Source organism: Topomyia yanbarensis, chromosome 2 (assembly GCF_030247195.1).
Source record: "Topomyia yanbarensis strain Yona2022 chromosome 2, ASM3024719v1, whole genome shotgun sequence".
Taxonomy (NCBI): Eukaryota; Metazoa; Arthropoda; class Insecta; order Diptera; family Culicidae; genus Topomyia; species Topomyia yanbarensis.
This window is the reverse complement of record NC_080671.1, coordinates 100,454,936-100,599,114: the sequence shown is the minus strand read 5'-3', so window position 1 is coordinate 100,599,114 and position 144,179 is coordinate 100,454,936. Positions and strand designations below refer to the sequence as shown.

The 144,179-nt window shown below is 40.1% G+C and overlaps 2 protein-coding genes across 4 annotated transcripts; one reads left to right on the top strand and one right to left on the bottom strand.

Moving 5' to 3' along the window:
* Positions 1-20,624: 20,624 nt before the first annotated feature.
* Positions 20,625-46,050, bottom strand: LOC131678993 (uncharacterized). The gene is made up of 2 exons (XM_058959499.1): positions 45,277-46,050; positions 20,625-21,808 (listed from the first exon to the last, which is right to left on the bottom strand). The coding sequence occupies exons 1-2, from the start codon at positions 46,041-46,043 to the stop codon at positions 20,626-20,628; spliced, it is 1,950 nt and encodes a 649-aa protein (XP_058815482.1). The 5' UTR covers positions 46,044-46,050; the 3' UTR covers position 20,625.
* A 25,243-nt stretch (positions 46,051-71,293) lies between these two features.
* Positions 71,294-140,452, top strand: LOC131678986 (unconventional myosin ID). 3 transcript variants are annotated; one of them, XM_058959494.1, is made up of 9 exons: positions 71,294-71,445; positions 72,088-72,523; positions 121,958-122,260; positions 122,551-122,770; positions 122,840-123,065; positions 137,335-137,798; positions 137,862-139,256; positions 139,314-139,471; positions 139,536-140,452. In XM_058959494.1, the coding sequence occupies exons 2-9, from the start codon at positions 72,426-72,428 to the stop codon at positions 139,708-139,710; spliced, it is 3,039 nt and encodes a 1,012-aa protein (XP_058815477.1). In that variant the 5' UTR covers positions 71,294-71,445; positions 72,088-72,425; the 3' UTR covers positions 139,711-140,452. The 3 variants fall into 3 exon arrangements, with proteins under 3 accessions (XP_058815477.1, XP_058815476.1, XP_058815475.1); XM_058959493.1 differs by having other exon boundaries at positions 71,294-71,478; XM_058959492.1 differs by having other exon boundaries at positions 71,294-72,523.
* The last annotated feature ends 3,727 nt before the right edge of the window (positions 140,453-144,179 follow it).

Genomic DNA, 144,179 nt, shown 5'->3' with positions numbered 1-144,179 from the left:
TTGTTCCTAACCCAGTGTGGCAAAGAGCTATAGGCTTTATCAGTAGGGTTAATTATTCCTCCGGGAGTGAAGAATTCAGACTGTTCACTGTTATATGTTGATTGTATTGTGTTGTCATTTTCCATTCCCTTTCTTTTTGTCTCACTTTCCCTTCCTATTAGGAATGTTATTAGCGGCATAGCTGGGCACAAATCTTCGAATAACATGGGGTGCGTGCCAATCGAGTCAATATATATTGATTCCAATTTTCGGAGCAGTTATAAAACAAAGATTGTATCATCCAGAAAGGCAAAGTTCTACTGTTTCTTTGCGTTTGCGTGTACCTGTCAAACCATCTATTCCGTGTACCGTTACCTTGCCTTGTATAAATCCGAAAAAGCTAATATAAAACTAATGGCACTATCATAATAAATGAGCTAAATGATGCTTTGACTAGTTCCAGTTACGCAGTACTCAAATTATAGTATATAATCTTATTTTTGAGTTGTTGAGCATCAGGGGTGCCAACCTTCCAGATTTATCTGGATTCTTCCAGATTTTTAAGCATCGTCCAGACATACAGATTTATGTTTGTCTGATCCAGATTTCAGAAAATTTGTCCAGATTTATCCAGACAGTTTGACAAATAATAAAATGAGATACAAGAATGCATCGTTGATTTTAAAACCACATTTTCAAGTAACGATTATGAAAACAAAACTTTTTAGAATAACTGGAAACACAAAATAGCGAAGTCTTTTTCGCTAAAGGCGAATAAATTTTGTTGAGTTTTCATCAGTTGGAAATTTCAGCATTCCAAGATGCTGAAAGTTCACAGCCTTAAATTCAATTCTCAAGCTTTTTCAATAAATTTATCCTATCCAGACAATTCCAGACTTTTTCGAAAATTATTACAGACTTCTTGGAAAGGCACTTGGCATCCCTGTTGAGCATGCTGTAAACATTTGTGTAAAACGACTTTTTCAAATGAAACGCTAGATTTTTGTTTGTCATCCCAGTTAAGCTCAGCCGGAATTGAACTGGAATTCTGGCTGGTTCCAGTTCGTACACGGGCTCCAGTGACACAACCGATTCTAACTAGAATCGGTTGTGTCACTGGAGCCGGAATACGAACTGGAACCAGCCAGAATTCCGGTTCATTTCCGGCTGAGCTTAACAGGGATCCCAGTTAAGCTCAGCCGGAAATGAACTGGAATTCCGGCTGGTTCCAGTTCGCATTCCGGCTCCAGTGACACAACCGATTCTAGTTAGAATCGGTTGTGTCACTGGAGCCGGAATACGAACTGGAACCAGCCAGAATTCCAGTTCAGTTCCGGCTGAACTTTACTGGGATATGTCTTGTCAAAGCAATCAAAGTAACCAACAGTGTTCCTAGAATACTTTCACTGCCACTACATTTTTTTATTTCGATTATAGAGAATTTAACGAAGAGGTGGCTAGAAAAATCTTTTAGGAATTTTTTTTAACCGTATGTGCGGGGTCGGGACTCGAACCCAGGTGCACTGCGTACAAGGCAATCAATTTACCAACTACGCTACACTCACCCCCGTGTATCACAACATTATTTTCCAATGAAGTGGTCCCTTAATAGCTTAGATTGTAGATTAGTAGCATAATATTTATTTTACAGCAGGTGGATGATTTTTACAGCGAATCATGTCGCTGGAGAAAGTGATTTTGAATTTTTTAAAGCAATAAAAAAAAAATTGGTCGAGTTACATTTCCGACCAGCTCAGCGTGTTCAAAATGTTTAATAGATATGCTGGGGATTTATCTAAAAGGCGCTAAGGCTGAATTAAAAATTTGAACATTAAGATATTATTGTGGCCTTCTGTTCGATTTTTTGAAAATTCTGCGATGGTGTACCCGTTTTATACTCCGTTCTCTACAATTTAAAGTTCTTTAGAAAGGTAGTCGCATAACCAAATACCTAATGTGTAGAATGTTTGTTTGTGTTGTCAATTTGGACATCTAATAACCAAACCTGCAAAAAAAGAGATTTTAGAGCATTTAATTACCCATGTCTTGAAAACTAAACTTTAGAACAAATAACAAGCGCTTGCCCCCTCTCTTACATATAGAATTTTTTTTTCTAGTCTTAAGATAACTGTAAATTTTTTCTCTTTTATAAAAAAAAATATTTCAACATTGTAACCTCCTAGTTTTAAGATATTCAAAATGTAAAAACAAAAGAATTCGGCACCGCCAAGCTAACGCATTTGTGCCTATCAAATAAACGAAATGAATAAAAAAAAAAAAATAACAAGCGTTCTCTCTAGAATCCGATTTTTAGTAAATAATACCGTATGTGTCCCGGCTGTGAAATTTCACTGAAATATTAATCTGATTCTCGGAAAAGAAATGTATTACTTGTAACTACTCATGCGACGAACGGCTTCATCACACCACCAGTTCTAAGAAATATGATCTGACGCAAAAGAGGCTGAATATGCCAATAACGATGTAGTTGGTGAGATGCGGAGGAAAAATTTGCTAAAAAATTTCAACTGATTCGCTCTACAACACCCAATTCGTCTGACTTTTTTTTAGCAGCGTCGTTCGAAATTTTACTGACTTTCAGAATCCTAACCTTCTGAAAGTGCTCGTATCGATTAAAAATTGCTATTGCCATAGGTATTTAAATTTTAAAAATACCCGGGCACTCGGTAAGTGAATGAAAGAGTTCCTTCTCATGTCACTATTGCTACATACATATTAAATTTCAAGCCATCAGAAGCTATGTTTAGAAATATTCCCCAGATTTTACGCGGCCATGAAAAAATGGGGTTTCATTTAAACTGAAATCATACCTGTGGGCAACCTACTGGCTACTCTGTCGGGCACTTTTCGGTTACACCACTAACAATTTTTTTTATGAAATCCAATTAAATTTGATCTCTTTGTTTGATTTAATTACATTAGTCAAAAGTACGCCGCGAACAACCGAGCGGCAATGGATAGCAACCGATGGGGCTACGGCTCGCATCCTGATCGAAGCTACATTCCCCCGCAGCAAAACAGTATCGATGGGTCAATGTACGGCCGAGATTACTACGACTGGAGATATAATCCGAAGCCGAACCAGGCGCAAAATTTTTACGGAGGCAGAGGAACCGGCTATAACTATTATCAGCCGCCAATCGGAGGAGGAGGAGTAGGAGGAGGATACGCCTGGCGTCAACCGATGACGATGGATTACTCGACCGTTTACCGGCCTGATGATTCGAATTACGGTCGCCGCAGTGGTCCACCAGGCTATTACTATCCGTACTATGGACCAAGTAGGGGATGGGACGATCGGAGGTGTTGCAAGTGGCGTGGCAGCAGCAGTAGCAGGAGGTAAATATAGGGACGTTGCGATATTTTCGATACTAATACGGAATCGATACTTCTGTTTTCGATACTCGATTTTTTGGTATCGATACTTCAAGCACGATACTTTACTGATATCGATACAATCTTTACGATATCGAAAAGAATCGAAGGAACCAGTAGTTGGAAGTATTCGATTCGGAATTCTGAACGATTTTGAAATGATTTCCGTGTGAAATGTAAATACCTATTCAGGCTGAACGGTTGCGGAATCGGTTGTTGTATTTGAGTTGCTAAATAACTGGAGCACCGATCGCATTTGATAAAAAAATCGATTCCGAACATTGCCCATTATTTGACAGTCCATGAGACTTTCTGATCAGCCAACTATTTATTGTCTATCTTTTCTGACATTCGACATCTGACAGAATCGTCGACGGATCAGACCAATAAAAAATATTTGTCGAAAGATTTTTTTCTTTTTGCAGGAGCAGAGTAAAACGTTGACTGACAAAACCCACTGCTGAATTGCCAAACAACGATTTGTAGATTACCTAATTCAGGAAAAGCTACTGTAAAAGTTTGGAATCGAATGGCGATACTTTCAAGTATCGATACTACGACTACGATTATATCGAAAGTATCAGTACCTGCATTCGATACCAGTATCGATTCTAAGTATCGATGTATTTTAATATCGAAACGTCCCTAGGTAAATACATTCAGGCATTTTATGTGTATGTCTTTTTGTATCATTTAGAAATATGCTAACAATTAAATGGTAAAAAATATACTGTTTCAATGTTTGATTATGATTAATTATATTTGCATTCTAATGTTTGTTTTTAATTTACAGAGAGGACAACTATTGGGATAAACCTTATTACGGTAATGCAGCAACGACGCCGAAACCGACCACCACTACAATTCGACCCACCACCAGAAAACCGAGACTATTTGTTGCAAACGTATGGGGATAGCAGAAGATGAACATGTACTAGAATCCTAGTGTAAGTTATTTATTGTATAAATTACTGTTCATGTTTGTTAATTTGTGAATGTGCACTTATTTAAAAAGAACGAATCCTAGCTTCAAAAACACGCCTGGGGCCCAATCGGGACTAAAAGACATTTTGAATTGTTACACTAAACGAGAAAAACTTCCAGTTTTTCTAATTCACAAACCTTTTATTGTAAAATACATTCTTTAATTAGCAGTTCATTGAATCATGTTGTCCACAAATAATATGATAATAACAATGTACGCAATACAGAAATAGCTGGAATTACACAACCACCATCGCTTTTTTGTAGTCTAACGCATTGATCACTGCTGCGATGATTAGAAATTTAAATAGTTTATTCGATGAGATAGTAATCATGCATCCCAGGACCCTCTCCCTGGATCCGCCACTGCCCTTCATACATGACCATTATATGCAGATCAACCGAAAATGGGACTTTTATTCAGAGAACGCTGGTTACACATCCGGAACAGATTCCTACGTGCCAATTCTGTAATGAAATACTACACCAAACAGCTAAGGAAAGTCCGCATACTGCAATCAAAAAACAGCACGCAATCATCTTATACTAAACCACAAACGTCTGCAAACCCTACGGATAACTACGAATCTGATAGAAACAAATATTCGCTCAATAACAACTATGCCCAATATCTCCAAGCCAACAACCAGTACCACCAACAAAAAGCAAACGCCGAAGAGGACAGATTCTCAGTAGTGATCAATAAGAACGTGAAGCTAACAAGAACAATCGATTGCGAACATCAAGAAAACAAAGAAGAGAGAAGGCAAACTGATTTATCCATAGTGCAGTGCACCGACCAACGCAGCTTCACCACCAAGAAAGACGCAGTTTACAGTGCACTGTGATAAGCAGCTTCATCTTTTCGTGGTAAATTGCAAAAAAATATCATTCATTTATTTAGTTCAAACTCAATTTCATTATAATACTGAATCAACATTTTGCCTCCACAATACTCGATTTGTAGCTACAGCTGTCCAACGTCGGTTACGCCCAACACTCGCCAAATCACGTTCCACCTGTTCCGCCCATCGCGCTCTCTGCCCTCCTCGCCTTCTTGTACCAACCGGATCATTAGCGAGCACCATCTTTGCAGGATTGTTGTCCGGTATTCTTGCAACATGCCCTGCCCACCGTATTCTTCCAGCTTTGGCCACCTTTTGGATACTAGGTTCGCCATAGAGTGCAACGAGCTCGTGGTTTATCCTTCGCAACCACACACCGTTCTCCTGCACACCGCCGAAGATCGTCCTTAGCACTCGAAAACTCCTAGCGTTTGCAGGGCCTCCTCGAGCATGGTCTAAGTCTCGTGCCCGTAGAGAATCACTGTTCTTGTAAGCGTTTTGGACATGGTGCATTTGGCGCGGGGGTGAATCTTTCTTGACCGCAGTTTCTTCTGGAGCCCATAGTAGGCCCGACTTCCACTGATGATGCGTCTTCGGATTTCAAGGCTCACGTTATTGTCAGCCGTTAATAAGGATCCTAGGTAGACAAAATCCTCCACTACCTCGAAGGTATCCTCAGCGATCGTAACGCTGTTTCCTAGCCGGATCCTGTCGTTTTCCAGCCGGATCCTGTATATACCAGCATATACTTTGTTTTGGACGCATTTACCACCAGTCCGACCATCGCTGCTTCGCGTTTCAGGCGGGTGTACAGGTCTGCCACCGTTCCAAATGTTCGGGCGATAATGTCCATGTCGTCCGCGAAGCATACAAATTGGCCGGATTTCGTGAAGATCGTGCCCCGGCTGTTGAGCCCGGCTCGTCACATCACACCTTCCAGAGCGATGTTGAATAGCAGACACGAGAGTCCATCTCTCAGTCCCCGTCGAAATTCGAATAAACTGGAAAGTTCACCCGAAATCCTTACGCTGTTTTGTAACCATCCATCGTTGCTTTGATCAGTCAAGTCAGCTTCCCGGGAAAGCTGTTTTCGTCCATGATTTTCCATAGCTCTTCGCGGTCGATACTGTCGTATGTCGCCTTGAAGTCGATGAACAGGTGATGCGTTGGGAAATGGTATTTACGGCATTTCTGGAGGATTTGCCGTACGGCGAAGATCTGGTCCGTTGTCGACCGGCCATCGATGAAGCTGGCTTGATAACTTCCCACCAACTCATTTACTTTAGGTGATAGACGACGGAAGATGATCTGGGATAGCACTTTGTAGGCGGCATTCAAAATGGTGGTCGCTCGGAAGTTCTCACACTCCAAATGGTCGCCTTTCTTGTGAATGGGACAGATCACCCCTTCTTTCCACTCCTCCGGTAGCTGTTCAGTTTCTCAGATCCTGACTACTAACCGGTACAAACAAGTGGCCAACTTTTCCAGGCTCAACTTGATGAGTTCTGCTGCGATATCATCTTTGCCAGCTGCTTTGTTGTTCTTGAGCTGTTGGATGGCATCCTTAACTTCCCTCAACGTGGGAGTTGGTTCATTCCTGTCGTCAACTGAACTGACGTAGTCAAATCCTCCGTTGCCTTGATCATCTGTACCTACATTCTCCTAGCCGTACAAGTGCTCGTCGAAGTTCTGCTTCTACCTTTCGATCACCTCTCGGTTGTCCGTCAGCAGGCTTTCGTCCTTCTCCCTACATATTTCGGCTTGCGGCACGAAGCTTTTGCGGGAGGCGTTGAGCTTCTGGTAGAACTTCCGTGTATCTTGAGAACGGCATAGCAGTTCCATTTCCTCGCACTCCGCTTCTTCCAGGCGGCGTTTTTTCTCCCGGAAGAGGCGTGTCTGCTGCCTCCGCTTCGGTTTGTATCGTTCCACATTCTGTCGGGTTCCATGCTGCAGCATGGCCGCTCGCGCTGCATTCTTCTCCTCCAAAACCGCTCTGCACTCCTCGTCGAACCAATCGTTCCGTCGTCTCCGTTCCTCGTACCAGACAATGTCCAGAGCAACGTTGTTGATAGCTGCTTTCACTGTTCTTCAGCAGTCCTCTAGAGGGGCTACGTCGAGCTCTCCCTCGTTCGGCAACGCTGCCTCGAGCAGAGCCGTAGCAATCCTGTTTTGCGTGAGGGGGCAAATTTTTTTTATTAAACTTAACGTATATTTAAAGCAAGGAACTGGAAGAAAAATTATTTTTAATATTTAGAACCACAGTACTCAAGACGATTTGGCGTTTAATGTGGATGAAGCAATTGCGCAATGTCGCGACACGGATCCAATGTCACGCCCCAGGATCCCGAAGCTGAAGTACTCTTTTAAGTTGACCTGTGAACTTCAGGTCATGAATGGTAACGTGTTCCCAATTCACCTGGAGTTTGTGCAGAACTTACTACAGTGGCAACCGTAAGATGTTTACTATACCGACTTACACCTAGAGGCAACTCGTCTCAATATTACCGGGAAAAGTAACTATCTACAAGGTAGCGGAGATTGGAGAGTCGGATCTCGAACAACTCTGCCGCTATCATTTCACATACTGAGCTTCGCATGCTCGGAGCTCGCCAGCTGACAAAAAACACAACACACTAATTCAATAATGGAGTGTTTTATCGAAACGGCTAAGGCGTTACACTTCTATGACCAAATCTGCCACAAGAAGCCCAATTTCAGCAAAGGTCTACCGGATATCGGCGATGTTATAGCTTTGAATCAGTATTTGGGAGGTCCCCGTACAATATCGCGAAGGACAACAGTGGCTTAGGCGCGTTGAGAAATGACCAGGCGAAGAAATCGACGAGATGTCAGCTGTCTCCGTCGAAACCAATGATGTATGCGAGGGTAAACAGTATCTTAGAAATTGGGCGTTACGCGAACCCCGTTTATCGCCGGATTTCATCACCCGTGGTACCACAATTCTCATCCCCAAGGACATACCAAATACCTGTCTAACAATTCTGCACAAGATCATGAGCACCTTCATCACTACATACAGCCCACTATGAGAAGAATAGCACCAGAAGGACCAGAGGAGCAGAAGGGATGTAAAAAAAATACACAAGACTGAAAAGATCAAGTTACCCTCCATGCAATCATTGTTTGTATTTGTATTTGTATTTATCATATATACACCAACAGGCAATTCAAAGCCACAATGATGTCTTAATACTAAACTTATTGCTAACAGTCAAATCATTAAAAACTTTGATAAAAATAATAACAATACAGTGAAAAAATCAATAATGAAGGAATCAACCGAAATTAACGGGTCCGTAAAAAGGCTAGGTAAAATCATTGGCGTTGGGCGAGGCAAATTAAAGTCGAAAGCTGATGCGACTCGGTTGACGATCCTTTGTAGGCCGGTAATGGCCCCGTGCATAATTAGTACGTCGAAATGGCAATCGAAGCATGAGGTTGTTACGCGTTGTTCGAGGTGCAACATTTATGTTAATTTGTTCCAAGATGGCTGAGCAATCTAGATGACCTCACAAAGTATCAGCATCAAACAAAGCCCTTGCTGTATTCCATCGAACAAGCAGGGGTTCCAAACTAATCAGCTGGCACCGGCTTTCGTAACTTGGCAGACGGACGGGATCTCTCTACGGCAAACTACGAAGCGCAAAACGTAAAAAGCGTCGTTGCACGGACTCAATTCTCTCAATACCGTTGTTATAGTTTGGGCTCCAAACTTCGTAGCAGTACTTCAGGATTGACCACGACAAAGAGCAGTACAGCGCTTTGAGACAATACATGTCAGTAAAATTTTTCGCTATCCTGAAGATGCATCCCAGCATTCGATATGCTTTGCTAACTGTATAGGAAACGTGCTGTTTAAACGCAAGTTGCGAGTCTCCTAGACACTCCTAGATCCTTCACCTGACTAACGCGTTCAATTTCAGTATCAGGTAGACAGTAGTTAAAACAAACCGGGTCTTTTTTCGTGAGAACGATGTCACCTAGCACTTTTTTGGATTTACACACATACGGTTCGTGTTACACCAGTCAGCGAAGGTTTCATACTGTGGTTAGAGTAATATGCAATCTTCAGTAGAGCTGATGAGAAGAAACATCTTGAGATCGTCTGCGAAGGACAGGCGTGGAATCTTCAGAACTAGATGAACGTCGTTGAAGTAAAGCAGAAACATCAGTGGTCCCAAGTGACTTCCCTGGGGTACTCCTGACGTAGAAATAAATGTGGGTGCTTGACAATCTCCAATGACAACCACTATTTCTCGACCTGAAAGGTAGGATCGAAACAACTGCAACAGACTACCGTTAATTCCAAATCTCTCCATTTTAGCGATTGTCATTTCATAGTTCACTTTGTCAAAAGCGGCAGATAGGTCTGTATAGATAACATCGGTTTGAGCGCGACGTTCCATACTCTCTGTTATGTATGATGTTAGGCAAAGCAGGTTAGTCGTTGTCGAACGGCCAGACATGAAGCCATGTTGATCGTCACTTAGGTACTGCTTGCAGTGAGCCTGAAGAGGTTCCATAATCACCCTCTCGAACAACTTCGAGACAGCACTCAATGAAGTAATTCCCCGCTAATTATTGACGTCTCGCTTATTACCCTTTTTATGGACTGGGAACATGTTCGCGGACTTCCAGCAGGATGGAAAGATGCCAATTAGGCAATCCACCACGACGTTTGATTGACAATTCAGCGAGTGGTTTTGTCAACAAGTTTGCTCCAGCGAACAGAAAAACCCGTCCGACGACCATACTTCGTTAGCCCGATTCGTTTGATGTTGGATCAAATCGGCGATTTTGTCAGACATCGCACCCACCCGAGTTACGTCAGAAGAAATAATCATCTGATCAGAAATGCCTCATGGATTGCCTAATGGCAATAGATGCTCTAAAGATGCGAAGAAGGGGAAGTGCTAAAACGTCGATGTGCCTTTTTTAAAGTACTGAAGGGAAACCATCGGGTCCCGGATTGAAAGACGATTTTAACCGAGTACAAGCTCTGGTAATCATCGTTTCATTGACATCAATAGCGCTTAGAGTTTGGCTCACAACCGGAACTTGAATAACAGTGAGTTTAATTTGATCAACTGTTAAGGCCTCATATGTGAACACATTCGCGAATTTCTCCGAAAAAATTCTGCGCATAACTTGGGATGTGATAGCTGTGCGGCCGTTGAAAGTCATAGACGACGGCAGTCCGGATTCCTTGCGCTGCTCACTTACATATTTCGAGAAACGTTTTGGGTACAACTTGAGAATACGCTGAATGTTTTGCTAATATCGAAAGAAACAATCCTGGCTAGCTCGTTTATAAGCATGGTTGAGACTGACGTAAAAGTTTCTAAGTGGAATTGTGCGATACTTGGTCAACCTCCGCAGAGCAGCTCTCTTAATGGACTTCAGCCGTCGCATCGTGCTCGTTTGCCAAGGATGGCCAATTTGTTGATGATGAATTTCGGGACGTGCCTGTCAATAACATAACCCAAAACGTTGGAAAATGTTTGAACTGCCGTATCAACATCTTCGGGGTCCAGAAAATTTAGCCAATCGAGAATGGAGAAGAGGTCTGCGATGTTGTTGGAGAAGTAGTGTGTAACCAACGGAACATTAGCATACCGATTACAAGAAGACATACAACTCCATATCGCACTCGCTCCTCATCAAGGTATTAAAGATGTATAAAGCTGATCCTGTAGTCTAAGGTTCCTACGGCAGGTGATGGAGAGAGAGAGGAACGACAAAACTGCTCAGCTCAGAAGTGGAAAAGACGTGTTGCGGTCTAGAATGCTTCGCATCTTGAGGGGGACCTTCCAAGACGATTCTTTTATCCCGCACAGTAGGACACCTCAATGACTATCAGATAAGGTATAGAGAAAGCTCACCGGAAGAGACGTCCCACACTTTCTACGTGGACGACATCAAGATCTATGCTGACTCGACAGAACGACTGGGTGTAGTCATCAAACTAGCCGAAAGAATTAGTGGCGACATCAGCATAGCGTTTGACCTAGAGAAATGCCGATCTGTTCCGCTACTATCAGGGCGATTGGTCGAGACTGGAGACTGCGAGATCGACGAAAGTGAGATGATTCGGGACACGATTCGAGGCGAATCATATCAGTATATCGGATTCCGGCAGCTCCCCGGGATTCGCCACACCGACATCTGGCTTAAGCTCCGAAATAACGTTCCATTATATTACTTTTAGGTGAATTAACTAAACGATATACTTCTGGAGATGTGCAATCATAAGGGCAACAACTTCTCCGAACAATCTATAGTTCTAAAGTTAAAGGGTTTAGACGCTATTAATTTAGAGCACGAAAACGACGTTTTACAACACTGTGCAGAGTGGAAGTGGCTAGCTGTGCAAGGTGCCCATCCACACCAGTTGGAGCAGCCGTACATCGACAAGACTGCATCTAATTTTTGAACAATTTGTATTCTCATTCGGCCCTTCATTGTGCAATTTGCTATATTATGACAGATCGTCTAGGCGCGGTGTTTCATGAAGCGCGGCCATTTGCGGCGATGAAATTTCGGGTCGATACTAATTAACACAGTATACAATATACAAATAGTCCTCTTGCTTTTTATTTGATTAATCTATAATTTCGATCGGCGCAAAGCGCGTGAGGGGGCAAAGCCCCCTCTTGCCCCTTAGGTTGCTACGGCTCTGGCCTCGAGGTGCTGCACGTATGCAGTGGCGACGTCTGGTTGCTGCAGTCGCTCCAGATCGTATCGAGGCGGCCGTCGGTACCGTACATGATTAATGACGGATAGTTTTGGGCGCAATTCAACCATCACCAGGTAGGGATCAGATTCGATATTAGCGCTACGATAGGTCCTGACGTCGATAATGTCGGAGAAGTGCCGTCCATCGGTCCAGGTGTAACGATAAGGGAGGCTGTGCTGGAAGAAAGTGCTACGAATGGCCATGTTTTTGGAGGCGGCGAAATCAATGAGTCGAAGGCCGTTCTCATTTGTCAGCTGGTAGGCGCTGAACTTTCCAATCGTCGGTCTGAATTCCTCCTCCTGGCCTATCTGAGCGTTTAAGTCCCCAATGATGATCTTGACGCCGTGGCTTGGGCAGCGGTCGTATTCTCGTTCGTCCTGCGCGTAGAAACCGTTGCATAAAATATATTCATCGATAATATACTATGTCCAAAAAAGGGAACTTTGATCAAGATCCTTTGAGCTATCATACGAAACGTAGCATATCATGCAACAATTTTAATAGGTGCTATGGAGTTTATTAATGTCTTTCGTGACATTTATAGTGGAGCTTAATAAACGTCACATGTTCACAATGGGGATCCCGTTGTGACTGAAGCTCAAGGATGGCTAAAAAGTATGAAACGATTTTCAGAAGACGGCGGAAGCAGAAAACTTTGAAGATGACGGAGAAAACGTTTATTAAAAATAAATGTGTTTATCTAATTATGTAAAAAATATTGACATTATTAAGCACATCCAAATCTACACTTCGATTTTTGAAAGGCAAACCATATGCATTGCATGTCATTGGCGAACATGTTTTATGCAATTTACCATGAAAAGGTGAAGTTGCTTGTCGCAATGCGCTGGAATATTTTATTTTATACCACTGCGATGGAATATTGTTTTGAACACTACGGGCAGATCACTCTAAGAATGTATAACAAATTTGCATCAAATTGAAAAAAAGCATTTAATTTCCATTTTTGCATCAGCTTTGCACTGCCTCGCAGAAAAGTTTCTTTAACAAACGTCCTCCGCTGATCCACTTTGTTCGACGTTTTGTTAAATGTAGGGCTAGTTTTTCTGTAGGGTTTTGACGTCTTACACGCAACGCAAACAACATTGCACGCAACGCAAAAACATTGCACGCAACGCAAAATACATTATGAATTTCTATTTTGATGGAAATAAATGCATTTAATTTCGCTGATTTTTGAAAAATGCCTCCCAAGTGATCTGCCCCTAGTTTGAATATAACACTCGAGGAGAATCGCGTCGACTAACAATCGGGCCCATATGGAAGTAAAAAGCTAGTACTTTCAGTATAAAAATAGTAAAATTTGGAATATCTTTTTGAATTTAACAGATAGGAGGTAATAACGTTCGGCAAAAATATGTGTTTCAATACCGCTAATAACTTTGCGGAAGATTTCAAGTAGACTATCTCATAATGTTATAATGAAAAAACTAATTTTAAGGGGTCTTCCATATAATATATTCCATAACTTGTAAACTATTAAAGCTAGATATAAGGTATCTTCAGCAATTTCTTTTATAGTAACATTTGCTACAACTTTGCCGAAGACACAAAGTCTCTATCTTAATTAGTTCGGAAAATAAATTTCGTATATCACTTATAGGTGAATTAATCACTGAATGGTCAGCCATTGCAGCCAGCGTTCGCCAGTCGTCCCGGTCCTGTGTGCAGGAGTGGTGAAGGGGTCTTCCAAATCGATACCAACGGCAAGTACGAACCCGATTTTGTTAATGCGAGCATTGATCAGCTCCTCGCTTCCAGTCAATCGCGGCATTCAAACCTACAAATATATTACCAGAATGCCGGCGGTATGAATTCAGGACTCGACGATTATTTGGTAGCAAGTTCAGATGAATGCTTCGCAATAATCGCCCTCACAGAGACGTGGCTTAGCGATAGCACTCTGTCAGTGCAAGCATTTGGTGCCAACTACGATGTTTTCCGTACTGATCGCAGCTCACGCAACAGTCTCAAGGCTACCGGCGGCGGGGTACTTGTGGCTATCCATCGTCGATTGAAAGCGCAACTGATTGAGGATATTTTGGGGGTCTGTGTCGAGCAGGTGTGGGTGCGAATCAAACTGGCTGGCTACGCACTTTTTCTTTGCGTGGTTTATCTTCCACCGGACCGCACTCGCGATTTGACATTAATTAAGTCATATACTGAGTCACTGGACCGGATCTCCGCTCAAGCAAGCCCGGTTGATGAGATCCTGATTGTTGGTGATTTCAATTTCTCCGGATTAAAATGGCGCTCTGCTTCTGACGGATTTGTGTTCGCTGATCCTGAACTGTCATCTTTTCATGCTGGTATCACCAGTTTGCTTGACTGCTACAGTTTAAATCTGCTGCGCCAAACGAATAATGTGGTGAACGAGAACAAGAGAATCCTTGATCTCTGTTTTTCGAGCAAATCTCACTACGCGCCAAAAATTATCGCAGCACCGTTCCCCCTGGTAAAGATTGTTAGACACCCCCCCCCCCCCTCCCCTGCATATAGTGCCTGAAGCGATTCGAGTGAAGCATGACTGCAATGCTTCTGACACCGTCAGCTATAATTTTAGGAAAACCGACTATAATAGGATTATTGACTTCCAGTCGAATATCCACTGGACTGAAATTCTCGACAATGATGATGTCAACGTTACAGTGCATACCTTCTCCAATGTTATGCGCTATGCTATCGATTACTATGTACCCAAAACAAGTGGCCTTCAATCTAAGCACCCAGCGTGGCACACTGCCGAGCTGAGACGAAGTACTCCAAATTTGGGGGCTACGTGCTGCAACAACACTACGTTCATGTTAACCAAGTCTATAAAAAGACATCGAAGCGTTGCCATGCCGATTACTTGCTAAACGTGCAACGTAAGTTGAAGTCCGAACCTAAAACATTCTGGAAGCATGTAAACGAGCAAAGAAAGGAATCCGGGTTGTCTATTTCCGGTCTATTTCAGGCCCATAACGATATCGCTTAATATTTTAGAGATCTCACGGGAGCTGACTGCTAACTACCCAGCCGCAGCTCAGATAACACGTGCTAGAGCTAATAAGATACGCATATTAGTGAATGACCTCTACCAGGCAAACCAGATTGCTCGAAGCGAGCGTTTTATAAAGCAATCTAAAGCGCACCTAGTATGGCAGTGGAGATCGAAGGGGTCGTCGCCGAACCGGGTTTGAAGTGCGAAGACGTGTTGAAGTACGGGGTTGGTTACTTTAAGGACCCCTCTTTTCAACAGGTGAAGATTCTGGAATGCTAGCAATTGTATTCGGCAAAAACTGAGAATAATAAGACAACTTATTCATTGTCAGACTCGCTTTGGGTGACTTTCTCTGGGTCTTCCCTCCCCAACTATGTCCTCCTGGATAAGGTTCGTCTACCTGTTTGCCTGTTTGTATCGCGGGTAATGAACTGCAGCAATTGCAAGCAGCTGGGCCACACAGCCACTATTGTGGCAAAAAGAAAAGGTGCGGCAAATGCAAGGGAGAGCATGAGGATGACGCTTGCGGTATAGAAACTGAAAAGTGTATTTAGTGTAACTGATCCTCTTAAAAGCCTTCTGATACGTTTTCTAACTATAGTACAAACATTTTTGAAGCAGTTGACTACTAAATGACCCATCCTTGCAGCGATCGTATCCTTCGATGGCTAAGTCATCGAACGAGGTCACCGAAAATCGATTCCGATATAAGTATCAACTTCCACGACTTTAATATAATTCGTTCTGGATCGAAAAAAAACCCTTAAGGAGGAGTACTTTTGGTGAATAAAATGTGCTATTCTTTCAACCTAATTAACCTCCCTTTGACACCAGGCATTGAAATTGTCGCTTGTCAAGTTATAATCAAAGGTAAGGTCCTTTGTATTGCTTCCATCTACATTCCTCCTAGAGCCTCGGTAGGGCACCGAACACTTTGTAATATCACGGAATCCTTACCGTCACCGCGGCTAGTTCTAGGAGACTTTAACTCGCACGGTACGGTATGGGGTTGTCTTCACGATGATAATAGATCAACATTAATCCAAGATCTTTGCGACAATTTCAACATGACCATCTTAAACACGGGAAAAATGACGCGGATTTCTACGCCACCAGCACGCGCGAGCGCGTTGGATTTATCGCTATGCTCGACATCGCTACAGTTAGATTGCATATGGAAGGTGATACCTGATCCCCACGGTAGCGATCATTTGCCTATCGTAATTTCAATTGCTAACGGTTCAAGACCATCGGAAGCAATCATGTATGACCTCACACGGAACATTGATTGGAAGATTTACGCGATCGCGATATCCGGTAAAATCGAATCCATTCAAGAGCTTCCTCCGGAGGAAGAGTACAGGTTTGTGGCTGGCTTGATTCTCGACAGTGCGAATCAAGCTCAGACTAAACCAGTACCCAGCGCGGATAGCCATGGACGGTCTCCCACCCTGTGGTTGGATAAAGAGTGCTCAGAGCTGTACGCGAAGAAGTCCACTGCATATAAGGCCTTCCGGGAAGACGGGTTACCTATCAACAGTACTCGTCGTTAGAAAGGCGAATGAAGAGTCTAATGAAAGCCAAAAAACGCAGTTATTGGCGCCGGTTCGTCGACGGGTTAACGAGAGAAACAGCGATGAGCACTCTTTGGGGTACGGCTCGACGTATGCGTAACCGAAACAGTGCCAACGAGAACGTGGAATATTCAAACCGTTGGATATTCGCTTTCGCCAAAAAGATCTGTTCGGACTCTGTGCCGGTACAGAAAACTTACCACGCCACGTCTCGTCACGATACCGCGAACGAAACACCGTTTTCGATGGTGGAGTTATCACTTGCTCTCTTATCATGCAACAATAACGCCCCAGGTTTAGACAGAATCAAATTCAACTTGCTGAAGAATCTGCCTAATACTGCTAAAAGGCGTTTGTTAAACTTATTTAACAAGTTTTTTGAGGGTAACATTGTCTCTCATGATTGGAGACAAGTGAAGGTAATCGCCATCCAAAAACCAGGAAAATCAGCCTCCGACCACAATTCGTATCGACCGATTGCAATGCTATCCTGTATTCGGAAGTTGTTCGAGAAAATGATCCTGTTTCGGCTCGACAATTGGGTCGAAGCAAATGGCTTACTGTCAGATACACAAATTGGCTTCCGCAAAGGCAAAGGGACGAACGATTGCCTTGCGTTGCTTTCTACAGAAATTCAAATGGCATGTGCTAACAAAGAGCAGATGGCATCAGTCTTCTTGGATATTAAGGGGGCTTTTGACTCAGTTTCTATCAACATTCTGTCCGAGAAGCTGCACCAGCATGGTCTTTCACCAATTTTAAATAACTTTTTGCTAAACCTGTTGTCTGAAAAGTACATGCACTTTTCGCATGGCGATTTAACAACATCGCGATTTAGCTACATGGGTCTTCCCCAGGGCTCATGTCTGAGTCCCCTACTCCACAATTTTTACGTGAATGACATTGACGATTGTCTTGCTAATTCATGCACGCTAAGGCAACTTGCAGACGACGGGGTGGTCTCTGTTACTGGGTCCAATGCTGCCGATTTGCAAGGACCATTGCAAGATAATTTGGACAATTTGTCTGCTTGGGCTCTTCAGCTGGGTATCGAGTTCTCCACGGAGAAAGCTGAATTGGTTGTCTTTTCTAGGAAGTGTGAGCCGGCGCAACTCCAGCTTCTAATAATGGGTGTAACGATCAATCAGGTTTTCTCATTTAAATATCTCTGGGTCTGGTTCGACTCTAAAGGTACCTAGGGATGTCACATTAGGTATCTGAAACAGAAGTGCCAACAAAGGATCAATTTTTTCCGGACAATAACTGGAACATGGTGGGGTGCCCACCCAGGAGACCTGATCAGGTTATACCAAACAACGATGTGATCGGTTATGGAGTACGGATGTTTCTGTTTCCGGTCCGCTGCGAACATACACTTCATCAAACTAGAGAGAATCCAGTATTGTTGCTTGCGCATAGCCTTAGGTTGCATGCACCCGACCCATACGATGAGCCTCGAAGTGCTGGCGGGCGTTCTACCGCTGAAAAATCGATTATGGGAACTCTCATATCGATTGCTCATCCGATGCGATATCTTGAACCCGCTGGTGATTGAAAACTGCGAGAGGCTCGTCGAGCTTAATTCTTAAACCCGTTTTATGTCCTTGTACTTCGACTACTTGGCACAGAGCATCAATCCTTCTTTATATAATCCCGACCGTGTCCCTTTCTTTGATACTTCTGATTCAACTGTATTCTTCGACACATCCATGCAGGAAGAGACCCGTGGAATCCCGGATCATATAAGCCCACAAGTGATCCCTAATATATTTTATAATAAATTCCGAGAAGTCGACTGCGACAAAATGTTCTACACCGACGGATCAAACCTCGATGGGTCCACTAGCTTCGGTATCTTCAATGATAATGTCACCGCTTCATTCAAGCTCAATGATCCTGCTTCAGTTTAGGTCGCCGAATTAGCCGCTATTCACTATGCCCTTGGGATCATTGACACTTTGCCCACAGATCACTACTTCATCATTTCGGACAGCCTCAGCTCTATCGAGGCCAGTGTTACGAAATTTCAAAATCAGTTACCTATTTCTGCTTGCATTTACCGAAACCGACAGTCAGATTCAACGCCTCTCTCATTCATTCACTTTCCAACTGACTGAATTTTCATGCAGAATCGAATGCTTGAGTGCAGAGGAAATATAAAAACATTCACCAACCAAACATTCATTTGTTATTATGTCAATAGTTTGAAGGCAGAAGTTAGCATTTTCTACATTTTCGAGCATAAGTGAACTGCGTAATCTATATCTGGTGCACTTTTGATCGATAATCCCTCTCAAAGCCGGCATAGAAATAAAATTCACTTTGCTTCTGAAACCGAACATGTCCGTACCTGAAAGCGCTGCGTCGGGAGAACGAATGACGATGGAAACGAACCAAAAATTTCATTCATCGCAGCGGGCATGAATTGAATTTCGTTTTATTTCAAGTTCATGTAGCGATGTCAACTTTTTTAAACTCTGATCGAGGCTCTTCGTGCGGTGAAGCCTAAAAAGCAATTCCCGTATTTTCTGGGGAAGATACGGGAGTCTCTGCGCAAGTTATCTGAAAAATCTTACCAGATTACCTTTGTTTGGGTCCTCTCTCATTGCTCTATCTTTAGCAAAGGTGGGCGCTTTAGAAGGTGACATCTACGAAAGACCAATTTGCTTCAAGGAATTTTTCAGTATTTGTCATCAGAGGACACTCGACAGTTGGCAAAACTCGTGGAGCAATGGGGAACTTGGACGATGGTTACATTCTATTGTCCCAAAGGTATCAACGAAGCCTTGGTTCAGGGGGATGGATGTGGGTTGGGATTTCATATGTGTAATGTCCCAGCTTATGTCCAACCACTACACATTGGATGCGCATTTGCGGCGTATTGGGCTCACAGAGGGTAGTCGGTGCGCTTGTAATGAAGGTTATCACGATATCGATCACGTTGTCTGGGTATGCGCCGGGTATTGTGACGCCAGATATAAGTTAAAGAATTCCCTTCGGGCCCGAGGTAGACCACCCAATGTTCCAGTTCGGGATATGCTGGCAAATCGAGATCTCCCCTATATGTTCATTATTTACATCTTTATAAAAACGATAAACATCCCAATTTAGCCCCTCTCTCTTATTTCTCGTTTCCAGAAGCTCCCTGTCCTTCCTTGTAGACCCGACCAGTGCCAGAGTGCCACTATGCGACCGCCATCGCCCTGCATAGAAGGAAGCTGAAGCGAGAACGACTCGATGGTCTGATAACTTTCCCGCGGGTCTGAAGAATACCATCCGCCAACCCGGTACTCGACGACCTACTGACAAGGCACTGTGTCGCTGATCTCCCGTTTACCCGAAAGTTATAAGTTCTGTTGTTCTCTCCATGTCCTCATATACGCGTTCTCTCCCCTGTCCTTGATACAACTGCTGCTACACCGATGATGGAAATAAGCCCCCCTTTGAATATCTTAACCATAAGTCTCCTTCAAAAAAAATAAAATGTGTATTCTGTATTCCTTGTTTTAAGATAGCTGTTAATTTTATTCTTCATTAAAACTATTGTCCCCCATCTTGTAAATAGAATTGTATCCCTAGTTTTAAGATATCTGTAAAATTTCTAATAAATATTTGTTCCCGCTTTTATATACCAAACTATATATTTAGTTTTAAGATAACTGTAACATATTTCGTAAAAAACTATTTCTCCCCTTTTGAATATCAAACTGCAACTACCCTTTTGAATATCAAAAACAAGGAATCCGTTTTAAAATTTTTCATAAAAAAATCTTTTGCCCCCACTTTTGTGTATAGAACTGTATTTCTAGTCTTAGGATAGCTGTAGAATTCTTCCTCTAAATATAAAAAAAGCATATGAACATTGTAACCTCCTAGTTTTAAGTATTTAAAATGTAAAAAAAAAACAAAAGAATTTGGCACCACCAAGCTAACGCATTTGTGCCTATCAAATAAACGAGCTGAATAAAAAAATAAGCTAGCAAATAGTCGGTATCAACAATAAAATATCAGCGGAGCAATCTAAGAGAAACCAGTTACCTTTATTCTATTATTTCATCATTTCAATAAACTATTCTAAAACACTACTCACTTCGTACGTTTGGCTTTCGCTTCTGCCAGCTCACGATAAACGATTTCAAAGTTGTCCATATTGCGAGCGGCACTACCCGCATGTTGCTTGAAACCTTGCCGTATCTCTTGCAGCCGATATCGTAGACTTGGTTTCAACTTGCGGCTAGGTCCAACCGCAGGCGGAAATGGAATCACTTCCTCGCAGGCCTTCATCGGTACGTCCCGGTCACAGGAAATGCACTGAACATTGAGCAATGGTTTCATTTTTGTGCCCGCTGCTCGGTCGTCACGGATTTCCGCCAATTTAGAAAATGCTTGCATATCAGCCTTCAACCGACGAATTTGGTCATTGGTGTTAGCGGCAAAGGAAAGCAAAAGGTCTTCGCTCGTTTTGGTAAGCAGGGCTTCTTGGAGTGCTGTTATTTCGATTGCGTTCGTTTGCAGCTGTTCCCATAGTGCCGCGATTCGGTCCTCGAGAAGTTGACGAGTCTGGGCAAACATTTCGGCACTGACACCCGGCACTGGTGCAATGCTGGGACGAGACTGTTTGGATGCCAACTGAATGGATTGCCTCACGCGGGACTCGATATTGACATCGTCGGCCTTTTCCTGGAATAGGCGACTGACCAAATTTTCCAGTCGATCGATTCGGGACGTGCAAGACTGCACATCTTGCAAGCGATCCATGTAGAACTCTATAGACTGGGAAGCTGCGTTGGCATGCTCTAATTGGCTACCTGGTGCAACCGTAATCTGCCCATGTTGTTTTGCTGGATCGTTTTGTAAAGCTTTGTTCTCCTGTGCTTGGGCTCCTTCCAGCGTTTCAACGTCTTGCCACGCTTGGTTGCTGTCTTGGAGTTTTTGGCTGCTTTGTGACACCTGGCTATCTTGCGTCTTTTTAGGGACTTGAGTCTTTTGCATTGTTTGCGGTTTTTGAATGCCTTGCGTAATTTGGTTGCTTAGAGCTTTCTGTTCAGCTTGCAACCGTTGGTTGCTCTGTCGCATTTTATCTAATTCGTCAGTAATATCTGTCAGGGCTTCCTCGAACTTCGCTTGTTGATTTTGGAGTACACGGAGCAGCTTCGTCATTTGTGAGTTTTTTTCATCCTTTAGATGCTGCGTCTGAGCTATCTGCAGGGGGTTTTCATCCGAAGAATCGTGCGTTTTAGTAGTATGCGAGACTTCCGTTTCTTTTGACCTAAGAGTAATGAAATTGATTTTAGTTATTAGAAATCACAAACTTAGAATTACCCAACTTGCTATTAAATCATTCGACCTTACATCGTTTAGCAAAGAATATTGTTACCAAATATATAAACCCCAGTCACAAAGTCCCCTTCGTAGAAGTCCCAGCTAGATTTAAGATTACGATATGTTCGATCAGAGCACTGTGCATTTTATCTCCAGAACTCACTGCACGACAACCATATGACACCAAACAGGTTGGCTTTTAATCGCCTTAGTGTACCATGAAAAGTTGATTGGGGCCATGGCCATTATTAGAGACTCACAATTTTCAAAGAAGCAAACATCAATTGCAGTGCACGGCCCATTCATACTCCGATCGTGGCTGATAGTGCAAATGGCTTATTAATCCCTGTCAGAAAGGAGACTGCGCTATGTTTTAATTAATCAGCCTACCAAAAAGTATTCTTCATTGAAAGTTGATCAATTTATTAAATGATTCGATGTGTATTTCATAACGTCGAACCCCTATCAATTTTAAACTTCTGAAAACTGAGTTTTGTTCTAGTAGTCATAACAGCATTCGATATTGAGAGCATTCTTGACAAAGCCAAACTTTTTTTCTTCTAGTTACTTTAACTTAAGCGAATACAGATGGTTGCTTATATTTTGGACTCCATCAGAACGCAAATTACCTAAACTGTAAGGAGTATTCATCTAGTGCTTCGGTTGTTTAATTATTGACTTCTATTTTATATGTAGGGGAGTCCAGGGTCTGCTGGCGATGGTCTCACTTATCATATTTTATCATTTTAATTTAAGAAGATCGTGTAAAAGAGAATGCGTTGCATAAAAGAGATGACTGTTGGCTGCATCACAGAATTTTAAATATGTGACGCGGAAATCTCGCCAACTTACGACTATACGCGCAGTGATGCCACCTGGCCACTTTTGATGATAAATTATGGATCGCGTGAGATGTCTTTTCAATAATACTGCAAATCAATCGATACTTGTTATTATTTTTCAGCCTCAATGTTCCGGCATTTTAAATTAGGCGCACACTTCGTATTCAAAAGTAGGGTTCGTCGCGGTTGCGGTAATTACCGCAACCGCGCGGTATTACCTGCAACCGCACCGCAAAATCTGCGGTGCGGTGAGACACTTTTTCCCGCAGATGCGGTGCGGGAAAGAGCTTTTATCGCGCGGTTTTACCGCAACCGCACCGCAAAAAATTATTGATAAAGTCTCACATTTGCATTAAAAAGTAGTTTAAAACTAGGACTTTAACCATTTGAGAAGGACGCAACTAGATTTATTTCCTTAGCACATGCTTAGCAATGGCATTGTTAGGAAAATCCGTCTGTCAGAACGTTCGAGTTTTACTTTTCACCCTACAGTAGAAAAGCATAAAAAACTTTGAATTGGCACAATTTCCATTGACTTGCTAATGATTGGAGGAGAAATCGAAATATAATAAATCTAGAGAAAATTTTCAATAGGACGTAAGTAACACTGAGAGTCTCTCTTTGTTTACTTTCTCTTTCGTTTATTACGACGGCATTACAACACTTTGCACTAATTTTCCAGTACATATCGAAAGCCGACGGTTTTTACTAAAATATTATGCAAAGAGTGGAGTAGTTAATGTTGAAATGACCGAGTAATGAACAGAAGAGAAAGACCCCAAAGAGAATCTCTTGTTAGTTACGTCCTATTCTAAATTTTCCCTAGAAATATTCGACTCATCGCTACTTGATTTCTCACATTTTAGTTATACTAAGTTAATTAACAGACTGCTATTACGAAAGAAAATCTAGCTGTGTCCGAAATAATTTGACGCCATTATTTTTACGAAATATTTTGGAAGCTAGTTATTTTATACTTCTAAGTAAAACTTCACAAATTAACCATTTCAAACACACGAAATGCAATATTCAAATAGAGACAAAATTATTAGATAATTTAAAAACAATTAATTTGTACTCTTAAATCCAATTTAAAAGTACATCACTTCTCCCAATTCCTGTTGGAAATCGTGGAATTATGAATCGTTTTCGATATCAATTTTTTGAATTTTGATTAATTCAAAGGAATTAGAGATGAACTAATTATGCTGGGACTTAAACACAACCCAAAGAATATAATTATCTTCATCAAACCAAACAAAGTTGGAGTAATTGGCAGTAAAGGAGACAAATGTGTGGAAAGCGTCCAGAATAAGGAGGGGTCCAAATTAGGTTGATTATTCTATCATTCGTTCATCAACATCATATATTCTTTGATTGCTGTGTAAATTCAATGTGAATTTTTCTGCAGTCAATTTTGTTGGACTCTTTCTCAAAAAGTATCCTACATAACTTTTTTCGTGTACTTTCATTCAAATTTACGATAATTTTTTACCAAATTACGTCCTAATATTTTTCAGTTAAGACTATTTTGTGGCTTTTTTGATGTAAAGTTATTCGAAGTTAGTGTTTTTATAGTGTAGGGTATTGCATTTTTTTGTAATTCTCAAAGCCCCCCTTCATATTGTGACAAGTGTGAAGGTTAGCTCAGATGCCAAATACCACATAGCTTGACAATAATCTTAGTATTTGAATGAGAATACATCTGTTTCTTGTCCATAAAAATCATACATTTTTTGCAGTTTTTCTAATGTTCAATAATTCTGTACCGGTTGAGAACGAACTCCTGATTAGATGTAATGTATAGAGCAATTTTTTTTCGTCAAATATGATACAATATGTTTTTATTTCACTGTATTGGAATATATGCGATACTATATAGAAGCACCGGTATTTCGACTTTAAATTTTTTTTTATGAAATTCCTTTAAGAATGAAAGTAAATGTAAATGCGGAAAACATCCATTTCATTTTTATATGAACATTGAAAATATGAAAATTTATAGTAAAAAATATGCAATTTCATTTCTTATTACATTTTTATTCCATTTTTTCAATTAACTGAAGGGTTGCCAAAATAAAAATTTTACTATTACTGCAGTAGAACGTTTTTGAATGTTTGCCTTAAAATGTATAGAATCTACGGTCAAATGACCTAACGGCTAAAAGCCAAAATAAACAAATACAAATGCATAGAATTTTATTAATAGAAAATGCAAAAGTTGATTTTTTTCATAAATATTACATTCTGAGGAGTCTCTATACGTTAAATTTCGCATGAATGATATTTTATTATAATGGTTAATAGCTTTGAACTCGCTTTAAATAACAAAAATGCTGACATTTAAAAGCTTCACATAGGGTAATGAGCCCATTTTCGTCCTAACCGTAAGAAGCCGGTGGTTAGAGCGGCGTTAGCCATCTTTGTTCAACGCATGGTTTCAAATGGCCAGGCGATTATTGTTATCATAATGTTTCATAAGAAGAAAACAAAGATATTGGTGCCAATTCATACGCATTGTATCAACTGTATTCCGAGTAATTAATAAAACGGTGAGGCACCCTGCGTAATACGACTATAACAGGCTCTTCACTCTAATACGCTAAAAAACTCAATATCACTTACAAAGTGTATGAAACAGAATGTAATGCAACATAAACACATTGGAAAATGTATTTCACAGTACTTGAAGTGCAAAACTGGAGACAACGCCATATGTCTAATATTGCGAATCTTTTCTAAAATCCACATCGTGACATTTCAGCCATGCGCCACCAAGCCGTGCGCCGAATTACGCGCAGGTTCACTTTGTATTAGTGCAAGCGAAAAAACGGTTTGACGTTTATTTTTGTTTCGTTCGCACTCATGTGTGTCACATATAGCAACAAATCGACGAAACGCTAGTTTATCTCAGGATAGACAAAACAAAAGGAGAAAACAAGATTCCGCCAATTAGCCCCAGACTCCCCTAAATATAATTAAATGATAAGAACATCCATATTCTAACAGCAGCATACACCCAACGTTTTAAAAACATACTTCTTTTCAGCTAAAAATTCACATTATGCTAGTTTCGGTACAATAAGTAGTCACTAAAGACTACTGAATTTTTTTTTCGCTCAGGTGCCCAACACCGCCTCTAGGCGGGCAAAGTATTTTACCAAAAAACCTAAATATCCGAATTGTGGAGTTCCTCCAAGTGGAGCGACCGCTCCATTACGCCAACTATCATCGTCGTTTTCAGCCCAAAGAGGTGAAGGAAAAGGTTCTCAATCTATATTTCGAAAACTCCAAGCAAGCTAAACTATACAAACTTCAGTCCGGACTTGCCTTGGAGTATTTATTTACTCTGAACGAGATGCTATCCATCCAAGCCTTCAGAATACGTAATCTTGCACTACGCCTCAAACATAAAAAGCTTGTCGATTCGGTGTTCGTCCGGAACGACGCTATTTCTGTTAGTTTGCCTCATCAGAAAAACTACATATTGATCACCGATCCCAATCAACTCCTGCAGCTGAACACGTCTCGCGAGTAGAGGTGTGCGCCGATGCATTTTTAATCGGCGGCGGCGTAAGCGACATTTTTGGCCGGCGGCAGCGGCGTTGGCGGTGTCAAGCCGTTGGACCCTATCGGCGGCGGCGCGCCGGCGTGTGTCGGTGTGACGAATATTGACGCCTTACAAAGGCAAAAAAAATTCTTGACAGTACAATTTCTTTCCCAAATTTTCGGTTTCTATTGTAACAGACTTCACAGCACATACAAACAAACGTTACAGCTTAAAGAAAATCTAAAAAAATCATCGCCCACGATGTACTAACGACATCTGTTGAACACATTGCACAAAATGTAATTCTCGCAACCATATCAAATTTTTTTTTCAACTGAAGCTCCAATAGTGCTTGCCAAATGCAAGATAATAAATGAAAGGTGGAACTATTTTTACAGTTGTAAAATTTGAAGAACAAAATAGAAAAATTGTCGATGTCGCATACTACGACTTCGCATGAAATAATGATTGCAATGGACAAATTTGAAGAATGCAGAATAACGATTGTATTTCAATGACCCATAATAATTATATATTGTTCTATATTTGGGAAATTAAGCAACGGTAAAACAGTTTTTGTTTTGTTTGAGGAAATTAATTGTTGTTGTCGTTTCATTGTTCTTTGTTTCTATTTAGTCATCTTTACCGTAAGCCCGGGGACATTTGACAGCTCCTATATATTGAATTCATAAGCAAATTTTGGGGTAATTTGGTGATGCCATGGCGGCTCGAATGGAGCAAAATTTGAAAAAGGCGCATCCCATTTATTATTTTCCATTTCTGTGGAAAATAATCAATTTAAGCATTTATACCATTTCTACCATTTCGTTTTGCTGCTAGAATTCTGATAAAAACACAAATTCTATTCAAAACGAATTGTTAAGCTTGGTGGTGATGTACTTTCATTGGCCAAAATGTTTTTCGTTTACATTTCTCGAGATAAAAAGCACCAATGATTTAACGATTTCAAACTTCACACAACAAGAAAACCAAAACATGTTTAGGAAGGAAGAGAGCCGGTTGTTAAAAACAACGACTTCCAGCTAAATATATAATAAGATTTATGTAACTTTGCTGACGGTTTTCAGTTAGGGATAAATTTATTCTCTAATAATAGTTTTCTTTATTCATATTTTGGAATAAGCCTTTTCTAAATGTTGTTCTAGCCGCATTGACGGCGTTCATAACACACGTAACGAAACACGCTTTTCTCTTGAATCTTTTTCGTTTCGTTGTTCGTGGTACTCATACAGAGAAGGCATACTAGCGCCACCATCAAATCGGTGGTGCATATATGAAACAAGCACTATCTGTCAAGTTGTCCCTGGGTTGTTTACCGTCACTCTTTTAGAATCCCGCAGATATCAGGTACCCTAACACGAGGCGTTATTATTCGTATTACTGCGCAGAAATGTCACTATTAATGATTGTGTAAGGACACCTTTCAAGGTAGACACATTACTTCATTTTCCAGGCTGGTGTTTACTTTTACTTCTTGTAAGTACAAAATCGCCACGATGATAAGGAATACGATTCCCTGGTACTACATTTTCTTACAACGTACGATCTGCTTCTATCTTGAGTGCAAAGTATGCTCGATGTGCTGGATTACATACAGATCTACACCTTAACGTGTTAGCTCCTGTTAGGTTGAAACTGATCACTAAACAAGTCTGATTGAAAATGGTCTGAGCGTATCTCTAGTTTTCGTAGTACCTGCACCCCGCCAATTTCTCCAGCAGTTCCGGGGACCAACAAATTCTAATCCATTGCATACATTCGATACGCCTAATCAATTAAATTACTAACATCCTGTTATGTGCTTACTCACCGATCGGCATCGTGTTGTAACTTAAGAAATGGTTGTGAACAACTCCCACCTTGGGCACTTCGACAAGAATGAATTTCACATTTCCGGCCCATATTGTTTGTTTTGGTTTGCATGAGATTAAAATGACCGTAACGTTTTCGGGTGGGTGCGGAAACTAAGTAACGCATTTAGCTCTGTGTCAAAATCTCTTTACTAACGCCACCGATTTGTAATTGAAATCGACCGTTTTTTCTACGAGTGATGAAAATTCATCTCGTGTTACGTCTTATTTGTCTGTGATACCGGGCTGGTGCAAGTGACACTGAAATCTTTCTTGAGTGGGGCTAGATCACACGATGAATAATTTATGAGACTAGAAATATTACCCTCTGCATCGCCACATCTGTGCACCAGCGTCGCGAAAAGTCAAGATCACTTTGTTCAACTATTCTTCGAGAAAAAAAAATTTAAAATAGGTCACGATTCAATCAATTATAAATGAACCTCGTATTGAAAATAATTTTTGTGTTTTCACAAAACTAGTTCCCGCAAAAAAAGATGACATTATACTCAAATGTTTAGTAGGTGTTTGTGTCTGAATATGTTTAATATTTTTATGATTCTAATCCATAACTCGATGAAACATTGATTTGTATTAGCTTTATTGACTAAAACAGTCAAGAATTGAACGACGTGCAACGATTTTCGTAAATTCTCGTCGTGTTATCGTGATATTTTAGTCTTGAGCTTACCGTTGGATTTTTTACACAGAGTCGCGTGTCTTATAGTTTTCTAAATTATTTCACGGACAAGAATTGTGGCTAGGTACGTAGCTGATACGCAAACTGATGTTCAGCAGCTAAATCAGTTTTTCGCCGAGGGTCACGCGCACCTTCAATCACAAGGACAGCAATCAGCTCCAACTTTACCTCCGCACGATAACGACAGCAACACCAACTGGGATAGTAGAACAGAAGGTTTACATTCAGGCGCACGGATGCAGCAGACGTATCAAAGAGAATCTTCGAAATATCATCAAACGCAACGGGGTCGGACAATATCCCCATATCGTTTGTAAAGACCTTTGCCCTTTCATACTACCTCTACTTTTAAATCTTTTGACGTAGGACTACGTCTTTGTTTTCGATATGGGGGTACACTCTGCAAATTCTACAAAAATGGTATGTAACGCAAAGTGGTCCAATTTTAAACGCATATAATTCAGCCATCTCACGATAAATTTTCAATTTTTTTGCGCAAATCGCCCCGAAATACTTCTAAGAATAGATTCCAATAGATAAACCCAAAGATTTTTGATATCATAGCATTAAAAAATTAAATAATATACAACCTTGTCAAAATATCGCGCATTAACACACAGAAGATAGCGCTTCCCAAGCCCTGTACGACGGTTTGGTGTACTTAGCGCGCAACGCTTCTATGAATGACGTCATCATCGACTATTTAAAGAACGGACTTGGCCAGACACGCTCAGTTCCCTGTTGAACGGCTGGCGAAGCAGATCACTGCGCTGTGTTTTTTACAGCCAGTGTAGCTGAGCTAGAAATCCGTTACACTGGCTGTGGAGGGACGTTACCCTGTGTCGTCCAACAGGCGACCGCTCCAACTGCTTCCTAAATGCCGCTGTAATGTTGCCAGTAAATTTTTGGTTTAACTAGCACATGTATTTGCTATTTGCGCTTGAAATTAAGTAATGTAGTGGTAGTAATAAGCTTCCCATTTTGGTTTAAACGCAAGGACAGTTTTTAAAACAGGATTTGATTAATTAGTTTAGCTCATCTAAGCAATTTTATCAATTCTGCAATTTAAAAGGAATTTTACGGAACTTGGTGAATTTGGCCCCACTTGCAACTAGTATAATCAACCCTGCACAAAGTGTTGCATAACGCAGGGCTGTTTTTGGAACAAAATCATTCAGCCCTTCGCTATGCAAAATCACGATATTATAACAGATGGGCTAAGCGCGGCCGTTTCTTTCAATCGGGAAAGGCCGCGTGGAATTTTGGTGAAACGCGCTAATAGTGTCGTGGTGGTACTAGTTGTCTCTTTCGCTCTACCCATCATCATCAGCGTTGACTCATTTTGCATTGTGCGCTTGGGTTCAATGTTTGGAGCGAATGTGCAAAGCAAAGTCATTATTTTCTAACTAATAAGTGAATGAGATATTACAATCACCTTATATGTTTCTTGTTAGACATGTTTTGTACATATCTGGTAAAAATAATTCGTCATAAACACATTTTTTCAAACATGATTCTTGATTTCTAAACATGTCCAAAAATAAGACATGTTTATAGCAAGTGGGTAAAATGATCAGTTTCTGGTGACCTACAAAATTCCAATGCGCAGCGTTGGAAAGCATTTTCCGATCAATGCTACTACCCAACAAATCATGAGCTTTGCATACACACAGGGCATTTTGCAGGCAAAAAAATGGTCACAGAAGAATTGAATTTTCATGACGTAATATTTACCATTTTACAATTCTGTGGCATCGAAAACACATCTACAAACTTGGGGTTATCCATGGGTGTTTGAACTTTTAGGATCTGTTTGAGAGCAACTAGAAAGCTTGTCCTATACATGACATGTGATTATATTGTCTAAAATTTGATTTTTCTTCACCGGTCCGGGTGTTTTTTCCCACACACTAAATATTTTACATTAAGTAGTATATTCCTACGTCTACAGTTCGTGCAACCCCATAAGGCTGCCCCTTGTAGTTTTTAATACCATCATCGGCTCGCACAAGTTTCCCGAAATCTGGAAGAAAGCTATAGCTATAGCTATAGCTGTCATGGTACTTGTGGATTTTTCCCTGGCTTGTGTTCGACGCATAAAGCTGCAGCAAAAGCTCCAAACTGAATTCGGCTGCTCAACTGATTAGATCCTTCTTGCAAAACAGGAGCCAAGTGGTTAAGCTTGGCGAAGAGGTTTCCATGGAGAAGTTTCTTGTGGACGGAACCCCCCAAGGATCATGCCTTAGTGCGTTATTGTTCAGTTTAGTCATAAACAGCTTACCCCGCACTCTCAGATGTGAATATCACCTATATGCCGACGACCTGCAAGTCTACATCTCCAGACCAATAGCTGATGTTAACATGCTGGTGCACAGAATCAACGAAGACTTGTACTCTGTTGAACGCTGGGCAGCCGAAAACAAACTATTTCCCAATCCCAAGAAAACTCAAGCCATCGTTTTCTGTAAGACAGGGTATATTGTTCCTACAGCTGACATTCTGCGGAGAGGTTGTTGCAGTGAGTGATAGAGTTGTCAACCGAGGGCTGCTAATGGACAACAATCTTAAGTGGAGTGACCAAATAAACGAAGCAACGATGCGAGCATATAACATTCTACGCACATTTAGACGATTTGTACCAGTACTGCCTCTTCAAGCACGTCTCAAACTAGTCCAAGCGGTAGTAATGCCCATATTCACTTACTGTGACATAGTGTACTATCCTGGCCTCTCGGCTGAGAATAATGAAAGACTGCACAGATGTTTTAAATCGTCGACTAGATTTGTCTTTAAAATGACGAGATTCGAAACAACAGTCAACGTGCGAAACGCGATTTTCGGCCATGATCGTCCTGACAACTACCGTCACCGAATATGCTGCTTTTTTCGCCAGGCGTGGAACGATACATTTCCGCAATACATCAAGCAACATCTTCAGCGAGGACTGATGGAACGTACAAGAACGTTCCTGATTCCGCAACACTCATCCAGCAGGAAAAGAGCCTGCTACTATACGGTGTTCCGCTGTGGAACAGGCTACCCACCGATATCAAAATCAAGCCAACACTGTCGTCCTTCAAACTAGCACTTAAATCAAACTAGCACAAAACTAAGACAGTATGTACTTTTGTTGTTAAATTAATCTTCCCATGTATAACTTCTATTTAAGATAATTGTTCGGATACGGAACTAAAATTTTTGTAGCAACCGATTGGTTTTACGGTAACGCTCAAACTGTAAATAACATTTATTATAAGCGGTATTTTGGATCACTTATGCAAAATTACACTTACAAGAAGAGTTTCTCCCTATTTTCCACGCTTCCTGATTGTCGTATCTACCGCTATATTGTTGTATTTTAGGTCAAGTTAGGGTAAGATACCTTAACTGCCGAATCGCAATTTCAGGTCGCCGTGCTAAGGGGAGGCAAAGGTGTATGTTAATCGATTTTCTCACTGTACTTACAGGTTTGTATTCTCACAACTTGAACTGTTTCGTTCTCCCTGTCGCAATCACACACAGTTTAATTTTATTATCTCCTTTAAATATTTCCAACTATCACTATCCAAAAGCTATACTTTTCCTTTCTACCGTAACTAATCTTTTTTGTTTTCTATCCATACACGCTAACTGTCAAACTTCTATGCACTGATTTTATGTTGCTTTAGAGCATCCCCAGTGGTGTCGCAACACCCCAGCCCGTAACATCCGGTACTCCCGGATTTACTCAATCTCTAACACCGCTAGATTCACCACGCCACGTCTCTGAACACTGCCATCAGCAGTCCTCACATCTACCTGTCGCACTCGTCCGTCTATGCCTTGAATAACTGCCTCCACGATGCCTCGTTTCCAGCCTTTCCTATTCTTTCCGTCGACCACGAACACCAAGTCTCCCATTTTCAGCGGTTTCTGCTCGTCGTGCCATTTCGAACGTGGGTTTATTGTTGGCAAGTATTCTTTACGCCATCTTTCCCACATTTTTTCAGCAAGGTACTGTGAGCGTTTGTAAAGATTCCGCAGTGCTTCTGCCGAATTGGACGGTCCATCTTCTAGGCACGTATCCGCACCGGTCACCGTTCCCCGTAAGAAGTGATTTGGGGTCAGTGCTTCTGTTTCTTCCGAGTCTTGTGGCAAATAGGTCAACGGACGTGTGTTTATCATGTCCGCCACTTTAGCCAATGTTGTCGATAAGATTTCATCCGTCAGCTTCCGCCCGTCATCGAGCGCCCGCATTGCGTCTTTCACAGACCGCACCATTCTTTCCCAGATTCCCCCCATATGGGGTGTTCCCGGAGGATTGAAGTGCCAAGATGTTGCAGGACTAGCCAGACGTTCGGCGCACTCCCCATTTATCTTCTCCATTTTCACTACCTCGTTGTTTGTACCTCGAAAACAGGTTGCATTATCTGAGAAAATGTGATTCGGCTTGCCAAACCTGCTGCGGAAACGACTGATAGCCATCCGACATGATTCGGTGGTGAGACTGTGAACCACCTCCAAATGCACCGCGCGTACTGCCAAACAAGTAAATATAGCCACCCAACGCTTTTCCTTCCGTCGACCAATCATCACCTCGAGCGGACCAAGGTAGTCGATGCCCACAGAACTAAATGGCCGCATGCTAGAACTTACTCGTTCTACGGGCAGTGGGGCCATCCTTGGAGCTTGTGGACGGCACTTGTTTACTTTGCACCAAACGCATCTCTTCACCACACTTTTGATAGCTGGCCGCAGCTTAGGGATCTGGAACCGCTGTCGCATTTCATTGAAGACGGTCTCCGAATTCGCGTGTTCAAACTCCTCGTGGTGATGCTGAATCAATTTCTGCGTGATTTCGTGTGAACGCGACAGAATTATTGGATGCCTTTTGTCGAAAGCACACTCATTCGCATTCATCATTCTGCCATCCATCCGCAGCACACCTTCTTCATCCAAGATTGGAGAGCTCTTGTAGATACAGCTTCCCTTTTTCACGGCTTCTAATGGCTCACCCGGTTGACGTTTTAAATTGTTGGAGAGCGCACTCATTTCATCCGGGAAACTGTCCCACTGGACCTGCCGCCATAGTACTACTTCAGCTTGCTGGAATTCTTCTTTTGTAAGTGGTCCCTGTACCGTCGCACACTTCATTACAATTCTATCGATCATCTTTTGTTGCTTTGCCGTAGCTTGTGATGTCATTATTGGCTCACCTTTTTGCTTGCGTCGACAATTAGCAACAAAACGAATAACACTCGCTGTCACCCTCAGCAGTCTCGTCCAGCGGGAAACCACCTCGGCGTCGATCAATCCGTGGAACAAGATAGCACCTCTTACTTCCTCTTCTGTTTCGTCAAACGTGGCCTCTTCCGACGGCCACTGGTATTGCGGAAGGTACAAAAACGCTATTCCGGTAAACCACTCTCCATCGCTTTGCAGTGGTGGGCCTTGTCCCCACTTAGTTAGCACATCCACAATGTTGAGTTTTGTCGGGATCCATCGCCAGTCTTTCACATTCGTAAGCTCCCAAATTTCTCCTACTCGGAATGCAACAAACTGTTTATATTTGTGTTGGTCTGAACGAAGCCAACTGCACACGGTACGAGAATCTGTCCAGAAAACAGTACGAGCGATCTTATGGGTGTGTGTGCTCAAGATTGTTTGTGATAGCCGAGCCCCCAAAACCGCACCCATCAGCTCCAAACGAGGAATTGACTGGCGTTTCAGAGGTGCTACCTTTGCTCTAGACATAATAAGACTGCATCGCACTACACCTCGAGCGACCACACGCAAATACGCCGCGCATCCGTACGCAAGGTCGCTGGCATCGGTAAAGATGTGTACCTCCAACGACTCAATTTCGTCGGTTTTGGCCTCGCCGATGTAACAACGTGGTATCCGTATTGCTTCCACATCAGACAGGAGATCGGTCCAGCGCTTCCACAGGTCCCAGCAATCGGAATCGATTTCTTGATCCCAGTCGCATTTCGAACGCCACAGATGCTGAATAATAATTTTGCCGTGGATAGTGAACGGAGACAGCAACCCGAGTGGATCAAAGAATCCCATCACACAGCTTGCGACCAGTCGTTTTGTTGGTCGTTTGCCTTCGTACAGGTATTCCAACAACTCCTCGCGATGTCGTGTAGAGAATGAAAACTCATCCGTTTCCGGATTCCATATAACTCCTAGAACCCGCTCTTGGAATGTTTCCTTATCGCGGTTGAAGTGTACCGGTGCGACGGGTTTCTCCTCTCCCAGGCACTTAAGAAATTCCGGTGAGTTGGATACCCAGTTACGAATCTCGAAACCGCCCTTCGAGTGCACCAAGCGGATCTCTGTTGCCAGCTTTGCTGCAGCTTCAACCGTGTCGGTACTGTCGAAGTAGTCATCTACGTAATGTCGGTTTATGATAGCCGCAGCCGCTTCTGGATACTGGACGGCTAGCTCCTCGGCATTTCGATTTTTAACGAATTGAGCCGAGCACGGAGAGCTAGTCGCGCCAAATGTTGCTACGTCCATTACATAGACACTTGGGGGATCGTCTGAAGACTTTCTGAAGATGAAACGCTGTGCTTGTTTATCCTCGGCACGGATTTTCAGCTGATGGGACATCTCTTTTAGATCCCCGCCGAATGCTATTCGTCGTTCACGAAAACCGATGATGACCTTCACCAACGGAACAAGTAAGTCTGGCCCTTTAAGCAGTTGTGAATTGAGTGAGACTCCTTGTACGGTTGCTGCAGCGTCCCATACGAGCCGTATCTTATCAGGTTTTTTCGGGTTTCGGACGACGTTGAGCGGGAGGTACCAGACCTTTTCAGGTGCAGTCTGGGCCAACTCGTCGGCAGTAGCTAGGTGTGCATAACCTTTTCGCTGGTACTCGTCTATCTGCATGTTAACGTTCGCGCATAATGTCGGATTCTTTTCCAATCGTTTCTCTAGCTGCTTCAATCGTCGCAATGCCATGGGATAACTGTTTGGGAAGTGTGGATCATCGGTCTTCCATAAAAGTCCGGTTTCGAAACGCTCGCAGACTCGTTTTGTAGTGTGCTCGAGTATTTTCCGTGCCCGTCGGTCTTCCTCCGTTTCCCGTGGTACTATTACAACCGACTCTTCTAGCGCGTAGTGGCTTCTGAGTAATTCATGCAGATCTTCGTTGGTAATCTCCTTGTGATAACCGAGGTAATTACCCACTGAAGCTGTAATAGGGTTTTTTGGCCCGTAAACCGTCCATCCGAGGTTGCATTTTACTGCGATGGGATCTACAGGTGTGCCCATTTTAGCTTCCAGCGGAGCAAATGAATGGATGTTGTTCAACCCAATGAGCAACTCCGGCTGTCCATCGTAAGACTCGATTGTCAAACCCTGCATATGTTTGAACTGTGCGATAAGTTCCTGGGAGTCCAATTTTTGGTACGGCAATGTCAGCTTTCCTACCGTGCGAACATTGTGTAACAGAAGCTTGTTACCTGCGCTTACTCCGACACCCGATACCCAAATATTCATTCGTCTCGATTCCTTCTCTTCGCGTGTCACGTCAGCCGTCCATCTAATCGTCAGCCGTTCCTTTACACCAACGATGCCTAGCCGGTCAGCTACTCTTTTCTCTAATAACGTGACAGAGGCGCCTTCGTCTAGAAACGCTAGCACCGTTACCGATTGAATACCCCACTGTAGTTGGACCGGAACCATCCGAAACAAGATTTTCGAATTCGATCGGATATGCGCGCTCACACCGACCACATTTCCGACCGGATGCATTAGCGGGTTATGGCGCTCCCTACATTCACCTACGTTACAGCGGATTTTGAACTTGCACTGTCCGCTGTGCTCGTTTAGGCATACGATGCAGAGCTTTTCACGGGTTGCTAGCTTCAGTCGGTCGGCATAATCGATTTTCCTGAAGTCCTCACAATACCTCAAGCGATGATCCGTCCTTTCGCACATTTTGCATGGCTTCAGTTTTCCCGGGTCGCTTGAACCTGCAATCGAGGTACCAGTTTCGCTGTGGCTGTATAACGCGCCTTTCTCCTTTACTCTTTTGTTTCCCGGTTGTGCCCCTCCTTTGCGCTGGAGCGCCGGTTGCATGTCGACATCTACATCGCACGCATCATCGACGATATCCATCAGGAAATCTGTCAGTGTTCGCAATGTTGGCTCTCCTGAAGCGTGGATTCGTTGATAGTGAATCCAATCACGCTTGTCGCGGTCTGGTATCTTTGCAACCAGAGATTTTATTAGCAGCGGGTTGACAAGGTGTTGTCGTAGTCCTGCGGCCTCGAGATGTTCGCAGAGTTGTTCCACAGTGTTTCCGAATGGAATTAAACTCCGCAGATTGTCAGGTTTTGGTGGTTCTAATTCGTCGATTTGATTCAAAAACTCCTGGAGAAGTTGTTCCGGACGACCATAGTGTCGATGCAGTTTTTCAATAACTCTTGGGACCGATTCAGGAAGCAACAACTGACCGGATACTAGCTCCAAGGCTCTTCCTTCCAGACACTCCTGAAGTCGCACCAAGTTTTCGTGGTTCATGTACCCGCAGGTTTCGTTGGACGCTTTACACGACGCATAGAACAACGGCCACTGTTTGGGCTTACCGGAGAACTTGGGAAGTTTTGTTGTCAATCCCTTCCTCGCGGCCATCTGGGCCTTTGTAGGTCTAGTTTGCGCCTGCCTCAGTCCATATTGGCTCTCCTCGACGACCTTCTCCTTCATTCTTGGTGAAGTTGGTGCAGTATTGTTCTCTTTCTTGTCTGACAGTCGTCGGGAGTATTGACTCTGGTGGTCGGAATAGTTGTCGGAATCGCTCTCGTCTTCGCACATCTTGCCGACTCTAGAGGAACAATGCGCTTGCGAGCTGTAGTCATCTGTTTTCGACGCACCTTTCATGACCGCCAATGCTTTCAGCTCATCGTCCAGCTCGGCCATTTTATTTTCAAATGCCTGACGATTCGCCTTCATTCGCTCGATCTGCGCCTTCTTTCGCTGCAGCATCTCCACCTGCCACGCCTTTTCTTCTTCTTCGTCTTCTTCACGCCTTCTCATCTCCATCTCCATTTTCTTCCTTTCGAATGCGCGCTGCATCATTCTCTCCTTCTGCTGCAGCATCATCTCCGCCTCCAGCTCCTCAGTCTGTCGCTTCTGCTTTTCCTCCAACGCTTTCAGTCTTTGTTCCACGCTGGAAGTACCTGCCAGCGTACCTACACTGGATTTATCAGATTCGCGCCTTTTGGCATCCTTCCGCTTCTGTTGGTACTCCTGGGCCTGTTTCCGGCAGGCTTTGCTTTGGCAGTACCACTTATCCGGAATTGAATCCTCCTTTACTCCCACGCAACGAGTGTGGAACCATTTTAAACAACCGTCGCAACCAATCATTTGTTCGTCACAAGTCGACGGACCGCAGATTCCGCATGGAGTTGAGGTCAAATCCATTTGTGATGCAGATTCGAAATCGGAAGGCGTATCGTGGGGTAAGTCCGACATCCCTAGTAAACACTACCTGTGTTACTTCTTTTTGAGAATGTTCGGATACGGAACTAAAATTTTTGTAGCAACCGATTGGTTTTACGGTAACGCTCAAACTGTAAATAACATTTATTATAAGCGGTATTTTGGATCACTTATGCAAAATTACACTTACAAGTAGTTTCTCCCTATTTTCCACGCTTCCTGATTGTCGTATCTACCGCTATATTGTTGTATTTTAGGTCAAGTTAGGGTGAGATACCTTAACTGCCGAATCGCAATTTCAGGTCGCCGTGCTAAGGGGAGGCAAAGGTGTATGTTAATCGATTTTCTCACACTGCTTTTCTCACTGTACTTACAGGTTTGTATTCTCACAACTTGAACTGTTTCGTTCTCCCTGTCGCAATCACACACAGTTTAATTTTATTATCTCCTTTAAATATTTCCAACTATCACTATCCAAAAGCTATACTTTTCCTTTCTACCGTAACTAATCTTTTTTGTTTTCTATCCATACACGCTAACTGTCAAACTTCTATGCACTGATTTTATGTTGCTTTAGAGCATCCCCAGTGGTGTCGCAACAATAATATTCCTTGACCTGATTTATAGTACTAAACTGACAGGCTATCGTACGATTAATAATAATAAACAATAAACAATAATATTGAGCGGATTGGATCGGTTTTCGAGTTTTAAAAACCAAACCCAGACCATCTTTGGAACTATTATTTAATTCAGAAAAGCACGGGGAATGGCAGGAAAGCTCAGAAAGCTTTAAGGAAATATTGCTTTTTAGAATTTGTGTCGCTGATTTCACAGTCGTTTTCAAGAAAGCCAATTAATTCGTTCGAAACAGTAATAATGCAGAATGTGAATGTCACTTCGAAATTTAAGCATGATTTGTAAGCTTCGCGAAGGCTTTATGAGCTTCAAGCTATAAGGAAATTTCGCCAACTTTCGGAAAGTTATTCAAATTTCAACAGCATTCTACGATATGGAAATGTTTCTCTGTGATATGCTACTTAACCATTTACATCGCTAGTAATCTAAGGGTGCTCAAAATTTTGATTTTGTTGGGAATCCTGTGAACGACGGAATACCTTGCCAATAACTTTTTTGGGTCAACTCAGATTGCGTGTCTAATGCCACCTGGTGGTAGAATCTAAAACCATGCTTTCCCTATATTGATATATTTCGATGCTTTTTCCCATGCAAACTTAATTGTTAATCGACTTATCTGAAATATGGAAGGGTCGTATGGTGACATAGATGACCATGCTACTATATGTTTGTTTTCACCTGTCCTCCAATGGGCTCCCCCTTAATTCAATAGTACCGAAGGGCCCAGAAAGTCTTAAAACGGCCCTGGCACTTAGTCCTGTCATTAAGTTAGTGTCAGATTCTGAAGAGGCGAAGGTGTCGGGCCACTGGACCGAAAGTCGTTAGGCGGAATTTTGCAAGGCCAAATGGGCCATTAAGCCGAACGGATCATCAGGCCGAATGGGTCACCAGGCCGAATGGGTCACCATGCCGAATGGGTCACTAGGCCGAATGGGTTACTAGGCCGAATGGGTCACTTGGCCGAATGGATCACTAGCCCGAATGGATCACTAGCCCGAATGGGTCACTAGCCCGAGTGGATCACTAGCCCGAGTGGATCACTAGCCCGAATGGGTCACTATCCCGAATGGGTCACTAGGCCGAATGGGTCACTAGGCCGAATGGGTCACTAGGCCGAATGGATCAGTAGGGCGAATGGGTCACTAGGCCTAATGGGTCACTAGGGCGAATGAGTCACTAGGGCGAATGGGTCACTAGGCCGAGTTGATCACTAGGCCGAATGAGTCACTAGGCCGAATGGGTCGGTCTAATGACCTGTTCGGCCTAATGACCCATTCGGCCTACTAACCCATTCGGCTTAATGGCCCATTCGACCGAATGGCGTTCGGCCTTGCAATATATCGAGAAAAAAATTAAAGGGTTGCGTACAGGATACAACCACAGTGATATTTAAAATGTAGCTTTTTTCAAGACCGTGCAATATAATTCGCGTATTAATTTTAATCTATCACAACCATCAACTCACGTTCTAGCTTACTCTACTGCTCCCCATATTACAATTTTCTATACACCCTCCCATTAAAAAAATTATTGGAGGTCATTTAACAGTACCAAAATTCTTAAACCAAGTACAACGTCTCTGCTTTACTTTTAAACTAATCGATTATTTCAATTAATCAATTATCTCACTAGCTGATTAGCTGATACATATGGCAAAAATAGGCTAGCTTGTCCAGAAAAAATATTGAAAAAGTATAACTCCATAATAAGGACTGTGATGGGGAACCCCACGCTCGCCAAAGACAGTATTCAGTTCTTCCACGAAATATGAAATTTTATTTTCCAATCAATTTTGAAATAATGCATAAATAATGTAATGAACTTAGGTGAACAATTTTTAGGTTGAGTATTTCTTAGTCGATTAATGGCAAAACAAATCAAATTATTTAATAAATAAGAGTGTTATTAAACTGGTTCCAGTTTGAATACTAAAACAACGATCTTAGTTTAATGTGGAACTAGAACTGAATCAATCACATCCCCAGTATAGCGGTTTGTTTAATAATTTAAAACAGTTTTGTTTTAAAATTTAAATTGGTACACACCACCGCTCTTTTTGTTGCAAGGAGAGATTCTCATTCAAAATTATAAAAGCAATTGATTGTTTTTATATTCCTTGTTTGGACGTGAGTCTTTGTTTTTTTCCTTTTTCAAGGATTTTTATGAACGTGTCCACTGGAAAACAGACAGAGAAAGAATGACCGGAACAGTGAGAATGAAGAAACGGTGAAAATTCACCTTTTATTGAAAAAATTGAGAAAAGATATGTTCTCAAGCAGGAATCAAACCTGTCTCTAGTTGGGTGCGTTAACCACTCCACCATCGAGGAACTGTGATGATGCCATCACATATTCCCAGCAGTATCGTGATCACCGCCGCTGCCTTCAATGCCTCCTAATTGACCCATCGACCCCCAATGTCTCCTATAAGCAGATTAATATCTCTTCTGCGACAGATACTCCCGAACAAGCTCACAGAGCAAGAGACCGTGGATACTGTGATCTCCGGGTCGGCTTGCTACTGGGTAATCGGAGGGGCTTCGCGGAACAAGGTGGTGCACAAAACTATTGTATTTCTGGGATGTTTTATGGTTGGAAGTGGAAAAGCTAATTTACAGTAAAATAAAAACGAAATTTATTTAAATAAAAATGAGCAAACTAGGTGTGGGTGTGTGTGGTGTGGTTTATTGGGCTATTGTACGGGTTCAAGTTAACTTTCTGCTGCGGTACGTACCGATGCTGGGCTGCTCGTGGTGTTCGCTGCTGGCGAGCGCTCGCTGACGATTCCGGACGATGCTCGCAAGTCGTAGGGTTCGCTGTTGGTGCTGGTGGTACAGCTATGGCGTCCCGATGTGCGTGGGCCGCGGAGGCGCCAGCCGATTGTAATGGCGGATGGGTGACGTGGCGGGAATGGAACTGTACGGCGTCTTCCTTCTTTGGCTCAATCGATGAGCCACGGACGATACCGTATTGGCTGCACCGAGAAGGGCCCTCCTTTACGCTTAGGGCACACTGCCCGAGGTTTCACAGGACTCTGCGGCACCTATAGGCTAACTCCTTGACAGTTAGACTTCGGCAGATTCCTCTGCCCAGGCCGAAACGTGTGCAGTGAGGAATTTAATCGGTTATAAAAAAGGTCCTGAATGGGACATATAGCGAAAGTGAGACATACAGTACCAGGTTAGGTTCGACGGAGCCATTTACCTGAATGAACAGAAGAATTCTGGATCTCCAAGATGTCGGTTAAGTCCAGTCTCACAATTTAGAAATACTTTCCACTCACTTCTAAATCACACGAACGCCGCGGTACTAATGACCAATGGCGGGGTCCTTCGATTTCCTCTTCCCTTACTACCGCCACCCACAATTTCCACCTTCCTTCTTGGAGTAACCTATCACCACCCCTTCAGGGGTGTATTATCTCTCCGTATAACACTTTCGACCCTTTCCAGCCCAATGTTTCTATATACAATTATCTGTGTTTTTTCCCTACTATTTACATTTTATATTTTATTTATTTATTTATTTTAATACTAACCCTACTAACATTAATATTAAGAAACACAACAGTTTAAAAAAATAAAAAAAATGCGCATAAAAATCTTGAGGACTTGTAACGACGGTTACAAGATCTTCACCTCTCCCTCTCATCGATCGGGCCAAATCTTTCTCGTTATCTATTTTTAGGTCCAGTGGACAGCGCTCAGGCTTGATAATATTTATTATCATTGTTTGCCCCCTTAGCTAACTCAGTCGCCGCCAGACTTTTGGCAGTGAAATATATAAATTCCATCAACGGCTGGATTTATCGTTAGCATCTGCCGATAGGCTTTGAGGGCAGACATCAACATGCCCCTCCATAGCTCTTTCACTGCCAAAAGTCTGGCGGCGACTGAGTTAGCTAAGGGAGCAAACAGTGATAATGAATATTCTCAAGCCTGAGCGCTGTTATTCATCATTTTCATAAAATGGTCAATAACGACGCAGGCAAATTCTTCTCTTCCGAGGTAGAAAAGGAACGTTAGTTCGACACTCGCTGTTGATAGAGACCGAGACTACCTCTGCATCTTCACGAACGTGAAGGGAAAGGAATTGTGTTAGTAGGAGAGGGAAAATATCAGAAGATGTCTTGGTAGACATCGCGATCCATTTCCGAAAATGTTTGTCTAGCAGTCCGAACTCCGGAAAGGCGGCCATCGGAAGTGTTGCTTTATACTTCAACAATCATTTTCAAATTTTCTAGGCTCGTTTTTTAGTATCAATTGTTATTATAAATTTATCTTGCGCTTATGTGACCGCCCCTACTAACAAAAGAAATAGAACAATATGAAGCAAAACCTATTTTAATCCACCTAGCGGTGCAATTGTACCTTTCTCAATCATGAATCACGAGAATGTGTGCGTTGTTTATATTCATTAAAAGAGTTCGAGTTCTAAAATTTTGAAAAAAAAAACAGCCACGGTAATATTGAACTGAAAAAAGGTGCAAAATCGGCAAAGTCCAAAAAAGTCGATTTTTACAAAAAAAAAATTTTTCGAGATAACATAAAATCTCGACGTTTCATGCATTTTAAAGATGTTTGGCATCAAAAATACGAATTCGATTTCTGAAATTTCATGGGGTCCCCCCTTTGAAAAAAAAAATTGAGTTCTGGCTTATATGGGAATTTCATATGTGACCGGACGATTTAGTCTATATTTCCGGAACCATATAAGCGATCCGTACGAAATTTTATAGACATCTGTGGGGATATTATAGCTATCTTTTGGAACTAAGTTTGTGAAAATCGGCCCAACCATTTCAGGGAAACTGATGTGAGTTCGTAAATTTTGAAAGATGGCCGCTTTTCCCGGGCACTTCCGGAACCGTCTATGGTGGTCAATGTAGTCAACGAAAGTTTGGTTGGCCGTCGGTGACCTAGAACAGCAAATTTAAGTTGTTTGAGAGACATTTTAGCGAAATTTTTACCTTTTTTGCTTTCATCGGAGTATCGGTTTGAATCACAATTTGCTATGTGATCGCACGCCACAACATGTAACTCCGGAACCGGAAGTCGGATCGGGATGAAATTAAATAGCCATTTACGGGGACGCAATACCTTTCATTTGAGGCCAAGTTTAGTCGAATCGGTCTAGCCATCTCCGAGAAACCGATGTGACTGTTATTCTGAATTTAGATACGTCCGCCGGGGCTTCCGGAACCGAGGATGGTGGCCAATGTGGCCAAATCGACTTTGAATGGATGTTAGTGACCTAATACTACAAATCGAAGCAGTTGTGGTCATATTTTGGAAAATTTTTCACCTTTATACATTCATTGCAGAATTTATTAAAATCGACATTTTCTGCGTGTTCGTACTTATCACCCTGTAATTCCGGAACCGGAAGTCGGATCCATTAGAAATTCAATAGCAGCCTATGGGAACGTTGCACCTTTCATTTGAGACTAAGTTTGTCAAAATCGGTTCAGCCATCTCTGAGAAAAATGAGTGACATTTTTGGTCACATACACACACACATACACACACACATACATACATACACACATACATACACACACACAGACATTTGCCGAACTCGACGAACTGAATCGAATGGTATATGTCACTCGGCCCTCCGGGCCTCCGTTAAAAAGTCGGTTTTCAGAGCAATTGCAATACCTTTCTATTGAGAAAGGCAAAAACGTAAAAATTTTGAGCAGCCTAAAATAAGCAATAATAAAATACGCTAGCAGCTCACGCGTTCGTCGTTTCTTACCCGTTCTTTTCAGCATACATCACCAGATCCCACCGGATCGTCACTAATGCCGCTTCCGGTTGAAACGAAACTGAGTCAAGCTCCAACCCCAACTGCTGTCAAAAGGTATGAATGGCATAAGGCGGCTCGTACCCAGATTTGCATCGCGGGGAGGTAAGAGGTAGGAGTTCTGTATCAGAGGTGAATGGCGGAATAGTGTTGCCTCATATTGCACAATAATACAGCTTTTTCAATCGCCTTGGAGAATGTTTTGCGAATATTAGAAAAACTAAAAAATCCAGTGAGTTCCAGGGAAGTTCTGAGAAGTATTACAAGCTTCAGAATAGTTCTGCTATCGTAAGAGAAGTTCAGAGATTTAGGCAAATTCAGCGATGTTAAAAAATTGCATTGAAGTTTAACAATTTTTTAAGATATTTTGTGATTTTTTGGATAGCTTTCAAACTTAGAGGAAGTTTTTGGAAGTATAAGGAGGATCACAAACGTAAATTTTGCCACCATCAAGGGTAATCAACCAAGTTTAATTGGTATTTAGAGTGCAATTATTTTGCCCAAGAAATTCGAGCCTCATTTGAAAAGAAACGTTTTTCAATACAGCACTGCATTAGCCTCAAAATAAATTTACCTTCGCTCCAGCTCTTTAGCTTCCTGTACCAACACTGTTGGCTCCTGATTGTGACTCTCGGCTTGGTCCTCTTCAACAGCTATTTGCATCACACTTGGTACTGCATCAAGTGAGAATAACGTTCCTATTGTATTCTGCAGTGATCTGATTGCCTTCCAAATTTCGCTTGTGTCATCGTGGTCAACACCCTGACCTCCACTCGCAACACTACTAGCCCCCACCGCGGCCGATTCTGGCTGGTGGAAGTCCTCAATCGATACTTTCGTCGTCTGCTGCTCTACCAAACCTTCCAATGTCTCTATACGCTTCTCCAGCTGTTTTACGATTTTATCACAATTATCGGTGGGCTTCCGCGTGATTTCCTGTACCTTTTCTTCCAGCTCCGAAACCACCGAGGACATAGCACTCATCCGTGTTTCAATACGTTCCGAGTCAGCTGCGGCCGGCCGTCGATCTTCCCAGGGAATGACAATCCTTGAACCGGTTATCTTGAGCAAATGCTCCTCTTCGGTGCCGCTAAGCACCCGTTGCACCATTAGGCGCGTCTGGCTGACCTCATCACGGTCTTTGTTCCCAGCCAAGGCTACGGCAATGAAATCACTTGAAGTGCTCAGCTCTATTTCGTCGCACTCGGCAGCTTCCGATCGATCTCGGATAGCCAAAATGTACAGGATTTTGTGCAGCAGATTAAAACTAACGGAACCGGAAACGGGAAAACCGATAGCCAAATCGATTAATTTCAGTAGGCTTACACGATGAGACGACATGACACAAGGCGGGTTTTAACGACTGACTGCTTCTGAAGGGATACTGCTGGCCTACTGTGGTGGAAAAAAATGAAGAAAAATTTTCAGGCTTGATTAATGACTAACCAACCTCCAGCCAGTCTGGTGTCGTTGTATCCGCTTCGATTCGGCATAAAGTGAAATCTTATAACGGACAGGGATTAAACTAATGGCATTTTCATTTGTAGCAGTGTACCACACCAGTGTTTTCGGTGCTAAACTCTTTCAAACTTTGCTATAATATTTCCATCTCTTTTTTACACTGCACCGGTGTAGCACCATGTAAATACAAAGTTTCTATGAATTGATTAAATAATGAAAAGTAGTATAGCTTAGTTGTGTTTTGGTTTTCATTTATATTACTGTAGGACTAATTCTTCAAATCAAGTTTTTTTAATCAAGGGTTTTTAATTTTTCGTAATGATAATTGTGTTTAAATAGTACAGTAGTGAATATAATTACAGCACTTTAATACACCATAAACGAGACCTCCATATATTCCTCCGACAGGCGAGCGAAAAGCGACGGGAGCTGCAATAGCATATGCCTTCAAAGGGGGTTTATCGTGAACGTAGGCAGCATCTGATTGTCCACCTTTGGATGAAACCTGCATCGTGTTTGCTGGATGTCGTCATCCACATAAAGTGCATGCACTCGGCTATTGCAACGTTGCTACTCCTAAAAATGTTCCATGCGCCAAGCAGACCCTACACGGACAAAAATATTGACAATAAAACAAATATTGACCAATATATTGATGATGTAAGGCTATTTTAAAAATTTTGATTCTATAGAATCTAAATGGGATTGGTGTATTGAAGTTGTCTTGTCAATATTTTTATTGAGAATATTCTTGTCTCGCGTAGGGTCTGCTTTAGGGCTAAGTTCACTACTAGAGGTTTCCGAAATTTTTGCATTACATATTCCTCAAATTGGCGAAACAAAATTCCTTCCGGCTATGTTGATCGATCCAGTGCATTCGTTTTCAAAATAGAGTCCAAACCGAATAGAAGAATACGAAGGTCATGTTACTGACTTTCGTTCCTTTGGTCACCGATATATCGACTTCAGAGTCCTGCGCCATTCCAACGCTCGTTCATATTATTGTGGAAATCTCTTCGTAGGCTACATTTGGTCGTATACACCGAACAAGTACAGTCGTGATTCGCTGGTTGGACACTTTTTAACTGGACCGCTTTTTAGTTGGACCTCCACTAGTTGGACCCAGCGATGCCAGATATTTTATTGAAATATCTGCAATTAAAATTGAAAATGTCTGGGAATTTCCAAAAATGTCTGTGAAGATTAAATATATTTAAAAAAGTCCAAGTCTCGACAAACATATGATTACGGCCTAAAAGCCAACTGTCAATTTTGACAGTTGGCTTTTTGGCCGTAATCATATGTTTGTCGAGAAGTGTTATTATATGTTTACTAGTATATTTTCTCTCATTTTCTATTTACGTTATTTTCTTTACGAATATTTTTTTACAGGTTTTACGTCTGACAAACTAGGACTTATCATTTTTAAAATACATTTCCTTTGTGAAACGACTCCTTGCAGCTTCGGTTACGACGACAACTCCGGAAGGTGTTTTGTGTGTCCGCACGTATTCTTTAGCAGAAAGTATGCCTTGCATGCTTGATGTAATTAACTTATTCTTTGTTTTAGTTTTAATAAGATTATACGATGAAAAAATGCGTTCAACACATGCAGATTAATGAGGAAACGATAAGAGCACAGGAATGAGTATTCGGAGATTAGGGTACGCTATGCTGCCATCTACCCTTTTCGTAGATAATACTGTATCCCAGAATTGTACTCCATCTTCAAAATCTTGATCAACTTCCCATTTCATATTTATGAACTCTCTAAATTCATCGTCTAATACTTGAGGATTGGCTATATTCGGTACGTGAGAAAAGTGTTTAAGCAGATTGTAAGCGCTCGGGTGGATTCTACGCTGAACATTTCTAGGATCCAATACGACTAGACTTGATAATACTTCATCATCGAGAATCAAGCGCTTTTTTATTTGATTAGTAATCGAAATATATAGACTCATTGCAGCCAGTTTAAAAGCCAGTGTGAATATCGTCAGTAGAAATATTGCCAAGATATTGCTCTAGCAGATTTTGAACCTTAACTCCCATATACAATTTGTCCAACTCACAATAATGTCTTGGTTTAAGAACAACATCAGCAACATTTTTTAGTTTGATTATATAGTCAGGTCGCATAAAGTTATCCAGAATAGTACGAACAAGTCGTTCAATTTCAGAATGTAGCTGGTATACTTTTGGATTTTCTGATTGAAACAACCGGTTCAGTCTGTTGATCTTAGGTATGACATATCCAAGCAGATTGAAATATAGTATGGTAAGAGGATTACAAAGCTTTTCATGGATGTCATTCATTTTGATGACCTGGCTTTCATCGATGGAAGCATCTTGGAAGCTGAAGTACACCTTCAGTACCTCATGTCTTTCCAGCATTCGATTAATGACGGTTTCTAATGATAACCAGCGAGTGGGAGACGGATGAAGCATTTTTAATGGTTTTAAGTTCATCACATCTTGAAGCTCGTTGAACTTGGCCGATCTCAACGGAGAATAGTTTAAAAAGTTATGGACATCTCGGCACACTTGTTCCACGTATACAGGAATATGCTTGCAGGCGTAAGCGGAGCACAATGCGAACGAGTGACAAACACATTTAATCATAAAAATTCTCGGACATACCTGTTTCAACAGTACAGCTACAGAATGCTTGCCCCCAAACATCTTCAGCAAAACCAACTAAATGCGTTTTGTATGGTATCTGGTCTTTTTCGAAAACATGGAAACAAAACAAAACAATTTTGTTGAAAACAAAACAATTTTGTTGAAGATGGTTGTAGCATCAGCTTCAACCATTTCAAGTACTTGATAAAAATAATCTTTCACCGCAAGCAGTCCATTTTTCCAAGTATGTACTCATATCATCATCACCAACGCTTTCTTACATGCAATATCAGTGGATTCATCGATCAGTAAGCTGAAGTAAGTGTGTCGCATTATTTCAGCAAGTTCTTGATGATGCGATTCCCCGAGAACATTCTCAACAATGGCAGATGCTTTTGTCCGACCCAACGAAATATTTTTGGAAACTGCCGAATCCGCAAACACTATTTTCACCAGTTTGGAAAACTCTTGAATATCTGTCGCCGATTTGTTTTGAACAACTGCCCAGGCACACATCTGCCTTTCCGCATCCTTGATCGCTCTGGGCGGTTCGACAAACTTGTTTAGTGTAGGTAGCTTACTTGCTAGCTCTTTTTTAGCATGACTCTCCCTATCCTCGTGCTTCGTCATGTCAGGTATACCTCCACTACAGCTGATGTGTTTATCGCACACTTTACAATAAACAAATTTATTTATTTATTAACAGATTAAGGCCGAAGTGGCCTGTGCCGTATACAAAAGATTCCTCCATTTCACTCGGTCCATGGCCGCGCGTCGCCAGCCACGCAGTCTGCGAAGGGTCCGCAAATCGTCTTCCACCTGGTCGATCCATCGTGCTCGCTGCGCGCCACGTCTTCTTGTACCGGTCGGATTGCAATTGAGAACCGTTTTCACCGGGCTATTGTCCGACATTCTGGCTACGTGCCCGGCCCACCGTAGTCGTCCTATTTTCGCGGTATGACAGATGGGCGGCTCCCCCAACAGCTGATGCAACTCATGGTTCATTCGCCCTCTCCATGTGGCGTCTTCCATCTGCACTCCACCGTAGATGGTACGCAGCACTTTCCGTTCGAAGACACCAAGTGCGCGTTGGTCCTCCACGAGAATGGTCCAGGTCTCGTGCCCGTAGAGAACTACCGGTCAACTTCGTACGACGGCGAACTCTGTTCGACCGAAGTGTCTTGCGGCGGCCGAAGTAAGCACGATTTCCCGCCACGATACGTCTACGAATCTCTCTGCTGGTATCATTGTCGGCGGTCACCAGTGAGCCCAAGTACACGAACTCTTCAACCACCTCGATTTCGTCGCCACCGATGCAAACTCGAAGCGGGCGGTTCTCATTCTCTTCTCGTGAACCTCTTCCTATCATGTACTTTGTCTTCGACGTGTTGATGGCAAGTCCGACGCGCTTGGCTTCTCTTTTCAGTCTGCTGTAGGCTTCCTCCATCTTCTCAAAGTTTCGTGCAATAATATCAACGTCATCGGCGAAGCCAAGTAGCTGAACGGACTTTGTGAAAATCGTACCACTCGTGTCGATCCCTGCTCTTCTTATTACACCTTCCAGCGCGATGTTGAATAACAGACACGAGAGACCATCACCTTGCCGTAACCCTCTGCCTGATTCGAAGGGACTCGAGAGCGTCCCTGAGACACGTACTACGCACATCACCCGATCCATCGTCGCCTTCACTAATCGCGTCAGTTTGTCCGGGAATCCGTACTCGTGCATAATCTGCCATAGCTGATCTCGATCGATAGTGTCGTATGCGGCTTTGAAGTCGATGAACAAATGATGTGTGGGCACATTGTACTCGCGGCATAAATAATGCAATAAACAAATGTAGCACCTTTATTGCTTGGAGTCAACCATTGAAATTTGGCTAACCAGGCAGTCGATAACTTGCGGATATATTTCTTGCGTATTGTTTTTGAAACCTTTTCTGTTGTTTCTGAAACCAAGAAAAATCATTGTTTCGGACAGGAAAATATGGACCGAAATATGGGCAGTAGAGTGCCCAGAAAAATGACGAATTTTTGAAAACTCTATCGGCCCACCCCTGAGTCGATTCCTAGTCCCACTGGGAGTACTTGCTCCAAATTTGAAGCAAATCGAACAAGTCTAGCTACCGGACCAACGTATCTGAAGTTTGTATGGGATTTTTCGACAATTTACATGGAGAAAACCCACTAACTCGCATTTTCGCCGCTAGGTGGCACTGTGTGCATCGTACTATCACTGTCAGTAAAAATAAGAATGATAATTTAATTATCTACAACTTTGTCGAAGACTGATAGGGAATCCGGCATTGTTAAAGCAAGTTATTAAACTTTTAACGAAGTGATGTCTGAGTCAGTTTTGCATGGGGCCTAGCAGTGCATGGTTGTGTATCGGTATTCGATTCCCACTAACTATACATTGTTGTGAGATAATGGTTACATTTAGCTGAATAGTATGTTCAGAAGAAGCGTAGTACATAATGCGAGCTATGTTTTGGTTAGAAAATTTTAGTTCCACCTGTGATCGTATAGAGGGCGCCAACACTAACTTTTTATAGAAGTAAGATAGAATATCGAGATGTTCGGAAGAATTATTTGGAAATGCTTGTTCTACAACTTTGTAGAAGACACCTAATCTCTATCTCTTTCCGGTAAAAAGTTAGTGTTGGCACCCTCTATGCGGTAAAATGTGGAACTAAAATTTTCTAACCAAAACATGACTCGTATTACTTACTATAAATCTTTTGAACATACTATTGACCTAAACCTAACCATTATTTCACAAACATGTTCAGTTCGTGCGAATCAAGTACTGATACACAACCTTGCGCTGCTACGCCCCATGCAAAACTGACTCAGACATAACTTCGTTAAAAGTTTTATAACTTTCTTTAACAAAGTCGGATTCACTAGCAGTCTTCGACAAAGTTGTAGGCAATTGAATTATCTTTCTTATTTTTACTTATAGTGATAATACGATGCATACAGTGCCACCTAGCGCCGAAAATGCGAGTTAGTGGGTTTTCTCCATGTAAATTGTTAAAAAATCCCATACAAACTTCAGGCACGTTGGTCCGGTAGTTATACTTGTCCGATTTGCTTCAAATTTGGAGCAAGTACTCCTGGTGTGACTAGGAAACGACTGAGACATGGGCCGATAGGGGTAATTTTTTTCCTGTCACTCTAATGGGCAGTGTCATCAAAATGCCTTCAATTGCAACTTACCTGAAAGCGATCTACAATCGTTATCCGACGAAGTATCAGACGTCGATTCAGATAATAGAGTCGAGGACGGACCGGTTAAGTCAGGTAATTTTGACGGTGGATTAGCGGTGACATCAAATGTCGAAATTGGCGCAGTAGATTGAGTTTGTTTAGCGGTCCCGATTGACGGCGGGTCGGTGGACTTACCGTCCGTTAGTTGCTTCAGACCAACACGACTCAAAACCCTGGTGCCGGTCAATGGTTGAGCAGAGAATCGATCATCGTTAGTATCTACAAACAAAAAATCTGTAGTAAATTAGATAAGTAATCGTAATTCTTAAATGGTATATAAATTAAATAAATTTAAATTTACTCGATTCCTCGCCTGACCCCTTAAAATAATTTGTTATCGAGTTTCCCGCAGTTTTTTTGAATTTTCGCGACATTTTCACAACGTTGAAATAAAAGCTTCCCAATTCTTCGGCACGATTCAAAATCGAAGCTTCTCGCGCTAATTTTATGTGTGTTGCAAAACGCATCGCTCGCGTCATTCGATTTCCGAGTCAAACCCATCCGGAAAGATTTGGAATTCAATCGGTTACTGCATTTCAGCCGAGATTCTAACAGAAACAAGACAAAATCGTGATTCGAATTTCAGATGGGTTGAATGAAGTTTTAAATCAGGGTATCCAAATTTCTTTATTTTCTTAAACTTGAAGTCTGTAAATATCTGCAACAAATATAAAAAAGCTGCAAATATCTGCATTGCCAAAAAAGTCTGCATCAAAAAATAAAAGTCTGCACATTTACAGACATGTCTGTGAATATGGCATCTCTGGTTGGACCATTGTCCAACTAAAAAGCATCTGAACGTCAAAATCTCGTGTCAAATTTACTTTGACAATCAATCTGACAATATTTAGAGATGTGAATAGAAAACATTTACACTGCCAACGTCTCCTTTGGAGATTTATTTGTTTGACATCTGTCAGTCGGTCCAACTAGCGAATCAAATTCGTTAGTTGGACAAGGCTGTGGCCCAACCAGCGAATCACGACTGTACAGTGAAAATGTATCCACCGGCTTCTTTCGGACTGCATCGGATACGCCACTCTCTCCCATTACCTAGTTTCGAGCCAGATTGACATTCAGTTGTTTGTTGAGCCATATCAGGTCTACAAGGCCGTTTCATAGCACGAAGAGGTCCATTTGGGGCCAGCGCTTGATTATCGGGGTTGGCACAGGCGCGGAGTCGATTTAATAATTTGTTTTAGTTCCGTCGGCAAATTGTTGATGGCATCCGTTAGCGAGTTCTCAAAGAGCTCAGCACAGTTATCGCACATGCAAAATAAGTTTTTTTTTCCACGCGTTTGCCTGGCTTATTCAAACATAGAGGCTATCCCTAGTTTAAGTCCGCAGCATGCGCAAAAGCGATGTGGCGTAGCCACATTGGACACAAAATAAAATTGGCAACGCTAGCAAAATGTAAACACAAATGAACACTCCGGATGAACCTATCGTCAATTGACATTTCGACGAGTTTTGATTCGAGCCAATAATATGGGCCCGCAAAAAATACAACAGGCGAAACTGCATTTTTGTTTGTTTATTTAAAGTTTCGCCCTCCACGCTCCATGCAAACAGTTTAGAGGCGAAACTGTTTTTTTTCGTATTTTTTTTAGGATTATCAAGCTGATACCAGCTGTAAATAGTAACGATGATCGCTATTGAAAAAAACCCGGACGAAATCAGTGGTGTAAAACGATAGTTATTGTAAAAAAAACGAAAGAGCGATACTTCAATGCTGATAGGTGGGACCGAAAAAGTAAACAATCGACAAAGGGGCGATACTATCATTTTGTCAATTTCAATAGCAAAAACAAATTTTAATTTAATAATTTCAAATACTTTATGAAGTTTTGGGTTTCGATCACTGAATCATGCAATCTAGGATGTAAAAAAACACAATAGTTCTTAAATAGAAAATAAAACCAAGTCTGGAAATATTCACTATTGATTTTCATTGAATGGTGTCACTGAAAAGGATACTCCTTTTCAAGAAAAAGCGTTGAATTAGGTTCTTTACTGCCACAGTTAACCTCACTTTTTTGACAGTTCACTAGTACTGTTTACACTTAGAAACATTTTGTGGACGATGTAAACAGTAATAGCGAACTGTCAAAAATGAGTACCCGAGTTCATTTGTGACGTCAGCGTAAAGTATTCAATGAATTACGAGCTAGTTCCCAAACGAATATTAATGATTACGTTTTATTCAGACACATTCAATGAACTGACAGTGTTTGATCGATAGATTTAAATACCTTTGATACGAAAATATGTAACTTAAAAACAGTAACTCGGAGTAAGAAATAAAAAACACACCAAGCAGGTGTGGCCACATTTATCGTCGATTTATCGGTACCAATCTAGACGACCAGGGGAAAACTACAGATATTGTCTTATTCCTACTGAAAATTACCGATTTTCATTGGTTTTGGACACAGCCTACACCAAAAATATGAATTTTTAAGAAAAATTCGAACACTTTTCTTCAAAATAATGGGTAGAAAAAAAAATTACTCAGTTTTCCGTGGTTCATCGACTACACATCGTCATTGTAGTGATATCTTATGACAAACGCCATTTTGGTGTAAACTGAGTTAGATATGCCACATCACTTGTCAAAAAAATCTCTACAAAATGGCGTTTTCAGAATTTTGGTATTCTGCTTGGTTACTGAGATATAATGAGAAACGTGCTGAGAAATTTTTAATTTTTTGCTTCAAATGACTGTGCCTGGTGATTGGCTCAAGCTACTTTGACGTATAAGGGTGCTTACAGAGTGGCGGCGAGAAGCTGGGCTGGCGCTGATGGTGACATTAGAATGCGAGAAACCTGCTTGCTGCAAACCAAAGGGATGATGTGAAAGCTGAGCGGATCGGCGCCGACTGCCTGCTTTTACTCTGACAGGTTCCATTTGATATGCTGCAAGCAGGTTTCTCGCATCTCGCATTTTAATGTCGGTGCCAGCCCCTGCTCGCGGCCACTCTGTAAGCACCCTAAGATGTTTTTATGTGTAGAACTGTCTGAGAAACACGATGGTATAATCATTTTCAAAACAAAAATACACGAATTACGAGAAAAATGCAGTTTATGTTTTACACTGGAAATATAGCATATTTGGAAACATTGTAACCAAACATAAATATTTTTTCTAGATTCCCTGACTCATTTCATTCAGAATGCATCTCACCGATTGTTTATAGACCAAATGAAGCCAAAGTGGTATTGGAAGGGTGAGTATTCTAGATCAAATCAGGTATAAACTTAGAACGGGAAACTAGGACTAGGCAGTCTCATATGGACATTATCGAAAGGAAATATGAAGAGTCCTTTGCCTTTTGCTAAGTAGGAGTTGGGCGTTGCACCCAAATCTACCACATGGTCATTGATAGAACATAACTCATCATCATGTTTCACCACCGACGCCGTGAAAACCTAATTCAGTTCATAATCTAGCAGTGCGAAATGATTGTTCTGATTTTGAAATAATTTGCTAAAGGCCAAATTTACTACAGAACTTCTATGAAAAAGTTCCTCGAAAATCGGTAAATGTGTTCATAACGTAGCTACATATCATATTGTAATGGGTAATTGATCATATTGTAAATGGTAAGAAGCACAAAACCTGTTCCCTGTTTGGTTATTCTCCGGTAGCCTAAAATATCACTGATTTATTCATCTACAGGATAAAAAATGAATGAAAGCCTACTTTGTCCCTTACACATTTACATATACAAACACATTTATGCTTTCGCAGTATAACATAGCATGGTTAATGAATATAAGTAGATAAACGAGTAAAGTGATTCAGCTCAGTGAATAAATTAATGTTCGCATATAAATTGTTTTGGGAGCCGATGTAAAATATCCCCGCTAAATTATAGCATTCATCGAATGATTATTGGTTACACTGACATGCAATATGACCTTTTGCTCTATACAGCCGGCAAAGGTAGGCGACGCATCACGTACTCGTTCATTGATGATGTCATTCCAACGTGCATTGGAATGGTTGTATACAAGAATTGTTGACGAATGTTGCTGTCTGTAACGCTGGCTGATGCTACAACTACAAACCAATGATGTCACGTGACATAAATTAAGGTTTCAGATAATAGTGAAGCAGTGGAAGGACACATCATTGAAAAAACTCTTGAATCTGTTTATTTTACGCTGTAATGAAAACAACAATTTTCGGACAATAAGTTTACCTTTTGTGATACACCAAATGTAAACAAATAATTACGTCAATGTAGCAAGCATCAAGGATATTGCAGTTGTATCGTTTATAATAGGGATCTTTAGGGGTGTGCGGATTAAGGCATATTCTGATGCAGATTAGTACCGTGAGTTAATATCTCAGTCCTTTTTCAATTTTTTGGCCCGAAACTATTGAAAAAAACATTTTTTAGTTTGTTTCCTTTTAGGACAATAACACATCCAAACCCATGCGACTTGCACGACCCTATAGGTTGCCTTATCAGATCTACCATAGTTTGCAGATGAAACTTGGGATGGCAGGTTGCTAGCGGATTGACAAAGTACCAGATCATGCTGTGTGGGGTGCTGTCCCGGTTAACAATGAGGCGAACGAGATATTTGCAGATACGTCATTTAGTAGGACAACTGTCAGTTTGCTGGTTGAGTTTAATTTGGTTTTTTTAAATTTAAAAATCATAAAAGAATAATTAAGGTTTAAGAATGATATGAGTGTACTCGTAAGGACACCCGCTACCAAAACATATGAAAAACTGGCACAATTTTTCCAAATTAGAGATCCCTATTTAGTTCATGTACAATATCGTCATCCATTGTTTTACAATAGCTTTAATATAAATCTTGGGATTGGCATCAACGACACGACCTAATGCTGCTGTTTCGAAAGTGGAACTCAGATATGACTACTCCCGGTGATATAGGTAACTGGTACTTACAAATTAGATGTTTGATAAGAAAAGGCGCAAAACTGGCAATACTGATTAATCGACTCATATTCTTCATAATAATTGTTTTGCCTCAATAGTTATTGTCTGTAATAAATGTTGTTTATTCAATCTTTGAATAAACAGCAAACAATAGATTTGTTCTCAGTTCAGGCCTCCGGATCAGTCTTTCTCAACGCTATCTGCATTTTCTACTCTCTCGGTCTTTCTGAAGACTCAATCTTTCTTCAAGAATAATTCAGCCCAGAGAAATATTTAAGGCAGCGGGTTTAATTTCTTATTGAAAAGTAACTACAAACAGGAAACATCTCTGCCCGAAAATTTAATTGATTGTAACAACTTATTCGATGTTTTTTCGAATGAGATGCTGAAGAAATTTGAAAATTTCTTCGAATTATACGTAAAGCCACTCCACCGATAACGGTGATGGTCTCCGACTTCAGAGCCTTTCGGACTGAGTTTCCGCACGTAAGAGCCTCTTTTTAGATAGGTTGTAAAGGAGAATGTAACAGCGGATAGATTAAGTGACCACAAACGTCATCTTTAATATCACACCGAAAAATTATATAAATTTTATTCATTTCATTTTATTATTTCAACCGCAGTGAGTATATTTTTTTATCGCTTCAGCGGATTTTCCTCTCGATGCACTGGTGAGCAAACAAATTTCTTGAAGGGAATTTTACAAAAAATCACGAGAAATCTGTTGGAGTTATTTATAATCCGGTATTTGAACGCTAAACACCGATGCTGGAATAATGCTCAAACGAACTCCAACGGTAAACTACTTCTTAATCTGCAATTTTAGCCTTTCTCATACAGAAAGGTTATGCAATCACTCTGAACATCTTCAACCTAATCCCGGTCCGCAGCAGGGCCGTGTTTTATATTCCATTCGGTTCCAGTTTGTCGAATACGGCAAATGTCTGTGTGTGCATTTGTGCGAGTGTGTGTGCGTGTGTATGTATGTATGTGACCAACAAATGCACACCGGTTACTCGAAGATCGCTTAATCGATTTTATCAAACTTACTCTCAAATGAAAGGTACAACGTTCCCATAGGATGCTCTTGAATTTCATTAATTCCGACTCACGGTTCCGGAGTTACGGGTTGAAGAGTGTGACCACTCAGCAAATTCACATTTTTTTGCCTTTCACTCTGAACAACGTTAGCCTAATTCATAATTTTTTCGACTAAAATCTTCCTAGTTTCTCCAGAATAACTTTTCTAGTGGGTCTGCAATTTTGATTTTAAAATGAACATATTACGTAATACACAATAGCCGCATTTAATATGAACCAGTCAGGCACGTAGCCAGAGGGGGGGCTAGGGGGCTAAAGCCCCCCCCGAAATTTTTCAAAAATAAATTTAAAAAACCGGTGACTTTTAACAAAACTTGTTGCTTATTTGGTTTGAACAAATTATTGAGAAAAAGTTAAAGAAGGCTATTTCTAACCACCGAAGGCAATGGTCACGAAATTCAGTGTGCTTTATGCTTTTGCTCGAGCCAGTGCGAAGCGAACAACAAAAAAGTAACTTTTATATTGTGTGCCTTGTCTGAAGAATACAAGAGACTGTTACTTTAATTGTAGCTGTAATAATCTGTCGAGATTAGTGATTAGCAGAACCAAGAATTGGTGCTCCAGCCAAATGCGGTGATTATAAAATTATTGATCATTCGCATCCTGAAGGTGTAAATAGAGATTAGACTTTCGGAAACCGGCTCTATCCAGTTCTATCATGGCAGGCATTTAGCGCTCAACAAATTAGTGCAGACGAAACCATTCATTTCGCACAACTTAAAGCACAAGGTTGTGTGTGACAATGCTATAATTAAGATCCTTCTGTATATGGACTATGAGAAAATGAATGTTCCGCTACAAGATCGGATACCGCTTACTCGCAGATTAATGTCACATTTGGGAGAAATGGAATCTATTTGGAAGGGCAATTATTGAGGGCGAAAAGCAAGGAAGATATTCGCGAACATAAAGGCAGCAACTACGATGATGACACGGAAATGTACAATAGCGAGATAGAAATGAACTACTCCCCCCCAAGACATAGTTGGTGAGGAAAAAAATATTTCCTCGCCTCGTAAACAGGTTTCCACGTGCAATGGCTAAGCGCTTGCGCGAGATCTGTAGGACAACCACATAAACTCGTTATATTATTTTTATTGTTTACATAAGGAAATATATAAAAGACCCACGACCCAGTTTGTTATTTTTAAATGATAAGTTTTTGAATTGCACACAATTTTGAATTTCTGTATTAGGTCAGTGCACACTGTACACTCTGTTCTCTGTACACTACTCTGCGCTACACAAAAAGTATTTCAATTTATCTGAGAACGATTGAGCCGAGAATAGAATTTTCATTTCGCGTCATTTTAACGCAATACCATTTTTATTAACGCTTCATTTCATTGTTACGAGTAATTCGTTCCGTACTAATACACTGTTAATCCGTAAATCCGTGATATCTTCGACAAACGTGCAAAAAAAATTCTTTTAAAAGTGGACCGGGCAAAAAGTGGTAAAATAATAGGCAATCACGAAGAGGGACTAAAATGTTGGGACTGATTGAATCTATAAGTCAATAAGTTGGGATAACAGTTTCGATTTCATGTCTTAAGTATGTGACAGTCTTTCGTTCCGTTTTTGCTCGTCATGGAATAAAATGAGAGAGATAATCTTAAATAAGAGAGCAAAGAGAGGAAAAAATCAACCAATCTAAATCGACTCAAGATCACTCTTCTATCTTTACTATACACTCAACACGAGTTCTTTCCGAATTGCGCTCTGATCTTCTCATTTCGTCTTCGTTGCGTTAGGTGCAACAACTTTAATTGAAACTTTTTCCCAAATAGTGATAAAACAAACATGTAATCAGACAAACATTACAACTTTCTTCAAGAAATCACACATCTCTTCCAATCTTGATGATGATTGAAAAAAATCAAGAGCTAATTATTTTTATTCACAAACAAACCTATTACTAAACAGATTAGTGTTCATATTTGTTTAATGAATTGGCAAAGAGTTTTGCAAAAGTTTTACAGGAAACGGATAATTTGCTGTAATTTAAAACAGACAACTCTAAAAGAAAGCCTCGGCAAATTAGGTGCAAGTGCGATGTGTTCTCTTCCATGTGTCGGAAGCAAGTGATGCTGAAATTATTATCTATGTTTTTAGTCTCTAGTTATATTGGTGTCATCAATGTTATATTTACCAAATTTTATGTAAATTAGAAGCATTGAGTAATCAGTGCTAAGTAATTTTCTTTCGATTTGTGAATAGATTCTGAGCAGTTTCGCTCAGTAGATTAAATTCTGGGTAGTTTCCATTAGTAGATTAAATCATTGAAATATATATTTGACATTGTCCAAAACCCCACGAATTCCGAAATAAAACCTTCAAATAAATAAATAAAACCAAAATGTTCAAATATAATATTTACTTAATCTAGGTAATCTTCTCAAGTTACAACGGTTTTGCAAGATTGTCAAAAGTCAATAGAGCTAAGGCATTCTTGCTTTGTAGTGAAATCAGTAGTTTTTGCACTCACTTTACATTTTGACTTTTACTATAGTTTTAGGGATCTAGAAAAATCAGTCTACGATATTTTTAATTCATAAGTACAATGATATAAAAAGTACCTAAAAAGAATCAACTTAAATAGATAAAAAGATAGTTATTCTGAGTTGCCTGATAATGTTGTCGAAGATAGTCTTTAACCCATTACCTATGAGAGTCAAATGAAAAAAAAACATGTGTTTTTTTCAGGATTGTTTTGATTACGACATGATCAGTATCATTTAAATTGAAAATTTCATAAAGTCGAGTTAACGCAAACTTCGGATGAAGTCAAAGAGCTAGTAATAGTAGAAAGAAACCTGATCATGAAAATAGGAGTTGAACCTACATCTACATGCATCTACAAATCGCCTGCCTTATCAGAAGATTTGAAGCAAATTTCGACATTCACTTTGTTCGGACATTCTTTGCAACGGTAAACTTTGATTTCACACTGATAAATTCCTATTCATGGGGACAACCTTGACGTTGGTTTCGTTCTTCTGATTAGCAAATGCGTGTAAAGTTTCATGAGACGGGTTTTTGGATATTTTTCTACTCATTCCAATTTAGCGTCTTCTACAAATTGTAAAGGTGTATCGAATGTGTAGCATTTTCAAGCAGCGTAGCATGCAGCGTAGCATTTTCAAGCAGCCCTTAATACTTTGAGCTCTTGACTATTCATTTTTGTAACTAGAGAAATTTCTAACTTGTAAATCAAAAATAATCAAATTTAATTCGTCGATGCACTATAGCCTTTCTTGTAACAGGCAACATATTATTAGAGTTTTAGTGTCTATTGTCTTATTTTTGGAATTGTTTTCACTAAGAACTTTTCATAATTACGTTCAGTTTCCAGTGATTGTTTCAAGTCATCAGAATTAATACATTTATGCAATAATTTTTAAGCCCCTCCCGAAACAAAATCCTGGCTACGGGCCTGGAACCAGTAAAATATTTGGTTTGAAATGTGTTGCCTTTCTCATATAGAAAGGTAATGCAATCACTCTGAACATCGTCAACCTAATCCCGGCCCACTGGGCCGTGTGCCATGTACCATTCGACTCAGTTCGTCGAATTCGGCGAATTTTTCTATTTGCCTATTTCGAAATAGCGGACATAGCGTAGTTGTTGATATCAGATTTTTTTCGATTATATAAGTTTTAACCTTATAGTCATTCGCCTCTTTTCGGGTTAGAAAAATCTCTTTAGAAAACTTTCTAATCCTTTGCACTGACGCTATTCTCGTTCGTTCGCGCGTAAAAACCTTTCTCGTTCCCGCGAAATAACGAGAACACTTTTAGCAGTCCATGTCCTTCGAACATTCACACTCGCTTGTACTCTTCAATGTATTTCTCGCTTGCGAGGTAACACAGCAGACGAGCATTCGCGAGCAAAGCTTCCTGGAAATGCGCTACATACTTGATGAAAGCATGTTACATGTTGGACAGGAAAGTTGTTACATGTTGGACAGGTAGGAGGTAGGGTTCGAATGAATATGGCTTTGTCTGCTGAAATTTGCGGATTGAAGTGTTATATTGCTTTTTTGGCACTAAAACTTTCGATAGCTCCACAGATATAAGAGATAGAAATAAACATGTATAACAAAATTGTGAATTTTTTTTATACCGAAAAAAATCTTAGAACATTTTGAAATTCTAAAAAATCACCCTGAAAAGTTATTTTGAAAAAAGGGATTTTCAGGGGCTTATCATAGAAAACTCCACAAATGTGTATTAACATCAAAAGATAGATACATAGTCTTTTCAGCAAAGTTGTTTCTTATTATATTCCCTACAACTTTGCTGTATACAGTTTTTTATTATTTTCATAAATGACCAAACAAAAATTTGCTTCTCAGCTTTAGGGGGATTAATCACGGAACCAATATCTTAATAAGATGGGGAATATTTGCTAGACAAACTTTGCTGAAGACATTATAGCTCGAAAATCGATTTTTAGTATTTTCGATCACGTTTTTGCCTATTTGGAAACACTGTGCACTGGTACGGGGTTCGGAATCGAACCCTGGTGAGCTGCGTACAAAGCAATCGATTTACCAACTACGCTATACCCGCCCTCGATATTAAAATTGTCAAAATCGGCAAAGTAAATTTGAAACTCTTTGTGGTGAAGTAAAGACCCACTTTTTTATGTGAAGTTTGATTATTGTCGTAATATCGTTTGGCATAAATATAAAACCGTGGCAGCTACAAGCACTGTTGGCGCTAGGAAAATTACCAAAAAGTGCACTCCTATTCCTTTTGTCTCGTCAAAAGATGTGCTTAGGCTGTTAATTCGAATGCACATTTTTTACGTACTACTGACAGACTGTTATTAAAGTATTTTTGCAGTATTCATACATGTGTATAATTTTGGGATTTTAGTAAAATTTGTTGCAATAAAAATGTTCAAATAAATTCTTTAGAATTCCGTTTGCGAAATGCTGTACAGAATTTATCAAATGGTTTGGGATGGTAATATAATGGACATTTTGACTATTCATGACCAGAACGCAGATTTTGTCAGTTTTCTTTGAAAATAGTTTTCACGCTATTTTCGAACATTTACAGTCATCGAAAATATACATTATCGCTTGCGAATGAAAAAAAAAACAATCATGATTCTCGTATGAGAGCTCAACAAACAACCGGTGGTGTTAGCAAAATTGAATTGATTCCGCAACAGAAGAGAATGCATTCTACTACGCCTTTAAACTGTGCCTGTCATAGGCACAGAACGGAACAAATTACTCGCCATAAGAGCGAACAATCCAGCCTTGTCGGACCTCTCACTATTGTCTTCCCATCATACGGGTCCCGATGTACAATGCTCAAACAGACACCTCGTGGCATTATTACAGGCAACTATTTAATATTTATATTTAATTAAGTATCATTTTTCCGAGAAAAAAAGAAAAAATTCTTAATTCTCTTTAACAAAAAAGTTATAGGCGTTCGAAAATAGTACACGTAAGTATGTTGCCACTTTAATATTTTAATGAGTATTCTTTAATTATGAAAAATCAACAAATACAATATGCAGAACGCACTAATCGTTTAAGTATTAGATTTCAAAAAATCGTAAGTTCTTAGTTTTTCCTCGTTTTTTCTTATTAGTTTTTCCTCGTTTGTTCTTTTTTTTTGTTTTTCTCTCTTTACATTTTACCTTCGTTGAATGTTCTTTTTGTTTTTATTTCAATTTATTACATTCTCATTTTGCTACTATTTGAGTAAAGCCATGTCAAGTGATCCTCGAATTTTTCGCAAAATCACCGATCTTCATAAGGTATATTTTATTGTATAGGGATTATGGTGATTAGCTTTTCGTATAAATATTTCGTTACAATTCCTTTTTTTCTTTAAGATATTAACCCTTAAACTTTATTGCATGATAAAATTGAAAATTTTATATCTCAAAAACTAATGAATATAATTCAATGAATTTTTGCACACTTATGGAATGATATTTGCACTATCTTATAAAATATTTTTACTTTATAATTGTGTGAATAACGGTACTTTGCATCTATTTAAAATTTTCAATTGAATTTTTTCTTATGTTCTTCATGCTAAAAATTTTCAAAACGTATGTCAAATTATGCGGCAATCTTTCACCTTCAATAATCTGAATTGATAATTTTTCATTTTTGTTCCTGTCGAGAGTTATGGAGGAATTTGTAACGGTGCGCTCTTTCAACGCACGGCCCACTTTGATGCAACCCGCGAGAACGTACATATTGGCAATGCCGCACGTCGCAACGTCCTAATGCGCATCGCTTTGAAGGAGCGTATCTCGTGTTCAAAATTGGCATTTCTGAGATTAAAGCAAAAAGACAAGCTTTTCTTTATGGATAATTGAAAGTAATGTTTTCTGAGTAATTTCGCATGCTCTTTAGCGTTATTATATTGTTCAGGAGTTATTTAATTTTCTGTCACTCAATACCTCGGACAAGCGCGCTCCGATGTTGCCAGCCGATGAGCAAAGTTGAGCAGTGGGCATGTTTTAACCTACGTTGGCATATTTTTCGCAAATTGACATACTTCACCACGTTTTATTTTCAGTTGGTTCTGTCTGAGAGGTAGCACGGAATATTGCGAATCTTTTATTAAATCCACATAGCGACTTTTCAGCCATGCGCCATCGGGTCGTGCGTTAAATTAGGCGCTCATTTAATTTGCATCAGTTCTAGTGAGAAAACTTTTTGACGTTTGTTTTTTTAGTTTGGGTGTTTTTACTATATAGAGACAACTAGACGAAATGCTATATTATCTCAAGATAGACAATATTTGCTCAAAAAAAAAATTCGATTGTTTTATGTTATAAATATGGGTCGATCACACGAATGATGAATTCTGTTAAAAAAATTTCATAAATATGTTCGTCGTATCTTGTTTTTGTTGCATCCATGTGGAGTGATAAATTTAAAAATTATATTGGTCAACACATGTGTAGCATATGTCGTAATGGGCGCAAAAAACACAACGAAAATAAATATGGACATGAGCAAAACACAATTTTCGTTCAATTTTAAACTTTACATCCCATGTTTATAGTAATGGGTTCCTCTCTAACGCGCTTAAAATATAGGAAAATTCACACGTTTAATTTTTCTTCTTATAGTATTTGCCAAAGTAATGGAACTGGAATATTCGATGACTCAACAGGTACATGCGGACAACTGTAACGATTATTTTGAAATAAAGAACGTTGATGATTAATTGAAATGCGAAAAAAATAAATAATATCTTACCAGAACTTGGAGAACCACCAATTAACAGAATTAACAGAAGCAATAGTGATAAAAAAAACCCCAACATCGATGCGATTGTACAACAGATTTTATGTAAACTTTTTTTCAAAAGACACATCGTTGCTTAAAGGTAATATCACTCGGTGAAAATGAAAACGTGAAATAAAATGCTGTTGGAATAAGATTTTCCATTTTCATATATTAATGTTGTAGACTAAAAAATAATTTGGATATAACGTAGACGTATTTTGACTAACAAAAGTGTATTTAAAGATGTTAATTGTTAGTAACGTTAAATTATAATAATAAAAAATATATTAAACAACTATAATTTTTATTGTGCACTTCGGTAAAACAAATTTAACGCATCTCAAAATAACCGAAAAAAAAATCACCTTCGATAGTCCGTATTGAAAAGTTTGCCCTTTTGCGCTAATCGAGAAATGTGGTTTCTTTTAGTCATGCGATGCGCACTTCCCACGCGATGCGCATTCTGACGTAGCGACGTGCGACGTTGCCAATATGAACGTTCTCGCGGGCTGCACCAAAGTGGGCCATGCGTTGAAAAAGCGCACTGTTACAAAATCCTCCATAACTCTCGATAGGAACAAAAATGAAAAATTATCAATACAGATTATTGAAGGTGAAAAATTGCCGCATAATTTGACATACGCTTTGAAATTTTTTAGCATGAAGAACACAAGAAAAAATACAATTCAAAATTTTAAATAGATGCAAAGTACCGTTATTCACACAATTATAAAGTAAAAATATTTTTATAAGATAGTGCAAATATCATTCCGTAAGTGTGCAAAAATTCATTGAATTATCTTCAGTAGTTTTTGAGATATAAAATTTACAATTTTATCATGCAATAAAGTTTAAGGGTTAATATCTTAAAGAAAAAAAGGAATTTTAACTAAATATTTATACCAAAAGCTATTCACCATAATCCCTATACAATAAAATATACCTCATGAAGATCGGTGATTTTGCGAAAAATTCGAGGATCACTTGACATGGCTTTACTCATTTTCGTAATTTGTGCAAGGTTTTAATTATGATTTCTTCAATAATATTGCACCAAACATATAAATGACTCGCAAAAATCACCTGAATCAGATTCCTTGGAACCAAAACAAGTCAGCTACACTATCGAACAAATGAGATGTTGTATTTTCAGAGGCTGGCAATGTTGTAGCGCGCCGACCTGGCCGATTGCGTTGTTTTTTAACGAATTTTAGGTGAAACCAGACAAAGATTCAGGTGTCGGTATTAGGTTTCCATACAGTACCGACACCTGAATAAATTTGAAAATATTAATAAATCGGCTACATTCAAAGCCACTAAAAATTTCGTAGAGATATTTAAAAGGTTTTACGACCAAAATTTGGTCCACTTAAACTTGACGCATTTCTTTGCACGATATTCAACAAGCCAGAATCCGAACTACTTACCGGGAGGAATAGTGGCCGATATTTTCAAGCATATAAAGCTGTCGAAGTTCGCACAAAAATATCTGGTTTGGCAGGATTTCTGTACCTGTGATTTGAAAAGCGACATTTTCATTGCGACCGAGCCTGTCAACAAGAAAATTTACGTGAAAGAGTGCATGAAAAAACGTCTGCTACCTTGCTTGAAGCAACACGATTATTCCATGCTATTTTGGCCGGATTTTGAATCCTGCCATTGCGGAAAAAGAACATGTAGTGGTATGATGCCTACAAAGTTCAGGTAGCACCCAAGGACAAGAACCCTCCCAACACACTAGAGCTCGGCACAATCGAGGAATATTGGTTCATCACCAAACGGAACCTAAGTAATACCCAAAACTGTTAAAGTAAACTGGCTGTGGCGAACAAAGTGGACGAGGTGGCCGTACAAAATTTGAAGGCAGTAATTAAAAGACGCTCAACCGAAAGCTTAGCATATTTGTCTGTATTTTATACTAATTGAACTTATGAAAAAACAACTTTTAATAAAAAAAATATCATTGTTGTTTGATTAAATTATGATTATAGACGACGCCGGCGTTTGAGTGGTAAGCGTGACCGCCGCTCAGCCCAGTGGGTCTGGGTTCAATCCCAGCCGAGGTCGTTGAGGTTTTCTGAAGTGAAAACTCTGTGTCACGTCTTTTTTTGCAAGAGAAGTAGAGTCGTTGGTCCCGGTCCATGTATTGATGAACCGATATCTAGTTGTGGAGTCACCTCTCTGGCGTCAGTGATAGGCACTCAGTGCGGACAATGATCGACGGAAAATAAACAAAAAAAAGATGGATGGGTAATGTCTAGGACATAACCGGAGTGTCGTGACTACTCATTTGACTTGTAATTCAAATCGAATGATACTCAATGAAATATGTGGGAATGTTTCATGTTATTCATTATAATAATTATGGTGGTTCTGAAAAGAGCCTTTGTTGCTGGCGTCTGCGTTGATAGGGGATTCTAATCTCGTTGAGACATTCATTCATGAAATGAACAAATTTCATATTTTCTTGCTTTGAAATATCAATGTTAAAATCTCTCGAAACAACCATCGGAATCTTTTTCCTAGCGTACAGAAATGAATCACGCTTAGCGAAAAACTAGGGGTGGGTAATGTCCGGGACATAACCGCGATGATCATATTCTTAAAATTCTGCTTGTATCTCTTTCAAATGGCTAAATTTTTCGCATTACCCAGGTAACCAACAAGCATTAGTGTATGCAGTAAAGTAGCGTAAAATTTGCATTCCGGATGCTTCTTGCAGTATGCTGGCATTCGTTATGCATAACTGTTGTTAATCAGCATTTGAAAAACTGTTTAAAAACTTCTTGCCAGTAAGCAGCATTCTGAGTGCACAACAGTAGTAAAAAAGCATTTTCATAGCACAGCAGTAATGTAGCCGTATATTTTGCCAAAAGCGACTTTTAAATAGCATTTAAAACGACTTAAGTGCTTATCAAGTAGCCGTTAAGACGCATTCAGCATGCTTATTGGTTACTTGGGTAAGTTCGATTCACCGGGCTCAGCGAAATTTTCCTGGGGTTCCCGTTCGTTAATCTATTCAGTAAAACAATTTTATTACCGAGTTCTCCGCATTGAATACGGGTCAATAATTTCATATGATTTCAACAAGCAGACAATGTACTTGTATGACATGTGGGAGTGTTTTGAAGTGGTTTTAGTGGAGGTAACAACATAAAATCGTGTATTGGATATTTTACAATGATTTTCCTTAACCCCGCAAAACCACGAGGTTGGCAGCAGAGGGTTAAGTTGTTTGGAAGAGATGACAGTTATTATATGATAACTAAAAATATAAAATTGTTCTATAAATTGTAAAGTTATTGCCGTGTTAACCTGAAAATTTGTCATTTCATTCATATAGGAACAATCATTGAAATTATGACAATTTATGCTTTGCAAGATTTGAAATAACTTCGAAGTGTGGTCACGACACCCCTGCTATGTCATATACATTACCAACCCATCTTTTCCATTTTGCATTCGTCCTAATAAGGACGGTTTGTAGATAACTATGTTGATACAAGACGAGAATCTTTTGGAACAATTCAAACCTTGCCGACGATTGTTTTTACTGCGTACATACATACGATCTTTCCCCTTTCGCAGCTCACACCGAATGAGCACGTTTCGCATCAAGGCGTTCCTATTTATTGACTTCACAATGCAGATGGAAGGCCATCCTTTTGTTCGATAAATGAAAATATTTTCATCATTCGTTTTGGTGTAGCTTTCGCTTAGTGGCAGAGTTGCCACATTCAACGATTTTCATGGAAGGATTTGCAAAAACCTTCGGGTTTGTAGATTAGAAAAACATTTTCTTATGATTCTCTGGTAAAAGTACAGAATTAACAAGCGCAAACTTAATACTAGTTAATAAAAGAAACTTTCTAATTAAATTCTTTTTCCATTTTGCATTCGTCCTAATAAGGACGGTTTGTAGATAACTATGTTGATGCAAGACGAGAATCTTTTGAAACAATTCAAACCTTGCCGACGATTGTTTTTACTGCGTACATACAAATGATCTTTCCCCTTTCGCAGCTCACACCGAATGAGTACGCTTTGCAGCCTTCGATGTTGCCTTTTCAGTGATTAATATTGATTCATTCATGTTGATTCATTCTCATTTAAAGTAGTTTTTGAACTATTTAAACAAATTTTATATAGCAAACAACGTATCGGTAGCAAGCATTGAACGTTTTCCTTCCGATTTATGAAACAAGATTGGCAATCCGTTTAGTAGAAGAAAAGTTATTAAGGTTCAAAATGTACGTAACGCTTTCGCTAATATGCACTACTATCGCTTTCTCGCTCGTTCTCGTGGCGTGCATGAGCCTTTCCTTGCCGTCCGGTTTCTAATGGCATAACAAAAACTAATATGCCGGCTTTCTCCCACCAACTGCTCTCGTCGAGCATCCCAATACGAATAATCATAGGAACAAACATGTAGTGGACCTATATATATATATAAACTTTTCATTATTTTATTGTTCGGTTGCTGCACCATATTGACGGCTCTGTGCGGGATGGGCTGAAAATTTTCACTTTTCCGAGTCGTTTTCGAAAGATTTTTCAAAACACTATTTTTCCGTTGATAATGAATGTCCTACATATTCCAAAATTTAATACAACATTGGTACAAATATTTTCGACAAAATGCCGAAGAAATTAATTAAATCCATTCAGTACAACAAAAGATATAAGCGTTCAAAATCTTACATCATTTTTCTTCCGAAATTTTGAAAAGGGGCCCCTATATTGAAAGGTAAGTCGTTAGTCACGACAAAAAGTTGACTGTAACACCCTTTGAAAAGAAAAAAATATTGGAATTAACAGTACTAAGTGTATTCTCCTACAGTTCTCCACAAATTTTCTATGCACCATACATAATAGCAGATAATTATTTTTTCCAATAGATTTCGAGCTTAACGGTTTCTGTGTTCGAAAAATCTACAATGATGGAGGGGGCCCTTACGCTGGACCGTGATTTCTCTCTACAGCCCAGGCCAATTATATCGTAACTATCGTTAACCATATTTTATTTAAACTTGTATCTTTAAATGCGTTTTCCCAAAAGCCATGTTTTCGTCGGAGTTGCCAAGCTCCTGTCTAAAATATTTAGAATATCGGGTGTTTATGAGTTTTCATTTATTCAGGAGAAGTGTCGGCCGGACACGAGTTTTCGGGGAAAAGAATTTTGTTTCGTCTTTACAGCCTCTTCAGGGTAAAAAAATTTAAGAATTTTCTTTTTGTAAAAAAATTATAATTTCGCGACATATTTATTTTTTCCATAAAGCTAGTGTCGGACTATAGTTATTGGAATATAAATTTTTAAAATATTACTATTTTCCAGTTTCGACCACTCGAATTGGAGAAAGTTTGGCACAAAGTCGGGTGCCATTTTATGTGGAATCGCGGTTACAGGCGATATGAATCGCCTGTAACCGCGATTCCACATAAAATAATAATAATTCTAGATTGCATATATTTTTTTTTATTTCAAAATTGTAAGAAGAAGAACTGACTAACAAAATTCAAAAGTCGCATCAAAATATCTTGAGTAGTTTTTTTGCAATTCATCATGAAAAAACGCTCAAAATTCGGGCTCACTACCAGATGCCCTTTTCAAAAAGGCCATGATTACTGTACACTAGTGTAATGAATTGCAAGGGCTTTTAAGGTTTTTAACCAACTTGGGACATTCCGCGAGAAATTTAGCCAAAATGCGATTATTACATAATTTACTGATATTACAAATGCGAAATTATCATTATAATTTTCTTTATTAAATAAGTTTGCATCACCCTAACCGAATAATGTAGCGCGATAAAATCAAGCACGCCGCGTATCGCGCGTCATATAGCAACAACACACACGCACACAAACTGCTGTACTGGAGGTGGTGCATGCGGTGGGAACCTTTTCCTATCTTCTTTTCGTCGCGTCGTTTGGCATGAGCTTTGTTACCAGCTGTTAGTTTTTGTGGTGACTTCGGTAGAAGACGTACGGTTTTTACAATCCCGTCGTACATTTTGCAGTAACTCGTGTGTTTATTCGGATCTGTCTTTCTCGTCATTAGCATTCTCCCATTAGAAAGTGTTCTCCGGTAATTTTACTAGTGTTTCGAAGATTACAACAGGTAACCGGTGTGAGTCACAGTTTGTGGCCGGAAAGAGTAGTGAAACAGTGTCAGTGAATCAGTCTATACTCGTGTCGCACCACCAGTCAGTGAATCAAAAATCAATCAACTTCGGGCCTCTTGGGGCATTAATGGCACACTGTTTGGGTGTGCGTTCCCGGTTTGGCATGTTAACGTTGTGAATATTTACCGTTGTTCGATGTAAAGTGATAATACAACACAGTGTAACAGTCGGGACGTCGCTTGGCGTGCAGGAATGTTTGCGTACGCAGTCTTTTGTTCTGCGCGTTGTGGCTGAACACTTTTTTTTATTTTGTTTTCATTCGCGGTGTGTAATTTTCCATCAACACTGTCGCATTGCACAGACAGCGGTAAACTTCCACCTATTTGGAGTGGTGTTGTTTTTTTTCGGTTCAGTTTTTGTCCAGTTGTCCACTATTGTCGCAACTCGCAGCAGCAACGCCCCGGGGTGTAATAGAGAGAGAGTTTCGTTGAACTTTCGCGTTGTCATTTAATTCAACAAGTGTAGCTGTTGAATGAATTTGACTTTTTCAGACCCGTGAAAAGTGCGGTCCGAATAATATGGTCTAATTTCGCATCCAATTCCAGTGAAAGAGGCTGCATTTATGTATGCGGAAACTAGCGGTGCCGAAAAGCGAGGAATACAGCCAAAAACAGTGAATCAGTGCCCGGTTGGGTTAGTGTGCGGCGGCAGATACAGCCGTTTTAGGAATACGCGGTGATTCACAGAGTGGCAGCACCGGACAACCCCGCGTACCGTGTGTGTATGTAAAACGGCCCTAACCTAAAAATAAAACGGTATATTGGTGGAAAAAAAATAAAAGCAAAAGTATCGTCATCGGTGACGGTCATCGTCATCAGGCCGCAAGCGAGTTTACGAAAAAGGAGAAGCCAACAGCAGCAACAACAACAATAACAGTCACACGATGGCACTGCATCAGAATGGGCAGCAGATCGGCGTGCAAGATTTTGTACTGCTCGATGTTGTCACGATGGATAATTTCATGGACAACCTAAAGAAACGGTAGGTGTATGTTTTTGTTGAAGGATGCTTGGAGGGGATTATGCATAAAATGTGCGACGTGCTTCAAACTAGCACTTAAATAAAACTAGCACAAAACTGAGACACTATGTACTATTGTTGTTAAATTAATCATCCCGTGTATAATTTCTTGATTTTTTGATGTGCGAGAGCATGCCAATGGATATAATTTTTCGACAACAGAAAATAACGATTAACAGCTGAAAATCGTTGACTCACGTTTTATTAAATTTTCTCGTTTGACGTTTTAGCTACTGCAGTGTGGCTTTTGAGCCAGAAAAATAGTTTGTTTTCACTTTCTTATAAGCAAAACAAAGCTTCTCTGCTTGCTTCTCGAGACATCAATTAGGACCAGTTAGTTGCTTTAGGCGGATTTAGAGTCAACTGGCCCCAAATTGGTGCTAGTTACTGATGAGATGAACTCGAAGCACAAATATCCAATTTCATCCAAAAATGCTGTTTGCAAAAAAAGCTGCTGTTTGTAGCAAGCGAAGCAAGCTCTGAAATTTTAATTTAGGTCTGAATCTGCTTCAGTGACTAAAGGGTCGAACAAAATGATGTGTCACTGACGCGGCCCAAATTGAGAAGTTTCAAAGGTGTCGTGGTAACCAGGGTGTATGTAAGGAGAGTTAAGACAACTGTCATGATTATCAGTCAGTAACATTCCAAACGAACAAACGACCTCTCAAAATACATGGATTTGACTCGTTTGGAATGACACTGACAAATAATCATTGTTCCAATTTTGGCAGTGTCGTCACTCTCCTTATATGCACTCAGGTGGCAAAACACTACACACGCTACAGAAAACAATCCATCCCGGTCAAACCATTCGGAATTTGATTCGGAATCCTGAATGGAGTCAGTATGGATTCCAAATCAAATGCAACAACCGATTCTGAGTCGGAATCGGTTGTTGCATTTGATTTGGAAACCATAATGACTCCATTAAAAAATCCGAACCGGTTCCGGAATGAGTTTAACTGGGATGGTTTGGCAGAATACCTTGTACTGGGTGCTGCAGTATCAGACAAAAAGTAATAATTCGTATCGCATGAATTCTCATGACACATGTTCCGGCATGTTGTAAACGTAGCGAACTACACCTTTCCACATTTTAACATGATTCTTGTAATGATCCTATCGGATGTACGTTGTGTCAGAACGTGTAGTTGTACAACGTATTGCAGTACGTTTAGTACAATGAATCAGCACAGAAGTTTGAATATGACGAAACTGCATAAAGGTGAACTCCGTGAATATAAGCATTATTTTTACCTCGCGAACAGAGGGACGGGAACGAAAATATTGAAAATCAACAGCTACTTCATTGAACCGAAGAATATCCCCACCTTTCAGGCAGACACTCATCAGAGCAAAAATAATAGCAACAATGTCTGATCTCCCATCAAGCCGGCGGGAACCATTATTTGTCGGTTGCTTTATTTGTTTATAACACTTTCTTTTTAGAAGCAGCGCAATCTTCAAAATCGAGACTTGACAGTAGGAAATATTTACAGTCGAACGAAAGGCTGGTGACATTTCGTTTTTCGGAGTTTGGCAACCTCACCAATAAATCATCGTTCTACGGGAACGTCGTGTATATCACTGACGTTCAAACATTTTTCCGGCCGGATAGCTCTATTTTGCAGACGTGTGCAGCTTTATGAAGAAAATTGCAGATGATCGAAATTATTTGCGCGTGGAGATCTCTTTACGCGACGGGGATACATTTATTTCCTCGTACACTGCGTCTTAAGGGTCATTCATTTCTCTCTCGTTTATTGAATACTGGAACTGTTCGTCATTGAGCTGCCAGCGAAGTTCCTTAAGTTTCCGCTTTTCCCTCACAAAGTTTGTGACGTTGTCGCACATCACCAGACGCAGTCTACCACGAATGGTTACAGATCTTCTGAATGCCATAACATCGTGATGTATCAAGATGCACGTAACAGGAGCGTCACAATTTACATTCACGAACATGTCAAAGTTTGTGTCGCTTAGGGGGATCCGAAAAAAAACCATACTTGTCAGTAAAGCGGAGCGGCGAAGAAACGCTATGGATGGTGGCTGAGACACGGCCACAAACCTGCTGGAGCGCTAGAGCTGGCGAAAATCGCAATATGGAAGGCACCAGCCAAGCGACAGCGTTCGATGGACACCGATTCGACGATGAATAGTAGGTGCAGGAAGGAGTCCCAACAAGGGACAGAATCCAAGACGGACACAAAAAACTGAACAGCGCCCAACCTTCAACGAAATTGCCAAGCCGATGGTCACCTTTCAGGTTGGGTACCCTGCAAGTACCCCCAAACCACGAATAACTGAACGCTACTCGATGCACACTGATCGATAGCGTCATGGAGCAGAGCTCAAGCAATACGAGGCCCAAGTTTAGGAATTGTATATACACACAAGGGTGTCTGTGCAGACAAGGATGTAACTACTTGGTTACAGGATGCCACAGCTGCTATGAAGCCCTTGGAAGTCACTTCATTAAAAGTCGCTGAAGCGGCACAGCTTTTAAAACTGACACCGTATTTTCCCGACAGCATCGACAGGTCCGATAGAAACATCCTCTCCCTAGTGCAGATTCAGAACGACCCTGGTCGCGAAGAAAAGCACGGTCCTAAAAACGGTAGATCTCTTGTTGGCGGTAGATACGGCTTCAGTGAAACTGATACCCTTCTAGCACAACCAGCTGAACTACGTATTCAGCAAGTCTGGAATGCGCCAGCGCGAAGGTGCCCCGATCTGTAAGTTCTAGGTAAGCATTAACGGAAAAAGCTCCTGTGGGTGGCCCAGTGCGGAACACTTCACGGTGGACTTCTGATCGCCGAGTGTATTGGTGACAGTCCGTCTCACGAACTATACACAAAAGCATCCTACCGTATGCGGTTCACAAACTGATACGCAAGAAGTGGATGGGCTCAAGGTGCGCAAACGGCAAGAGCCAAAGTCCATACTGGGTCAAAGAAGGCCACTGGAACGTCAAGCAGCACGAAGCCCGCGACTAGACTGTGGGAAAAATAAAGAGGACGAAGTAATGGTCCCAAAAATCGACGGACAAAAAAAACAAAAGAGGGTGGGCGTAGCATAAAAAAACACCAAAACAATAAGCAGCATTCGCTGCATCCAAGTGGCACTTCATCACGCAAAAAGTGTCACAAGTGTCCTTCTCCGGGGGTTCACCAACGAGCGCCTAGACATCACACTTATACAGGAGCAGTTTGTAGTGTAATAAAAACAAAATCTTTGGTTTAAATTCCTCAGCTCACAAGTTAGTATATTCTGAAGACCGGTCAACTCCGAGAGCTGTAGATCTGATAAACGAAGCAATAAAGTTCTCTTCAATTACAGATTTCATTCAACGAGACGTCGTTGCAATAACAGTGGAGGCACCAACGCCTAGTGGCAAGCAGGAGATTGTGATTGCATCTGTTTACTTTACTGGCGATGAGGATACAGCACCACCTTCTGAAATCGATGTCCTCATAAAGTACTGCAGAAGCATAAGCAAGCCCTTCACCGTTGGATGTGATGCCAATGCACATCACACAACATGGGATAGCACGGATATAAATAACAGAGGTGAGTACCTACTGGAATACCTTTTGTCGAATGATGTCAATGTATGTACCTACATTTATGAACGCAGCTAGGCGCGAAGTGCCCGATCTCACGTTATGCAGCACTCAGATAACGGAAAAAGATAAAGAGTTGGCACGTTACTGACGAACCTAGTCTGTCGGATCACAGACACATAATGTTCGCCATAGAAGCCAATAAACTTAAAATGCAAAAACTCAGAAAAATAAAGAAAACAAATTGTGTATTCCGACCACACCTGGAACAGTCGAGAAGAACGTGGAGTAAGATCCAATCTGCGGCAGATCTGGATAATGCCCGTAATGACATTTGTCTATTCTAATGAGGTATGTATGTTGCGATGATACTTGATGGAATGAAAATCTAGCAACGCTAAGGAAGGAAGCTGATCGCCTTTTCAATATAGCGAAGATTACTGACCGCTCTTACCAAATACAACGCTGAGTTGAGAAATGGTGAAAAACTATCAATACGCGAGTTTTGTAAAATCATTGGAATCTTTCCAGAGGCAGTTCTCGCCTTCAAAAAATTTTATCAAGCATCACACAAATGACATAGGGCAAATGAAAAGAGCGATGGCCCTCTTACAATTGGCAATGATGCAATAATGAACCCACTTTCCTGGGTCTGTTGTGAAAGACGAGAATTCGACATGTCAGGACTTTGATTGACTCAGCCCTAACAGGGCCTGTAGGGCGTCACAGAAACTGGCCGGTCAAATTTTCCCACCTCTCTAATTAATTGGTCTATCAACACCTTCGAACCCTACAAATCTCCCGGCTCTGATCATATTCTTCCAATGTTTCTAGGAAAAATTCTTCTAGATCTACTAAACATCTTGAGATCCAGTTTTATTCCTGGGCTCCCATCTATAAACTGGAGAAAATATAGGGAAATATTTGCACTACCCAAGGTCTATAGATCCATCAGTTTAATATCAACACTTCTGAAACTGCTGAAAAAACTACTGGGCCACTATATTCGAATGGACCACTAATTGAAAGTTCCGCTAAACAAATATCATTTTGCACATCAAAAGGGCAAACCTACGGAAACAGCTCTACATACCTTAGTGGCACTTATTGAGAAAACCCTTGATTTCAAGGAAATAGCAATTTGCGCTTTTCTTTACGTCGAGGGTGCTTCTACTAATACGTCCTAAATATCAATTGACAAAGCTCTGGCGAAAAGAGCAGTGGAAAAATTGAAAGGGGACCGGATTCCTTCAATGCTCAGAACTCGAGAGATAACACACACGTTGGGAGACACGAAAGCAACCATAACAGCCAATACAGACAGTTCCCAGGGAGGAGTGCTGTCACCCCTACTCTTGTCACTAGTGGTGGACGATCTTCTCAATGGTCGGATTGAAAAAGATTTCGAGATGGTTGGATATGCAGATTCTATTGTCCTAATTGTGAAAAGGAAACATGAATCATAACAATAACCTGGTGTTCCAGTCGGAAAAAGAACTGAAGTTGGTCTTAGCTACGCACAAGAAGCGAAACACCTAGATATTACCATAGACGAAAAAGATGGGTGGGTAATGTCTGCGACATAACCGGAGAGATGTAGAATACATAAGGAACACGTTCTTCAAATATGTTGATACTCATTAGGATTTTCGGACAAAAGCTGATTTGGGCGAGGAATATTTCAAATTATTCTTTACAAAAATGATGGTGGTCCTGAAAAGGACCGGTTTTGTTGGCGTTGTTGGCCTTGGTGAGGGAGATGGCTAACGATGAAATTAATTGTTAGCATGAGGAAGTCGCGTAGTACTGGCCAATGGAAGAACAGATAATAATTGATTCCTGAAAATCAATTTTTCTTTATTCATGTAAATTATACATATTTACAAATCTAACAGAAGATTCCTGATCATATTTCTGAATCATTAGTGCGAACATTGTGTAATTTGGTTAAGTACAATGAAAGTTACAAACTTTCCAAACTCGACCTTCTGTTCATTCAGAAATATTGAAATGGGGTGTCGTGGTCACAATAAAAAAAGATGGGTGGGTAATGTCTGTCACATAACCGGAGCGTCGTGATTTCAATTCGAGACGTTAATTTAAAACTAATAATATTCAACAGAATCACGTTTGAATGGGAAATTTTCAAATAATTCTCTATGGTAATAATGGTGGTTCTGAAAAGAACCTTTGGTATCGGCGTTGGTGTTGATGGTGATGCGCTGAATCGTTGGATATTTTTGGCATGATAGTTACGTGCCTGGCGAACTGTTTTGTAGCCTCGAACAAAACGACAAGACTGGCTTCTTCGGGTACCATTACGGCTGAACTTTATAAGCTTAGCTCGACTTTGAAATCCTGCACAATCTCACGAATCAGACACTGGTAGGGCCATTTTGTTTGCTACTAGCACGGAGCTGCACAAAAAATCATTTAATGCAGTTAGTTCACGGGGGCTGCCAAAAAGCTTGAATAGAAGCATGCGACTTCAACGTTTCTCTTAAACACATGCAACAACACATTCGTTTTGGTAATACTGATAATAACAGTAGAAAGGAATGGAAAAGCAGTGCACGAAACGAGCGAGAGGATAATTTAAATTTTTGTTCCGTGTGCAAGCTACTTCTTTCCACCCAACGTATTATGTTGCTTGTTGAAAATTTGCTACACACCTTAAAATAAAAGTTTCAGTTTAACTCTCACTAGAACACAATTGATTGGTCCTGAAAAGAACCGTTGCTTTTATTGTAATTTACGCCCACTCCCACAAACCGACCAAGTAGGCATCAGTGGCTTCATTACGGCTGAGTTTTGTAAGCGTAGCTCGACTTTGAAGTAATACACAACCTTACGAACCAGACGCTGGAATGTTAGCCAGCGGATTAGTTGCTCCGTTGCCCTTTAGTTGGGGCGAAATACTAGCATGGCGACAGTTCCTGATCGGTAGTTGGTTGCGATGGGCCACCAGTAGCTGGGCACTTTTGCGGACCGTCATCATCGCCAACTGCTTTCCTCCGGTGGACTGGCTGCTTGCTAGTGCTTGAACGAATACGAATGATGAGAAAAACCGACCGACCAATATTCATATATGAAAACACAAGAAAGCACTACTATCGCTCTCCCGCTCGTTTTCGTGCCATTCCTGTGCCTTTCCTTTCCGTTCGGCTACCAATACTAGCATAACCAAAACGAATATTCTGTCTTTCCATCGCCTTCAATCTAGTGGCCAGTGCTAGCAAACTTGCATGTTCAGTTTTTCAATAACAACATTCCAACAATATTTTCAAAGAATGTTGCAGATTTGAAAAGAAGGAAGGAGAAGAAATTTAAATTCTTTTGTTTTATTTGTTAGCGCTGATAAAGGCTATTTAGTTTGCTACTAGCAAGGAGCTGCACAAACAAATCGATTTATGCAGTTAATCAACGGAGGCTGCCAAAAAGTTCGAATAAAAGCATGCGACTAGTGTACTTTGCATGTTCTATATTTTATCAATACTAGAGAGGATCAATAAAATAATTCAAATTGTTATAGCGACATGCAATTGTGGCAACACTGGCTATGAGATGGTGGGGGAACACGCACATTCGTTTTAGTTATGATGGTAGTAGCAGCAGAAAGGAATGGAAAAGCAGTGCACGAAAACGAGCGAGAGAAGATAATTTAAATTCTCTTTCTTTCTTTCCACACATCGTATTTCTTATATTGCTTTCTGAAAATTATTTGTTATACACCATAAAATGTAAATTTCAGTTTAACTAGGGCGACCATACGTCCTGGTTTCCCAGGACATGTCCTGGTTTTTCAGTGACTGTCCTGGTGTCCTGGGAAGTCAAAGGATATGCTTGATTTGTCCTGGTTTTTGTCCTGCAAGCCTAAATTATTTTTCTTAACTGAGCCTTCGCTTTATTTTCTCTAGTTCAGATTGCAGTTACGACCGATCGCAACCATAACTGCAGCGTAAACTCAACCTCAAGCAAAATACGACAAAGTTCTATACACTCGAATGCCTCAATTGTACCATCCGATGTCTTTTTTAGTCTCTCAAGTTTCTTCCCTTACGCGGAAATTGAAAAGATAAAGAACGAAGAGTTCGTGCATAGCATATGAATGACTTGTACTGCCGTGAAAAGCATAACAATCCCATACGTATAGGAAGACTCTTGTGCGTATTACGGGAGTGTAATCCATTATTAAGGTAATTTGAATTTCACAGCCGAACAAATCGGTTCCCGTTGTGAACCAATCTCTGGCCGCTATCAATGTCGATGAAACAATAATAACTAAAGATTCTTCCCGGATTAAATTGCCTTTCAATCCAAGATCCGAAGAATTCCTTTTGGTGCCTCTGAGAATACAAATTGCAGACGTATTGGTGACTTAACTTCTGTTAAGTTCTCTTTCCGGTGGCATTTTTTCGCCTTACTGCAAATCCGCGAACATTTTTCCAATCTAACAAAGGGAAATGACGAAACAACAATAACTATCGTGGAATAATTTCACTGAGTGCTCTCTTTAGCTGGTGATTATGGACCCACTTCACGGTCAATGCTAGCAGTACTTAATCCACTATTAACATAGCTTCACTGGGCGCTGAACAGCGACTAACCTGCCGAGTCTAGCATCCTAGATAACAGGAAGTATGGAAGGTCGCGCTCAAACTGATATTATTTGCACCAACCTATCCGCTATGTTTCATATAACAATTGTTAAAATGGAGTAATTTGCAATCAACGGCAGCTTTGCAGCTGTTTCGATCCCAGTTTTCAGATCAAGAGATAATGATTGTCATTGGAGATTGGCAGCTACTTCTTCTTAAATAAAGAATGGCGCAGAGAAGCTACTTGACACCGTTGATGTTTCTACTTTACTTCAATGACGTGTGTTTAGTACGGATCTCCCCTTACCGGTCCTGCATAGAGGATTTAAGAATATTTCATATCATCCGCTAAATTAATGATTATTCGCTGATGGTTATGTAACAAGAACTGCGTGTGTGTGAATCTGAAAAATGAGCTCGGCGATCGAATTCTCATGAAAGACTTTGGCTGAGCTGTGCCTGCCAGACTCCAGAACAGAGGTTTTGCTGCCGAGTCTCTGGCTACCAGCACCTAGAAGTTTTTAGCTGCCGAAAACCTGGGGAGAAGACACAATCGATTAAGAGGTGATGGAGGGCATTAGTCCCCTTTGGACTGTCCTGGTTTTTCACTCCCTTGATATGGTCACCCTAGTTTAACTCTTATTAGAACACAATTAATTGGTCCTGTAAAGAACCGTTTATTGTTTTATTGCGGGAGCATAATTCAGACGCACTCCCCGCGGACACGGTGAGCTAGAAAGCACTATTTTGCATTCTCGAACAAACCGACCAAGTAGGCATCGTTGGCTTCTCGGGGCATCATTACGACTGAGCTTTGTAAGCGTAGCTCGACTTTGCAGTCCTGCACAATCTCACGACCCAGACGCTGGAACGATAGCCTACTCTGTTGCCCTTTAGTTGGGGCGAAATTCTTGCAGGGCGACAGTTCCTGATCGGGTTGCGATGAGTCACCAGTAGCTGGGGCACTTTTTCCGCCGTCGTCATCGCCGACTGCTTTTCTTCGGTGGACTGGCTGCTTGCTAGTGCTTGAACGAATACGAATGATGAGAAAAACCGACCGACAGATATTTATATAATCGCGCTAATATGCACTACTATCGCTTTCTCGCTCGTTCTCGTGCCGTGCATGAGCCTTTCCTTTCCGTCCGGCTTCTAATGGCCTAACCAAAGGAATATGCCGTCTTTCCCCCACCAAGTGCTCTCGTCAAGCAACCCAATGCGAATAACCATACGAACAAACATGTAATGGACCTATATATAAACTTTTCATTATTTTATTGTTCGGTTGGTCTACCATAACGACGGCTCTGTGCGGGATGGGCTGAAAATTTTCACTTTTCCGAGTCGTTTTCGAAAGATTTTTCAAAACACATTTTTTTTGTTATTAGTACATGTTATACATACTTCAAATTTTAATACAGCATAGAGGAACATATTTGCAACAAATTGGTCTAAAAATCAAATCATTCTGTTAAGTATGATAAAAGTTATTAACGTTCAAAATCTGACGCGGCGCCGCAGCCGATATTTTGAAACGGGACCCCTATATTGAAACCTTAAATGTATTCTACATTAAAACTGAATCGGAACTCGCACCTGACATACGCCGTTATTAAAGCAACTATAGCACTGTGAGCGTGCAGTAAACTTGGGGTCTCCAACCGAGGTTGTTATGGTGAAGGCGAAACTAGGCTCTCCGAGACTGCTGAAGGGTAATCAACTCTGATGGGGATTTTGGAGAAAAAAAGGCGTCACCCGAAAAGCAACGTCGCGAATTTATTTTACGCAGCACCTGGAAAATCCTCAACTCTCTCATCGGGACATTGGAAAACAACTCGGAATCGTGCAGTCAACGGTGAGTCATGAGTTTTAACGTAACTAACAAACTCTGAACACCGAACGGAGGGAGAAATACGGTCGGAATGGATGTTCTATTGGTGATCAGGATTACAAACGTGTAGTGAAAGCGTTCGAGAAGAATCCTAACGCTTCGGTCAGGGATGTGTCCAAAAAATAGAATCTGTCCAAGTCTTTCGTTCAGAAAGCCAAAGACCGATAGGGACTGCATACGTACAATGGGCAGAAAGCCCCAAATCGCTTCGACGGCAAAATACGCTGGGAAGGCCACGGGCCCGGAAACTACAGACAGGTGCTCACAAACCCTCATTGTCTCATCATGGATGATGAGACTTACATCAAGGTGGACTTTCGGTAGCTTCCGGGGCTACTGTTCATCACCGCCCAGTACAAGTTTAATGTTCCGGAGGAAGTAAGGAAGCAGAAGTTTTTGAAGTTTGCCAATAAATACACGATTTGGCAAGCAATATGCTCATGTGGCAAAGCAAGTGCGTCGTTCGTGACTACTGGGACTGTACACAGAAGATCTACCCCAAGAAGTGTCTACGGAAGCTTTGTTGAAACAACACGAGAGGACCCTACGATCTTCTGGTCGGATCTAGCTTCGTATCACTGTTTAAATGTTGTCCTGGAGTTGTACGAAGCCAACGGGATCACATTCGTTACCCATTGACATGAACTCCCCCAACGCACTAGAACTAAGGCCCGTCGAAAAATACTGGGCAATTATGAAGCAGACACTACGGATTTACATGTCCAAGGAGGTCAAATCTGAGAAAGTCATGAAGAAAAAATGGGTTTCCGTACAGAAGAAGCTGCAGCCAGATGCTCTACAGAAACTATTGAGTGGAATTAAAGTGTAGGGTGCGAGCGTACGGTTATGGTATTGGAGTTGCAGGAAATAAATATGCCAAAACCTTGAAATGTGCGTAATTTCGTGCAAGAAACGCCAAACGAAATGAAGAGGACATACTTTCTGCTTCTGGCCAAGTCAGACGTACAATCGAACCAAGTGAACAACAACTAGTAACCTCTCGATCTAGTGTGCATTGTCTCGAGAACAAAGGAAACTTTTAATTTATTCTTGCCATCATGAGTAAAGTTGACGAAAAATCTCTGCTCCAACCCAACACAGCGGTCGTTGACTTTAAATTCTGTTCAATAAGATTGAGTTTTAGTGAAGTGGAATACCTGCTGAAGGTGAAGATGCAGCTAAAGCTCAAGGAGGTTATGTATCTACAGAATCATCATCTTCGCAATGTAGTGCTCATATCATTCAACACGTTAGCACAAGCCGAACGTTTCGTTTTGCAGAACAACTTGAAGCACGTGGCTGAAAGTGATAAAGTTGGATTTAAGATTCCCGTGTATATAGAAAAAGACTATGTAGATGTAAAATTGCATGACCTATCATCACGTACCCCTCCTGATCTAATCGCAAAATACATGTCGCAGTACGGAGAAGTAGAATCCGTTACACGTGATACGTGGAGAAATTTCTTCCCGGGTACACCTAACGGTGTTCTTGTGGTGAGAATGCGGATTGAAAGACCTATCCCCTCCCACTTGACTATAAAACTCAAAACCCACGAAACTACTATTAATCAAACTACGTTATGCACCCATGAGGGGCAAACTCATACGTGCAAGTATTGTAATCAGACAGCGCACCACGGACAACCTTGCGCGGAAGATACAGAGGAGAATGCATCTCTACCGATTGCCAACGCATCCACGGCAAACCAACCCAAAAAAGAATTTTCAATACCAATACCTGAACCACAAACAGTTGCTAAATTTGTGGCAGCTGTTCAGTCCATATTGACAACTGCCAAAGCAGCATCCAGCACCCCTGAAACAACTGTAAGTAACATCGGTGATGAAGATAATAAGAATAACGACGGATTTACATTGGTCACCCGTAAGTGCAAGAAGCAGGAAAGAACATCTGGTCGCGAGCACCAAGGCACTTTTAACGACGACGACCTTGATGTGGAGGACAGGAGAGAATCAAACGGTCCCCATGACGCAGTAGGCGAGCCGCGAAAGAAGGTCTCCGCTCGCAATAAAAAGTTGCGCGCACGAGATTCAACGGACAAACAATAATATTTGTTTTTTATTTTTGTTTTTTGTATATTGTAAACACATAAAAGATCCACGGCTCCGTTAAGCTACCGCTATGAGCCGTGTCAAATAAACGAAATAAAAAAAGAAGACAATTGCGTTTGTTCAATATGATGCCATCATTCGATCAGCCTCTCTCTAAACCAGCTCTAAAGCGCTCGTCATCAATGAAGGCACTTTTCATATTTCGCGTGAATTAACAATTTAACGTGTTGTTGAAGTAGATGATCGAAAAAAACATGATCAAAAAAGAGAAGGAAAAGGGATCCAAAGCGCAAACGAGATCGTCGCACAGCTAAGCAACAACGTGAGCCGGAATACACAACTTCAATTCTACACTCTGACGACGACGAGGACATCGAAGAAGTCATTTGCAAGTATAAAACTAGCTGCTGAAAAACAGGTTTTTCAACGTTTCCTTCCGCGGTTTCATGATTTTTCACACCATTCCACATTTCTTACCTGAATGACGTCAATGGATTGCATTTATTATTTGTGTTATTATAATTTTTAAATATTCTGCAGTATTCATACTTTTCAAATAATAGTTGAACTGCTAATTCTCTAGGTGTGTACATTGTTTTATTTAACCTCGAATATAATGACCCCAATAGTTTAAAAACATCGAAAAAAGTACCTTTGCCTTAAGCTGTACGCACACGAGGCGACAGAACACACTATGGATTTTGTTCTACCTATTCCTTCGCGGCAACAGCAACAGCGTTGGCAGGGGTAGAACAAAACCCATAGTGAATATTTTTTGTGGCCGGTGTCCTGTCGCCTCGTGTGCAAATAGCTTTATTGGATTTCTCTTGAAAAGTATTTAGCCGTGCATCGAATCATTTTTTTTTTTGATTATAGAAATTTTAACCTTAGGGTCATTCGCCTCTTTTCGGGTTAGAGAAATCTCTTTTAGAAAAATCTCTAACCCTATGTGCGGGGTTGGGAATGGAACCCAGATGAGCTGCGTACAACGCAATCGATTTACCAACTACGCTATATCAATATCAATATGGATATTTTTGGAATGGTCTTGAAGAGTTGGTGCCAGAAATTGATTTTTGACGCCATTTTGCAATCCAAGATGGCAACTTCCGGTTTAGCGAAATTCGCTGTGACCCAATCAATATGGGTATTTTCGGAATGGTTTTGACGAGTAGCAGACAAACGTCGATGCTTGCCGTCATTTTAAAATTCTAGATGGCGACTTCCGGTTTACCGAAATTCTCCCATGAAAAATTTGGGCAATCGTCTTAATCACCCTCAAATATAAGATCTAATCATAAACCAGCAAAATGCAAAATATTTTTATGTGTTCATCCAGGAAAGTGCGGTGAGAATGGAAGAGAGAGAAGAAAGAAACGTATGTGGTGTGAGTTGGGGGTTTGAATTTATTCAAATTAAACATATTGCTTAAATTTAAGTAAATTCAACTGTTTAATCAAAACTATTTGTACTACAACTTCAACTTCCAAAAATACCAATATTGATTGGGTTATAGCGAATTTCGCGAAATCGGGAATCGTCATCTTGGACTTAAAATGGCGTCAAAAATCAATTTTTGGAACCTACTCGTTAAGATCATTCCAAAAACACTCATATTGGCTGGGTTATAGTGAATGTGGCTAACCCGGAAGTTGCCATCTTGGTTTTCAAAATGGCATCAAACATCGATCTTTGTCTACTACTCGTCAAGACCATTCCGAAAATACCCATATTGATTGGGCTATAGGGAATTTCCGCTAAACCGGATGTCGCCATCTTGGATTTCAAAATGGCGTCAAACATAAATTTCTAGCATCTACTTGTCAATACCATTCCGAAAATATCCATATTAATTGAGTTATAGCGAATTTCGCTAAACCGGAAGTCGCCATTTTTTATTTCAAAATGGCGTCAAAAATCAATTTCTAGTACCTACTCTTCAAGACCATTCCGAAAATTCCCATATTGATTGGGTTATAGCGAATTTCGCTAAACCGGAAGTCACCATCTATGATTTCAAAATGGCGTCAAAAATCAATTTCTAGTACCTACTCTTCAAGACCATTCCGAAAATACCCATATTGATTGGGTTATAGCGAATTTCGCTAAACCGGAAGTCGCCATCTTTGATTTGAAAATGGCGTCAAAAATCAATTTCTGGCACCTACCCTTCAAGTCCATTCCGAAAACACCCATATTGAATGGGTTATAGCGAATTTCGCTAAACCAGAAGTCACCATCTATGATTTCAAAATGGCGTCAAAAATCAATTTCTGGCACCTACTCTTCAAGACCATTCCGAAAATACCCATATTGTTGGGGTGCGGGCCATAAGGAATCTTCCAGACCCGTCTCTTCCATCTTTCCGAAAATCTTCTAAGTCTTTTGCATTCAAAAGGACTTAGAATATTTTTAGCCAAAGCCGTGTTAATGGCGAAATCCGCCAAGATTCTTCTAAGTTCTTTGTAACTGCCAAGATTCTTCTAAGTTCTTTGCCAAAAACTGCCAAGATTCTTCTAAGTTCTTTGCATTTAAAAGGACTTAGTAATTTTTTTCAGAAAAAAGTCTAAGTCTTTTGCATTCAAAAGGACTTAGAATATTTTTGCAAAAACCGCGTTAATTCGAAAATCCGCGTAAAAAAACCGCGTTAATTGGACAATCCGCGTAAAAAACCTCGTAAAAAAACCGCGCAAAAAACCGCGTAAAAAACCTGGGTGTACTAAAAGACGGTGGACAATACATGAGAAGTTTCCTATAATTTTCAAATAAAAACCATTGCAAGTTTTAAAGATTTTTAGGAATTGGAATCTATTTGTTTTGAGAACCACGTCAAATCTCGCGCGGATTTGGCGCGTTTTTATTTTGTCGTCTTCCGTAACAACCCTGAACGTGACAATATGACCTGGATCACATCAGACTAATTCGCGATATATTGCTTTGTGAACTTATTCACGAACACGATTTGTAGGTCTGAAATGTTTTTTTGGTGCTCAGCGCATTATTCGTTTTCTGTTCGGACATCACACTGAAAGTTATCAAACGAATAATGATTTTCAAGGTCCTAATAGTTTTCTTATATCTACTGCTGGTCGCTAGAAGCTGGACATAACTGTGTGATATTTCTTGACAAAATGCATGGAACAAAAATGATTCCATGAATAATATTGCAAACTTTGTAAAAAAGTTCACGTGAAAAATTCATGATCATGATCAGATTTATATGAAATTGAAAATGAATAGAGATGTTTTCTAAATATCACTAGCACGCAAGATAGAACGTGAGTCGTGTACTGGGTATCATGAACCACTTCGAGAATCCATCAATAATATTTCATGCTTTTGTGAACTATTTCACGAGTACGAGTCGTAACTATTATACTAGGAGTCATGAGTCAGTTCACGAATACAAGTATAATATGGCATGATTTTGTGAACTATTTCACGAGCACGGTATTGATTCTTTACTGATATATTAGGAATCAAAAATTAGTTCACGAGGATTGAAATAATTCATGAATAAAAATGCAAGTTACAAGAAATAGTTCATGAGAAAATATGAACTAATTCACAACCACGAAAAGCAGACCCTGATCAGTCTTTAATAAACCAGGAATCAGTTCACAGCGTATAGTCGGACTTTGAAAAATGTTCCCAAAACTATGAATAAAATCACGATTCAACCTTTGGTTTATGAATAATGTTCATAAAGTTTTGAACTAGTTCACCTACAGAAAATTGATTTGTTAATGTTAAAATTGAACATAATTATAAAAACCTATTTTAATCCACCTAGCGGTGCAATTGTGCCTTTCTCAATCATGAATCACGAGAATGTTTGCGTTGTTTATATTCATTAAAAACTTTTAAATGCATATATTACATTTTATTATTATACATCACATGACAACTATATTCAGGAAAATAAATCATTATTCGAGTTCTAAAATTTTGAAAAAGAAAAAACAGCCATGGTAATATTGAACTGAAAAAGGTGCGAAATCGGCAAAGTCCCAAAAAGTCGATCTTGATAAAAAAAAATTTCGAGATAACATAAAATCTCGACGTTTCATGCATTTTAAAGATGTTTGGCATCAAAATACGAATTCGATTTCTGAAATTTGAAAAAAAAATTAGAGTTCCGACTTATATGGGAATTTCATATGTGACCGGACGATTTAGTCTATATTTCCGGACCCATATAAGCGATCCATACGAAATTTTATAGACATCTGTGGGGATATTATAGCTATCATTTGGGACTAAGTTTGTGAAAATCGGCCAAACCATTTCCGGGAAACTGATGTGAGTTCGTAAATTTTGAAACATGGCCGCTTTTCCCGGGCACTTCCGGAACCATCTATGGTGGTCAATGTAGTCAACGAAAGTTTGGTTGGCCGTCGGTGACCTACAACAGCAAATTTAAGTTGTTTGAGAGACATTTTAGCGAAATTTTTACCTTTTTTGCTTTCATCGGAGTATAGGTTTAAATCACAATTTGCTATGTGATCGCACGCCACAGTCTGTAACTCCGGAACCGGAAGTCGGATCGGGATGAAATTAAAAAATAGCCATTTACGGGGACGCAATACCTTTCATTTGAGCCCAAGTTTAGCCGAATCGGTCTAGCCATCTCCGAGAAACCGATGTGACTGTTATTCTGAATTTAGATACCCGATAGATAGCCCCGGCGGAAGGCTTCCGGAACTGATGATGGTGGCCAATGTGGCCAAATAGACTTTGAATGGATGTTAGTGACCTAATAATACAAATCGAAGCAGTTGTGGTCATATTTTGGAAAAAAATTCACCTTTATACATTCATTGCAGAATTTATTAAAATCGACATTTTCTGCGTGTTCGTACTTGTCACCCTGTAATTCCGGAACCGGAAGTCGGATCCATTAGAAATTCAATAGCAGCCTATGGGAACGTTGCACCTTTCATTTGAGACTAAGTTTGTCAAAATCGGTTCAGCCATCTCTGAGAAAAATGAGTGACATTTTTGGTCACATACACACACATACACACACACACATACATACATACATACATACATACATACATACACACATACACACATACATACACACAGATATTTTGCGATCTCGGCGAACTGAGTCGAATGTTATATGAGACTCGTCCCTCCGGGCCTCGGTTAGAAAGTCGGTTTTTGGAGCAATTGCGTAACCTTTCTATATGAGAAAGGCAGAAAGAATAGTATTTAATTAGCTTAATCAGCATGAGTTCAATGTTATCTTCATGTGATTATATTTTGAAATGTTGGTGGAATGGGTTTAAAAGTGGAGGGAATGGGGGGTTAGTAGAGTGGGAGTGGAGGATGCGTCAGAAATCCTTCATCTTATTTTGGTATACGCAAACTAGAGTAATGTTACATCAATTTTAATATTTTTTACATCATTTGAACATCATGGTGGTACCAGTTTATATGGGAATTTGCTGTGTGACCGCACTCTTCAACCCGTAACTCCGGAACCGGAAGTCGGATCAACTAAAAATTCAATAGCAGCTTATGGGAGCGTAATACCTTTCATATGAAACTAAGTTTGCGAAAATCGGTTCAGCCATCTCTGAGAAAATTGTGTGAGTTTAAATGACACACACACACAAACACACACATACATACATACACACACAGACATTTGCCGATCTCGACGAACTGAATCGAATGGTGTATGACACTCGGCCCTCCGGGCCTCCGTTAAAAAGTCGATTTTTACAGTGATTGCATAGCCTTTCTTTATATGAGAAAGGCAAAACACATGATTTTCGTTCATGGTTCTTTTTCGTATGGTTAAAACGAGATTATTCCAGGATTCACGATTATGGGAACAATTTTTTCCGTGCTGATAAATTAGAATACAAAGATTTACGTTTACGTAATTCGACCGCACATTTTCTGTCCCTTTGTTAACTTTGTGCTTCATTCAAGATGCTTTTCATAGTAAGAGACAGGTCGAAGGAAAAAAGTTAACATAGTTAACGAATCAAATCCTTCCATATATATTTTTTATTTTGATTATAGAGGTTTTAACCTTAGGGTCATTCGCCTCTTTTCGGTTAGAGAAATCTCTCTTGGGAAAATTGCTAATCCCTATGGGTTGGGAATCGAACCCAGGTGAGCCGCGTACAAGGCACGCTATGCCCGTCCCCTCCTTCTATATAATATTTATTCCCATTATTTCGCCGTGCGTTCGTGGTATTTTTTCTCCAAATACATTTACCATACAGGGTGTTTGGTTCATGAGTAAGAATCTCTCGAGGGGTGATTTACTGTCACATTTGGAGCAAAAAATCGTTCCACACATACCATCAAATCTCAACCGTTACTAAGTTATTGAACTTTTTGTGTTAAAAACTTAGTTGTCTTAAAATAGCTCTAACTCAAGAAATATACTTTGTATTTCAAATATTTCAGATCCATTGGATAGGTGAGAAAATTTTCCACTGAAAAATGTCATCAAATGTTTCAGCTAATTAGGTTAAGTAATCTTTTCACAGTAATTTATTTAAAATATAACAATTCTGATCGATTTTTCGTTCATTTCGCGAAAGTCTTAATAGTTAACATCACTATTTTAATAATTCAAATTGTTAGTCTTGAAAAGTTGTATAATTTGTTCTTTGACATGATACACTTATCTTGTCTTGTTTTCATGTGTTTGGGTTATTGAACTTGGATATTTTTATCTCATATTCACTAATACTAGCTCTTATTGAAAAAGTATGGCACTTATTGTACCTTTTCTTATTTTTATTCGAAAGCCAGGAAAATTTTGCAGAGAAAAATGTATTAATACCTTTCAGTTAAGTGAATTTAGTATTCTTTTAGAAGTTAATTAGTTTAAAATTAGTGTTATTATTAACATTTTCGTTATTTTCTTAAAATAGTAAATAATAAACTTCATCATTGTTATCATGGAATTAATGCATCTCAGCAAGTTCTACAATTTTTCTATTGACTCCATTCAATTATCTCTTTTAGTTTCGAAGCAAAATCATTTTTATCTTCTCGTTTCATATGCAAAAACAACGATTTCGAACCCACTGCATTTGTGATAAGGCCATGCTGTGTTAACTATTAAATTGCAGCGAAATGAAAAGCGATAGGGATAAAGTGTCAAATAACAAGTTATAGAGAATATAAAGGTGCACCAAATGAACAATAGTGACGATAAATTTAGTTAATTAATAATTAGAATAATTACAAAAATCACCAAAAAACGCAAATTTTGAGTTATTTTACTAGTAAAAAGTCATGTAGTACACTTAACTAAAAGATATCTGTACATACATCGAATGGAAATTTTCTCAGCTTTCCAATTAAGCCCTGATAATAGCGACATAAAGCATATTTTTTAAATTAGAAGTCAATTACAGGAAAAGTTTAAAAGTCAAATTACAAGGAAACGATAAGAGATAGGAATATTATGTTGAAGAACGAATTTTGAATCGTCCTCAAACCCAACTTTTGGATAATAGATATTGCTATAGTCATAATTCATTATTTTGAGAAAATTAAAAAAACCTCATCAAAAACACTAACTTTTAACTACTTTACAACTAAAAGGTAATTAAAACTAATTATCTGAAAGATATGAGAACATTATTCGATAGAAAATTTTCTCACCTTTCCAATGGCACTAAAAGATTTAGAATACGAGGTATACTTTTTGAGTTAGAGGTGTTTTAAGATAAACAAGTTTTTTACACAAAAAGTTCAATAACTCTGTAACGGTTGAGATTTGATGGTATGTGTAGAACGATTATTTGCTCCAAATATGACAGTAAATCACCCCTCGAGAGATTCTTACTCATGAACCAAACACCCTGTATATGCTACACTAAATGGACAATTTTCATCTTCGATGGTGACCTCTAACACCGTGCTACCTTTCACGAACAACGAACTGAAGGCTCATATAGCATTTCGGGTAATTTTGCACGCAGCATTGTAATTCCCGGAAACTGCAGCAGCCCATCAGCCCAATCAGAGTGGACGGTCCTTCTCTCATTCTGCAAAACGAAACGGAACACATTATAGTCAGTAGCCACTAGTAAACTGCAGCGTCCCGAGTAATACTTATTTTCCAATAGAATCAACCAACGCCCAAGGGATGGCAAACAAAGCTGCACCGAATGTTGCATACGAACGGAGGGGATTCTTTTAATTCCTGTGATTTTCATTCAGGACTCAACTATGGAGCAAAATCATTGCGATGTCCTTGATTAGATCCACAGTAAAGCATGTTTGGAAGTAGAATACTGCTAAAGTTTCAATAGATGGGTTACGTTTCAAAATTTTCTGCTGGAATGGATTTTCAGTTTTGTGGTTTGAATAACTTCCGTTGTAGTTATCGAAATCACTTCGCCCTTCCTGACCAGAAATATGTGCAGCAATGTTGTAATCAATTCCGTGAAAGGTACAACTACTATAAATAACGGTTATAATCGTTTGAAAAGTGTGGTTATCTGTGCCATGATTGGTCCGTACTATTCCACCGATGTGCGAACATGAATATATATGAATGGTGACAACAATTACATACGTAATATAATTACCTGAAAGTATGTTCCTTGCATTAAGATTTCCTTCGAAAATAAAATTTTTTGAACGCTCGGTCGTTTGAGGATTAAGCACGACTAAGAATGGACTATTGCGTTATATTTTATTTTCCTGCCCGCCACAACAATATTTGGCTCCGCGGTAATATGCAAACGCAAAACCACCGGCAATTAAAATTCCATCTTATTAACGCGCGGTTGGGCAACATGAAATTGTAGCGCGTTTGGATTTATTCCAAATTAATCCATTGACATACCGATAATAATTGGTGTTATTCGATCCAACGTACCTCGCAACTTCGACCCGGTGCTGTGGACTACAGTGGATGCACGGTGACTTTTATGTACACAGCAACACGGACAGCGAGTGCATACCGCATCGCCATCAGAAACAAATCGATTGCGTATATCCAAATAATTATAGCAGGCCGTAACGGGTCATAACGAATGACCGTATTTGTTTTCGAGCGCTGGTTTCATCGGTGGCCTAGCAAATGAAAAATGCACTTATTCACGGAGGAAAATCTTCGGCACGCGGCAATGTCAATTGATAAGATATGCGCGTGGATGTTTTTCGGTAACAAGGTTGAGTAGAGATGAGTTTGCTTCAAAGTTTGCTTGTTGGTAGGTTGGCTAAAATAAATTTCTTTTCATTTGTTTGTTTATTTGCGGAGCAGGGAAAAGCCCGCTGGAGTGAAGCTTATTTTCGCCTCTTCTCCAGTAGGCATAAAACCTTCTCATCTTTTCATTGTCAACAGACAATATGCTAACCCCAATGACAAATAAGCTAATTACTATATAATACACAGAATATAAATAATATACAATGATAGAACATACAAGTAAGTTCAGTATCTATTAACTATGTCTAACACAAACTCGAAAAGTTAAACTTGCTTAAGTACTATTGGTTATATGTTGTTTATTACCTTCACCAACAGGCCCCTTGGCCCCAATGGTGGTTGCTTAAACTAATTACATTTTAGTATTGACAACATTTTCACTTTTATCGCATTCCGCGTCCTGTTGAAGTCAAAGGCCGTCGCCACACTGTTAAAAATTCGTTGGAGTCCGGTAACAGCGCTCTGGCAACCATAGTTGGTTCTCCTGAATGGAACTCGCAGAAGGGAGTTATTGCGTAGAGCTCTAACGCGGGCTTGAAGATCCAGACGTCCGAGGATTGTAGGGCAATCCACTCTGGCAGAGAGTAAGTCCGAGACGAACAGGGCTCGAGAGCAGTCCCTCCGAATGCTGAGTTTATCGAGGTGTATTAGCTGGCAACGGTTTTCATAGCTCGGCAGCTGAAATCGCCTTGGGAGATGACGAAGGGCGAAGCGTATGAACCTGCTTTGGACAGCCTCGATTCTGTCAATCCCGTTCTGGTAGTACGGATTCCAAACAGCTGAACAATATTCTAACGTTGAGCGGACCAACGCGCAGTAAAGCGATTTAAGACAATATACGTCCCTGAAGTTTTTCGCTATTCGGAAAATGAACCCAAGCTTATCCACGATGTATGACGTATGTGGTTTGAATGGTAATGCCGAATCCATGATGACTCCGAGATCTTTGATGTGAGAGTGTCTTGGAATGCTCGAGCCGAAGAAATGGTAGTTAAACTGAGTCGGTTGGCGTTTCCGCGTGAACGTAACGATTGAGCATTTGCTCGGGTTTAAAACCATTCTGTTTAGATCACACCACGTACTAAAGATGTTCAGTTCCCTCTGAAGAAGCTCGGCATCGGTTTTATCCCGTATTTGTTGAAAAAATTTCATGTCGTCGGCGAAAGAAAGGCGGGGTCCTTGTAATGTGAAATTGACGTCATTAAAGTAGAGGAGGAATATTACTGGACCGAGATGGCTTCCCTGTGGTATGCCGGATGTAGCGAAGAATGGTGCAGATAGACAGTCCTTAATGCTGATTTGGAGTTGCCTTCCATCGAGGTAGGAACGAAACCAGCGCAGAAGTTGTCCATGAATGCCGAGTTTGTCCAGCTTCGCTATTGCAATATCATGGTTGATTTTGTCGAAGGCCGCAGATAGATTCATATAAATAGCATCGGTTTGCAATCCGTCAGCGAATCCATCCATTACATATGTTGTGAACGAGAGCAGGTTTGTCGTTGTCGATCGTTTAGGCATGAAACCGTGTTGGTCATCTGCAATGTAGTGTTTGCAGTGAAAGAAAATAGGATCTAACACAACCAACTCGAACAGTTTTGATACAGCACTTAAGCACGAGATTCCCCGATAATTGTCAATGTTCGATTTGTTTCCTTTTTTATGAACTGGAAACATGTGCGCTGCTTTCCAGCAGGAATGTACCAGTACCAGTAGTGAGTGATAGCTCGAAGACTCGCCGAAGTGGTTCAAGAAGCCCGCTGATGCACTTTTTGACAAAAATCGAGGGAACGCCATCTGGACCCGGGGAAGAAGATGCTTTCGGTTTGGCATTTGCTGCAAGAATGGCAGCATTATCGACACAAATTCGGTTGATGGTTCGTCCTAGAGAAGGAGTTAAATTAGCGGCGGCAGCGATTTGTTGTGGTGACAGGCGCTCGTTGGAAAAAACGCTTGAAAATTTGTCGGAGAACAGTTGGCAAATTTCCTTAGTGTCAGTGCCTAAAACTCCATTAAACGACATACAAGATGGCAAACCGGATTCTTTTCGCTGCTCGTTAACATACTTCCAGAACGACTTGGGCTTGGATTTCAGTTGACGCTCGACGTTTCGCTGGTGTCTAAAAAAGGCGCGTCTGCTTTGTTGTTTGTATTCGTGGTTGAGTTGAAAGTAGTGATTTCGTAATGCAAGTGTCTTATGCTTCGAGAATTTTTTAAATGCAGCTCGTTTGGCAGATTTTAAACGTCTAAGGACGGTTGATTGCCAGGGAGGGTGTTCATCGGTACTAATTGTTCGTTTTGGTACATGACGGTCGATAAGGTAGTTAAGAATACTAGAAAACGTCATCACTGCTTCGTTCGCGTCGTCATTGTTAATATTTTCGTCCCAGTTTATATCCAACAGCGTGCTAACGATGCTGTCGTAGTCAGCGTTTTTAAAATCGTAGACGATAGAGCTTGAGACGTCTTAAAAATTAACTCCTAGGTTACCAGCGAATACAAGATGTAGTGGGGGATGATGACGCACCTGCTTGACTAAAGGAGTCGGTGCAGTGCAGCAGTACGGAGCGCAGTCCCGGGCACTTACAAAGCAGAGGTCCAATGTACGTCCATTCTCGTTGGTGACATTATTAATTTGCCGAAGAGTTGCGCTACTGTAGTTGTCCAAAATACAACTGGCATTGTCAATAAGCGCAGATTTTTCGATATCCAATCGTAGAAAACCATTACTTGCTTGGCACCACGTCAAGCCAGGTAAGTTGAAGTCGCCCAGTATAACGATATCATCAGACGGGGCGGCGATCGAGGCGATAAAAGAAACGGAGGAAAGATGTACATCGATCAGGCTGGAATCACGGATTCTATCAGGTGGAAAATACACAACACACAGGAACAGATTGCGATCGGCAAGTTTCACTGATATCCACACTTGCTCGGAGCTCGCCCACCGGTCATCGTTGATCACTCGGGCTTTTATACCACGGCGAACGGCGATAAGAACACCACCGCCTGATGTCTTGTGGCTGTTGAGGGCATTGCGGTCACAGCGATAGACATCGAATGTTGAACCAAAGACCTGGCGAGACAGAGTACGGTTGTCGAGCCACGTCTCGGTCAAGGCGATAATGTCGTAACAGCAACCCGTGGTCGCGAGCAAATAGCTGTCCGTCTACTTACAACATAATACAAAAATTTTATAAACGAAAGCAACTAAACAGTGGATATGACTTCAAAAAACTTTTTTTTGGTGGAGGCTCGGGACAAATTAAAGTCGAAGGCATCAGAGAATTGATTAAACATACGACTCATACTGGCTATGGGTTCGTTATGACCATAATCAGTTCTAGCAACAGGAAGGCGGAAAAAAGTGTGGGATTGCAAAACACGACGATGCGTTGCGTTGCGTTGTGGCGATGATTTTGGCGGATTGCACACTGACTTCATCATGTTTGACTGCTGATTATCTAATAAGAGTTGCCTAGGAAATGGTAAGTAGGAATTCATACCAATCCTACCCATATTGAAACCTCAACAACATGATAGCCATCATTGCCGGCCGCCCCCATCTCCATCGTTCACGGGGAAGGATAAAGGATAAGGTAGACAGGAAGTGTTGATGCTCCACCTACTTAACGGAAGGACGACGATTCATCAGACTCTTCCATAGGTGTCGCGGAGTTGGTAGTTTGGAAGGGTATCAGGTCTAGGATTCGCTCCAAGCAAGCGATGCGACCTCTAAAGAATATTTTATTAGTTAGTCTTCGAGTGCACGATCACTCGAAAAAGAGAAGATCTTGTTTAGTTTTTGGTTCTTTTTAAACTCTGGGCAGCCGGCTACCGAGAGTATATTATGTTCCCTAAACAAAAGCAATTTGAACTCCACACAGCCGACCGTGGGAGTATTGCCTAGAAAAGCTAATCTGATCTGCGTAATGGGCCGGATCACTCTTTATTGCAACAGTATTTTGACAGAATTCGCTACTTCTTCTCTACGATATATTTATTGGCTTGAAAACTACCTAGTGATAACACATTATGCAGGCAAAAATAGTGCGAGATGTTATAAATCAAGGAAAGTATTTCTTATTTTCCATAACGGATTGTTTGTGGAATACAAGTATACGAGTGATAATAACGAACACTGAAGGGATATATAAAGGATTGTTAACCTGATGCACGGGCTTGTTAGCAATAACGGAGCTTGAAATTAGGTTCATAAATACAGACGCGGCGAATTTTCAATACGTATTGACCCGTGATCATCGATACTAGTCAGATTAAAGTGTTATTGGGGCTAATTTCCTATCAACTATTCATTTTTACGGCAATGGTTTCTCGACTAGATCTGTTCGCACCCTCTCATTCTGCTACTATTGGCAGAAGGCTGATAGCACCCAGTCGTCGCCGGTCTAAGGACCAAATGTCATCAATAGACTTAGACTCGCGTGGAGGCATGAGATAGGAAACTTGTGAGAATTTTGTTATCCCACCGTTTGACGACCCGGAATCTGAGAACAGCTTATGGGGTAGTAATTTCTTATTTTGTCTCATTTCCTTACTTAATTACTTTATTTTACAGAAACGGAGGAGCATATCCACGACCTTTAAAAAATATTGTTCATATTAGTGTAGAAATAGAAATCTCCTTTATATCTTACTCAAATAAATAGTAATTTTCCTTAAACGTCAATAATAACTACCAAATATGAGCTAGCGCACATTCACACAAAGCAAGTCCACACAAAACAAATCCACTAAACCTAGACAAACAAATCCACTCGTAGTTTTTTGCCATTTTTACAAGGATTATCGGTCAGCGATCACCACACACTCACATTTTCTACAATCAAGAAAAATATTTCATTTATGTTGAGCTACTCCGAAAACGGGCTGAAAACTGGAATTAAAAGTTTTTCATTCAAGAATCCATTTCATAACTGTTCCAAAAGATAAACAAAACATGCACAGAGTGGCCAGATTAACCTTTTTAATTTCACTAGACTCACTAAATGTTTTGGTAGGTTTTTATTGTTGTTGGGCCTGTAGGATTTTATGTCTAGCAGAAGAGAAAAACTAGTTCTAGTGTTGGCGGAGCCCAATGACAACAATAATCTGCAACTCTCCACAGGAACAAAAAAAAACATCGGCAGTCCCGTCCGATTTTCTGATAATCGGTAGCAGTTCCAAACTCGGTACTTCTGGTCACCCTGTTGCTACATTTTGATGGGAAACCCCAGCAGAGCTGCTAGATGACCCCGCTGAAATAGAGCACTCTAGTTAGTGTGCGGCCAAGACGCGTTTGACGCATCCAAACGAGCAAAAATCTAACGTATTTATATTGTGAATACGTCAAACTTCATGCTCGCTTGGATACGTTACGGCCTCTTGGCCACACTCCAACTGGAGTGCTCTACGCCGAAAGTCTGCATCCCTGTTATAAAAACGTGTATCTGTCTGTATGCAACGAAAAAAAAAAACTTTGACAATTGATGAGCATTAAAAAGTTTGATGCATTGTCCCTAACAAACCCAAGCACTAAAAGGAATCTAAAACTAATGCTCCAAAGTAATCCGTACATCTTCCGACTGTAAATGTAAATATGAAAAATGCCGCGGCTCATTTTACAATAATCTACTGAAGAAAGGGCCACTACCAACGAAAACGGCTGCAGAAAGGGTTCACCAAATGGCCGCCAATTTAAATTTTTATAAAATCTGTACTGTGTACTGAAAATCTGCACTCTGCATCAGATAAACACAAATAAACTTGTATAAATGGCAGCTCTGGACCTCAGTTGTCACGGAGAGGGGTGTGCAAATGGCTTTTTTGCCTATCGGTAATAATCGGGAACCACAGAATAAAACCAAATCCACGTATATGGCACCCCTATCCCATTTGTATTGAACTGACATAAGTCAACATCTCAGCGGGCACACAAATTATGGGCCCCACTGACAGTTCCAATTGTTCTGCTCATTTTGCTCGAAGCTCGATTTTCACTAGTCAGATACCGTACGGCATGACTCAATTTTTAGACATTATTGTTAAAAAACGAAAAGATTGGAAGCTAATTGAAGAAATGTTTTGTTTTGGACATGTCAGTGAATAACAAAAACTTTATACCATGGAGCACCAACAAATTAAACGAACTTGACTATCACTAAATTGTGTCGAATGAAATTGAATTTGTTTATTGTGGATCGACCCTAACGTGACGTTTTAGATGTTGGCTTCGAAATCATGGCGGCGTAGCAGATACCTGACAAAATCGCAATGTTTGTATGCAATCTTCCATGCAAAAAAAACTCTCATGAAATGCACTAATGCACTATCCCAGCTAAGCTCAGCTGGGAAAACAGCCAGATTTCCAGCCAGCTCAAACGCGCACACCGGGTCCAATGACAACCGATTCTAGTTTGAATCAGATACGTCACCGGAGCCGGAATACGTTCAAGAACCAGCCGGCTCATTTTCGAGCCCCACTGGGATATTCCACCCGTTTTCCGACTTCAATCGAATATTGGTGAAAGTGCTTTTTCGGCCGGGCATTATAAATTAATTTAACCTGGATGTTTTATATAATGGCTGAAATTGTATGTGATTTATAGTGCGTTAAATTATACTCCCCCGTTTGATGGATCCTCCGGTGGGACAGTCTCTGGATAGAGGTTATGTCATTGAATCAGATAATAGAAACTATTTTCTATCCAAATGCACTCGATATCTGCAACCTCGCATTCCTCTCTTGTGCTCGATGCAAACTAAACTTTTTTGCCTTTCTCATATAGAAAGGTTATGCAATCACTCTGAAAAACGTCAACCTAATCCCTGCCCGGAGGGCCGAGTGTCATATCCCATTCGACTCAGTTCGTCGAGATCGGAAAAAGTCTGTATGTGTGTGTATGTGTGTATGTATGTGTGTGTATGTGTGTGTGTGTATGTATGTGCGTATGTGTCAAATAATGTCACTCATTTTTCTTAGAGATGGCTGGACCGATTTGCCCAAACTTAGTCTCAAATTTTGGATCGGTCGGAATTCTGGTTCCGGAATTACGGGTTTCAGAGTGCGGCCACACAGAAATTTCTCATATAAACTATAGGAAAAATTAAAAATAGTATTTTTATTTTTGATGCTAAATGTGTTCAAGGTGCATGAAACGTCGAGATTTGATGCAAACTGGAAAAAAAATATTTGACGACGGTTCACTTTTTTGGATTTTGGCACATTTTTGCCTTTTTGCCTTTCTCATATAGAAAGGTTATGCAATCACTCTGAAAAACGTCAACCTAATCCCGGCCAATTTTTTTTTGACTCGCATAAGGTTTCTGGATTTTAACAGGGGCGTAGTTGATGGTTTACGGAGAGGGGTTACACCCCCCCCCCCCCCTCTACTGTTCACTCCCCTCCTTTAAAAATCTCTTTAAATCACCCCTCAGACCACCACCCCATCCAGCCCTCATACCCCTCCCTTTCAACCCCATCATCTTTAAACCACCACTATATCACAAAGCATACCAATTTAAGCTGGGGAGTCGTTCGTTCATGGAACTTTCGCCCTCCTCACATACCCACCCCCGCATGACAAAATGAGTTAGCAAGCAGATAACATTGATCTAATGCTGATTAGGCTAATGGAGTATGATATTTTTTTGTTTCAAGTGTTTCACCGTCGACACGTAGCTCATCAAGTTCGTGGCTGGCATGCCATTGTATATAAGTGCAAAGTGTACTAAGAATGTAATGGACATTTCCACAATTATGTTGAACATAAAAAGCCTCCGTGCCATAGTTTGGAGAAATGAGAAAGGCACAATTGCACCGCTAGGTGGATTAAAACAGGTTTTTATTTAAAGCTTCTTTATGATCCAAATACACTGAAAAAGCTTCTTTTATGTCTGTAAAACGATAAACATGAGACTTTTGACAATTTATGATGGGGTAAGTCGAATAACTTTTAAAAAGGAAATAAATACATGAATTAATTGTTCTTGTTGGAGCAAAATTCCAAATATCTCGAAAACTATCGCATTTTGGAAGATATTTGCATTTTGATTTAAAATGATACTTAGAATTATTAACATGTATAAACTTATTGTTAGAAAAACTTATTTTCTGATAATTTCTCCATCATGAAATTACATTCAAAATATTTTTCTTCTTAGGTTTTTGTTGACAAAATATAAAAAATTAGAAAAAATGGTTTTTTTGCTATTTGTTTTTTTATCATAAATTTTTGTTTTTGTAAAAAATGACACAACATTTTTTTCAGTGTATATTTTTTTCGTGCAGAAGTATTCATTCCTTATAACTCGTTCTCAGATAGTTTTACTGTATAAAATAGAGTAATCGAACAAAAAAATAATTGAAATTATTGCGCGTAGAAACGTCTACGCCCTTTTGAAAAATTGCCCTTGTATTAGTATACTGCAATTACCAGAGAAAATCATGGAGATTCATAAACCGAACACAAATGTAAAGTTTCGTTCGAATCGACGATGGTCATATTTCGCGATCTGCCGGTTTCTCATGGAATCCCTCCATTGTGAAAGTATTGACCTTACCATGCCCCGAACAAGTTTAAAACAGTTTTTCAACTCTTTGCGGCATCATAGTTCATTATATTATAGCCTTCGTCGTTGTCGCATAACTGAGGCAACTGATCGAAAGATTTTCAGATCATTAGCATAGAGTAGTTTGGATCATTGATGAATAAGCGAAAGATCAGTGTCCCTAGGTGGCTTCCTTGAGGCACACTTCCGGTTAGCATTCCGAATGCGCTTGAGCGTGTGGTGCCAATTCACAGCAATCTTGTGGGGCATCTTGTCGAATGCTTTCACGAAATTAAAATATATAGCGTCCACTTGCTGACGCTTCGCTGCATCTGGAACTAGAAAGTTTGTGCACGTCATTGAGTTCAAAGGGGCGGAACGTTTTTTTTTACATTGTAGACAAACTTTTGTAGAACTTTAGCCAGGCAGTTTAGCAGCGAGATTCCTCTGTAGTTTTCAACATTGTACGGAAGGACTTATTTTCAAGCAGATGGCGGAAGCATCAATTTTTTTCATTTAGTGCAACGGCAGATATTCACGTTTAAAGAATAAAAATTTTGAAATGGGATCCCTGTATTGAAACGTTAGAAGTAGCCTACACCAAAAATATGAGTAAGCCAATTTGAGCGCCAGCTTCATTTGTTTCATTCTAAATTCTGAATCCGGATCACTATGCAATGAGAATACATGATAATCGACATTTTTGCAATCAATAAATAACTAAATAAAATACGATATTCATTATATAAAGTGATTGCCTGACTTCACATGATTATGAATTAAAAAATAATCGTGCGGGCTTAATTTTTGCCTTCTGATAATGAGGGTCGAGCTTAGGCAGAATAACTACGAATCACCCGAGTTCACTATCATGTGTCCTTGATAAAGGTAGACGTATCTATCTTTACCGTGACAACCGGTTGTCACGGTAAAGATAGATACGTCTACCTTTATCAAGGACACATGATAGTGAACTCGGGTGATTCGTAGTTATTCTGCCTAAGCTCGACCCTCATTATCAGAAGGCAAAAATTAAGCCCGCACGATATTAAGCCTGTTCTAATGACCCTGCCACTTCTAGTTAAAAAATAATAATACTAACACTCAAATCTACAGTCTTCAAGGAGAGGAGAAAATCAATGCAATACGAACAAACGAATGATCCTATCATTTCCCCAGGCACAAAAATAATTCTTTTCTCGGTTTCCCATTTCATGCCACTTTATGGCTGGAATGTTTCTTTCCCGAAGCACTACGGGAAAAGTTACACTATCGGTATCGGTACCGGTCTGGTTGAATTAGCCCTGTTTTAGTAACATGGCGTTGCATAAACATAAACATCCAACAGAAAAGGGGTTAATGCTAAATCCGATTTGAACAGGTAACATAGGCAACAAGCTGCAGAAGTTTCACATCCGGAACGGTTGACATCGGTTGACCCGAACAACAGATTCGTTTGTTGAATGACATTGCTGAACATCGTGGAATAGAATAGTTAGCGATTGAAATCGGTTCCACCTGGGGATTAGCGAGTGACATTTCGATTGTAAACATTTGCTTCTGGTCTAGTAGTTGCTTGGGTTATTGACCGCGCACCGCTCGGCTAGCTTGAAACAGTTGCAATAAATTGATTATGTTGATAATGGGCGAACGTGATGTCGAAGCATTTTGCCCTCTTTAATGGAGAAAATTTTAGGCCAAATTGTTTTTCTCCATTAAGGAAAACATTGTTTTAAACCACAGTGGGGCCGGGCTGGCCAAAACTCCCAAATTTCATATTCGATTTTTATACTTTTTATATTTTTTCCTGAATATACAATATCTAAAGTAACGTTCACCAAATTTTCAAGTCCATCGGTAAAACCATAAAATTATTACATGTTCTTGAAGCTACCAAGGTCTGTGAAATGTGCAAGAATGCGAGGGACAAAAAATGTTTACGCGTTGTAATACGAAACGCTTCACTGGGTCCTACAATTAAAAAATCAAACTCAAATAAGTGTTTTTTTTTATAGAAAAACATCTTATAAATCCAATGACGTATTCAGATTTGAGAAGCAGGCTGTACATAAAAAGTTATCGATAAAACAATTAAAACGCGTTTTTTTAAATTTTTTAATACATATTCAAAGCGTCAGCTATTTACCAGAAAAAGCTAGTTGAAGAACCGCATCTAATGCATCTGATGTAGAATTTAATCTAGTTTATGAAAAGCATAGTGTCATCTTGCGCCGTTTTGCGCCAATAGCCAAAATTTAGAGATTTCTGGATATAGTATTTTTATGGAGACACACGGTATTTTTTACATTAAACTTTTCTCGATTTATTTCGCCGGCTAACTTTGATTTTCTAACACTGCCTGTACATTCTGGGTTTTGTATTGATCTATGTGATGAAAATGAAACCATACCAAATGCATCTGGCAACAATGACTTGTGTTTCCCCATCTTTGCAGTTGTCATTAAAGAAAAGAGCAAATAAATAGAAACGATACTAGCATGGCTTGTAGCTATATTTATCTCTTTTCATGAATGCTCTCTTTTCGTTGTCTACCTGTCATTCACTTGTGACAAACGCGAGATAAACGCATGAATGTGTGGAGTGCTCCGGTCAGCCCGATTAGTTTCCTTTTTCGATACCACGGTCGCAAACGCTAACTGCGGAATTTGTAATAGCGAGAACCATTTTCACTAGTGCATCCGGTTTTGAAATCTTTATTATTTGTCATAATGATTTCCAAATCAGGTGGTGAGCTACTGGTTCAAAGAGAAGTGGATGGTTTGTTTTAAATTATGTTTTTGTTTATAGAAATTCTCTTGAAAAGAAAGGATATTTTGAATGCTACTTATTCAATCTCGGATACAGTACAGAAGCGGAACTATATCGAGAAGTACATTCTCGATCACGTTGATGGTAGTAGCGATTACGATAGTGTTGTGAAGATATTCTGGATCGAATTCGAACGTCGCTGGCAGAAAAGTCAACGCAAGCCGGAGAGATTTAAGCGGAACAATTACGGTTGGCTCGAAGAGTTTGTGGTTTTTGCCGGACCTTCATGTGTATCTGATATGCCAGATAAAGGAGGCCGGCCAGTAATACTATTCGATAACAGTAGTGCCCGGAGCAAACGTCGCAAGACCGAATCTCTGCGCAGGAGCAATAGTTCAAGTGAGCTGAACTATTGAGGAAATAGTAGTTTGATAACCTGTGATGATTGCCCTGCTGCTCTATCTAGTGAGAAGGCATTGGCAATTTCCATGGACGCCAAATTGACGAAACGAAGCTACGAGTTAGTTAGAGAACCGGTAAAATCGGCCTACCCCTCGCCGAAAATTGTCTTTGCTTTCAAGTTGAGCTTCAGGCACTTCTTGACACAACATCTGCAAGGTTTCTTAAACTATTCGAGCAAAAGGTTGGAGATTTGTCTGCAAATGGCCACAAAGAGTTTATTCTGACTCTCAAGTATGGTTGTGACGGATCCTCAGGAATGTCTGAATATAAACAAAGATTTTCTAGTACCGATTCATCTGACAGTCATGTATTTCTCTCATCTGTTGTACCACTAAGATTCGCAACTGGAAATGTTGTAATATGGGACAACCCGAGACCGTCGTCGACCCGCTATTGTAGGCCAATTTCTCTCCATTTTAAAAAGGAAACCGCTGATTTAATTCGGGAAGAACACGAACGAATGAAAGCTGCCATTACAAACTTAGTAGAATTTGTATATTTACTGGATTGTGTTCAACTGAAAATAAAATATGATCTTTCGTTGACAATGATTGATGGAAAGGTCGTCAACGCCATAACGAATACAGATTCTGCACAAAGGTGCTACCTTTGTGGAGCAACCTCAGTGTCATTCAATGACATAACTAGCATGAAAAATAGAGCAATTAAGGTTGAATGGCTGCAGTATGGTATAAGTTCTCTGCACTGCTGGATTCGCATATTTGAATGCATACTGCATATAGCAAACAGACTGGATTTTAAAAAATGGTGTAAAACAGGACACGTGGAAGAATTCAAAGCAGCAAAGCTGCGAATTCAACAAAAAAATTATGAAAAACTGGGCCTTCATGTAGATAAATCGCGTGCAAATTGTGGAAACAGTGACGATGGTAATTTTTCGCGAACGCAGCTGTCTCCGCAGACATCACTGGAATAGACAAATGAAGTTCGAAAATTGTGCATTAGAAACAGCACAGCTCTACGTATCGTTATACAATTGGTATAATATGCCAACAACACTTCATAAGATCTTGATCCACGGACACGAGATAATCGAGAAAGCTATTTTACCAATAGGCAGAATGTGAAGATCTACAGGAGCACATGAATAAGGAGATACGACGATTGAGGAAGGATCATACTCGCAAATGTTCCAGGATTGACAACTTGAGGGACACCTTCAACGCGCTCATCATTTCATCGGATCCTATAATTTCCAGCTACCGAAAGACGCAACAACAGAAACATGATTTACCCAACGAAGTGAAAATGTTTATGAAGCAAGACGAGAGCGACAGTGAATGAATAAATAAATAATAGATGAAAATAAGGCAATATTTTGGGTTTTTAATTTTCAAATAGGTCATATCACTTGAAAAATGAATACATTTAACTAAAAGAAGACAGCCTAATTGAATATTCCAATAATTAGAAACTACCCTAAGTGATCAAATAATTGTATACATAAAATCTGTGTATGTTAGTAGGAAAATACTGTCAATAATTTTTTTACCTTAAAAAACTTTTAGAACCACCCTAGTACTTCAGGTCTTAAATTTAGGATTTGAAGAATATCAGAATCGGATTCAGCACCCCAAAATTACCCTTAGATGATAGATTTAGACAGTTTCATTGACTTTTGAGGTTTTGTCCAGCTTTTGTATGGAGTGAATCCACTGTGCATTGCACCATGGGCCACAAATCGATTTTTTTGGTCGAAAATCCAGAACTTATAAACCGTTAGTATTAGACTTTCAGTGTCTTTGGAACAAATTCTCCACAATAAGTGCTCTTCATTTTAGGGAAAACAAAATTAGGGTGGCCCTCTCGATTTTTGAAATAAAAAAATTATCTCCTGAATGAAAGAAGATAGGAGAATATGATCTTCCAAAGAAATGTAGAGAAAGCAATTTTGAGTAACTTTACTGAAAACGTCGAAACTCTATCTTCAACGGTTTTTATTTTACAGCGATTTCCCTTGTTCCGTTTAGGGTGGCTCTTAAAAATTCAGTTTTTTTAATATAACTTCTTTGAAGTTGATTTCTCGTGAATGTCAACTTCAGACTAAAGTTAGCTCTTACAAATGCGCACATTTCTTCTTCAGAGACGAACTCATTAACTTTTATATAAACAGAGTTATTGACGATTTTATGCTAAAAATTCGACATTTTCTAAGCTAAATAACTCCGAAGGTGGCAAAAAGTGGCAACCAATGTTATGACCATCAGATAGTACTTTAAAAACACTACAAAATAAGGGGTACATGGTTTGTCTCCTAGCTACTGTTCATGTGAAATGTTTGCTTATAAACTACCTCTGTTCCATGTGCCAAAAATCGATATTTTGTTGAAAATCCAGTTCTTATATCCCGTAAGTGCTAGACATTCAGTGTCTTCAGAAGAATTTCTTCGCCATAAGTGCGCTTCATTTCGGTGTAAAAAACTGGGTGGTCTCCTTGATTTTTGGAATGAAAATAATTTCTCCTGAACAATAACAATAGAAGTATAAAGCCCTACTGAAAATAAAAAATAATCATGTTTAAGTAACTTTGTTACTCAATTCCTTAACTATCATCAGAGGCTTTTATTTTACGGCATTTTCCATCATTTGGTTTCAATAAAATACTTTTGAAGTAAATTTTCCAAAAAATTTGTTCTGATAAATGCCTATTTTTGCTTTGGAGACCAACTTATTAGTTTAAAAATCTGATATGTTGAATTTTTTCAGTGGTAAATTTTTTTCTCTGCGTTTCAACAATTTCTACACTGATGCGTAGAAAACTGCCCATTTTGAATAAAAGTGGAATAAACCACTTAATGGGTAAAGAGCTTGTACGTCAACCTGGTTACGTTTTAACTATTATTTCTCGTGGAAAACTTACAACGAAATGCGTAAAAAATACCCATTAATAAAAATCGTCCCAGAATGAAAAATACTGAAAATAGTTTTTTTTCTGAATTTAAAAAAATTGTACAACACCAGTTTTACATTATTTCCCTCGGTTAAAAGTATAAGAATCCTGATAGAATCTCTATCCTAAAGCCTAAAATCAACATAAAAACTGTCAGTTGACAGAATCCCTGAATCTTCCAGGGCAGTCTAAATTGTTGAATTATCGCATATTTGCACAATTCTAAATAGTCTAAACTGCCGTTTTTAATAAGTAGGTTATCTCGCTTGAAGTAATTCATTATTAGCATCAATATATACATTGGCATAACTACATCGAGTTATTATGAAATGGATTAGAAGTACTCATTGTTAGAAAAAAAGTACCCATAGTTGACAGCTCGAATAACTTCCGAAAATAAGCAATTTATATTGATATCATTGATAAAGTTTTTTTGCCGCGTTTGGAAAATAACTTCGAAGGAGGAGACTGCCAATCTATCCGTTGGATAATAATAAAAAATACTATAAATGAGAGCTGAACAGCTTGTCCCCCAACGTACATTCACGTGGATTTTTTTGTTAATTTCCAAAGGCAAAAAATGGTATTTTGCGAAACTATTAGGCTAAATTACAGTGAGCTGAAGCAGAGGAGGTAATATAATTAATAAAAGACAAATGAATCATTAATGCTAAACAAAGGGTGTTCCTTTACGGTAAACCTGAGCTTTCAATATATTGTAATATATTCATAATAATTTCTTTTTTGCCATGCGAATAAAACGTATGCCATGCAAATACTCCAAACATTCATTTCATAAACCGTAGTCCGAAAACCACATGTTTTATGTACAATTTCACTCCACGAAACAAGTTTAGAATAACATCTTCCGAGTGTATCGATTTGCATCAGAAATCCGGATATGTATGATAAATATATATTTTAAGTACGAATTTAGATGAATACCGCATGCATTCTCTATAACAGAGGGAGTTTATAAGCAAACATTTCACATGAACAGTAGCTAGGAGACAAACCATGAACCCTTTATTTTGTAGTGTTTTTAAAGTACTATCAGATGGTCATAACATTGATTGCCACTTTTTGCCACCTTCGGAGTTATTTAGCTTAGAAAATGTCGAATTTTGAGAATAAAATCGTCAATAACTCTGTTTATATAAAAGTTAATGAGTTGGTCTCTGAAGAAGAAATGTGCGCATTTGTAAGAGCTAACTTTTGTCAGAAGTCGACATTCACGAGAAATCAACTTCAAAGAAGTTATATTAAAAAAACTGAATTTTTAAGAGCCACCCTAAACGGAACAAGGGAAATCGCTGTAAAATAAAAACCGCTGAAGATAGAGTTTCGACGTTTTCAGTAAAGTTACTCAAAATTATTTTCTCTACATTTCTTTGGAAGATCATATTCACCTATCTTTTTTCATTCAGGAGATAATTTTTTTATTTCAAAAATCGAGAGGGCCACCCTAATTTTGTTTCCCCTAAAATGAAGAGCACTTACTGTAGATAATTTGTTCCAAAGCACTGAAAGTCTAGTACTAACGGTTTATAAGTTCTGGATTTTCGACCAAAAAAATCGATTTGTGGCCCATGGTGCATTGGCGTGTTAAGGTTGCAAAACCTATAACTAAATTAGTTATGCAATTTACGTTCCGACTTCGTCTCATCAGAATCCGACAATAACTTAGTGGTATGACTAAGCTAGCGCCGGATCTCATCGGCTTAATCAGACCTCTTTTTCTTGTGGGACATCACGCAGGATTAGGGGTTTGCTCAGAAACACAAATAGCATTCTCATTTTTGGAGCTACCGCAATCAGGCGCTAGCGTAGTCCTGTCACTAAGATAGCGTCGAATTCTGATGAGACGAAGTCGAAACGCAAATTCTATGTCCAATTTAACTACAAGCTTTGCCTTTGATGAAAGTTAACTAGTTAATTCTCCAATGCGAAAAATTAGTCACAGTTCTCCACAAACAGCGTGAACGCTTGTAGCTATCACGTGGCCATTGATTGGTGTTATATGCAAAATAGCAGTACTTTGTAAATATGACTAACCGCTTCGCACTGTAAACGCGTGTTTAGGCAAGTGCTAGGCGAATAATTATAAAATATCAAATTATACATTATAATATGCAACCATAGCTCTATTCAGTATTTGTTAACACTCTACCAAACTTTTTCCGACAATAGAATCCCTTAACTTTCACATGTTTAGAGTGTTCGATTAACCACTGTACCAGTGAAAGAATATTTAAAAAACCTATTTTAATCCACCTAGCGGTGCAATTGTGCCTTTCTCAATCATGAATCACGAGAATGTGTTCGTTGTTTATATCCATTAAAAACTTTTAAATGCATATATTACATTTTATTATTATACATCACATGACAACTATATACAGGAAAATAAATCATTATTCGAGTTCTAAAATTTTGAAAAAGAAAAAACAGCCATGGTAATATTGAACTGAAAAAAGGTGCGAAATCGGCAAAGTCCCAAAAAGTCGATCTTTATAAAAAAAAATTTTCGAGATAACATAAAATCTCGACGTTTCATGCATTTTTAAGATGTTTGGCATCAAAAATACGAATTCGATTTCTGAAATTTCATGGGGTCCCCCCTTTGAAAAAAAAATTGAATTCCGGCTTATATGGGAATTTCATATGTGACCGGACGATTTAGTCTATATTTCCGGACTCATATAAGCGATCCGTACGAAATTTTATAGACATCTGTGGGGATATTATAGCTATCATTTGGGACTAAGTTTGTGAAAATCGGCCAAACCATTTCCGGGAAACTGATGTGAGTTCGTAAATTTTGAACGGTGGCCGCTTTTCCCGGGCACTTCCGGAACCATCTATGGTGGTCAATGTAGTCAACGAAAGTTTGGTTGGCCGTCGGTGACCGAGAACAGCAAATTTAAGTTGTTTGAGAGACATTTTAGCGAAATTTTTACCTTTTTTGCTTTCATCGGAGTATCGGTTTGAATCACAATTTGCTATGTGATCGCACGCCCAGGCCTGTAACTCCGGAACCGGAAGTCGGATCGGGATGAAACTAAAAAGAATAATTAATTAGCTTAATCAGCATGAGTTCAATGTTATCTTCATGTGATTATATTTTGAAATGTTGGTGGAATGGGTTTAAAAGTGGAGGGAATGGGGGGTTAGTAGAGTGGGAGTGGAGGATGCGTCAGAAATCCTTCATCTTATTTTGGTATACGGGGTGGATGAAGGAAATGCGGGCGTGAGGGTGGTCCAAGGGGACGGTAGTGATGAAGGAGGGAGATGTAAGGGCAAGGCGGGGGGGGGGGCGGAGGGGCTCTGATGCAATACTCAGCTGCATATTTTGCCTTCCATTTGAGACTTGGTTTGAGAAAATCGGTTCAGTCATCACCGAAGAACCAATGTGACTTTATTTGTAGAATATGCCCGGAATTCCGGACTTCCGGAATCGTCGATAGTGGACAATATATTCAAAGAATGTTTGATTGGCAATCAGTGATCTAGATCTGCGATTAGAAGTAATTTGGTGACCATTTCAATAGTTTTTAGCCTCTGAGGTATTACGATTGTACCGATTTATATGGGAAATTCCAGTGTATCCTTACTAACACCCCTGTAACTCCGGAAGCAAGAGTCAGAACAGAATGAAATTCAGCAGCAATCAATGGTATTACTGTATCTTTCATTTGAAATCAAGTTTGTAAAAATCGGTAGAGAATTCGTTGGGGAATGGGTGTGATATTAGCTTAGGAACTTGGCGGGTTCCCCGGGGGCGTCATGAACTGTCATAGGTGGCCAATGTGGTCAAAGCTGCTTTGATTGATCATTAGTGATCCAGAACCGCAAACTAGAGTAATGTTACATCAATTTTAATATGTTTTACATCATTTGAACATCATGGTGGTACCAGTTTGTATGGGAATTTGCTGGGTGACCGCACTCTTCAACCCGTAACTCCGGAACCGGAAGTCGGATCAACTAAAAATTACAGCTTATGGGAGCGTTATACCTTTCATATGAAACTAAGTTTGCGAAAATCGGTTCAGCCATCTCTGAGAAAATTGTGTGAGTTTAAATGACACACACACATACACACACATACACACACACACATACATACACACACAGACATTTGCCGATCTCAACGAACTGAATCGAATGGTGTATGACACTCGGCCCTCCGGGCCTCCGCTAAAAAGTCGATTTTTACAGTGATTGCATAGCCTTTCTTTATATGAGAAAGGCAAAAAGCACCATCTAACCTGAGTAATAATCAATCTCGCAATCGCTCCTTGGACGACCCCTCCCACTCCCCAATGCCACGAGGTGGGAAACAAACGGGGCTCACCCTTCACCTGATGTGCATAACGTTATGCGCCGCACTTGACCGTATCTTATCTGACCGCACTCGAGAATGGCGACAGCGCCGGTGGCGATGAGCTACATTCATACAACCTGGGAAGCAAATAGCGACGCACGGTCCGGGCAATATTTATATTGGCACGTTTATTGTGCTCCGATAGAGTCATCGTAGATTGCGGCGTTAACTCGCATACCTATACAAACAGCTCAACAAGCCCGATAAGGACCCGGGGAGGCACTCGCTGGCAAAGCTGATGCGTGCTAATGAGCGTTTCAAGGTTCTGAGAAAAATAAATGATGTCAAGTGGTCGATGCGCTTCTCCACTGCCAAACAAGATGTTTAATGTCGAAAGGTGGAAGAAAATGTAAATCTGTGGCTGCCTCATTAAAGCAAAAATCAATGCCAGGTATTCATATTCTCAGTTCTGCTTGGCTTTTTAGTTATCTAACTTGAGTGGAGCTCGATGCTATTGATTCTTCTAAATGCACTGTAAATAAATTTTATATCAATATTTTTTCCTATCATTAAATGGAGAAAAAAATCCTTTCATTGCATTGCAATGAATACATCGATAGAGATCACCTATCGTAAATGTAAAGATATATAGAAAGCTTAGGGTGGCAGTTATTTCTGCGATGTTGGAATTTCCTCCATCATCGGAAAAAAATGAATTGAATCGAAACATAAAAAAATTGGGGGAAATTTGCGCGAAATTGGACCATATTAACACGTGCCCCAAAGCGATTGAAATTTTATATGATAATAACATGTATTTTTACAACCGTTTTATATAAAATTTCATAACTTTTTTCAAAATGATCGATAAAATTTGAAACCTGGAGCTTGGACATATGATGCAAGATTTCAAAAGGATAATTTCTGTATTCTTAGAAAATATTTTTAAAGGATTTTTTTAATAAAAGTTCTCAAATTTCGAGTTGTCCATCACAAAAAAAATTATTTTCTTGCATCCACATTTTTTATCATTTTGAAAAATGTTATGAACTTTCATATAAAACGTATGAAAAAACACTTGTAATTCCCATATAAAACATGCAATTTAATCGCTTTGGGGCACATGCTAGAATAGTCCAATTTCGCTCAAATTTTTCCCAATTTTTTTAAACTTTGATCTATTTTTTGACAGGCGAAGGACAAAATTTCAACATCACAAAAATAACTGCCACCCCAATATAGCTGTGCCAAATTGCAATCGTTATTCGGTACGCTTCTTTTTGTCCGGCACAGTCTGCTAGAATCTTTTTTTGCAAACTCTCTTGAAACTCGGTGCAAAAAATTAAAAAAAAGTTGATGTTTTCTCTAATAGATCAAAAAGGGAGAAAAGAGATTTCAAGAGAAAGCGGCCGAGCATAATACATGACCATCAGCGATTCGAACAAAACTTCGCAGTTGTGTTCGGTTTATAGATCTCCATGTTTTCCTCTGTCAATTAAAACATGTTGACATATGAGCAGTTTTTCGAAAGAGCATAGAAGTTTTGGTATGCTTTCAAAAAAATCGATTACTGTATTTTGTGTGTATTACTGCAGCAAAACAATGCGAAAATAAATCAAATGGAGTAGATAGTTCGGCACGAAAAAAATGCACTGGAAATTTGGCATTTTGTACAAGCACAAAAAATTATGTTGAAAAATTATGATACAAAAAAACAATTTAATTATTTTTTTCAACAGAAATCTTATAAAAATCATCGATTTAAAAAAACACTGAAAAACCATCGCTTTAAGATCGCTTTTTTGCATTACGCAACGATAGTGGTGCATTGCATCGAGGAGACCGAGAACAGTTATGGGCCTTTTTTATGCTTTGTTTTTTACACTTTGCACCAGCCTAAACTAACGATCAATTATTTAAAAAATTGTAAAAAGCCTATTAGTGTTAGTGTAGTAATAATTGTAGTTTTTAGTACTAGTGTACAATGGTTATGCGCTAGTCGTATTTTTATCTGTGTATGTGTTCGTCTGAGTATCTGTGACAGCTGAATGGATGCAGAACTGACGTATATGATAGAATAGTGAGCAATTTGTTGTTTCGCGTCCAATTTTTTCCTTCCTAGGATTTGTTGATTACTATTTTTGGTGCTCGCTTCAAGCATTCGAGTCAATCCATTCGAGGGAAGATCGGATTGGATAAATTAAGGTACGATTAAATTATCGACGCACGTGAATCATCCATTCCCGGTTGGCATAGTACGACAAAGTCCCAATAGAATGCAATTGTCGTTAATGGTAAATAGTATTTGCTGGTGGCATTTAGACGAGTTCAAGTAGTTTAATTGCATGTTACATGTTTTCTTTTCTTCTATTTCAATAATTTGCTTTTGGTGTCCTTTAGTTTGCTTTTCCACAATTCATGTATAGAAAAAATAATCTCAATCAATTTGCATTATTCTACTGAATTTCATTACATTTTTTATCTTTATTCGGCATGTTACTTTTTTTTCTTTTTTACTACTTCTTAAATTAGATTTACTAACATTTACTAACACATTCAATTGCATAGTCGCTCATATACACTCACAATCTCTCATTCCAAACATACAAACGCTCGTGACCTTCGCTAACTTGGTCACAAACGCGAACATCCAATTGCAATCATCCATACAAACTTATGTCCGCGATCACGACAACGTGAACACACTCCGGTAAATAACCTTCCTGCGGTCGCACTATTGAACTGACTGCGCGCTGCTCTGCAAATCTTGCCAAATAGTCTTAGAGCAGCTTCGGCTGCTCGTACAGTGAACCATTTGCGCGACTTACGGAGGGTTAAGTGAAAGTTTTAGCACCTATAAATTTACAAACGCGGTCTGAAGCATTAACCCACCGTCCAGAAGTCCCTACCCTGGGTTCTAGCACCCTAGCCCCATGCCTCCAGCTGGACCAATAAAAAAATCGCTCATATCCACTAGACAACACGTATCATTGCGACATGACCGGGAACTCCAGTGATATGGGGAATCTTACTCTTTTCTAGCATTCAGCACGTTGACATACAAACACGTTAGACCTTCGCGATCATCATCGCACAACAAAGTCTGCGGTCATGCAAACATGAAAACTCCCCAGTGATTACGTGAATTTTTAGCACTAATAAACTTATAAACGCGGTCTCAAGCCTACAAACGCCCATGTTCGCGTGATAATGAATCGGTCACTTCCGGAAATCTCTACCTTCGGGTCTAGCAACCTTCAGTTGAATCAATCAAAAAAATATGCTCATCTACTAGATGACACTTTCCATGGCGACATGATCGGGAAGTCTTGTGGTATGGGGTGATATACTCTATTCTAGCATCTGATCCATACACTAAAACATAAGTAATTTACATACATACTAGTACATGCGCAAACACGTTAACATGCAAACGCTCGAGTATATCGCGATCATCTACGCCCGCGATCTCCTAAAGAGTGTATCACCCCGTTGACTAAGTGAACGTTTTAGCATTTATAAATTTATAAACGCGGTCTCAAGAGTGAACCCACATGCGGCCGTGTTCGCGCGACCATGAATCGGTTACGTCTGGAAGTCTCTACTCGCGGACTTAGCAGCCTAGGTCTGTGCCTTCAGTTGAACCAATTAGAGAAAAAATGACGATCATATACACTAGATAACACGTTTCGTGACGACATGACCGGGAATTCTAGGGATGTAGGGGGACTCACTTTCCTTTAGCATCTGAATCGTACACTGAAAATTAAGTATCAGATTGACGGTCCGCGCGATTATCAAAGTACACGCGAATATGGGAATGAACACAGGGTCATAGAATCGAATCTATACACGCAAAGTAACATACACGCTACCATACGCGACATACAGACGTCCTCGTGATCGAACACGTTATCTACATGTAAACGCCCCAGCCTTTCGCGATGATACACAAAGACGAACATGCAATTGCGATCATCTACGCACAACTACGACCAAGATTTCACAAACACGCGGTCTCAAGCCAGCACAGAGAAACGCTCATTCCCACGCGATCGTAACAAGTTGTAGTGAGTGATTCTGACGGGGAGCCCTTCCGAGATCTCAACTCTACAGATTCTCAAAGAAAGAGAAAAGTTCCTGATCGACATTTTTACCTATTTAAGCTGTACGCACTTGAGGCGACAAGACACGCGTCGCATGGATTTCGTTCTAACTATTCCAACGCGGCAACAAATTCGATCGCGTTTAAGGTTGCACAGAGAATGTGCAAAAATCGAAAAAAGCTTTTTTTCCACACCGTTTGTTGATTCTTCAAAATCAGCTTATGTAGAATGTTGTTACAATACTGCTGATTAATTTTTATGAAGAAGTATGACGTGATTCCGTGCCATTTCAGGGGATAATATTGAAGAAAAAAATGCTAACAGCTAATGAATCATGGCTCTGTTCGACTACAAGAATTACTAAGCTTCGTTATTTCCATATGACATCATCATCATCGCTAGTATCTCTCCTCGCATGTATATCGATATAGGTAATAAACACGAGGCACGATGAACATCAGCCAACGATAACAACTTTAAGCTATTTCTTATTCAACGAATTACAGATAAAAAATCGAAACTGTGTCATTTTGTTCAAAGCGAACACCTACGGTATAGTTGATTATTTGACCGCGAGAGTGATTCTACCAGGGTTGGAAATCAATTTGCTTCAATTTCCAAGTTAAGTGTGATCATCTTTATATACACACAAAAAAAAACAAACAACCGAGTAGCTGCGGTTACTAGTTTCATTCATCGATCTCCGTGTTAGAATGCAGTTTGAGTCGCTTTCTGTTTTGATTACGACTGGTTTGGATGCTTGTTAATATCCTCATGGACAAAGTTTAACCAGGGGGGGGGGATGCAATCGACTCGGTTATTAATGAACTAGGTTCATATGTACCGGTGAAATAGCGGTTTTTCTACGATATCGTATGTCAACAGCTTCTGCTAGCACTAGCATGATGATGACGATAATAGAACTTCATTAGGAGCATTCAAATGAATGTGTTTTCAGAAGCGCAAAAAAGTCTTGTCGCTCACGTAGATGCTGTTTTTTATATATATATATTATTTTCTATTTGATTATATTGTTTTGTTTGCATTACATTTCTAATTTAGTATATTGGGTGTTCAGCCACAAGTGGTGACTTTTCATCCCTATTGTTTACACGATTCAGCTAATTATTATTAAGATATAATATGCTTTCGCAGTTAAGTATTTTTTTTCTTTTCAGTAGGATGTTTTAAACCTACCTGTCTTGTGAATAAGGAGCTAAACAAATCTGATAAACTAACTTATAAACTATAAAGAGAGCTAATAGTTGCAATTGAAGATTGCAACGATTTTTGTCGGAAGTTGTTTATAATACTGTTTGTCATAGTTTCTAATGTTTCTATGTTTGCAAGTCTATGCAACTCATTTGTGCTAAACCAGGGAGGACGCTTCAAAATCATTTTCAGAATTTTATTCTGAATCCTTTGAAGCGTTTTCTTCCTAGTCAATATAAGTTTTGTACCTTTCCCAATTCGCTTTGTGATAATTGAACACTGAGCTAATGGGATTGGAAACAACTTCTTGAGAAAGTGAAAAAGTTACTGGAAGATTATCAGAATCAAAGTCAGCATGTGTAATCAATTCGCTACAAATGTGACTTTGATCTGTCAAAACCAAATCAATTGTTGATGGATTGGATTCGTTTCAGATGAATAGCATGTAGGACCATTCGGGAACAAAGTTGAATAATAACCAGCAGAGCAATCATTAAAAAGTAGTTTACCGTTGGAATTGCTTTGAGCATTATTCCAGGCTCGGTGTTTGGCGTTAAAATCACTGAATATGAAGAATTTCGACCGATTTCTTGTAAGTTTTTGTAAGTCTCCTTTCAAGAAATTAATTTGCTCGCCAGTGCACTGAAAAGGCAAATAGGCTGCAGCAATAAAAATGATACCAAGATCAGTTTCAACTTCGATACACAAACTCTCGATTACATTGGTGTCAAGAGACGGCGTAACGGAATGTTTGATCCTGCGATTAACCGCTATTGCGATTCCTCCGCCGAATCCAACAATTCGATCAAATCGATGAATAACAAAATTAGAGTTACTCTTCAATTTAATATTTGGTTTTTAAAAAGCTTCGGTCGCAACGGCTATAAGCACTTTATGTATCCTCAAGAAGTTGAAAAAATCGTCTTCGCACGTTTTTAATGAACGAGCATTCCAATTTAATAAATTTAAATGATTATTTAAAGTCATTGTTAGACTTTAATTTCATTATAATTTTGTTAGCAAATTCCCACCCCGCTTGAAAAGCTTCAAACATGTAGGTAGAACTTAACATAGCAATCTTCATAGGTAACATAGAGTCTTGCAAGTATTTTATTTTTTCTTCCGTTACGCTACCTAGATCCATTGGACTAAAGGAAGCGTTGGGTGCAAACGAGTTTGTAGGCGTGGTAACGGTAGCCGTTATTTTGGCCTTGTCACCTGCCACTGAAGCATAAGATGACACACCATTGTAGGATGGTGTGACGGAGGTAGAAGAAGTTGTTAATCTATTTTGAATCGGATTACCACGTTTGGACGTGTTTTCTTGAAGTGTACCTAAATAAGTAGGTACATTTTTGTCTTTCTCCTATAGAAAGGTTAAGCAATCACTGAACATCGTTAACTTAATCCCGGCCCGGAGGGCCGTCTGTCATATACCATTCGACTCAGTTCGTCGAATTCGGCAAATGTCTGTACGTGTGTGCGTATGTGTGGATGTGTGTGTGTATGTAGACGAATCACTGTAATTATAGACGATATATTGTTCGGATCTCTTTAAAAATTTGGAAAAATATTTTCAAAGTCTGTACTTTCAGATAAAGTAATAAAAAATCTATTTTTTGAAAAATATCAAGGTATGTAACCTCCTAAACAATTGTGGATGGTGATACAAGGCACATAAACGTGGGTTTGAATTCAATACCAGCCGAGGTCGTTAGGATTTCCTAGGATAAAAAAACCTCTGGGTACCTACATCTTCTTTCGGACCGAAAGCAAAGCCGTTGGTCCGAAGTCGTTGATAGGCACTCAGTGTGGACAGAAGCCGACGGAAAATGAGTATGGAAAATGAGCCTTTTTCGCCCTGCAAAAAGAAACCGGACGAATTCAACTGGTTCACAAGACTAGATTTCCGTAGGCATACTAGTTGTGAATTTTAATAGATCCTTAGGGACCATTTATAAACCACATTGACTCGGGGGACATGGGGGGGGGGGTTAGTAAAAGTCTCCATTTTTCTATTATGGAATCGGGAGAGTAACTCTGAACGGCGCCGGTGGTTGAATGGTAAGCGTGACCGCTATTCATTCCAATTGGCCTGGGTTTAATTCCAGCCGAGGACGCTGAGATTTTTCTGAGGTGAAAAAATCTGTGGTCACGTCTTCCTTCGGAAGGGACGTAATGTCGTTGGTCCCCCAGTCCATGAGTTGATGAATCGATATCTAGTCCAGATGGTAGAGTCACCTCTCTGGCATCGGTAAAGAAGAAGTAGAATCCAACTTACTTACCTTACCGTTCAGGCTAGAGCCTTGTTGTCTCTTGCGTCTCCACTCCACTCGGTCCATTGCTGCTTGTCGCCAGCCTCGCACTCTTCGAAGGGTTCGCAGGTTGTCCTCTATCTGGTCGATCCACCGTGCTCGCTGTGCGCCCCGTCTACTTGTTCCTGTAGGTCGCCCTCAAGAACCGTCTTCACCGGGTCGTCGTCCGACATTCTTACGACGTGTCCAGCCCACCGCAAACGTTCTATTTTTGCGGTATGCGCTCTTCCAGCAGCTGATGCAATTCATGGTTCATTCGCCTGCGACACGTTCCGTCTTCCATCTGCACACCACCATAGATGGTACGCAACACCTTTCGTTGAAAAACTCCTAGGGCGCATTGGTCCTCCACGGGCATAGTCCGGTCTAATCAGCGTCTTGTAGATAAATAACTTCGTGCGACGGCGAATTTTGTTCGACCGGAGCGTCCTCCGGAGTCCAAAGTAGGAACGATTTCCCGCACAATCATTGTTCCACATCCGCAGAACGCTTGCCAAACGCAGATTTGTTGCACATCGTCTTCTGTTTGTCACTACGGTTCGGTCCCTTCCTCTTCAAGTAAATAGAAACTTGAACTGAAATATTTGTGCGACGCTTGAATTGGTTCAATGCCATCCTGACCTTGGCAGTCTGTTTGCGCTTTGAAAGTTCAATCACATGGGATATTAATGTGCGATTCCGAGCTACTCTGCTACCGAATCATCGATAAAAGGCATTGGCATATTGATAAAACAATGCCAGTATAAACTTTAATCTATAAACGACTTTCAATTCAAATTTATGCCATTTCAAAAACGCACTGAACAGTTATGAATATTCGAGTGTCCCTTTTTACGAACACAGTGCGGGGCTCTCAAAATCCCGGGACCTGTGGACCAGTGTGGCCGTGCGTAAAGACGGTACTGGTCACCTCGTTATAAAACCAAATTTGTGCACGAAAAGTCACATACACACTAGCACACCTAACAATCACGTAAACATACAAATGCTCGAGCCTTTCATCCGTGCAAGTGAACGTTTCAGCACTTATAAATTTACAAACGCAGCCGCAAGAGTGAACCTACACACGCCCGTGTTCGCGCGATCATGAATCGGTTACGTTCGGGAGTCCCTACTCTCGGCCCTAGCAGTCTAGGTCATGGATTCTGATGAGACAAAGCCGAAGCGTAAATTCCATCATTTATTTATGATAATGTTACAGAGCGAAAACGTGGAATATATGGCATGAGATGATGATTATAATAACCAATTTTCAACTGAGACTAAAGCAAAAAAGAATAGATTTGTGCTATATAAAATACCCTATATCTACTATTCCTTTCCCACAATAGCCCTGCTAACATTTATATGAAACGACATATTGATTTACATATTACCATACCATAATCATGTTCCACTTGCTCCTCTCTTCCAGGTTTCAGGCTGGCATCATTTACACATACATCGGCGAGGTGTGCATTTCGATGAACCCGTACCGGGAGATGAACATCTACGGACCGGAACAGGTCAGCCGGTACAAAGGACGAGAGCTGTTCGAGAACTCCCCGCACATTTTCGCCATCGCTGACGCAGCCTATCGGGTGTTGAAGCAGCGGAACCAGGACACCTGCATCATGATATCCGGCGAGTCCGGAGCCGGCAAAACGGAGGCGTCCAAAATCATCATGAAGTATATTGCCGCCGTGACGAACCAGAACAAGCAGAATGAGATTGAACGGTAAAAGTGGATTTCAAATTATATATTTCGTGTATCTGACCAATCTTCATTTGAAGCGAACAACCGTCTGTATTTTATATTGCAAAGCGAAACAGATAACGTATGTAAGGTTTCTTGACAGACGGAATTAGTAACGGCTAATTGTCCCAATTTGATTTCACTCTGTTTCGCCAAGGCCGATAAGTGACAATTGTTGCGTGTTTCAAGCGAGAGATAACATTGTGTTAGCCGCGGTCCGGGATATAGAGAAACCACAAATCAATTTAAGCCTTTTATTATTCATTCAACAGGGTAAAAAACGTCCTAATCCAGAGCAATGCCATCCTGGAGTGTTTTGGGAATGCAAAAACAAATCGAAACGACAACAGCAGTCGTTTCGGCAAATACATGGACATCGAATTCGACTATAAAGGCGATCCGGTGGGTGGTGTAATAACCAACTACCTGCTGGAAAAATCCCGGGTTATTCAGCAGCAAAGCGGAGAACGCAACTTTCACTGTTTCTATCAGGTGAATCTAAACATTGTCGATATTAGCTTCGTAACACGTGCTGATGGCAGCCCTTTATCTCCATTGCAGCTGTTACGCGGTGCATCCGAGGCCGAACTGAAACAGTACAACCTGCAGCGAGATCCTGCCCAATATCACTACACCAATCAGGGCAGCGTGGAGGTTCTGTCGGAAAAGGCGGACTACCGGGTAACATCCGGCGGGCTGAAGGCGTTAGGTTTCGCTAACGACGAACTGTCCATGGTGTGGCGTACCGTGGCAGCCGTACTGCATCTGGGTGATATCCGCTTCAAATGTAAGTTGGTACAACATGACGCCGGGAGTGGACCAATATCCGGCCACTGTTCAAATTTTAACATTGGTTCGCCCGTCATTTGGTGTACGAATCGACACTCGTCAATGTCAATATTGCATCCATGCATTATGATGAGATATTGTTGGGAAATTTGATGGGAGTTTGCAAAATAGAAAACTCTATGGTGAAACGAAAAGAGCGTTTCGGGCAAAAAGGGGTGTACTATTGTTCACGTTCATTCTAGGATGAAATTCGCAGTGTTACATTGCATGACGCTAATTAACCATTGCAGTGAAGCCAATAAATGCAATTTTGCGATCGTTGAAAATCTAGCATTTCGTCGGAATATTATAGATTATCAGCCATACACGACTGTAACGAAACTAGAGTGGAAGTGTTTATTTTAGTGACACTGATTTAGATGAAATGGACATCTAATGTGGTTCATGGGCCCATACGCAGCCATGGATGTTTATTACATTCTAGCTTCTGGAAGCAGCTTTTAATTATAGGTGATTGGATTTGCTTTTTTTATATTATTTTCTATTTGATTATATTGTTTTGTTTGCATTACATTTCTAATTTAGTATATTGGGTGTTCAGCCACAAGTGGTGACTTTTCATCCCTATTGTTTACATGATTCAGTTAATTATTATTAAGTTATAATATGCTTTCGCAGTTAAGTATTTTTTTCAGTAGGATGTTTTAAACCTACTTGTCTTCTGAATAAGGAGCTAAACAAATCTTATAAACTAACTTATAAACTATAAAGAGAGCTAATCGTTGCAATTGAAGAAGTTGCTTATAATACTGTTCGTCATAAGTTCTAATGTTTCTATGTTTGCAACTCTGTGCAACTCATTTGTGCTAAACCAGGGAGGACGCTTCAAAATCATTTTCAGAATTTTATTCTGAATCCTTTGAAGAGTTCTCTTCCTAGTAGCACAACAACTTGCCCAGATAGGCACTGCATATAGCATTGCCGGTCTAAATATTTGTTTATAAATTAATAGTTTGTTCTTTAGGCAGAGCCTAGAATTCCTCTTTATAAGAGGGTATAAACATTTTATATATTTGTTGCATTTTGTTTGGATTCCTTCAATGTGATCCTTAAAAGTGAGTTTTTATCGTAAATCAAACCCAAGTATTTAACTTGATCTGTCCACGTTAAATTCAAACCATTAAATTTAATAATATGGTTATTATTTGGTTTAAGAGAAGAAGCTCTTGGCTTATGCGGAAACACAATCAATTGTGTTTTTGCCGCATTAGTGGAAATTTTCCATTTTTTCAGGTAATCATTGAAAATATTCAAGCTTCGTTGCAGTCGACTGCAGATAAGACGAAGACTCCTCCCAGTGGCTGAGATGCTAGTATCATCACAGAAAAGTGACTTTTTACATCCTGTAGGTAGATTTGGAAGATCAGAGGTAAAAATATTGTATAGTATTGGTGCGACGCTTGATCCTTGAGGGACGCATGCTTTAACGGGTAGCTTATTAGATTTACAATTCTGATAAGAAACCTGTAGGGTACGGTTAGTAAGATAATTTTTAATTATCTTTATTATGTAAATTGGAAAATTGAAATCCCACATTTTGGCAATTAAACCTTTGTGCCAAACACTGTCGAAAGCTTTTTCGATGTCTAGAAGAGCAACTCCTGTGGAATAGTCCTCTGAGATATTTGCCTTTATCATGTTAGTTACTCTCACAAGTTGATGAGTAGTTGAATGTCCAATACGAAATCCAAACTGCTCAGGAAGAAAAATAGAATTCTTATTGATATGTGACATCATTCAAGTTAGGATGATTTTTTCAAATAATTTACTAATAGAAGAGAGTAAACTAATTGGTCGATAGCTAGATGCTTCTGCTGGGTTTTTATCTGGCTTCAAAATAGGAATAACCTTGGCACTTTTCCATCTTTCAGGGAAGTATGCTAATTCAAAACATTTGTTGAATATTTTGACCAAGTATCTCATGGTGATTTCGGGAAGGTTTTTAAGAAGAATGTTGAAAATTCCATCATAACCTGGAGCTTTCATATTTTTTAACTTTTTCATGATGGATTTGATCTCATCATAGTTTATTTCAACAATATCGTCTAGAGACAATACTTGATTTGAAACGTTTTCATATTTTTGTAAGACTTCGGAGGAATTCCACGAAGATCCGTCCGAAAATCTTTAAAATCGTGACCGACCATCTTAGATTCCAATGAAACTTTACACGTTTCACCGTCATGCAAGACTAAATATTTTCCACAGGTAATAAGATTATTTTGACTCAAGAGCAACTTTTCAAAAGCGCGTAAACGTTTCTACGTGTATGAATTTCAAAATTTTTTTGTTCGATTACTGTATTTTATACAGCAAAACTATCTGAGAACGAGTTACAGGGAATGAATACTTCGTTCTGAAAAAAATATACACTGAAAAAAATGATGTGTCATTTTTCAAAAAAACAAAAATTTATGATAAAAATGTAAATTGCGAAAAAACCCATTTTTTTAAATTTTTTATATTTTGTTACCAAAAACCTAAAGAGAAAAGAAACATTTTGAATGTGATTGCATGATGGAGAAAAAATCGGTAAAAAAGTTTTTCTAACAATAACTTCGTACATGTTTTTAAATTTCATACTAATAGACATACAAAATTGTAATTCTATTACAGAATATAATTCTAAGCACCATTTAAAATCAAAATGCGTTTACCAAAAATATTCCAAAATACGATAGTTTTCGAGATATTTGAAATTTTGCTCCTTCAAAAACAATTAATTCGTGTAATTATGCTCTTTTTAAAAGTTATTCGCGTTACCCTATCAAAAAAATGTCAAAAATTTAATGTTTATCGTTTTAAAGACGTAAAAGCAACTCTTTTAGTGTATTTGGATCCTGGAGAAGCTTTCAATAAAAAAGTTTTCCTAACAACAACTTTTGACATTTTTTTATAACTCTTACTATTTGCAGTCAATAATACAATTTTCTTTTTGTATATGATTCTAAACGCCATTTTAAATCGAACTGCTCTTAACGAAAATTTTCTAAAATGTAGTAGTTCTCGAGATATTTTAACTTTTGTTTTAACAACACAATTATTTTGTTTTATTACGACCTTTTCATAAGTTAGTCGCGTTTCTCCATCAACAATAATAGGTTTTTCAAAAGGCCCGTAAACTTTCCTGCAACTTTCTCTTTGACATTACTTTGACATTCTTTGACAGAGTTACTCTTCAATTTAATATTTGGTTTTAAAAAAGTTTCGGTCACAACGGATATATGCACATTATGTATCCTCAAGAAATTGAAAAATTCGTCTTCGCACGTTTTCAATGAACGAGCATTCCCATTTAATAAATTTAAATTATGATTTAGTCATTGTTAAACTTTAATTTCATTACAATTTTGTTAGCAAATTCCCAACCCGCTTGAAAAGCTTCAAACATGGAGGTAGAATTTAACATGGCAATCATCATAGGTAACATAGCCTCCTGTAGGTATTTTAATTTTTCTTCCGTTACGCTACCTAGATCCATTGGACTAAAGGAAGCGTTGGGTGCAAACGAGATTGAGGGCGTGGTAGTTGTAGCCGTTATTTTGGCATTGCTACCTGCCACTGAAGCATAAGATGACACACCATTGTAGGATGGTGTGACGGAGGTAGAAGAAGTTGTTAATCTATTTTGAATCGGATTAATACGTTTGGGCGTGTTTTCGTGAAGTGTACCTGAAGAAGTATTTTTTATTTGTTGCTTTTGTTGTCTAGAACGAGAATTTATAATTTTTTTCTCGAACAGGACAACCCCAGAAATTCGATTTATGATTTTCGCTATAATTAGCGCATTTGAAACTTTTTGTGGGTTTTTTCACCGGACAAGTATCTTTCGTGTGCGATTTATCACCACAGATCATACATTTGGAATCCAAATGACAATTTTTTGTGCCGTGCCCAAAGCCTTGGGTCAGATTTTGAATTCTGCCTCTTTCGAATTATTAACCTCATTACGGTTAAAATGAATTAAATATAGCTCCTGGATAATTCCAGAGCGTACTAGCGTGTCATCGCCGGTAGCCTTTCTCTTCATAAGAATAACTTGTGAAGGAGAAAAGCCAAGTAAATTGTTCAATTCGTTGGATATTTCATCCAAACTTTGACCTTGAGGTAGCCCTTTCAAGACAGCCTTGAATGGTCTATCTGTCTTGAAATCATATGAATAAAATTTATATAACTTCTCCGTAAGATACTGGAGTAGTCGTTTGTGGCCAATCAATTCCTCCGCTGTAACTCGACATTCTCCTCTTCGGCCAATCTGAAAAGAGACTTTTACGTCCGGAAGGAACGTCGAAAGCTCAGTTCGAAAGACTTTGAAGTCGGAGATCTCACTGTTATAGGTGGAGGTGATTGCGTTTTCTTCTCATTGGCATTATGCGCAATGCGAGGAAATTTAGAAATTTCATTAGTTTCACATTCGGATAAAACATCGAATGAGTTGCTGCAGACAATTGAATTTTCGGGTGGAGAAGATACCCTTTTCCGTTTGGCTTTAATTTTTGGCACACGGCCTTTCTGGGAGGACTCAGGCATGTTGGAAGAATCAAATATTTCTTTAGGCTGAATTGTTCTTGAAAAATGTTTTAGTCTTGAAAAAGACTGATTGAGTAGTAAAAGTAGGTAGTCTTGAAAAAGACTAATTGTCGAAAAAATATAGGTAGCCTTGAGAAAGACTGTTGCTGTTGAAAAACTCTAGGTAAACCAGAAGCTATCAAGGTTTGTGACCGGTTCGAACGAAGGTTCAAGCCGGTATAAATTGGATTTGCTTATTTAGAGCATGTTCCGCATGTATAGTTGTCGACTTGATTTGTGGGTATTAGGCTAGTTCAAGAAAGGAGAAACTGACTCACACCCCCTAAGTGATAGCTAATTGTTAGGTTCATTCAGAGAAATCTTCGTATTTGATATTGGAGATAAACAATTCTCACATCCTATAGGGGAGAAATTCTTCTTAGTTCTTATGGAAATTCTTTTACCTGAGAGAATAGGGAGAGAGACGAATAGTGTGAAGCCAAAACTACCCTATTGGGCAGATCAATCGTGCAATGCAAAGAAACATTACTCATGCCTGAGTTGGAGGAGATGAGTATTGTACACCCATCAAAAAAGAAATTTAAATTTTCGTTAGAATTTAGTTAAATCGTGATTGTAAGGTGCATTCTAGAGTATATGTATTAATAAAAACAAGTTTTGGAATTATTTCATCTCTTTGTTTCGAAATGCACAACATTTCCTAAACAAATCCATCGATCACCATATGGTTTGTTTTCAAAATAAAATAGGAGTCATTTTAATTGCAGCCTGTAGAAGCGGTTGCCAAAATGCTAGTGTTGAAATCATCATAAAGGGAGTGTTTCCGTTTTGACTGATTTTCACTTTTCGTCTCTCTCTCTACTCTCTCTGGCTTTTATCAGTCTCTAATAATTAAACAATATGGTTGGAGCGTATAATGTTGAAGATTTTCCTAATCTTTTACCGTTTGCCCTATTCACCTGTTCAATGAAAATAATCGCAGACAGATAAGTGACTATCTGTAATAAAATCATAATTAGTAGACCATAATTAGTAATTATTTATATATGCTATATGCATCAAATGAATAATTATTTAAATTTATATAAAGAAATTTTAAGAACATGCTTACCCAGTTAAACTCATTCCGGAACCGGTTCGGATTTCTGAATGGAGTCATTATGGATTCCAAATCAAATGCAACAACCGATTCCGACTCAGAATCGGTTGTTGCATTTGATTTGGAATCCATACTGACTCCATTCAGGATTCCGAATCAAATTCCGAATGGTTTGACCGGGTAATATTTAACGATACATAATTCAAAAACCTGTTTTAATCCACCTTGTGGTGCAACTGTACCTTTCTCATTTTTCCAAACTACGATTTGAAAGCTAGTACGTTAAATAACACTAGTTTACAAATTTAGGGTTAATTGCATGAAGTTAAGAACAAAGGTGTTTTCTAAGTCAATTTTGGGTCGCTGAGCACGAAAATCATATCCGTTTTCTTTTTCAAAGAACCGTTTTTGTGATTTTTTAAAAAAGGTGTTTTTGAGCACTTTTTGCAGTTTTTGGTCAATATCTCAGGAACAAATCTTCCGATTAACACAAACCTCACCATTTGAAAGGTATTGATGTGCCCATTCCAAAAATGTATAACGTGTTAGGATAAAATATCAAAAATTTAAGGTTAAGAGCAACCAAAGTCAAAAAAGTAGTGTTTGGTAAAATTGCTAATTTTTGGTTGATTTTTCATAAAAAAATAAATCAGCAAAAAAAATCTTTTAAAATCTTATGTGTCAGGCAAACTTCTCACGTGAATTTTAAGCCTAAGATCACGAAAATCCGAGCAAAACTGGTGATGTTATTAGGCACCGAGTGAAAATTGCTCTGTTTTGCACATATCTCTTTTGGTCTTAAATAAGATTACACTAGTATACAAGAAAAATGAAGTTATGAGAAAAAGTGTTTTCTAGATTAATTTTGAGTCGCTGAATACGAAAATAATACTCTATTTCTCTTTCAAAGAAGTTCGAGTTTAAAAAAAAAGTTTTTCTTTTGCTTCCGCTTTTTTGTTTTTGCTTTATTTTTTATTACAGAAAAATAATTTTTCATATTTTCAGAATCTATGTGACAGATTTCAACAATTTTAAGGTAATCGCGATAAGCTAAGACGAAAGGTGTTTCCTCAGTTAATTTTGGATCGCTGAATACGAAAACCAAGTCCATTTTTTTTTCAAAGAGGCATTTTCAAGATTTCTTTGAGAAAAGGTGTTTTTGGGCACTATTTTAGTTATTTGTCAATATCTTGTTCAAATAGGATCCGATCGAAACAGTTCGAAAGATATTGATGTGCCCTTTCCGAAAAAGTATAATATGCATAGATCAAATCTCGACAAACTTATGATTACGGCTTAAAAGCCAACTGTCAAAATTCTCTTTGAAATGAAATTTCAGACAAACTGTTACCCGCCAATCACAGATGTTTATAGTAAACAAAAGAAAAAAGTTTTCTCTTGCATTAACTGCGTTTAGCCAGTAACGGTTTGTCCGGAATTTCCTTTCAAAGAGAATTTTGACAGTTTGCTTTTAAGTCGTAATCGTATGTTTGTCGAGAACTGTACATTTATTATGATTAAAATCGACCAAAGTAAAAAAAGTCTAATGTTCGACCTTTTTTTTAAAAATGCATATTTCTAGTAAATTTTTTATAATGAATCAAGGACAGAAGAAAATTCTTTAAAAATCTAATGAGATAAATAATCTTTTTGCATAAATTTTAATCCAATGGTCACAAAAGTCGGATGAAAAATGTAGATGGTATGAAACACTGAGTGAAAATTGAATTTTTTTTATTTTTAGCCCAATCATACTTTTGGCTGAAATAATCTTCTATACTTGATAGTTATTGTTTGTGTTGGGTACTGTCTTCTCGAGTTTGCATCCATCCATCCTGCGGCATTTGAAAGGTTTTGGATATTTCATTGTACAACTAGGTGCTCTTTTTAAAATGTGGAAATATCGTTGGAAAAGTTTTGTTTTGTCTGTGGTGAGTACATATTTTAAGAAATAAAGGAATTTTAGCCTTCTGCTTCAACAGGCTTCACAGCAGATTCTCAGTTCACAGAATATTACGTAGCTAGTGCTACGATCCCACTGAGACTCCTTCCCGATAGGGACTCGAATATTTGACGACTGGCTTATGAGACCAGTGCTACACCCTCTAAACCGCCGCACCAGGGCAGGGTCCGCTAAAATCATAAAATTTCCCTTTCGCTCAATATGCCATACACACCTAGAAAAAATAGTGTAAATTTACGTCTCCTGACCCTGACATATACGAGCATCAAAAATGACTTAGTTTTACGTTTGACTTTAATTTTACATGACGTTTAATTTCGTAAAACATGTAATTTTACTCCACATACAGCGTTTGTTCTGAATGGTAGGAAGTGCAATTTTATGTCATTGCGCATGTAAATTATATGTTCCATGTAAAATTAAACGGAACACGGTAATGTTACGTCATTTCGTAAATTACGGTTTGTTGAATTGTGTCATGTTTGCAATTACGTCAACGATAAAATTCAGATTTTTTTGGTGTGTAGCATCAACATTTTCCATCCGATGTTAGTGATATTAGGCTTAAAATTAACGTAAACATATTATTTGTCATCTTAGATTCTAAAAGGTCCGAAAAAATATTGTTTTTCGGTAAAAAAAATCATTTAAAAATGAGTAACTTTTAAAAATGGTCAAAAATGCACTTTTTTAAAACTTTGGTCTCTTGCAGCACTAAAAATTTTACATATGATCGACACATATTATATGTTTTTGGAAAGACACCTTTCAACCTGCATATTGACTAAACTAATTGAATGATTTTGACACGAAATATTGACTAAAAACTACAAAAAGTGCTCAAAAACGAGTTTTTTGAGAAAATCACAAAATCGCTTCTTTGAACAAAAAAATGAATATTGTTTTCGTGTTCAGCGACCCAAAATTAGTCTAAAAAATACTTTTTCTTGAAGCTTCATTTTTCTTGTAAACTAGTGTAATTAGTGGGAGGGGGACGCGTTGGGAACAACCTAACATATTTTGGTATACGGGTGGGTGACGAGAATGCGGGTGTGAAGGTTAGTCTGAGGGAAGGAGGGAGTGTGATAGGGTTGGTGAAGGATGTGAGAGGAAGGAAGGGGAGGGGTGCAATAGCCAACTGCATATTAATCCTTCCGTTTGAGACAAGTGCCAGTGAAAATTGGTTCAGTCATCACCGAAGTGGCTTTGCTTCTGGAATATGCCGGGAACTCGGAACTTCCGGAATAATCGATAGTGAACAATATATATTTTAAGAATCTTTGATTCGCTATAAGTGATCTAGGCCTGCGAATCGAAGTAATTTGATGTCCATTTTAAGAGATTTTTAACCTCTACGGTATTACGATTGTATCGGTTTATATGAGAAATTCCTATGTGACCTATGGGAGTATTACATCTTTCATTTGAACTCAAGTATGTTAAAATTGGTAAGCGCTCGTTAGAAAGTAGGTAGAACATTAGTTTAGGAACTTGCTAGGGCCATTAAGAACTGTCATAGGTGACCAATGTGAAGGACAGGAGTTCATGGGCTTAACGACACCCTCCACACCTCGGAACCACTGCGAGTTAGGGAGTCTTGCTAGGATATGGTGAGGTTTGAATTGGGCTCTACTAAACCTCTAAAAAACCATAACTCCGAAAGCCACTTTAGGCTAACAGGCGTGCTGTTCTACTCCCTGAGTAAGGAAGGATGACACCAACTTGAAATGGTGAGTGGGCTGCCTCCATCCCGACAAAACCCTAGTAGGTCTCCTTGTATGTTCAAAACTCGTCACAATTTCGTTTGTGGTACTAGGTTCGGTTGGAGCATTCCCGATTTTACGCCGATTTGGCTCTGAACACTACTCCCAATACGCGATGATGTGAGCCCCCCCCCCTCCGTGTTCGCATGGATAACCATGGGATCACAAGAGGTGACAACGTACAGCGTGGAGTGGAGATTGCGGCCCAGATTTGTGATCCAATAAGATGGAGAAAAAACAAGAAACACAAACAGGGAGCAGGCGCGGTGAATCCGTTTGTCATGGATGGTTTGGTTCAACAAGAGCAGGAGAAGGAGAAAAAGCAGCAACAACAGCCAGATCACAGTGGCATAAGTTACACCCCACAGAAACCAAAAGTAGTGACAGCGAAGTACTTGGAGGAGGAGCTCCACAAGTTTGTGAACCTAAGAAACAATGTCCATAGGACATTAAGGAGATAGTTCTCAGAATTCGAAAGACGTTAGTGTCTACCGTGAAAGAGTATGACACAGCATTGGCGTCGGCTAAGGCTACTATCCCCCCCGAAGCAAGGGATGGGGAAGCAGAATTGAGTGGAGAACACACCAGTTTCCGTGACTCCAAAGAGGACAAGAACCTCGTCAGGAGGCAGACGCTGGAGAACGCTGTTGTTGTCGAAGGAAGGACGTCACCCAACAGGGAGAAAACTGGAGTACCGTTGCAGGTCAGAACGAGATACATTGGAAACAAAAGCAGAAGAAAGAGCGAAAAGGAGAGCAGAAGAGGATAGGAAAACCTTCGACTCGTCAGAAGGCGCCAAAGAGAGAAGTAGTACTCACCAAAGCTAACGCGATGACTTATGCAGCGCTGCTCAAGAAAATCAGAGAGGACCCGGAGCTGAGGGATTTTGGGGAAAAATGTGGTAGGAATCAGACATACCCAAAAAGGCGAGATGCTCTTCGAGTTGAAGGATTCCACGTTTAAAAGCTCGACCATAAAGGAAAGTATTACCAAATCAATGGGTGAAAAGGCAGAACTTAAAGTCTTAAACCCGGAGATGGAACTCAGACAACGATGATTAGTTTACCGGTAACCACTGCAGACAAGGCCCTGGAGGTAGGCGAAGTTACGGTTGCCCATTGAGAGCCGCCCCCGAGTGAATAAACAGATGGAGAAACGCTTCAAGTGTTTGGGCTTTGGACATTTGGCAGGGACGGGCAAAGGCCCGGATCGATCCGGGAGGTGCTGTAAATGCGGGGAGATAGGCCATGTTGTACTCCAGTTGATGGAAATAAAAATTAGGCGGAAGACTTTAAATGCCTTGCCAGGTCAACGGTAATGGAGATAACCCAGATAAATCTGAATCACTGTGGCACCACACAGCAACTGTTGTGGCAGTCTACGACAGAAACTATGTGTGAAGTCGCTTTAATTGCAGAGCCATATCAATTTCCTTCTGGTAACTGGGTGGCGGATAGATCGGGAAAGGTTGTGATACAAGTTATGAGCAGATTCTCCATTCGAGAAGACGTAGAACGTTCATACGAGGGCTTCGTGATCACCAAAATTAACGACGTCTTCGTGTGCAGCTGTTCCGCTCCTCCAAGGTGTACAGTGGAGCAGTTCAGCCTAATGCTGGAGCAGTTAACTGAGCAGTTGATCGGTCGAAAGTCGAAAGTCATTGATGATGACTTCAACGCGTGGGCTGTGGAGTGAGGCAGTAGAGTAACCAACACAAGAGGGTGTACCTTGCAGGAAGCTCTAGCGAAGTTAGACGTACGATTGTGCAATGAAGATTCCGTTAGCACATTTCGGAGAGACAGGAGGGAGTCTATCATCGACGTCACATTCCTTCATTGACAGAGAACATGGATTGTAGAGTATACGAAACGTATACGCCACCAAGCTATTCGCTACCGTATCAGTCAACGGAATCCTGCTGCAGCGCGGAGAAGGATGACCGGCGAACGAAAGTGGAAAACGAAAGCCTTCAACAAAGATCTCTTCGTTGAGGCACTTCAGCCGAACGGCGAAACAAAGAACGTGGATACGACCTAACAGGAAGGATTGTGGCAGCTTGTGACGCCACAATGCCGCGAGAGTTGGAACCACGCAATAGACGGCGTCCAGCTTACTGGTGAAATGAGACGCTTAGTACGCTACACGCTGCTTGTCTCAGATCCAGAAGGCGAGCTCAGAGTAATATCGGAGCCAGATAGAGAAGAGCGCAAGGTAGCGTTTCGGGAAGTTAGGGTCCCTTTAAAACGGGAGATCAAGCTTAGCAAATCAGATTGCCACGAGGAGCTGTGCCGAGAAGTAGATGTCAATGATGGCGGAAATGAAGGGCTCGACGATGCCAGCCGAAATAGACCCGGGTAAGCTGAAGATAATCGTTGAGGGTCTCTTCCCGAAGCACGATCCAACTATCTGGCCACTGATACCTTACGGCGAAGAAGAAGGAGCAAACATGTACGATCGGCAAGTGACAAACGCAGAGCTCGCAGAAGCATCGAAGCGCCTGAAATCAAAGAAAGCACCCGGGCCGGATGGAATACCAAACTGCTGGTGCTGAAATCTGCGATTCTAGCATATCCGGACATGTTCAGGATGGTGCTGCAGAAGTGTTTAATTAAAGGTAACATCCCCGAAATGTGGAAGGTACAGAAGCTGGTGTTGCTACCGAAGCTAGGGAAGCTCGTATAGGCCCTTATGTATGCTGGATACACTCGGAAAGCTCCTGGAAAAAATGATCCTTAATATGTTGACGAAATGCACGAAGGCGACGGCGGACTGTCCAAGATGCAGTTCGGATTCCGCAAAGAAGCATCGACAGTGGATGCAATTCAGATAGTGCTCAAGAGTGCTGAGACGGCATCTAAACAGAAACAAAGAGAAGATCGATCCTGCGCTGTGGGCGCGATAGATGCGAAGAATGCAATTACCTGCGCCAGCTGGAAAGCCATCGCTGCTGCGCTGCACAGAATGAGGGTTTCCGACTATCTATGCCAGCTTCTGAATAGATACTTCCAGAGCAGAGCGCTTCTGTACGATACGAACGAAAGGCAGAAGTCAATGCGAGTCAAAGTGGGTGTTCCGCAGGACTCCATTCTCGGTCCAACTCTACAGAAAAGGATTACGATGAGGTCGTAGCACTGCGGCTGCCCAGGATTGTGAAAATCGTGGGTTTTGAAGATGACGTGTCACTTGGTGTTACACGGTGATGCGTGAGACACTTGAGGAAGTGGAGGTGTCAGTGACGGAGACAATAGACACGATCGAGAGCTGGATGAACGAGGTCAAGCTGCAAATAGCTCACCACAAGATAGAAGGGTTGTTGGTCAGCAATTGCAAGGCGGTTCAGCGGATGCAGATCGACGTCGGAGGGCACGTGATTGCATCGAATCGTGTACTGAAGCAATTGGGAGTGATAATCGACGACCGATTGAGCTTCAATAACTACCGATTACGCCTACGAAAAGTCGCCGAAGGCAACGAACACAATAGCGATAATCATGCCAAACGTCGGCGGTCCGAGAAGCAGCACGAGACGTCTGCTATCTACTGTTTCGTCATAAATTTTCCGATATGGGATGCTGCGCTGAATACCACGCGGAAGCGTGAAAAACTGTTCAGAACATTCCGGCTGATGGCCGTGCGAGTCGTGCGTACAGAATAATATCGTCATCAACAACATCTACATCACTCTGGCTAAGGACGCGCGATGCTACCAGCAGAGAAATGCAAGGAGACTGATCCGAGCGGACTCGTTGGCGCTAAGTGGCAGCAGGAGTTGGACAAAGCGGAGAAAGACAAGTGGATTCACCGACTCATCCCAAATGTATCGACTTGGGTGCAAAGGAAGCATGGAGAGGTGAACTTCCATTTGCCCAGTTTTTGTCCAGGTACGAATGCTTCCGGAAGTACTTGTTTCGATTGATCTTCAAAAGCCTTAGATTCGAAGAAGTTCGTAGGAGTATGCCTAGTGTGACAATTCACAATATCGTCGAAAAGATGAGCCACGACGCATACCTTGGATGCTGGCAACAGGATGGTTACGAGTATACTCTCCGAGCTGCGGAGGAAGCGGCAAAGAGACCAACAAAGCAGCGCCATTAGCTAGAAAGTCGCTGTGAAACCACAAATCGGCATCTAGAGAAAGAGTCACATTTTAAGAGAAATTCCGCCGCCGGGGAAGTCTCCGTCGGTGTAGACTAGGTCCACTTACAGGGACCAGTTGAGTAGTACGCGCCGTAATACCGGGTTCGGGTCATCAGGACGCCAGTGAACCGATCCTAGAGCTTCACCGGAATCGTCGAATCAACTGCGACATCCTATCGGGAAGCTTGCGAGTAGGGTAGATCCACCGTCGGGTATTAGACCGAGTAGACCGCCGAATACTTGAATAGCACGCGACATAGCATCGGGTTGGGATTATCGGGGCGCAAGTGAATGGGCGTCTGGATTCACCGGCATCGCCGGACCGACCTCGGCACCCTACCGGGTAGCGCGTGAGTAGGGTAGATCCGCCACCGGCGGCTAGACCGAGCAAACCGCGTCGAATAGCTAGCATTGAGTCGTTGGAGCGCCAGTGAACCGGAAGCTACGCTCCATCCGGAATCGCTGGATGGATCTCCGCACTCCGCACTAGCTGGTCCGTTGAGGAGGCTAGGTCCACCGCCGGAGACTAAATCGAGTAGATCGGGACGAAGCGGGGAGCTAAATGGCTAAATTTAGAAACAATGTTGTGATCGAAGACAACCCCAGGATGCTAAATGGGTTTTGCAAACGATGATCTGAAAATTTTTAAAAATCGAACAATATGCAATCATTTCCAATTTGTAGCTTCAGCTCACATGCTTTTTTCCCATTTCAGCCCAGGACGACCAGATTCAGATAGCGAACCGTAAACAGCTTACCACAGTGGCACAACTTTTGCACGTGACCGAGGAGGAGATGATGCGATCCCTGACGGAACGGGTGATAGCGGCCCGAGGTGAAATTATGACCAAAACCCACGACACCGAACAGGCTGAATACGGTAGGGATGCACTGGCCAAGGCCATCTACGATCGGCTGTTCGCGTGGATCATTGACCGCATCAACAAGGCCATTCTGGTGCCGGGTTCGAATACACAGAAGCGCTACAACCGGGTTATCGGTGTGCTGGACATCTACGGATTCGAGATATTCGATCAAAACAGCTTCGAGCAGTTCTGTATCAACTATTGCAACGAAAAACTCCAGCAGTTATTTATCGAGCTGGTACTAAAGCAGGAGCAGGAGGAATACCGCCGGGAAGGTATCGAGTGGACAAATATCGAGTATTTTAACAATCAGGTGAGTGATTGATTTTCCCGGTGCATTCGAAACCAATGAAAAATGTGCCATTTTTTCCCATAGATCATTTGCGAACTAGTTGAACAACCTCATAAGGGCGTAATCTCGATCATGGACGAGGCCTGTCTGAACGTGGGCAAAATTACCGATGAAATGTTGCTAGATGCGATGGACAAGAAGCTGTCACATCACCCACACTATTCCAGTCGTCAGCTAAAGCCAATGGACAAAGAACTGAAGCATCGGCAGGACTTCCGTATCACGCACTACGCAGGAGATGTTATCTACTGCATCAATGGATTCATCGAGAAGAACAGGGACGCTCTGTACCAGGACTTTAAGCGCCTGTTGTACCACTCCAAGGACCGTTTGATCACCTCTATGTGGCCTGAGGGGGCGCAGGATATTTCGAAGACCACAAAGAGACCCTTGACAGCTGGTACCTTATTCCAGCGATCGATGACGGAGTTAGTAGCTACGCTTCTAAAGAAGGAACCGTTCTACGTGCGATGTATCAAACCTAACGACATCAAGAGTGCTTCCGTGTTCGACGATGTTCGAGTGGAGCACCAGGTTCGCTATCTCGGTCTACTGGAGAATGTGAGGGTGCGCCGTGCGGGTTTCGTTCATCGCCAGCGGTACGACAAGTTCTTGCTGCGATACAAAATGATATCCCAATACACGTGGCCGAACTTCCGAGCCGGGTCGGACCGTGATGGTGTCAAAGTTCTACTCAACGAAAAGAACCTAGGTCACGATGTCAAGTACGGCAAAACGAAAATATTTCTCCGTTCACCGCAAACATTGTTTGCTCTGGAGAAGCAACGCAACGAAATGATTCCGCACATCGTAACGTTACTGCAGAAGCAGGTTCGAGGCTGGATTTGTCGCCAGCAGTACAAAAAGATGAAAGCAGCGATTCTGATTATGCGCCACTACAGAAAGTACAAGCTTAAGAGTTACGTACAGGAACTGGCCGTACGCTTCCGCAATGCTCGCCAGTTGCGAGACTACGGTAAGGGCATCCAGTGGCCGCAGCCGCCGCTCGTTGGTCGCGAAGCGGAGAAGCAACTCCGGATGTTGTTCTCCCGCTGGCGTGCTACCATGATTCTGCGTAAGTATCCACGAGAAGAATGGCCCCAGCTACGACTACAGATCATCGCCGCTAGCGCCTTCCGCAAGAGGCGCAAATTCTGGGGACACGACCGCCGCTGGTTGGGCAACTATCTGTCCATAACGGCGGAGAACTCCAACTACTCGTCGTACAATGCCAGTATTAATAATATTAAAAACACGGATAACTTCCGAGCAATACTGTTTTCGGCGTTCGTGAAAAAGTTCAACAAGTGCAACAAATCGGCGGACCGCGCAATTATCGTGACGGACGGGGCCATCTATAAGCTGGATGGAGCGAAAAATAAATTCCGCAATATGAAGCGTACCGTTGCTATCAAGGAGGTGAGCGTTAAATTGAAACTACTATTAAAGCATATAACCAATTTTGCCTTTCGTCAGATTACATCAATCAGTGTTAGCCCCGGTCGGGATCAACTAGTGGTTTTCCATTCCCATCATAACAACGACCTGGTTGTAGTGCTTCAGGGAGAACATCAACCGCTGAAGGAAGACCGTGTCGGTGAAATTGTTGCCCACGTGTGCAAGCGTTATTATGAGTAAGTTTATGCCTTTGTCGTGTTAGTAAACAAGTAATATATCAACACCCCACGTATTCTATAGACAGTGTAATCAGGATTTACCGGTGAATGTGTCACCCACGATCCAACTGCGCCTCGGTAACAAAGCTCGCACCCTCAGCATTGAGGCAGTGGCAGGTGTGGAGACGCCCGCTTTCGAACATTCCGGTGCCGTAGTCGTGCTAAAGGTTCCTTCGTCCTACGCCAGTGCGATCTAGATCGCGGAATGGTGTTGAAGATTTTGCACATTGAATGCTAAGAAATACGTTGAGTTTTCATATTGAGTTTGATTTTTTTTTCGATGGGTTTTTATTTAGTATTTCTTGTCACAGGCGGTAAACGTACTGAAACGTTAGTTCTAGTTATAGCAATGTTAGGTTTCGTGGATGTAATCCAATCGATTTTACCATAAGTGCTGATCGTTAGATATAAGCTAATCATCATGGCCTTAATGACCACTAGATTGCAATACACGGTGTACTTTAATCCTTGGTATGTATTTTAAAAAGCAAAATCGGCATGTATTTAAATTTAGTATTAATTTATCTATAATCGAGCAACGTGTTTTTTTATATTACAAAGTGCCATTATATGATAACGGAAAAAATAAGTAGTTACACATTGGGAAAACATTGTAAATTGAAAGACGGTACCATCCATGATTCGTATGTGATAGAATATAAACCGAAAATAGATCGCGATGGAACGAAATATAGAGGGCGCGTTAGTCATTGTTTTATTTGTTCAGCAGCACGTTTTTTGATTTTTAGCAGTAAAAGATTCAGGTTAATCAAAGCATTTTTATTATGTATAGGAAACATATTTTGCATCTACAAACTTGAAGATTGTGCCTTTTACGATCTTTGATAGTATTTAAAATGGCATAGTTAAGTTTTATTTCCAATTCATGTGTATTTTTCGACTTACGCCGCGTAACAAATGTATTTTAGATAGTTTCTCGTGTGTTCATTATCAAGAATATCACACTTTTATGTCCATATCACGCATATTTTTGAAAAGTAGTTGAAACAATTTTGAAAAGAAGTACTCTTGTTTTCAATTTAATATAATTCGTATTGCTTCGTTGTGAGTGTGGGTGAATGAAGAAAAGTGAGTCTAGTTATGTAAGGTATGCAAACTAGACTCGATGGAACTATCCAAGTCAGTCTTGGATATCACACACATTTGGAGCAACATCAGATGTTCCTTCAAGCTGTTCTCAACCCCTATTCGGCAGTTTTCCGTTGAGGCAGTCGACCGACGGCGTCGAAATGCCGGAAGAGATGCGCAGCGGTAAGCGAGTTTTACAAGAGTGCTAACAAACTTCTAATTTCAGGAATTGTACGAGATGGCGCTGGGTCTGTGGCCTTCGATTGGCATGGTTGTCGACTCTTTTGACCTGCTAGTTGTCGACTCTTTTGACCTTGGGTATGAGGCTAGCTCAGGACAGGAGTTCAGTACTGGCACCTGAGAGATAGTTAGGGACTTCTTATGATTATTTAACTCGATCAAGCACACCGTCTCTCAGAAATGATAAGCAGTCCTTTCGGGACGGTGTGGTCTGTTAGAGTCGAACCAGGTGGACATTCGGTTTGAGCAAACGTTATAGGGAATAGTGGATAACTATTTCTTAGGTCCTTTATGGGCAGAGATTCTTTTTGTGAAACCCTAAAATACCTTCACTCGTTTAGGTAGTCAGCATAATGATAATAAAAAAAGAATTAGGATTTGCCTGACCCATAATGCAATGAATACGTATATTGATTAAAACAGGGATAATCGAATTTTGGTATAAGAGAGATGAAACAGCACAGTTATTATTATTGTTATTTATCAGTGTGCAATCGGGCTGTCGCAACAACCTATTTCTGCAACCTATGTGCATTAACTGTAGACTAGGGTGTCCCAAAATGACATCATGTTAAAAAAGTCATCGGGCTCACTTCTTAAATGAAAGGTAAGGGTATTAGGACCACTTTCTTCTTCGGAGTGAGTTTGCTAAAACGCTTCCTACTGGTGGCGACTTTTGATTTTTTGAAAAATGGGCCGATTTTGGATAAAATTTCAAATTTATGCCTGTTGAAGCGGTCCTGCACTGTCTTAGATATTTTTTCAGCATTTTTTTATTTTCTTGGAGATCCAAACGGAGAAGTTTGGTTAGTTAGTTTGTACAAATTTGGAATTATAAGAGCGGCAGAGCCATTAAAACTTAGTAAAAAGTGAAATTTTTGGTGTTTTTCAGTATTTTTTCTTCAAAACTGGGTATCTACAAAATTTTAAAAGTACAGAAAACACTTTATATAGTTGAACCGAATTCAGGGGCGTAATTTTTCTGAAGAAAGTGTATAGCTACGGCCAATGGGGTATAAGTTATTTACGTTTTTGTTAAATAACCTTTTGACATTTTATGATATTCATAAAAAATAACACCGTTCTACAAAATAAAACAACTTAAGAGGGCTTAGTCCGCATATTATTTTTTGGAAAATAAAAGGAATATGATGAAAAATGGTGTTTTTCGCTTGTCTCTAGTACATCAGAATCGGTTTTTATGAGCAATTGACGATTTTTTTAAAAAATATTTTCTATACTAATAGCCACCTAGCGGGTTTGAAAATCACTAAAATTAAACAAATATGTCGAGTTAATGGCAAGTTATGGCGTATATTTGAAGGCTGAATTGATTAACGTACTTACATTTTGTATATAAAGTCTTATTTTCATGTTAGGAACTTTGAAGTGGAGAAAAATGCAGCAGAGTGAGGTCAGTTGCGTTGCGTTGCGTTACGAAGCACGGTGCTATTCGTAGATTGCATACTAACCATTATCATGTTGCCTATCGGTAATTTAACTCCTCTTGCTTGTGAGATAAATGAACGGGAATGAGCTTTATCTCTTTTGAATCAGTACACCAATAGCACGAGAATCGTTATTGCCGGCCACGACCATCTTCACCGATACTTAGGATAGAGTAGGAAATGTTGATGTAATATCTACTTAAGAAAGGCCACCGACTCAGCGACGCTTCCATAGGTATTACGGAGTTGGATTGAGGGACAGGTATAGGTCTAGGATTCGCCACAAGCAGGCAATGCGACCACGAAATGAATGTTTTTATGCGGTCAGATAATTAGCCTCAGAGTATACGATTACTCAGAGCAAAAAGACATTTAGTTATGTTTTTCTTGTGTTTAAACTCTGGATAGCCGGTCATCGAGAGTGATTTACCTTTTCCCTAAACTACAGCAATTTGAACTCCAAACATCCGGCCGTGGGAGTATTGCTAAAACTGCGAGCTAATCTGATATCTTTAATCGACAATCGGTACGATCGTGCGTAATGTGGACAAAAACTGTGTATAGTACAAAATGATCGCGATATAATATCAAGAATACCACGCGTAGTTTCCTAGTTGGTCGACAAACAAAGAAATTTGTTCTGAGAGTCCTAAAAACTGTCAGCCCGACCGGCATCAACCGGCGGACACGTGTTCCCCACAATGCCATCAAATCAAAAAGCATTTAAAATTACATGCAACAAAATATGTGCAATTCAGAATGTCACGCAATGAAGACCGCTCTATTATTTGTATCAAAATAAGGTCGGCAAAATTTAGTTGCATAACCGAAGTGGTTCATTTTCAAAGACAGCACTGCTGAAGAATCACTTTACAAAAACAAATGATAAGGGACACGGACGATTACAGCGGACAACCGCCTATTATATTGATCTGGTGGGAATGTAGCAAAAGCAGTGCGCATTAAAGCGAGGGCTAAAACCTCAGGTTGAAATAAGATGGAATCCTAAACTAATAGAAAATCACGATCATTCGCGTATTTGTTGAAGTATAAAATGAACTTTCACTCATCTTCGTATAATCTAGATTCTACCTGGAGCCCCACTCCCACAGCCACGCCTCCTAGCGACTAGAAGGAAATTACCTTCCAGTCACCAAGCGACGCGACTACGAGAACAGGCCCAATGATGTCATCATTTAATCAAGGCCGAATAATCATTGTCCAATTACTGTCAAGTATACTATCATTCTATTTCATAAAGTCATCACTACCAGCCTGTGAAACATTAAGCAAAGCAAGGTTTCACCTCCAAGCCTCAGCTCAATCGGAATGACACCCACAACGCTCCCCGTCCACTGCCTCCCGGTCAAACCACTCGGAACCTGATTCGGAATCCTGAATGGAGTCAGTACGGACTCCAAATCAAATGCAACAACCGATTCTGAGTCGGAATCGGTTGTTGCATCCGACCCGGAATCCATAATGACTTCACTCAGAAATCCGAACCGGCTCCGGAATGAGTTTAACCGGGCTACTGGGTGATCAAATGTCTGCAATATTGAACAGATGACCAGCAACATCAAAGAGCGCAGCAACTGTCAAATATGGGTTCGGAACAATAACACTAACACCACTTTGCTTCGTTCAAAGGTCAGTCACAACACTTTACTTTTCCGGCCTCCCAAGCTGCAACCTTACGTCTAACGAGAAATATTCAAAATCCTGATCGAAAACTCATAAAAAAATGTAATGATTAGCGGTTCTTAAAACCTGAATACATTACATCACACAGTCGAGCATGTACAGAAACTTCTAAACATCATAGTGATTTATTGACACCACAAAGCCAAATGAAAAAGAAAAAAAATGCAGAAGAGTGAGGTGAGTGT

Coding starts and splice junctions, on each gene's coding strand:
- LOC131678986 (XM_058959494.1), top strand. CDS start 72,426: ATGGCACTGCATCAGAATGGGCAGCAGATCGGCGTGCAAGATTTTGTA. Junction 72,524..121,957: donor ATGGACAACCTAAAGAAACG/GTAGGTGTATGT, acceptor CCTCTCTTCCAG/GTTTCAGGCTGGCATCATTT. Junction 122,261..122,550: donor AAGCAGAATGAGATTGAACG/GTAAAAGTGGAT, acceptor TTCATTCAACAG/GGTAAAAAACGTCCTAATCC.
- LOC131678993 (XM_058959499.1), bottom strand. CDS start 46,043: ATGTCGTCTCATCGTGTAAGCCTACTGAAATTAATCGATTTGGCTATC. Junction 21,809..45,276: donor GCTAAAGAGCTGGAGCGAAG/GTAAATTTATTT, acceptor CATTACTCTTAG/GTCAAAAGAAACGGAAGTCT.